The sequence below is a fragment of the Peromyscus leucopus genome, chromosome 3 (genome assembly GCF_004664715.2).
Source record: "Peromyscus leucopus breed LL Stock chromosome 3, UCI_PerLeu_2.1, whole genome shotgun sequence".
NCBI classification, from domain to species: domain Eukaryota; kingdom Metazoa; phylum Chordata; class Mammalia; order Rodentia; family Cricetidae; genus Peromyscus; species Peromyscus leucopus.
Window position 1 is genome coordinate 148,661,153 of NC_051065.1, and position 144,179 is coordinate 148,805,331.

General features: G+C 41.3%; 3 protein-coding genes across 5 annotated transcripts in view; all 3 read right to left on the reverse strand.

Annotated features, from left to right (window-relative positions):
• The window catches only part of LOC114700724 (alpha-1-inhibitor 3-like), a 176,328-nt gene extending 156,701 nt beyond the window's left edge, over nt 1-19,627 (reverse strand). For 2 of the 3 annotated variants that reach the window (XM_037204173.1, XM_037204174.1), the window contains exons 1-11: nt 19,449-19,627; nt 18,095-18,278; nt 17,222-17,381; nt 17,056-17,108; nt 10,385-10,405; nt 9,987-10,155; nt 9,492-9,576; nt 8,392-8,503; nt 1,684-1,801; nt 1,415-1,524; nt 102-263 (exon numbers count right to left, since the gene is read on the reverse strand). In XM_037204173.1, coding sequence (XP_037060068.1) covers nt 102-263; nt 1,415-1,524; nt 1,684-1,801; nt 8,392-8,503; nt 9,492-9,576; nt 9,987-10,155; nt 10,385-10,405; nt 17,056-17,108; nt 17,222-17,381; nt 18,095-18,278; nt 19,449-19,534 — 1,260 coding nt within the window. In that variant the 5' untranslated portion in view covers nt 19,535-19,627. The remainder of the gene's footprint in view (nt 1-101; nt 264-1,414; nt 1,525-1,683; nt 1,802-8,391; nt 8,504-9,491; nt 9,577-9,986; nt 10,156-10,384; nt 10,406-17,055; nt 17,109-17,221; nt 17,382-18,094; nt 18,279-19,448) is intronic. The other variant, XM_037204177.1, reaches the window with a different exon arrangement.
• Nucleotides 19,628-36,614: 16,987 nt separating this feature from the next.
• Nucleotides 36,615-99,405, reverse strand: LOC114700725 (alpha-1-inhibitor 3-like). Its single transcript, XM_028880409.2, is given in 37 exon segments — nt 36,615-36,760; nt 37,077-37,118; nt 38,272-38,374; nt 39,182-39,250; nt 39,889-39,979; nt 41,375-41,502; nt 41,649-41,867; nt 43,255-43,478; nt 44,219-44,399; nt 44,885-44,959; nt 45,192-45,348; nt 46,148-46,235; nt 46,443-46,496; nt 46,499-46,618; nt 46,881-46,964; nt 57,540-57,591; nt 58,061-58,182; nt 58,435-58,561; nt 59,298-59,526; nt 60,145-60,316; nt 62,649-62,733; nt 63,760-63,909; nt 67,904-68,053; nt 69,134-69,282; nt 74,336-74,399; nt 74,582-74,809; nt 79,672-79,833; nt 80,485-80,594; nt 80,750-80,864; nt 87,966-88,077; nt 89,067-89,151; nt 89,522-89,690; nt 89,933-89,953; nt 96,847-96,899; nt 97,013-97,172; nt 97,884-98,067; nt 99,234-99,405. Coding segments are annotated over 37 exon segments (4,437 nt in total). The 5' UTR covers nt 99,320-99,405; the 3' UTR covers nt 36,615-36,743.
• Nucleotides 99,406-144,013: 44,608 nt separating this feature from the next.
• Nucleotides 144,014-144,179, reverse strand: part of LOC114700719 (alpha-2-macroglobulin-like) — a 50,064-nt gene continuing 49,898 nt past the window's right edge. The window contains 1 exon segment of the mRNA XM_028880404.2: nt 144,014-144,141. Coding sequence (XP_028736237.2) covers nt 144,125-144,141 — 17 coding nt within the window. The 3' untranslated portion in view covers nt 144,014-144,124.

Genomic DNA, 144,179 nt, shown 5'->3' on the forward strand with positions numbered 1-144,179 from the left:
AAAATTTGGCATAGGAATATTTTTTCATGAAGATACACATTATTGAGTTCAAGCTGTTAGAAAGCTTCACCATGTGTCTTATGCCCTCATTTGTGACTTACTTTGATAGTGAGGGAAGACCCCTCGATGTTGGTGGTGTTGATGGAGAACTCTGCCAGGCCATGCTGATCAGTGGTAGTGACATTGGTGTAGTCAAGTTCATGTGCTTTGATGAAGACTTGCTCATTCGGCATGGGAGCTCCTTTGATATCCACTAGGCGGACCTAATTTGAACAAGGAAGAAAAGTGTAGTGTAGGTAAAATGATACCATATAGAATAGAAGAGAAAAACTTATTTCAGTATTATATAAATATCACAAAAGATGCACAAACTAATTCAGTATGTGTAAGACATTTTACAAACATCTAACACTTTAAGTAAGACTGGCTGTGCTGTGAAAGTCAGAGGCTGAAGTTGTCATGTTCTTAATATTACTCCATAATAGATGCTTGATTGTGGTGATATTTTAATTGTACTGAAATGTGATTTTATTTGTATGTTAATAAATAAAGTTGCCTGGGGGTCAGAGATAATAGCAAGCCATAGCAGAAACTGGGTGATGGTGGTGCATGCCTTTAATCCCAGAGTTTGTGAGGTAGAGCTAGGCAAATCTCTGTGTGTTCAAGGATACAGCCAGCATGGTGACACATGCCTTTAATCTCAATACCAACCATAGAAGACCTGGAGGTCTGTACAGACAGGCAGTGATGAAGAGGTTTACAATCAATGAGAAGGCAGAATAGGAAGTCTATAAAAATGACAAACAGACAGAAGTAGCTCTCTTGCGGAGAAGGACAGAAGCGGCAGTGAAGGGTAAGGTTTTTAGCTCTTAGCTCTGACCTCTTGGGCTTTCATCTTTGCACTGGCTCTGTTTCTTATTTAATAAGACGGTTGCACCTACACTTGATACTTACCTGCTATTCACAAGAAACCATCGAAGAATTCATTGTGTGAACTAAGGGAGGCAGATGCAGTGATATAGTCAAAATAAAACCTAGTTAGGTACTGGGGCTAATGGAGAGTGGCGGTTGGTTATGAATATGTAGCATATCTTGCTTCATTGTTGAAACAGTTACACTTTGGGGTTTAAGACAGTAGTTTAAGGACAGTAGTTATAAATAAAAATTTTGCTCCATATATATGGGCTTTAAGTTTCTTCTTAATAACGGGGTTTCTTAATAATGTTTCTAAGTCTTCAGTTCAGCTCTGGGAATTGAACTCATGCACTTGAGCATGTGAATTATTAAGTCTGTCACTATGCTAAATTCTTGTATTGCAACTACTGATATCAGACAAGCTTAACATTGAGCAGAATGGCCTAGGTTGAGATATCACAATATAGCCCAATGATCTATGAATTAAAAAGTACTTTACTTTCACTATGAATGGAATTCCACGTTTAAAGTGTGAATCAGCTTTCACAAATACAAGTTTGGTTGTGGTTCTTTCAAATTTACTTGTCCCAGATCCCGTGAACTTGGATCCTGAAAAAGAAATTAGAAACAATATTGAAAGCCCAAGACAATTAGAGAAGAATTACTTGTTTTCTACATCCTTTTTCTGTACGGTTCAAACCACCATTGACATAAACAGGTGTGAATTTTCACAGCTTCTCTTTCTATATTCTCAGGTTACTCACGTACCTGTCCCTTCTTCTATAACCATTGCTATCACAAGAAGACGCTGGGCTTCATAATATCTTTCCTTTAATTGAAACACAGTGATGTTTTCTTCTTGTGTGATGCAGCCATTGTTGTCTAGCTGTTATACAGGATAAAAATAAGGTCACATGGCACACTGTTCAGATTGATGGTCAACTCAAACCCACACATGAGGACTTCTTTGAGAAAAATGAGTGCTTAGTGCTGAACAGCTTGAAATTCTGGTCATAAGCATGGGACTCAACTCACACAGTGAGCTGCTGTGAGCCATGATCACGACCAAGTCACCAAGTTGCCTTGGCTTAGTCATCCCTCAAAATAATGGTTAAATTTATAGACACATAAGGAGTATTAAGTAAATTCACAATTAAATGTAATCAGAACACTTACTTGTGTGCCACTAAGACTTAATAATCACCTTGTATTATGAAAAATATCAACCACAGGCTTGGATGTAGCCCAATGGTACATTTTACTAGTAGACATGAAACTGTTGGGTTGATACCAAGTTCCAGTAAATGTATAAAGTGAAATTTATTTCCAGAGTATAATGGAGGCTTAGGAGCTACCTCTGTGTGGTTCTGTGAATGAGAAAAGTCCTCATAAGAAATAACTGACATTATTCTGAAATGTGAAAGAGAAGAGTCACTAGAATCACATTACTTTGTTCTTAATTCAATTGTAACTTCACTGCTTACTTTACACTGTTTGCCATTCTCTTTTGTATCCTAATGGCTGGCATCGTAGTGTGCTTTATTTTATTTAAATTGTGTTGCTCTATCATCTTTGGTTTTCTGGTGTTTTGGAGTTTGTGTTTTTGTCTCTGAATGGTAGAAAGGAATGAGCTGTTAAATGAAAACTGCTTCCTAAGAAGACCCCCAAATAAACCAGAGCAGAGATTCATCATAAGAGATTTGTAGATCACAATGTAGAAACACAGGAAACATGACACTAGGCAGTGTGAGAACTACAAGAGGGTACGACTCATCACTATAAACCCCAGAATTCTGAAATTGTGGTGATGCTGGACAAATTATCTAATTGTCTAGTTTTGGAAATGACTAGTGACCTCAAAGAGGATTCAAACAAGCAGATGATGGTATCAAGTCAGGATAAGAATGAGAAAGTCAGTAACAGATGACATGGTTAATAAAAGATAAATGGCATGTGAATTAACCAGAACATCCAAAAAATCATAGGAAATAAATAAATAAATGATTATCAACAAACAGACTTAAATATAAATGATTTTAACTCTCTTAATAAGCGACATGGGACAACTAATTAGACTACAAACATGAAAGGATAGTGTGGTAGTTTGAATGTACTTGGCCCCCATAAGCTCATAGGGAGTGGCACTATTGGGCGGTGTGGCTTTGTTGGAGTAAGAGCAGCCTTATTGGAGGAAGTGTGTCACTGTGGAGGCAGACTTTGAATCTTTATATGGTCAAGCTGCACCCACTATTGTTGACCACCTCCTGTTGCCTGCACTAGATGTAGAACTCTCAGCTACCTCTCCAGCACCAGGTCTGCCTGCACACTACCAGGCCCCACCATGATGATAATGGACTGAACCTCTGAACTGTAAGTCACCCAATTAAATGTTTTCCTTTATAGGGGCTGTTGTGGTCATGGTGTCTCTCCACAGCAATAAAAACCCTAACTAAGGTAGATAGGAAAGGATAGATCAAGAAAATCCAAAGCTGATAAGAAGCAGAAGTATCAATACTTATATTTGATAAAATAGACTTCAGTCCAAAGTTAGTTACAGGAAATAAAAACATCACTACCTGTTAGTGAATGGAATTAACCAAAAAAAAAAAAAAAAAAAACAACTGAATAAACATGTCAATGCATCCAATTTCACAAAAGAAATAATACTAATAAAAGGATACATAGGTTCAGATGCAATAATAATGAGTGACTTTAGTACTACACACTCATTAATTGCCCATCTAGACAAAAGAAAATAATAATTTCCAGAGTGTTATATAAGAATTTCATCTGAATTTAAACATTCCATTATAAGGATGCTCACTAAGACTCAGGACATATACAAGACTTACAAGGCTCAGAAAGTTCCTAAAACTGATAAGATTATAAGTGACATATAGGCTAAAAGAATTCATGTCCACCAAACCAGCCATACAGAGAATAACAGAAACAATACTTTGGATTGAGGAGGAGAATAATCATAGTAAGAGGCTACAAAAAATAAAGCTATAATTATAGAAACATGAGAGGATTAAACAGAAATAGTAACAAAATAATAAAGTGACAGTAATCAATACACATCTTTCAGAGATAACTTTAAATATTAATGGCCTCAACTCTCCAATCAAAAGACACAGGATAGTTGAATGGGTTACAAAATCAGTCTTTTTGTTGTTCACAAGCAACTCATTTTGTCTTCAAGGATAGGCACGACCTTACAATGAAAGGATGGAAAAAAAGTGTTCAAAGCAAATGACCAGAAAGCAAGCAGAAATTGATATTCTGATGTCTGACACAATTGATTTAAAACCAAAATTAATCAGAAGAGATAAAGAGGAACTCTTTATTCTTATCAAGGGGACAATTAACTGAGAAGACACTACAATTCAAAACATTATGAACCAAACTCTAGCACACACACTTTCATAAAAACATACTACTGAACTTCAAGACACAGATGAAACCAATTCAGTAATTATAGAATTATAGTTGGTTTCTGAACCCTAATTTCTCCAATAGGGTATCTGAACAGAATCATCAGAATTAAATGACATCATACAATAAATGAAGCTAACATATGTCTTTAGAATGCTCCACCTAAACACCAAAGAATATTTATTCTTTGATGTAACAAATGGAAAATTCTCTGAAATAGACATAATACTGCAACACAAAACAAATCTGAACAAATATAATTGTTCAAAATTGAAATAACCAAGTGTGTCCTATCTGACCACAATGCAATAATACTTAGAATCAATAACAAAAGAATTTCTAGAAATTATACAAAGTCATGGAAATTAGACATCTCAATACTGAATAATGAATGAATCAAAGAACAAATCAAGAAAGGAAAAAAATTTTTTTTTTTTGGTTTTTTGAGACAGGGTTTCTCTGTGTAGCTTTGCGCCTTTTCTGGAACTCACTTGGTAGCCCAGGCTGGCCTCAAACTCACAGAGATCCGCCTGGCTCTGCCTCCCAAGTGCTGGGATTAAAGGCGTGCGCCAGCACCGCCCGTCGGAAAAAAATTTTAAATCCTGAAATTAAGTGAAAATGAAAACACACCATAACAAAACCTCTGGAATCAATTCAAAGTAGTCTCAAGAGGGACATTTACAAGTCTGAGTATTGATATATGAAAAAAGAGAAATGACACAAATAAATGACTCAATGTTTCAAGTGAAGGATTTGGAAAAAGAAAAATCAAGTCAAACACAATATTAGTAAGGGGAAGAAATAATAAAGCCTGGAACAGAAATGAGTGCAACAGAAATAAAGAATAAAAGAATCAATGAGTCCAAGAGATTGTTATTTAAGAAGATAAGATGAACATACCTTCAGCACAATTCACCAAAGGAAGAAAGAAATTACCCAAATTGAGCAAATCAGAAATTTACAGGAAACACTACACAGACATTAGAGTAATTTGTGATATTACAAAGAAATACTTTAAAAACCTGTACTGCATTAATTATTTACAAAACCTAAAACACATGGACAAATTTCTATATTCATCCAAAACACTAATGTTAAACCAATAAGAAATGGACAACTTCAACAGTCACATAGGCTCTAGGGGGCAAAGCCACCACCGCCATTTGCCTAAACCAATAGAGTTCCTTATTATAATCCAAAGACTTAACCTTACAGATAAGTCTAGATCTCACCCCCTATCAAATAATCATATTTTTTCAATATATAGAGCCCATTATAGAGATTCACAACTTACCAACATGCAGAAAATAAATGCCTATGATGTGCTGAACCCCACCTGATATATCTCCAAAATAACCTCTGTGTCAAAGGATCAGGAAAAATCATGGAGCAAGGATCAGAAAGATTGTAAAAGAACAGAATGCCTCTTGCAAAATAGTGTTATCCAGATACAACAGGGAAAAAAATCCATAAAAATCTCAACAATGAGACTGCCTAATTAAGACTTACATAATGGTAACACCAGTTAACACAACATGTGGACGATGGCTTAATTTCATAAAGGCCCACTCCAAGATCAAGAGCTACAGGTGATCAATGGCTGCTGAGGGAGAAAACCATTCTTCTCCAAGGAGTCCGTGGGTAGGTTATGTAATCCCGCATGGTCATCCTTATGTACATGTTCATAGCAGCAATCCTAAATGGACTCAGCAGGTTGATTATATGTGCATGCACTTGCGCGCGCGCACGCACACACACACACACACACACACACACACACACAATTAATTTATATGTGTAACAATAATAGTTCCAGAATAAGAGGTCTTGAATTTCAGAGAAAATTGAGGGAGACCTGGGAGGCATTGGAGAGGAGGAAAGAGAGGCATAAACGACATAAACACATTTCCCATGAAATGCTCAAAATATTTAAAAATTAAGAAAAATGTATATAAAAACTTAAAATATGTAAACCAATAAAACCAATTCATTCTATGGTAAATGATGTGATTTGAAGAAACAGTTTGCAAAAGAAATACAAACCTCTTAAATTTTAGGAAAAATAAATTTAACATCCTTAGACAAAGGAAAATGCAACCCTGAAACTACAGAGATCTTTCTCACCATAGACAGAGTGGCTACTGTAAAGAAAGCAAAATTCAATGCAGGTGAGGTTGTGAGAAGTAAACCCTCATTGTGGGAGTCTCTGTAAACACCAGGACCATGAGAGTAACAATCTGTGTAGGCAATAAGGAAATCCAGTTTAACATGACTTAGTAGCCCCATTGGCTCAAACTGCTAGAGCCTGATACTGGACAGTTTATTTTAGGCATATTTAAACACAGCATAATTTTGGGGAAAAAAACTTTCCTGATGAAATTAACTCAATCCCTTGTGCATACAACAAAGCTTCAAACATGTTTACTTTGAAACTCTTCACAAAGTACATGGGACCCCTTCCATAAAGATGAGTTCTACTGACTGAAAAAAAAATACTCAAGATAAGGGTCTGGGGAGAATGAGGGAGGCAAACATAAAGTCTGTGGAGTCAAGTGTGACCTGCCCTACAGGTAGCACAGAGGTCACCTAGGCTCTGCTCATTTCTTAAGTATGTGGACATCTCCCATAAAGATGGGTTCTATTGACTGAAAAACAATGCTCAGCTAAGGGTCTGGGGAGAATGAATGAGGTAAACATAAGTGTCTGTGGGAGTCAGGAGTGGCCTGGCCCTACAGATAGCACAGAGGTCACCTAGGGTGTTGTAAAGTACACATGACATCTTCCATAAGGATGGGTTCTATAGACTGAGAAATAAGGCTCAAGATAAAGGTGTAGCAAGGAAGAGTCTGGGATGAATGTAGTAGTCTGGGAGATTCAGGTGTGTCCTGGCTCTACAGATAACACAGATCACCAGAAAGTTAATTATATCCATTCCCAGCTTTTTGGGTGGAAAACAGGTAAACACCTCCTCCACTGAGGAGACAACCCTTCATGTTTACCATTCCTGGTTTCACTAATGCTTATCTATGAGCAAAAGGACCTTGTGCTCTCTACACCTCATACACTGTGGGTGAACCTACAACCTAGTACAGCCACTGCACAAGTCGGTATAGAAGCTCCTCATAGATTACAAGGTCAAAGTACCATATGATCATCCGTCAGGAATATATAAAAGGAATCTCTGTCTGTATACCAAGACGTGTTCACAGACATGCTGTTCATTTATGTGTCTCACAATCAAATGAGTCCATCAGCTCATGAATGGATAATCAAAATTGGATCAGAGAATGTAATGGGCATGGAGAATTTCACCTTTCACAAAGAATACCAGACTCAGAGACACAGCAGGGCACGGTTTCTGTCACGTGTAAGGGAAAAGAGAAACACTGCCGAGTAGATGTTGTTCCTTTTGGGAAGAGGAAGGGTGTGGCAGGAGAACGGATGGAGAGAACAGGGTAGGTAGTGGAGGAGATGATCAAGTACATGATACACGTCTATGAACACACTGTAAAGAAGCCTGTGTTTTGTACAATTTACTCACAGCCTCTATGAGCCAATTATATTTCAAAGAATATTTCAAAAAATAGTCTACAGGTCACGAAAGTAGTGAGGGATATACAGGAATAAAAGGGCACAGGACTGAGGACACAAGAGAGCCGAGGCAGCAATGGGACTAGGGAATACGGTTAAAATACATGATACCCATGTATGAAAATGTCATAGACCTATTACTTTGTACAATGAATATATACTGACAAATAAACTTGGTGACCAAATTTAGTTGTAAAGTTGTTGAAATATTCCTTTAATAACAGTGGTCCCTGGACTGTCCCTTTTGTCAGTGTGTGTGGGAGGCATGCTGGGGATTGCACACATGCCTGGCTAGTGTTCCACCACAGAGCTACACCACCAGGTCCCAAGGTCCCAGAACATCCTCTTTTCAGTAACTGGGTGTGCATTTCCTCTCAGCTTTGGTATCTCTATTTCTGTGACAGTTAACCCTCAATATTAAAAATGGAACTTTGAGCAGTTTTTACTCACCTGGTAACTGAGTGGTAGTAGGCATGCACCCTCTCCCTTCCCGCTAGAATCCTGATAGTCACAGCATATATGCATCTTTACCTGTCCTGGTATAGGCTTCCCATAGGTATATCTGTTACAAGACAGATACAGAGAAACCAAGGGTCATCCTAAAGCAGAGACTCACAGTCATCCCACCCATAGTCCAAACTGTCAATCTGTAACAGTAGATTGGCACTGTGTATTTTCACACTGACCGCAAATAGGGCCCATTACTATTACTTGACACGTTCTAACTAGATAAATTAACAATTTATCCCTGTTAAGAACCTCTGGGAGACATGATTTTCTCCCTTTTATAGTTCTGAAAAGATTAAGTGACCCAATCAGGATCCTCAGCTAGTAAATGATGGGGCTGTGATGAATGGAGGCCATGGTGAAATGACTCAGAACCATTCTAACAGACGTCCTCAATCTTTTGCCTTCTTCCTATCAATTTTTTAAGCATGTTTATTTTAATGACAAGCAGATGTGAGCCAGGTGTGTCTCTTCTGTTTGATTCAGGCACATTTGCAAATTCCTTCTAGCACGGTTTGACTTACTGGGGTTCCAGACTTTAATAGCGATTTCAGTTGCTGTGACACAGGATCCACATTTATCCAGTACAGAAATGCAAACACAAATGTGAGATGTTTAAAAATTAAACTTGGGCAGCAGTGGCTGGAACAACAACCGGATTGGGAGCTCTTGTTTCTCTGTTCTTTCTGCCAACCCATAACAGGTCAGCAGAATGCTGTGTTTAGTGCTCTCTTCACATGGGTCGGGGGATCTTTGTAGGTACCTTCCTGTCTCCAAAGGCAGAAACTCTCTACTGCCTCATACAATTGATTTATCACTGGTGTCATCAGAATTGACATCATCCACATATGCAATGAATGATCAAGCAGTAATGGATGCAGAGCAGTGGGGACAGGAGGAGGAAATGAACACCATAGGGGAAACATCCTAGGCGGAAGGACAACCTTAGCATTTCTACGTATTCTACAATGACACGTTATCCCAGGTAGTTTTTGTGTCCATGTACATTCCGAAGGATGGAAGATTAAACACAGGTAACTCACACTGCACACACTGTCACGTTTATTTTTTCATCTTGCACAGAGATGACCTTTGGGACCTTTACTTGAACTTCAAATCTGGGAAGCACTATTGGGAGAGAGAGGAGAAATTCAGGTGGGAAATAACTTTTCTAGTCACCTAAATGATCAGCCTCTGCCAAGAAATGGTGACTTCACATTATTAAGGTTACCTCCCTCCCTCCCTCCCTCCCTCCCTCCCTCCCTCCCTCCAGTAAAGTTAGAATGTTGAGTGGTGATAGATTGTATCAGGATATGAAAACCACAGAGGTATCTACTTAAATAAGAAAAGCCAAGTAAATTGTTTCTGAAAATCCCAGAAATTTCTGGAAGTTCCAGGTTGCTAGGTGGATAGCCATAGCTAGAGTCAGATGAATCCCAGCCTTACCCATTGAACTCAACATGTTCAAAACAATTTATCCTATGATAACCAGAATCTTACTAGATCTACTTTCCATTTTCAATCTTCCCAAGCCATACCGAATTCCTCCACAGTGAAGGAGTGCTCTTTCTTCTCTCCTGATTGTTTCACTATCACTATCTTGTAGGAGCCCTGAATAGGCTCTGATGACAGGCTGAAGGACAGCTGCTTAAGCCCATGCTCTGTGTTAATATCCCGCCACTGCATAATTCGATTCGTCTTTGGATCCTGTGAGACAGGTTGTAAACTTTGTAAGTAAATAGAGTTTTAATTACATCAACACATCTAAGACCATGTGTTCATAATGGAAGCATTCGGGTAGGGAATGCGATATAATAAAGCAATTATCCACAGTGGTGGAAGGCTGCTGACTAACAGTACTGCTACCACAGTCCAACATCAAGTTACTTTCAGCGGATTGATTTCTCTCTGAATATGAAACAGTTAAATTTCTTACCTGAATGTAAACCAGAGGAAACTGAAACAAAAGAGAAAACAGTGTTAGTTTAGAACAGATTTTCTCAACTTACGGGTTTTGATCCCTTTGGCAAACCCCTATCTCTAAAATATTTACATGATGATTCATAACAGTAACAAAATTATAGTTATGAAGTAACAATGAAAATATTTTTATGGAGACCCATCCTGAGCCTTTGCAGTATGGAGATTACAGAATAATTGTTCAAATCAGGAATTTTTAGTTTAAAATGGGTTACTAGTTTTAAATATTATATCCAGCCAAAATGTTTAACTTGGGGGGTGGGTCCTGGGCAAGCTGTATGTGCCACTCTACCCAGGGCCCTGGCTTCCCCTCCTCATCTAATGAGATACAAAGGCATTAGCACATGAACTCAATATACACCTCCTGGACGTAGTGCGACAGAGCAAACCACTGTCTAAACATTGCCCAGAAATCCGAAGAAAGAAAGGGTCAATAGCTGTTCTCGCTTCAATGGAGAATTGCTGCTGACTAAGGCGAGGGCTGCATGTTCAGAGGTTTCACAGGCAAAGTGTTTCTGATCGAGCAGATGTAGAACACAGTAAAGACAGACAGTGACAAGGTCATTTAAGGTTCTGTAATAACTGAGCCATCTGAAGAGGTGAATTTCCTCAGGTGAGCATCAGCTTGAGGAAAACATAAACATTTCTAGCAGTTGAAGAGAGAGCAAGCAGTGGCATTTGTAAGGGAATTTTAGTGATATAGAACTTGTTTCTGAAAGTCTAGAAAAATAAATCATGATAATGGATGATGAAACTGTGGTACATGTGTATATGGTAAAAGTTTATTTAGCTATGAAAAATGAAATTACAAAATCTGTAGACAAATAGATAAAACTCGAAAAAATTATAATGGTTAGCCAGGCTCAGAAAGATAACTGCTGTTTGTTCTTTCTCATGTGTGGCTCCTCACTCCAAACCTGGAGTACTTGTGGACTCAAGGTAGGTAGAGGAGGACCGCTGGTGGGAATCCATCAAGGCAGGGGACACATAATGACATAGAGAATGTCAAAGCACAGGTGCACTTTTGGGACAGAACATTTAAGCAGGGATGAGGGTGTGGGATGGGAGAGACAAGAGGGGAGGATGGAAGGGTTAACCCATACTGAGGATCTGTGAAAAAGTCACATGGAAACTTACTGCTTTTTAAGCCTATTAAGAAGCATAAGTTAAAAGGAGAGTCAGAGGAAGATGTACTGCATGTGTAGATAATGCTGTTCCTGAAGGCCAAGGGTCACTAAACAAATGCCCCAGTTCTAGGCATGAGATAGCGCCTTATGAGTTTCTGGCCAGGGTGGCCCTAGACCCCCCAAAACAATACAGAATCTTGACATTCTTCTTGATTGCCCACAGTAACTAGCTGATAATATTCTAGTGTGGAAGACACCACACACCTTGGTTGAAGGGTGTAGAGAAATCAAGCTGGTGCTCTGCTAACATCCCCCCTGCTGATCAGCAGTCACACTGCCACAAGGTGCTGTGCAGATTGCTGCAGGAGAGGAGATGTCAACGGTCTCATCCAGCTGAGAACACTAGGATGTCTAACACCAACCTGCCTTGCACATTGTGCCCTTTGGTGTAAGATTGGCACAACTTTTATGCGGTTAGAAAACTTGTCTCTGATTAATTTGAATCCTGTTCTGTAGGACGGAATTCATACTGGGTACTGAAAACCCCATCAACAGCCTATGACTCTGGAAGTCTTAGTCCAAGTGGAGAGATGACTCTTCAGTTTAGGTGAATTGTCATGGTACCAAGTTGCCTTTCTAATTTATGCTAATAGTCAAGGACAAATACTACACGCAGCTTGAATGAGGGAAGCTTCTCTTGGTTTGTGACCTGTGTTGATGAGACTAGGCTCTCTCCATTTTCCTCTGATCTCTCTTTGTGTGCCTTATTCCTCACCTTTTGAGGAAATACTGAAGACGAGGGTGCAGACATTGCCCTTTTGGAAACAACTACTGCGGTTTCAGTTTCCAAGATCAGGATGAACCAAGAAAAGGAAAAGCCATCTGCTGACTTAACAGCAGCTTAAAAGCATCAGCTGAGCCAGGCAGACAGTGGTGGCACATCCTTTAATCCTAGCATTCAGGAGGCAGAGGCAGGAGGATATCTGTGAATTCAAGGCCAGCCTGGTCTACATAGACAATTTCAAGCCAGACAAAATTACATGGAGAAATCATGTTTGTTTGTTTGTTTCATTTGTTTTTTTAAAAAGTCAATTGAGACTTCAGAGTAAACAAAGATGTGAAAAAGGAAAATTTCACTAAAGTCCTACATATGATTTTTTTAAATATCACCCTGGATGACCTAGTCTACATGGCCAGCAAAGGAAACTAAGCTATAAAATCTATGAGTAAAGAAAGAGTATTGTTTCTATCAGCTGAGGGGCTAATACTTAGACCGGCCCTGGTAGGTAAACAGACAGGAAGAGAAGCCACAGACAGATAATAGAAACAGTGAAGTCCTGGCTTCCTCCTCACACTCCTGACCTATGGCACAGGCCTAAAGGCCACAGTAGGTCTTCCCAATTCCCCTCTGCAGAGGGTCTTCCCACCCATGTGCCTGCTGTGTGTGTTTTCTCAACTCTAATAAAAGCCTTTCTTTACTGGCTGACTTTGCTGTGCTCAGGATTTTTCCTGCCTTTTAATTCTTTAACTGTCAGAGAAAATGACCCTACACTGTAGTAGCAAGATCAGTTTATAACTGGCACACACAACCTACTGGAATCCAAGATAAGTCATTTTGACCAAAGAATTCAGAAAGATCAACATGATAAAAAGTAATGGGGTACATAGAAAAAAATCTTAATTGCATTGAAAATGAAGGCAACAAATTATAAATTCTATAACCACCATTCATTAATGAAAACTATGATTTCCGGAATAAGTCAAATAAGAAATTCAATAGGCCTAAGAAGAACATTGCAAACCATTATGAATTACATAAAAAGAAATCTAAAATAATGGGTAGATTCATGTGCACTAGACAGAAACATTTGTCATGAAATGATTTATACTCTTTCCAAATCATATATATTTAATATATATTTTTATATAAATATATATAAGTATATATATATTTAATATTTCAATCACATTTCCAAGACTGATTGTAGAACTGTAACCTGAATGTAAAATCTAAATAAAACATTAAAACATCCAGGAGTAGTTGTTGAAATACTGAAGCAAGGATTAATTCAAGGAAGTGAATTTAACCTAAATAAAAATGAAAGTGCTGCAATCCTTATGAAACCAGGAGGTAAAAGACAGGAGGGAGAGTCAGTTGATAAATAGCTAGCTGCTCAAGCAGAAAGACCCAAGTTCCATTTTGAGAATCCAGACAAAAAGTGGGTACATGTTCCCACTGTAGTCCTGGCTGGAAAGCAGAGACACACAGCTGTCACTGGATAACTAGCCAGGCTGCCTAGCCTGATCATAAAGCCCCAGGCCAGCCATAGACTCTGACTCAAAACCCATGATGTTGGCACCCAAGAAATGAAATCTAAGATTGTCTTCTGGCTAGAACATACATGTGTACACACACACACACACACACACACACACACACACACACACACACATGCATACATGCACACAGAATGAACATGTATTCCACAGAGACACACCAAGTGCTAGGAAGTGAATCAACAGTCTGCACTGGAAATTTTAGAGTGTCATGAGCCAACAGAGCTAGGTAAAGGGATGAAGAAATTGCCCAGCAGAACCACACATGTGTGTGTATACAATGAAGGAGAGAACTAGAAAAAAATCATCCTGAGTGAAGCAACCCAGACTCAGAAAGACAAACATGACATGTACTCACTTATAAATGACTGTTAGCTGCTAAGTAAAAGATAATCTCACTACACTCAACAGACCCAGAGAGGCTAAGCAGCAAGGAGGGCTCTAGGAGGGATGCATGGATCTCCCTTGGAAGATTTTACAGGTGGACTGGCAGTCAGTAGGGATGGGAGCATGAGGGATCAGGTCAGGAGCAAGGGACGGAGGGAAAGAGAACAGAAAGAGATAGTTGAAATAGGGTGCATTGGAAAGCAATATGGAAACGTAGTGCAGTGGAAACTTCCTGGAACCTATGATGGGGATCCTACTGAGGACTCCTAGTAATGACGTATATGGAGTCTGAACTGGCCATCTTCTATAAGGAGGCAAGGCTTCCAGTTGTGGGACAGGGACACCTGCCCAGACACAAAACCTTCAATCCACAACTTGTCCTGCCTGCAAGACATGCTGAGGCAATGGAGGCTCAGAGCTTGTGAGAACAGCCAACAAATGACTAACAACAAATGACAACAAATGGTCTAACTTGAGGGCAAAGATACTCAAGGCAGCCCATGGCCCACACTGTCTGGATGGCCAGTAACTGGAAGCCGGATAGAGATCTAGGGTAGAACCAAACATGACCGATCACCCTAATAAATAAATAAATAAATAAATAAATAAATAAATAAATAAATAAATGATTTCTAGTAATATTCTGCTATACTCATAAGATTGGTGCTTAGCCCAACTGTCATCAGAGAGGCTTCCTCTGACAGCTGATGGGAGCAGATGCAGAGATCCACAGCCAAATATTAGGCAGAGCTCAGGGAACCCCACAAAGACAGGAAGAAGGATGGTAGGAGCCAGAGGGGTCAAAGTCACCAGGAGCACATGGCTCACAGAATCAGCTAAGCAGGGCTCATGGGGCTCGCAGAGACTGAAGAAGAAATCACAAAGTCTGTGGTTTCTGTGGGTCTGAGCTAGGTCCACTGCATGCGGGATGTGGTTGTTTGCTTGAGGTTTTGTGGGACTCCTAGCAGTGGGAGTGGGCATGTGTCTGACTCTTTTGCCTGCTCCAGGAACCCTTTTCTTTCTATTGGGTTGTCTCATCCAGCCTTGATAGTAAGGTTTGTGCCTGGTTTTATTGCATCTTGTTATGCCATGTACAGCTGATATCCCTGGGAGGCCTGCTCTTTTCTGAAGGGAAATGAATCTAGATGAGGGAGGGAGGCTGGGAGGAGGGGAGGGAGGGGAGGCTATGGTCATGATATACTGTGTGAGAGAACAATAAAGAAAAAGATAACATATCCTTGATAGAATTATACAACAGATTATTGTGGTAAGATAGAATCTCTACTCTCTACCAAATTACGTCTATTGTAAATTGTTATCTATATAGAACACATTGAGTAAAATGGGATGGCTATTTTACTGCTTGTTTTAATTTTTAGCTAGTTCTTTGAGAGTTTTGTACAGTGTTTTCTGATGATATTCACCCCTTCCCCTAACTCATACCAGAACTACCTTCCTTCCTCACCCACCTGACTTAGAGTTTTCCCTCTTTTTTTTTTCACATTAACTCTAATTTGTGCTTCCCATATATTCTTGGATATGTGGGCTTCCACTGGAGTGCAGTGGACTTACCTGTGTCTATACTCTAAAGAAAACTGAGTTTCTGCCTGTAGCTATCAGTTAGCAATAGCACCTCAGTTAAGGTTGGGATTTCATGTACATATCCCCTCTCCATGGTAAGGTTTGGTCTGGCCTGGTCTTGCATTGGTTTGTGCATGTTAACACAATTATAAGTTCATATGTGTGACTGCCATGCTGAGTCTAGAGGACTGTCTCCTTGTAGTCATTCACTACCTCTGGCTCTTAAAGTCATTCCTTCCTCTCTGACACAATAATCTATGTTCCTTGGTTGGAGAGGATGTTATTTAGATGTCTAATTTGGGCTTTCACATTCTACAGCTAAGCTGCTGATGACTGGAGCCATCACTACTGAATAAGTTTCACAGAGCAAGAAGGTGCTATGCCCACTACCAGAAGGGCGGGGATCGTCAATCTCACCCAGCCGTGAACCCTATACACTGTGAGGACCACTGGCCTGGCAAGACACGCCCACTGGTGCAGTAGTGGCACAAATGTCACGGAAGGAGCCAACCACTCTCTGACTGGATTTAAGTCCTACTACCCAAGATGAAACCCACATTAGACATCATTATAGGGCCAAGAATCTGTGGCTAAACATGCCAGAGGAGAACCCATTATTACTCTGCTGCTTAAGGACATAGTGTTAAACCAACTGATATTGATGTATCTTTATACTTACAGATCAAAGCATCTCTCAGCCCCTGTCAGAGAAGCCTCTCCTTGCAGCAGAGGGTGATTAGCACAGACCCCACCACTTGCTGAATTGCAGAGGACAAGAGACTCTGAATTGCTAATTTATTTTTAAAATGGTCCATTTTGGGAGGAAACTAAATGTTAAATCTAAAGTTAAATGTGAGAAATACCCCTGTTAGACTAGAAATGGATTTCTTAAGGATGGCTTGAAGTAACAGAAACTACAAAATAAATGATTGAAAAATGTGACTAAGCCCAAAGGTTCTGTACAGTAACAGTCTCCATGAAGTATAAAGAAACCCAGAGACGCTTCACCAGTAATGGAATGCAAGATATAGGGAAGACATTGCATGGCCAATGGTAACTGAGCAAGGGGTAGAAATAGTCAAATGAGCAGAATAGAGAAGACCAACTCATACCTTAGCAAGGGGCTAGAAATGAGAATATTTCAGTCACATTATGTCTTCACAAACCCACCAATACCCACATGTAAAAGACTCACCAACTCATTCAGGGGGCGTAGGTTTTTATCCATAGAGACAACCCGAAACTTGACTGGAGAAAGAGAGAGAGAGAGAATTTTCTAGTGAGGTCCAGAGAGCCAGGCCTTCTCTGTGATATGTTCATGATGGCTTTTTCACTCCATAGCCCGTGATGGACCTTCGTACCTGACTGTCCTGGTTTGTACACGGGTTTGTCTGTCTGGACAAAGACAACACTTTCTTTGTTCTTCACCAGCACCATACTCTTTTTGTTGAATTCATGTGTCTGTGCTTTGATGTGGACAGAGAGGTACACTTTCTCATCTGAAGCTGAGACTCTGGGGAGCTGAGGACGAGAGCAAAACAAGACCCTTCACTATGACCCTTTGGAGGTTTTAGATTTCCTTTTTTACTTCCTGTCCTTCCACACCACGGGAAGAACATAGAGGTTCATCAGTTTCTGTTTAAGTATTATGTGAGGAGGATATGTCAGAAACAAAGTATGAAAAGAAAAACACAACATTTCATATGAGTCAATGGAAGCAACAAAGACACAGTCATTTTTATGGAGTAAATATAATCTTGATTTAAAACTAGATAGAACTCTGGAACTTAGGTAGAGTGAAAACTAACATATTGATAATGGTAGGAATTGCATCTTGAGGATAGGTACAGAAGAAGAAACCCAGCACTTATTCAGGATAGCAATTACACATAGCTGATTTGGTTCTGATTAGCTGGAGTGCTAATTGGAAGTTTATAACTTACTAGCAGCAAGTACTACACAGTGGCAAATCCTTCTTTCTCTGGGTACTAGGTTCTTTGAGGAACTTCAGTGGGAAAGCAGCACATGCACAAGTATTGGCTCTCCCTGTTTGGGGTGGGATAATCTATGCTATTTGTTTATTGGGTAAATGTTCTAAGTGTCTATTGTTATGAAGTAGTAGCTGTGTTTCTAGATTAATCTCTTTAAGAAATATGTAAGTATATTATAAATGCATCTACACACATATGTACATAAATATAGAAAACAGACAGGGACAGGTATCTAGTACTCACAGTGAAGGAGTCACAGTGGAAATAGTCCTTGTCGACCACAAACTCATTGGAAAGACTTCTGGTTCCCCAGCTAGCCTGCAAGGAGGCCCTGACAGTCACTGTCTCATTCAGATCGTATAGATGGAAGCAGATTTTCTCAGGGGTCTCAGTGTAGAGCTGGGAAGGGACCAGCACCATATACTTCCTGGAAAGGGAAAAGTTGAGGCCAGCTGGGGACAGATATCATTGTCCATGGCTGTAGTTTCTTCACAATAATCATCACCATCCAAGATTCTCCAGCCTGAGATGGCAGGTGACAGCATGATACCCCAGAGTGGTCAATTATCAGTGTTTGTAGTGGTAATCACTCAGCTTCAGCAGTGATATCTATCAAGGTACCTTCACATGGCATGCATTATTGTCACTTAAGCAGCTAATATTCAGTGCTAGAAGGCTTAAATTTTCTTTTTGAATAACAATCTGGGAGGAAAATTCTTTTCATAAAAATTAATCATGATTGTTTTTGATTATCATGTTTAATTCTTCAAAAACAACACTACCCTGTTTTTATTTTTTGGTACCCTTAAACCTAAGATTTATATTGTGTCTGTGCAATTCAGAGCAGCATGATTCACCTACGCTATACTTGAACATGTGCCAAAGGCTATTTATAGGAATTGTACTCTACCTTTTTCTGGCATTAGAGTTTTTTTTTTTTGTACCAAAACTCTCCCCAAATCTAGCCTGTCACCACTACATCACATAATAGAAAAAAAATCAAGATTGCTTTTATTTTTATCACTTTAAATATATTTTTCTGATCAAAAAATGTCAAGAAAATCACTCAACAATATAATCCTGATAATGTGGTTATTTGGGCACCAAATAACAAATTCTACTTGCAGTTTAATACAAAGGCTTTGATCCTAAGAAGTGTGCTGTTTTAAGACATGAACATCTACAGAGTTGCAGTGTGCCTGAATCCTTACCCATCCCAAGGTTAAACTATAGACTACACATTTCCTACCCAAAGTGCCAACAATGTAGATATTTATCTTCAAAGAGATGAAATTGTTTCAACACATAAAAATGTCTCTGACCACTGGGATTTTAGATATTAGTGGTACAGTTGTAAGAAGAATGCTATTCTAAATCACATCACACCTCAGTTTAGTAACACAGATTGCTTTAGAATTGGAAAAATGACAACATAGAATCATGTAATACTAAAGTTGGAAAACATACATACAATTATTATTTGTTAATTGAAAAGCAATATGACATAGGGAGGGTTTTGGGAGAAGGAACTGTGAAAGGAAATGGATGGTTTTGATTGGAGGAGGAACACCATGGAAGAGGTCTTGGTGGTACTCACGGTTGTCCAGGTGATAAGGAAGCAGAAGCCAGGAAGGCAAGAAGAACTGAAATCAGACATTGCAGAGCCTGTCTGTCCTTCCACATGGTGTAGGAAGGAAGGACAAGGGGACAGGGCCAATGGTGTCCTGGTCCCTAATACCGTTTCCAGAGACATCCCCCGATACACAGTGCTTTATTTATGAGTGCTCTGTGTAAACAGAAACCTCCACTCTGAGTGTCCAAACAGACAAGTGGAATTTTGCAAGAGTTTTCTGTTAGTGTCACTGTATTCAGTGGTGGCCTCTGCACAACTCAAATAAGTTGCAACAGTCTCAGGAACGGTGCCAGAGAATCTTGCATGGTGTTGGTGAAGGATCAAGGGCACAGAATCTACTTAGTCTGAATCAGAGCAGACTTTCTCAGTCTTCCTACTACCCACCTATAAATCTTTGCAGTGTGTGGCTGTGCTATGGTTGTGTGACATTTGCTACCTCACTCTTCTGGTCCCCTGGAATCTACCAGCACTCCCTGGGCGGTGACAGCTAAGTTTCTCTGTTTCCTCATTCGAGAGTCACTAGAGTAGTCCAGGTTGGAGATTTTCAGTTCTCCTGTCTCTAGTCATTCAAGTATCTGCCTTCATGGGTGCTGTGTGTAAAAGGAGGACTGTGGATACTGGACAAGCTCAAAAACTCACCTACTACAAGTCACCATGCTTGAGCTTTCTATGTTAGAACAGAAGTTCACCAAGCTCATCTACAGGTACAGTTGAGAAGTCTTAGCTCTGTGGTCTACTAGGAAGCCAAATATAATCTGTGCAACTAGAGGTGATTGCTTTAAATGATTTAAATACATCAGTATTTTGGATACCACTGAGTTCCTCTGGAAGGACATTAAGGTTTGAGTTTGGAAGTACATTAGCATTTCTAATCTAGATCATGGGACTGTCTATTTGTGCAAGGAACTTACATCATTGGCTTGAGAGGAAGGTATATCATAAGCTAGAACAACTATATCTTGAGGCATTAAGTAAAAAGAAAGAACATTGCTATGGAATAATTCTCTTGTACACTGTAAAGATTTGTCACTTGAATTGGTTTAATATAATGTGGATTGATCTCTAGCCAAGCAGGGAATATGGGTGGGGTGACCAAACTAAGGATGATGGGATGGAGAAGGGCTGAGTCAGAAGTTGCCAGCTGAGGTAGAGTAAGCACAAGATGATTGTGCCATGCTAATAAAGGTAATGCCATGTAGCAGAGCATGAATAAGAAATACTGATTAACTTAAAATGTAAGAGCTAGTTAGTAACAAGCCTGAGCTATTGGTCAAGCATTTACAATCAATATAAATGAGTGGTTATTTTGGAATAGGTGGTTGGGACAAGAAACTTCCAATTATAGAACATGATGAAAAGGGGATGTAGGATAAGCATAGAAAGGTTGAAAGAGAAATAATACTTCTGTATTTCATGATTGACCTCTGAATATCAATTAATCATCAATAGGAAGCCCTCAGCAACTACTGAACTGATCCTTTTTGTCCAAATTCCACTGAAACAATAACTACAGTTTTTCACCTTTACTTTCTTCTCTTTATTTTGGGGCATGACAATGAATGGCTGTAAATTCCTCCGATGATGCTTGAAGCAACAGATACAAAAACATAAACGGGTCCTAACAATGAAGGATAATATCAGATGGCAGGGCTTGTCTGAGATGGTGCATAACCCAGGCTTGGAACTCACAGATGACTTCTTGTTAGAGAACAGACAGGCTACAATGATTTACTTGAAGTTTTGAGTCAGTAGGGTACAGATCTGAATCTTGAAAAATCCTATGAAGAGGCCTGGAGACCAGGAAAGCATTGACATGTCTGATATGGAAGTATTTCATTGGAATAATGACGCTGCGATAAAGCTTAAATGAAGAGGGCCTATGGGAAGGACCTTGGAGTAAAACCTAAAATGATTTAAATAATGAAGGGATATAAAAGGTTTTCTGTTGAGCATGGTAACTTGTGTGGTGGCTTGAGAGGATGACTAGAAGCCTAGAGACCCCATGGGATGACTGGATAGTTATCTAGACATGCCATGATGGTGTTTCAAACTGAGAGACTAGGAGTTAGACAGACTCCCTGGTAGATAGACAGATAGGGAGATGTGTTATAGCTAGGAAATAAAGGTGGCAAACCTCCAAGAGACTGACATCTTCCTTACTGTGATGGTTGAATAAGAATGGCCTCCATCGGCTCATACATTGTGGAGCTTAGTCACCAGAGAGTGATTTGTTTGAAAGGAATAGAAGGTGTGATGTTGTTGGAAGAAATGTGCTGCTAAAGGTAGGTTTATGTGTCAAAAGCCTATGCCACCAGAATCTGCTCTCTCTCTCTCTCTCTCTCTCTCTCTCTCTCTCTCTCTCTGCCTATGGATCAGGATGTATCTCTCAGTTACTTCTCCAACACCATGACTCATGCATGTGGCCATGTTTTCTGCAATTGTGTTAATGGACTAAACCTCTGAAACTGTAAGCAATAAATTGGTACCAGGAATTGAGATATATCTGTGATGAGCCTGGCCATGTTGAGTTGGCTTAATGTGAACTTTGGGACTTTAGATTAGAGACGTGGATGAATATGTTAAGTGGTGCTTACTGATACTGGGCTACCTAGTAGGAATACGTGCTAAGGCAATGTAAATTATGGCAGTCTGGCTTAAGAAGTTTCAGCAGGGAAGAATATTGGTAAGTGGCCTAGAGACCATTCCTGTGATATTTTGGAAAAGAATAAGGCTGCTTTTTGCCTCTATCTCAAAAATCTCCCTGAGGTTAAACTGAAGAGTTTTGAGTTAATGGTGTTGGCAAAGGATATTTTAAGACAGCTTAGTATTAACTCTGTCCTGTAGTTAACAGTAATCACTCTTATGCAGACCTATCATGAAAAGGAGAAAGCTGGACAAAATGAGAATCCACACCCAACTGCTGCCATTGACATCTCCTCTCACAGGTATCACCAGGCTGTCTAGGAATCTCCAGTCGATAGACACCCAAGAACCATGCTTTTTACCTGGGGATGTGAGGTTTATGTAAAAGAAGGTGTGTTGTCCACACTGCCTTCTCCACACCCCTTCCCTGAATCCTGTCTTGGAACCAAAAATAAGAAGGGAGCCAGACTCTGACATGCAGGCCCTGATTCCTGTCTTGAGAACTCTCACCATGCCATCTGTCTCTGCTGTTGGGCTTTAACTCTCCTCAGAACTTCTGCAGTGTGGCTAACTGTCCGTCTGTCTGTCCATGGTGTCAATAACACTTTCACTAAACTCCTATCTGCCCCCACAATCCACTTTAGTGAACTCCTTGAGTCTGTATCTGAGTCCTTTCAGTTTATCATGGAGGGGAGGCCTAGTGAAGGAGGGGGAGGGGCTTACCCCACTGTATCTGTAGCCAGAGGAGGCAGAGAGCAAGGGATGCTGGTGCTCAGCTGGCTTTCTCTTTATTAGTAGTCCAGGATTGCAGCCCCTGGGATGATGCCACAGCACATCAACAACAGTCTTTCCACCTCTGTTAAGACAAATTAAAAACTTCCCCATGGCGAGTCCAGAATCTAAAAGCAGACAATATTGAATGTACTGATCTGTGACTTTCTTTTGTTCTGTGATGGCAAACAGCTAGTACCCTCATCCAGGGCCATGCTGCAATTGAGGGAAATGAGTCCATATCATCAAGATTCCCTGTGTTTGAGATTTTGACTAGAGACAGGTTCTTCTTGGAGTTTTAAGGCCCATAACTGTTTGTGTTTCTAGGCTTTAAAAATCCCTAATATGCGATGAGCATCATCTTTGTTCCTCGTACAAGATAAAGGTCCCTGGAACTTGTCATGGACCTTCCAGTCACATGATGCAAGTTTTATTGATGATTTAAAAAAAAAATCCAGACAAGAACAACTTAAGGGAAAAGTGGCTTATTCTGGTTCACAGTTCAAGGGCGTAGTCCATTATGATGGTTAGGTAAATGCAGCAGGAACTAGAAGTGGCTAGTCACATGATATCCACAATCAGGAAACAGGATGAATGCATGCATACCTGCTCAACACAATGAAGTAATGTACATTGCATATGCATTTGTGGACACCCAGGAGAGAAAATGGAAAGGAATGTGTTGTGTAAACACACTTGTTACAGGTTTTAATCTGTACACTCAGTGGGGGAAGCGAAGCAGCAATTGAGTTCAGGGAGGGACTGTGACTGACAGGCATGAACAGAACATGGCCACAGACAAAAATGCAAGGAGCATGCAGAAGGAAAGAGCAGCATCAGCCTTCATTGTTGTTTTGAATCAGGGAAATCCAAACTTTAATTGATAGACTTTCTAACTGATGGAGTCAGGCCTACCTAGACCATCTCTTTTGGGGCCATTCTTGGGAGATGATCAGTAAATGTTACTTTGCAAATTCCCTTCACAGTACCACCTAGACTTGTGTTTAATGATGTGGCTCAGGAGATGTGTGCAGCCTCTGAAGGACACTATTCCCCTCTGCTTCCCATGAGGGAGCAATTCTTGAAGCTCGTCCTAGTGAGGAACAAACTAGGAAGGAAATTCTAGGCAGTTCAGTGAGCCACGGTGACATGCCAAGCACTATCTCATGTGGAACATGCAGCTTGGACCAAATGTGGTTCTCTTCCCCTTTTGTTTTGGCTTTTACACTGATTTGTGGAATCACACCATGGCATATATATGAAGGTCAGAGGACAACTGGAAGGAGTCCGTTCTCTTCTTTCCTGTGGGTCCTGGATATTGAATCTGGGTCATCAGTTTTGCTAGCTAGCAGCTTCTCACTGTTAGGTCCAATGTGCGGCCTCAACCCCTGAAATGATAGTTTGGGTTCAGGGCAGGCTGAACTCTGACCTGGTAAACACATGGATTGCTAGTGGATAAACAAAAATCTAAAATCAACATTTTTTAGAAACGTGTGCAGAGAGTTTCTGTGTTTCAAGAGGAGCCATTACTTCCCTTATCATCACATATATGACCAGATGTCAAATCTAGAGCTTGAAGCCTTGTCCACTACATAATAATGGGATACCTTGGTTCCTCAATAGAACAGCACCTCAGGTCTCTATATGCTAAGGCTCTCCATGGGGTGTCCAAGAGGAAGAGCATATAACATCCTCCAGACACTTGATGTAGATGAACACCACCCTGGGATTGTCTCGTATAAGAAACAGCCTGCATGCATACTCTTGTTAAGAGATATAGTCAGTGTCAACTTGAGTCTTTTCAATTCTCAGGAATGATTTCCTACAATTTACTTAAGTTTAGAGACAAAGTCAATGTCAACTTGTATCTTTTCAATTCTCAGGAATGCTTTCCTACAATTTACTTTCAAATATTCTCATGAAAACACAGACTTTATAAAGGCAGTGTGGAACTTAACGATTATACTGCCTACTTCTGTATGGTGATAATATAGGCAAGCACCATGACACCATTCCCACCCCATCTGATGGACTTTATCTGACTGTGTCTGAGTTAGGACTGTGTGTGTTCCTGGATAGGTACTGGTGGCTTTGGTGTGTGGCAGTAGCCCCTCATGGTCCCTCCATGGTGTAGGAGATCCAGGGATATGACTCTTCCACCAGACAGATGGTCCCTCCCAGCTCTTCTGTGGACCCCACATGTCGGCCTCATCTCATTCAGCTCTGCAAACAGGGGAGAAATTATTTTCAATAAACCCAGAGAGGAAGGCCTTGCCTTGTTGGGATTTCTTTCTTTTCTTTTCAGATATAGTGGCTGAAATCTCCATTCTTGAGATTTCTTTGGAAATCTTTTATAAGAATTGAGGATCATTTTGGTGATGAAAATAAAATCTTCATGGCGTGCAGTTCAGAATGAGGCACTCTCCCTTTGCTAGTCCTATAGCTGCTGTGCCCAGGGACCAGATGTCTGCCTTCTAATCTTAGTGACCTCAGGGTACCACCTAGAAAGATGTGTCCAAGAAAAATTTTCTTCTACCTGGGTATCTGCCAGCTGACAAGCCATTTTGAAATTTTTCATCTTCGTTTCTTTGTTGAGACAGCAGAACCTTGACCACTTTTAAGACTTCTATGGATTTTCTTTTGTAAACGTCATCATGTCCTTTAGGTATTTCCCTTAATGGGGTAGCCATATGTTCTAGAGACCAATTTCTAAAGATCCTCCATCAAGATATTTCATTTTTCTCTACAAATTCGTATCCTTCAGATGGAATCCATATGTGTAAGCCACTGCTCTGTCAGCACAGTGACTTCGTGTGCAGTCTTCTCTGTCTCACCTTTAACTTCTTTCAGTTAATTGTTAACTGAAACAATTAATTGTTAGCAACTACTTTCAGACTCCTGTCCTCAGTACTTTTGAACACTTTGCTGAAAGTCTTTTTTCAGTTTTTCTCTACCCTGGTGAAAAGTTCCTTGGGGTCTGCTTTCAGGTTCTGTATGACCTGCACTGAGAAGGAAACTACAGAGTTAGAGTAGCCACTTTCTGGTCACAGATGGCCAGGCCATAGCAGATGGAAATCTGCACAGCTGCTTGCAGCTCTGGAGCAGCAGTGTTGACTGATGTCTGAGGTCATCACACACCAGGAACGCTGGCCAGCAGTGGTCTGTGGTGGAGGTGGGACTGTGTCTTCACTATCAGGCTAAGGAGAAGTGCAGGGATCTGGGGCCTTGTGTGCACACCAGCACTGCCGTGCTTTGCTGGAGTCAGGTAGTTCTGCTTGCTCTGTTCACCTGGAGCTGGAATGGGTATGCAGAGCTGGCCAAGCTACTACAGATGTGATAAAAAAAAAAAAAAAAAAAAAAAAAAAAAACACAGCCAGGAAGGCGTATGCCACCACCTGAACACTGTGCAACCGTGACATTTTCTATTGCTGTTCTTATTCAACACAATACTAGAAATTTAATGCAGAACAATTAGACAATAAAAAAGAATTGAAGAAGTAAAATGATCCCTGTTTGTAGATGCAATGCTTATGCACATATAAAAGTCATAGAACTCTACTGAGTCTATTAGAACTGATAGATCTCTTAAATAAGTAGCTTTTCAACATACTCCAAGCTCACTGAAAAAGAAATAGAAAGTCAGTCACATTCATAATAGCTACAATTAATTCCTAGGAATAAGTACTGCCAAGAACATAAAAGTCTCCTGCAATGAGAACTATGTGACACTGAAGAAAGAAACTGAAGAAGATACTAGCGGCGGAAAGGCTTCCCATGTTCATGGATTGGGAGTGATAAGAGTTTTAAAGCTGCTATGGAGGGAGACTAATTTTTCTTTGGGAGCCACTGGCGAGTTACTATGCTCCAGTAGATAACCCCACACCCATGCTCGTACAGGCGACATTAATTAAATTAAATGGATCATTAAAAATAGCTGAGAGACATGGAAGTAGGAGGATATTTGTTGAGAAGGGGAAAGGGTCTAGGAATGAATGGGAGAGGATAAGAGAGGGTTACAGCGTGTAGCAATCTTTCTCAAATGTGTTCAAGCTTTCCTTTGTGAGACCACCAGGTCCCAGTAACAATATGTAGACTTATTATTCATTATGGAAACTTGGCCTTTAGCTTAGACTTGTTTCCAAGTAGCTCTTATAACTTAATTAACCCATATTTTTTTATTTTATAATTTGATTTAATTTTACATATCAGCCACAGATTCCCCTGTCCTCCCTCCCCCCCCCTCCCCTCTCCCCAGCCCACCCCCCATTCCCATTTCCTCCAGGGCAAGGACTCCCCTGGGGATTCAGCTCAACCTGGTAGATTCAGTCCAGGCAGGTCCAGTCCCCTCCTCCCAGGCTGAGCAAAGTGTCCCTACATAGGCCCCAGGTTCTGCCACATGGCTCAGTTACCTCTCCACAGTACAACATGTCTGACTTGACCTGTATCTGCTGGCAAAATCCACACACCTAGATTCCCCCTCCTCTTCCTCTTTCTATTGGCCATTCAGCTCTTTATTAAACCAATCAGAAGGTGCCTGTGCAAAGACACATCTTCATAGTGTACAAAACAATGATCCCACAACAATGGGGGGGGGGCTCTGATATGGTTAAAACATTATGTACACATATGATAGTATGTACACATATTAAAAAATCCACACTACCCAATAGTATTACAGATCATGATCTACATTGAAATACCATTGATATATATATTAAAGACATTCTTCACAGAACTAGAAAGAATAACCAAGCCCTAAATCTCATGCAAAAGCACAAAGACCTTAAATGAAAATATATTTTGAGGAAAACCAGTAAATTTAGAGGCATTATAATGCTGACTTCAGGAAAATACAGAACATTGAAACAAAACCAGAATAATAAAAATGAACCCATGGACCAATGGAACTGAAGACCCAGACATAATGCCAACAGCTTTCAACAAACTTAATTTAATAAAGTTTTCAAAAGTATACTTTGCCTTAAGGACAGTCTCTTCAATGAATGAATGCGGGGAGGAAAGCTGGATATCCACATGCAGAACACTGAAGTAATTTCTCCCACCCTGCAAAGAAATCAAACAAAATGCACCAAAGATTTGAATGTAGGACCTGAAACTTTGAATCTGCTGGAGGGAATCATTGAAGAGAACACTTCAAGGCAAAGAGTTCCTGCACCCCAGAAGCAGAGGAAACAAAAGCAAAGGATGAATGGGAGAACATCAGACTGAAGAACTGCACAGGAAGGAGGCAGGCAGCAGGGTGGAGACCGCCTAAGGTGGGAGAAAGTCTTTGCCAGTTGTCCATTCAAGATAAGAGGAGCATCCTGAGTGTACAGAGGAATGGACAGCAGCAACAATAAACCATCAAAAAATGAAGAAATGACCTGAATAGATAACTTCTTAAAAGAACAAATACAAATGGCCAAAAGTAAGTAAAAATAGGTTCAATAACTCTTAGCCACCTTGGAATTGCAAAGAAAAACTATGATGATATTCAATTTCACTCTAAATATAATGACAATACAAAATAAACGCCCCCCAAACAATGAACACAAGCTAGTGAGGATGTGGAGAAGTGGGAGAATTCATACCTGAATGGAATGAGGTCATCATACCAGACCACTTCACATCCATGTCTATTATATCGTTGGTTTTTTTAAATTTTTATTTATTTATTTTTTTGGTTTTTCGAGACAGGGTTTCTCTGTGCAGCTTTGTGCCATTCCTGGAACTCACTTGGTAGCCCAGGCTGGCCTCGAACTCACAGAGATCCGCCTGGCTCTGCCTCCCGAGTGCTGGGATTAAAGGCATGCACCACCACAGCACGGCTGTTTTTTTATTTTATTTTATTTTATTATGCACACACACACACACACACAACACACACACACACACACACACACACACGCATCCCAGGGCTGTTCAACCATGAAACCCTGTGACTTGCAGGAAACCTGGTAAAACTGAAGGTCATGATGGAAAGTGCAATCAGTCAGATGCAGAAACACAACTGTGATGTGGTTCTTTACATGTGTGGAAGACAAAGAATTCATGGGGTGCTGGAAATGGAAAAGGGACTCTAGTAGCCCTAAAAAGAAGCTTGCAGAGGAATTAGAGAAGGAAGGAAAGAGGGTAGAAACAGATCGGGTGGGTAGGATCCTACTAATTTGTACAATTATCATGCATTACCAATTACAATTAGAGACCACAGAAAGCGGTTGACCTGTAATGTGGACATCTGCATAAGTATACACTGTAATGCTTGTACAAGGATGAAATCAAAGCCTGTCAATGGTGCAGTTCTCATTATATGTCCCCATCTCTAAGTGACACATGATTATTTTACTTCGATTTTTGTTTATACTTATAAATGAATTTGTTTATTTCTTGAGCTTTCTTTTTTTATTTTATAATTTAATTTAATTTTATATATCAGCGATGGATTCCCTTGTTCCCCCCTTCCCCCCAGCCCGCCCCCCATTCCCATCTCCTCCAGGGCAAAGACTCCCCTGGGGATTGAGTTCATCCTGGTAGATTCAGTCCAGGCAGGTCCAGTCCCCTCCTCCCAGGCTGAGCCAAGAGTCCCTGTATAAGCCCCAGGTTCCAAACAGCCAGCTCATGCACGGAGGACAGGTCCCAGTCCCACTGCCTGGATGCCTCCCAAAAAGATCAAGCTAATCAACTGTCTCACTTATTCAGAGGGCCTATTCCAGTTAGGGGCTCCTCAGCTATTGGGTTCATAGTTCATGTGTTTCCATTCATTTGGCTATGTGTCCCTGTGCTTTTTCCAATCTTGGTCTCAACATTTCTTGCTCATACAAACTCTCCTCTTTCTCACCAATTGGACTCCTGGAGCTCCACTTGGGGCCTGGCCATGGATCTCTGCATCCGGTTCCCTCAGTCATTGGATGAGGTTTCTAGCATGACAGTTAGGGTGTTTGGCCATCCTATCACCAGAGTAGGTCAGTTCCGGCTGTCCCTCGACCATTGACAGCAGTCTATTGTGGAGGTATCTTTGTGGATTTCTGTGGACCTCTATGGCACTTTGCTTCTTCCTATTCTCATGTGGTCTTCATTTATCATGGTCTCTTATTCCTTGTTCTCCCTCTCTGTTCTTGATCCAGCTGGGATCTCCCGCTCCCCTAAGCTCTCTTTCCCTCGACCCTTGCCCTTCATTTCCCCACTCACATCCAGGTTGTTCATGTAGATCTCATCCATTTCTCTGTCATTGGGAGATCCCTGTGTTTTTTGGGGGGTCCTGTTTTCTAGGTAGCCTCCCTGGAGTTGTGAGTAGCAGTCTAGTCATCTTTGTTTTGCCTCTAGTATCCTCCTATGAGTGAGTACATACCATGTTTGTCTTTCTGAGTCTGGGTTACCTCACTCAGGATGATTTTTTCTAGATCCATCCATTTGCCTGCAAACCTCATGATGTCATTGTTTTTCTCTGCTGAGTAGTATTCCATTGTGTATATGTACCACATTTTATTTATCCATTCTTCAGTTGAAGGGCATTTACGTTGTTTCCAGGTTCTGGCTATTACAAACAATGCTGATATGAGTATAGCTGAGCAAGTGCCCTTGTGGTATGATTGAGCATTTCTTGGGTATATGCCCAAGAGTGGTATAGCTGGGTCTTGGGGGAGACTGATTCCCAATTTTCTAAGAAAGCACCATATTGACTTCCAAAGTGGTTGTACAAGCTTGCATTCCCACCAACAGTGGAGGAGAGTTCCCCTAGCTCATCCTCTCCAGCATAAGCTGTCTTCAGTGTTTTTGATCTTAGCCATTCTGACAAGTATAAAGTGGGTATCTCAGAGTCGTTTTGATTTGCATTTCCCTGATGATTAGGGATGTTGAGCAATTCCTTAAATGTCTTTCAGCCATTTGAGGTTCCTCTGTTGAAAATTCTCTATTTAGTTCTATAGCCCATTTCCTAATTGGACTGTTGGTCATTTTGATGTCTCATTTCTTGAGTTCCTTATATATTCTGGATATCAGCACTCTGACAGAGGTGGGGTTGGTGAAGAACTTTTCCCATTCTGTAGGCTGTCATTTTGCCTTGTTGACCGTATCCTTTGCTCTACAAAAGCCTCTTGTCCCTTTTTGGAGAGCAGCTGAGACATAGTGTGGTCAGCACCGTATGGGGTTCACTAATGGAGTCTTTGGGAGAGGGACTGGCAATATAGCTCAGTGATAGCATGGGGAGGTCATGGGTTCAATACTCATCCTACAAAACAAAACAAAAGCCTCCAACCAAAGGACCAAACCACAACCCATAAATAAAAACAACCAACCAACCAACCAAATCTGTTACAAAATGGTTAATATCTGTAAACCTATCTGTAGGCATGCATTGCCTAGTTCCTTGGAAGCTCATAAGGATATTTTTCTGTGCTCATAATTATTAAAATGGCCCTCTTTCATTTTGTTTTGTCACTTTGCAATGAGTCTAGCTATATTCCCCAGGCTGGTCTCTTGGCCTCAAGATACTCTCCTACCTCAGCCTCCCACCTAAGTGGGAGTATAATACTGTGCCACTATGCCTGGCTGCCTTATAATTCTTTTATGTGGCTGGATTGAGTGCATTTTATGTCTTTACCAATCTCTTTGTCTCTCAGTATAGGCTTAGATCTTTTCCTCTTTTGCCTGTACAAAGAGGTTTGTTAGGACTCAATTTTCCAAGATGTAGTTTTGTATATTTTTAGTGCTTGTAAACATTGCTAAGTTGTTCCCTGTAAATCAAGCTCATACCAGCAATGAATGAGAATTCGTTTTCTGTCCACCCTCTTACACACAGTTTAAAATATTTTATTTTATTTTTAAACAAGCACACACACACACACACACACACACACACACACACACACACACACACACACACACACACACATTTATGTTTCAAAAAACTTGCCCTGGAATACCACTCCACTGCTGGTGGGAGTGCAAACTTGTACAGCCACTTTGGAAATCAGTATGGTGGCTTCTCAGAAAATTGGGAATCAATCTACCTCAAGACCCAGTGATACCACTCTTGGACATATACCCAAAGGATGCTCAACCATACCACAAGGACTCTTGCTCAACTGTGTTCATAGAAGCATTATTCCTAATAGCCAGAACCTGGAAACAACCTAGATGCCCTTCAACCAAGGAATGGATAAAGAAAATGTGGTACATATACACAATGGAATATTAGTCAGCTGTAAAAAAAATAACGACATCATGAAATTTGCAGAAAAATGGATGGAACTAGAAAAAAATCATCCTGAGGGAGCTAACCCTGACCCAGAAACACAAACACAGTATGTATTCACTCATAAGTGGATAGTAGATGTAAAGCAAAACTTAACCAGACTAGAACCCACAGCCCTAGAGAAATTAGTTACCTAGTAACTAGGTAACTAGTTACTAGGACCTTAAGAGGGACACCCATGGATCGCCCTGGGAAAGGGAAATACATGAGATTTCCTGGGTAAACTGGGGGTGGGAGGTGAAGAGGGGAGGAAGTAGGGATGGTAATATGAGGGATCAGATTGGCTGAGTAGTGAAAGAGATGGAGAGGGATGTAGCTAGAGTTTTCCTGCCTTGCCAACAGTCAGGACAAATCATTGTCACCAGCCAGTCCCACAGCTGCTCAGACCCAACCAAGTAAACACAGAGATTTATATTGCATACAAACTGTATGGCCATGGCAGGCTTCTTGCTAACTGTTCTTATATCTTAAATTAATCCATTTCCATAAATCTATACCTTGCCACATGCCTGGTGGCTTACCGGCGTCTTCACATGCCTCTGGTCATGGCAGCGGCTGGCAATGTCTCCTCTGCCTCAGTCTTCTGCTTCCCAGAATTCTCCTCTCTCCTTGTCCCACCTACTTCCTGCCTGGCCACTGGCCAATCAGTGTTTTATTTATTGACCAATCAGAGCAATTTGACATACAGACCATCCCACAGCAGAGGGAGAGCAGCAAAAGAGATATCTTGACAGAGGGGCCATTATGGGGTCGGAAGAAACCTGGTGTGACGAAAATCCCTAGAATCCACGAGGATGACTCAAGCTAAGATTTCTGGCAATAGTGGAGAGGGTGCCTGACCAGACTAATGAAATTCTCACCAACAGTGCAGAGTCCCCTTTCCCCCACATCCTCTCCAGCATCCATTGCAGTTATTTTTCCACAGTAGTCATTAAGCCTGGGAGAGATAACATTCCAGGTTACTTTTTAATTTCCATTTCTTTAATGTGTGAACATGGTGAACATTTTTTTCACATAATCTAAAAAGTGCTCTATTAATTTTTCTGTTTATTAATGGGATTGCTTGGTACTTTGCTGTTAATTATGATCTGTGCGCTGTCACAGATTCAATGGTTGTGAGCCTTCAATGTTTGGAAGTCCTAATTCCCACCATGGTGGTATCGAGCGATGGAGGCCTGTAGGCAATTATTAGATCAAGAGGGAAGAGCTTTCACCGCATAATCAGTGTCCTTTTAGGAAAAGCCCAGGGACCTAATTTGAAAACTATGCCTGCATTTCGGCAGATCAACTAGTCACCGAAAGTCATGGAGTGGGAAGGAGCATTTCCTGAAGCTACAGGGCCTGATTCCTGTCCAGCCATACCATGGGCTGGACCATTGTTCCAGTGTGGAATTTAGTCCCTCTGTCCACATGAGTCTGCCCTGCAGTTTTGGTAGGTTAAAGAGAACCAAATATTACACTAGATACGTTATTGCTGTATTTTTATCATTTTACCGTTCCACACTTATTTTCCTTTCCTTGTCTCTCTTCCTTTTGGCCATTTTATTTTATTCATTCTTTGAGAATTTCATATATTTACACAATATATTTTGATCATATCATCCACCTCATGTTCCTCTCCCAACTTCATCTTCTTCTTCTCCTCTTCCTCTTGATTTTCCTCTTTTATAGTCCACTGAGTCCAGTTAGAGCTGTCTGTCTGCATGTAGGCGTAGGACCGTCCACTGGAGCATGTTGTCCATTCCTTACTCTCTTGTATGGTGTTAATAAAAGAGCAGTACCTGTATTTTATCCTTTGCTGCCACCCTGTGGTAATCTGGTAATCTTTCATTACTGTACTGGGGGAAAAAGGATTCGGCTACTGTGACCAGAACAAGAGCAAACAGGGAACACACACTAAACTAGAACAAGGTGCAAAGAACCTGAGCCATGCATCCAGCATTGCTCATGTATGTCTCATAATAGCATTCATTCTTTAAAATCCCAATTGAGTGAACATAGCCTAATTTGAATAGTCTTCTATTCCTAATTCCACCTCAAAGTAAGATACAAAATGACTCTGGAAATACATTGTTAACCCTGTCTCTTTACTGAAGTGAATTACAGAAAAAAAAATTGCACAGGCAGCTGGCTCTAATCTCCAGAGACATTCCCGTTGTTAAAATCTCTCGGGAGAATTTCATTTTGTTCTAGAACTACTTGTATTGTCCCAAACAATTTTGGATTTCCCTAAAATTAAATAAAAATGTTTTAAGAAGTAGAAGCTTACTTGAGACAGACCTGTTGTGACCTTCCCACCACAGCTCCAGCCACCATTGTTGTTATCCTACACCATATCTGGTTACACAACCACTGATTTTTGTTGTTGGGTTTGGTTTGTTTGTTTGTTTGAGACAGGGTTTCTCTGTGTAGCCTTAGCTGTTCTGGATCTCACCCTTTAGACCAGTTTGGTCTCAAACACAGAGATCCACCTGCTTCTGCCTCCTGAGAGCTGGGACTTAAAGCATGGGCCACCATGAGTCTCATAACCATTGTTTTTAAATGATCCCACCAGCTTCTACAATAAAATAACACTCTTGATACATTATTCTCAACTCATATCTCCAACTCATAGTGGCATAAATAAACACTGCCATCGTGTTTTCGTTAAGACAGACTTGTTACTGTACCAGTTGTCTGCCACAATCAACTTAGAGAGGGAACTCTTCATTCTGACTCATCGATTGTCCTGCTCTTTCAGGTCCTGTGGTGAGAGAGCACAGAGGTCACGGTGCATAACAAACCACAGCAAAGCTAAGTAAAGTACTACCTCATGGGTATGGAAGAAAAAGGAAGCCAGTGAGTAGGAGCCTGGTCCCACCAGCCCTTATGAGGACACCATCAAGTTCTTAAGATTCCCATCACCTCCCATAGGGCCACATTAGGAACTGAGGCCTTGAGAGCACAGGCCCTCAGCCTGAGGTGCATTTGGGAAGTTTGGGGACTTTTAGAAGGGGTTGACCAATGGGAGCAAGAAAGGTCGCTGAGGGGATTATGTCCTTTTCTTTCTCTCCTTTGAATGCCACCCCTGAAGGGAGTGGCTTTCCCCTGTGACATGCTCCCTTGTCACAGACTTCAGAACAACAGGTTAAATGTGGTGGTTTGAAAGAAAATGGCCCCCAAATGGAGTGGCACCATAGGAAATGTGGCCTTGTTGGAGAAAGTGTGTCACTGTGAGGGTGGGCTTTGAGGTCTCTTTTTTCAAGCTTCCCTCAGTGTGACAGTCAGTGAACTCCTGTTGCCTACAAGATGTAGCACTCTCAGCTCCAGCACCACATCTGCCTGTCAGGATGATAATGGACCCTACAGGTCCTTTGCGTATCCATCACAGCTTCCTCTGTGCTGTTTTATGGGATTCCTGAGTGTGTGAACAAGGGGTCTCTGTGTCTATAGCTGTTTCTTATGCTTCTCCTTGGCCCACTTCCTTCTGTTTGTTTTCTTATTCCGATGTGTTGATTTTGCTTTATCACCATGTCATATTATATTATATATTACAGTTATCCTTACAAGCCTGCTTGTTTTCCCTCCCTCTCCCTCTTCCTCTCCCTCTCTTCCTTCCTCTCTCTCTCTCTCTCTCTCTCTCTCTCTCTCTCTCTCTCTCTCTCTCTCTTTCTCTCTCTCTCTCTCTCTCTCTCCAGGGTTTCTCTGGGTAACCCTGGTTGTCCTAAAACTAGCTCTATAGACCAGGCTGGCCTGGAACTCAAAGAGATCTGCTTCCCTCTGTCTCCTGAGTGCTGGGATTAAAAGCGTGCACCATCACTGCCTGGCTGTTGTATGTTTTCTAATGAGAGACAGAAATGAGGTGGATCCAGATGGGGGAGGAGGTTTGTGTGTGTGTGTGTGTGTGTGTGTGTGTGTGTGTGTGTGTGTGTGTGTGTACTGGGAGAAGTAGAGAGAGGGCAAACACTAATCAGTATGTATTACATGAGGCAAAAAAGTTTTATATTTTCAATAAAAAAGAAAAAATTTATGAAAAAAGAGAAGAAAATTCTGGTCAAATATTCCACCATTGAGCTGTATAATCCCTGCCTTTTGATGTTTTGAGACAGAGTCTGGTTATGAAGCCCAGACTCACCTGGAATTGCTAGGTAGCCTCTGTTGCTCTCAAATGTTCAATCCTCCTGCCTCATCCTCCAGAAATGCTTTGATGAAGACTTGAATCACCACTTCTTGCTTGGTTAATAGTCTTGGGTCACTAACATACCCATTGAGATTTTTCTTATGGAGGAAAGGTTGCCGTGTGTTACTCTTCATGCTCTGAGGTCTGTACTATTGAGCAGTTGTAAAGGGTTCCCCATTTTCACAACCCACGTTCTTCTGTTTGAATGACATTTCTGTTCGTTGCAAATGTGGGGTGCAGAGCAAGGCACTAAGTGAGCATGAGGCAAATTTGGATTAAGTGAAGAAAGCATCAAAGACAGAGACTCTCTAGAAGTATGCATTTATTTACTATGCTTGTTCAGTATTTGTATTGCAGAGGCAAACACAAATTACCACCCTGAAGGTTCCTGGATTCGGGGATTCCAGCAATGTCTTGTCCTCAGATATGAGTTTCAAGAATTTTGTTTATCTGTGTATGTGGAGAGAAGAAAACAGCACATCAGATGATATAATTCTAACTGAGTACGGACAGCAGGGTTTTCTGCAGGAAAGTAAACTGACCATGGTAGAAAATAGGATCCACTGGATTTTCTACCATAAGCTACAATATACTTTGGTTAAGAAGTTAGAGGAGTCTTCCAGGGTTAGTGCACCAATCCCATGGTGTACCATGCAGTGTTTTCACAGGATCAGATGGTTCTGAGCTCATCAAACAAAAGTTCTGGGTAGTTTTGAAGGAGAAGAGGTCAGAGGAAGGCTTTTTGCAAGGAGTGTTAGGAGCTCACCTGAGCTGCAGGGGGCGCTGTATTCAGCAAAAACCATATCATCTGTAAGACATGGAAAAAAATTGAGAATGGGAGTTTGATGCTACAGCATTTTGTGGAGCACAGTGGATGTGTTAGGACTGACCAATTTCCTTCATCAGAACCTGAATGGTTACTTAAAAGTCGTCTCTCTGGGGACAAACCAAGCCAAGAAAATATCCCCTTGAAGCTACTGGTTGACATCTTTATCCTGGGCCAGCAAGATGGCTCAGTGGGGAAAGGCGCTTGATGCCATGCCTAGTGACCACAGTGAGTTCAGTCCTCAGGATCCACAGGGCAGAGGGCGAGGAACCATTTCTCCTCATTGCCCTGTGACCTCCACAGGCACCGTGACATGCCTCCCTCTCAAGACATAAGTAAGCAAATGGGCAACACCACCAGAATAATTCACCCAAGTGAGAATATCGAAGTGTGCTTATTCTGCAGGGTTTGAGCAGAATACAGGGAGTGATCCGTGGAGACGTGTGTCCTCTCAGATGCCTTTCTATATTTGTGATTTTTTCCTTCAGTATTTCTGGAACTTGTCTATTCTGAAACATTTGGCACAGAAAATCCCCATTTTATTCCCCAACTCTGGCTTCTCTCTCTCTGTCTGTCTCTCTCTCTGTCTCTCTCTCTGTCTCTGTCTCTCTCTCTCTCTCTCTCTCATCAATGACCACTCAGGCTATAATTCTCACTCATCTTTTTATTCCTACTATAATTCTTTGTATAATTCTTCATCTTTGCGTCGCTATGTTCAGAAGGAGATTTGTGTGTCTTTCCACCAACAGACACTTCGTTGTCAAACGTTTGGTCCCTTATGTTATTTAGACATGTTTGGTCACATATGATTGTTTGGACAAACAAGCAGGAAGAAGACATCAGTGGCTGAATAAACTGAAATCTTACAAATGTTTGTCATACTCACACTCTTTTATTAAGAGCAGATTTGCCAGTTTGGCCTATATAATGTGTCACTATGTGTAAAATAGTTGTTTTAAACACTGGGTGCAATGGTATATACAAGTAATATCTGCATTTGGAGACTGAGTCAGGATTGAGAGTTTGAGGTCAGCCTGGGCTGCATATTGAGAAACTGTCTTAAAAAAAAGATAGAAGAGGAAAAAAAAGAGAAAACTTCAAGTTGCTTTGGGGGGCTTCCTAATCCCTTGCTCACCTGTCTCATAGTAGTCATAGACTTTCACAATGGCAGGCTGCAGGTTCCTCACTGGGATGTCTTGTTGAATGACGAAGGAAAAGGCCAGTGTCTGATTGGTCACCTGGCAAAGGGAGAAAAGTAATCCAGAATCACATCATGGCGGTGGCCACTGTTTTTCTTCAGCATCACTCAGTCCCTCGTATTTGAGAAACATTTATGCATGGATAGCATTTAACCTCTCAGTCACTGTGTTCCTAACTGCTCACATATGTGGATGGTGATTGGATTTTAGAGTAGAGACGTGAGGAACTAAAGTAGAGGCTCCTGGGAGTATATGAAACTTTTCTAGTCTATTAAACCAATCCAAAAATCCATATTCCTCCCCAGTGTGTGATGTAGGGCTTTGTTCAGGGTGACAGTTAAGCCCTTTGACCTGCTGATTTAAGACCCTATGGTAAGTCCCAGGAAAGCCAGCAATGAGGGAAGGGAATTTAAAGATTTGTATTGTTATTATTATTATTGTTGTTGTTGTTGTATATGTGTGCATGGATATACTAGTAGAGGCCAAAAGTGAGAATCAGATCTCCTGCAACTGGAGTTACAGACTTTTCTGAGTTAGTTAGTGCTCTTAACTGCTGAGCCATGTCTCCAGGCCAGGAATGACAATTTAAAATATCATCTAGTATGAGCTGAGGGAATGTGCCTCCCCAAAAGACTTCCTAGAGACCTGCTTTTCTCCTGCTTTACAATTCCCACAAAGACCCACCTAGACATGTATGGGGAGGCAGGAAGGATGTTCACCTGATTTACATAGATCAAGGACTGTCCACTAGACATGTCTGGGGAGGCAGGAAGGACCCTCACCTGACCTACATAAACCAAGGACTGTCCACCTAGACACAGTTAGGGAGGCAGGAAGGACCCTCACCTGATCCACATATAATAAGACATTGTTGTTGCTCACTTCTGTTCTGCTCACATGCTCTGATCTTTCAAGCTGGAATGAGAGAAAACACTGTGTTACTGAAAAGGCAAAGGCCTTGGTGGTGAAGAAGGCAAATGAACTGAGGGATGGGAGATGATAGAAAGAGATGTCACCAATTCATTAAAAGGAGTTGGAAGATACTTTCCAATAAGAATGAAAATACATGAAGAAGACTGGAATGCCACTCCACTAGAGGCCTGGCAGAATATGACCTGACTTAGTAATCGGTATTTTTGACTTTTGTTTGAAGGTGAAGTGGTCCTGCATTTGATAGTACTCACTTACCTTACATTCTCTGTGCAAGTATCTTTCTCTGTACTCTGCTATTGATCTTAGCTTGCTGTTAATTTTCAAAGTTCTTAAAACACCACATCTACAATTTTGGTATTTAATAATATTTTCCCATTAATCATTATTGACCAAGTTCATTATGCTTTAAAAATTATTGTTAGCTAGATTGTGAGCTCAATAAACTCAAACACCATTGTTATATTTTTTTCTGCTGACTGCTATCACAGTCCACACCTATAGTTAGAATTATATAAATCCAATTTTGTTAAATTAGTTTTGGTTCAGGATGGCATGATTATGATGCTGTTGGCAAGTTTCTGGTCTGAGGATACAGAAATCCAAACATCTGGTCTACCTACCTTTTTCACTGTTGGTTTCAATGGAATGAAACCAGACACCATCTTCACATCAACAATCACCATGTTGGAGGATGGACGGCTCCCTGTATAACTGCAGACCAGAGAAGTGAATGGAAGGAATATTTTTAATGCTTTGAATCTTGCCTCCTTGGAGCTCAAGCAGCAATTCCTGACATGCCCTGTGCTATTTTTTCATACTTTAAAATATATCGACTTTACAATCAATATAAATAATTCTCAAAATAGACTGCATAACAATGTCAACTGGGAGTTGATTAAAAATAGAGGCATCCATGCAGTGTACTGGCCAGTCAGCATAGTCTTCTTAACAAGTCTGGGACAGTAAGAAACCGCATCTCAAAAACCTAATGCATATGGAAGCTGAGGACTGAGAGAAGAGATTGTCCTGTTTCTGTTTTTGTTGCTGCCTCTGACTCTCTCTCTGTCTCTGACTCTTTCTCTCTCTCACACACATGCACACACACCACTGTTGTGGAATATTAGTTTAATGATGCAAAGATGTGTTGCATTCTTTTATGTTGCATTTGTTTAACTCTGCGAAGCTGTGTTACTTTGTCTGCCTGAAGCACCCGATTGGACTAATAAAAAGGGGAATGGCCAATGACTAGGAAGGAGAGAGGGATAGGTGGGGCTGGTGGGCAGAGAGAATATATAGGAGGAGAAATCTAGGCTCAAGAAGAAAAGTGAGGGGCAAGAAAAGGAGGGGAGGAGGACTAGAGCCAGAGTCTAAGCCACCAGCCACACAGCCAGCCACGGAATAAGAAGAAAAGCAAGATACATAGAATAAAGAAAGGTAAAAAGCCTAGGTGCAAAACATAGTAAAAGAGAAGTGGATAATTTAAGTGAAGTTAGAAATGCTGGTTAGAAACAAGCCAAGCTAAGGCTGGGCATTCACAAAGTAAGAATAAGTCTCCATGTATTTATTAGGGAGCAGGGTGGTAGTCTCCCAAAGAGTAAAACAACAAGCTACACCTCATCACACTGGGAAACAAGATAATAGGCCACACTATGGAAGTCTCCTTTCCATCCAAGATCCCTTCACTTTTTGCAGTTAGCACCCACTGCTGGTTACAGTTTATATGACGTTTTTGACATGTGTCAGAAGAACAAAATATCTTTTTTTCCCTCTAGAAAAATGGAACCTTAAAAGACCAAGAAGGTTTGCCTTTGTTGGTGAAGAAGAATAGGCCACATTAAAGTATCATAGAGAAAAGAACAATCTATTATTTTACTATGATAGTGGGTGAGAAAGGAACTCGAAAGGTAGACTAATTAGAGATTATAATTCTATAATTCTTCATTGTTCACTTTGCTGGAGTCAAGTATTTCTTTCTTTTTTTCTTTCTTTTTTTTTGACAGAGAAAAATCCTAACGAAGAGCCTTGCTTTGGATATCTCTGAACCCATTCTGTGAAGAGATCTAGGAGGACAACACTGTAGTAGTCAAGAGAGACAGAGGCTCATACCTGATTTCTAGTGAGATCTGGAAGCTGTTGTGGCCTTTGGGGTTATCACATGTCAGAGGTACTGTCTGTACCCGCAGAGTGAATGCAGACTCCTGTTTCTCCAAGTGCACATTGTATCTTAGCGTTGTCTGACAAGTAGTGAATAGAAATATTTACATCCATTGCACTGGATCCTTGGGTGGATTTTTCCCAATTTGAGAATGATGTGTGCAGGTAGGCAAAGGGATGCTTTCCATTTTGGGGAAGGACGTTCCCAGCTGTCCCAGAATCTTACCTGAGCATACACACATCCTTCCCCTGACACGTTGATGTCATAGTCCCCAGGGATGTCTGGTAGTGGGGCCTGCTGCAGCAACAGGCGATTGCTGTTCTCTATTTGGAACTCTCTTGAAAATGTCCCTGAAGACTGAATGGTCACCAGAGGAGTTTTCTGACTTCTAGAAAAAGTAATTGTTCCATACTTGGACAAAGCATGGAGAGCCACCACAGTGTCCTGTGAGGGATGAGAGTAAAAGTTCAGTTTATCGTCAGTATGGAAGGGCTCAGGCTCTTCCTGAGGCTGTGACAAAAGTGTCACGAGGTTTTGTCTCTAGTTATTTGATCTCTAGACTTTAATTTAGGAAATATTTGAGAACCAAAAACATCCACATAATTTCCCTCCTTACACAGAGCACCCTGGCATATGCAGATTCCCACAAACCAGAACAAAGAATAAATACAACTTCGATTTTCCTCCTAGCATTTACTGTTTTTCTTCCTTTGTCCTTGATTCCCATGATGATGCCCAGCATCTTTCAACAAAATCACATTCTTGCTCTCACCACCAAACTCTCTTCTGCACTGAGGAACACTCAAGAGACATCAACATCATGGCCAGGTGCCAGTCACGATCCAATCTTATCAAATAAAGGAAAAACTGTGATCTAGTCCTTCCTCGCCTTGCTCCTCAGCAGCATACTCTCTGGGGATGTACTCCATGCTCTAGAGAGGATCTCTCCCACAGGATCCCTCCTTATCCCAAGTCAGCTCCAGATGCTATCCTGACTGCAGAGCCCAGAAAGAGAACAGAAACATGCAGTGAGGGTTTTACTGTATTTACAATGCAGACTTCCTGTTGAGGTGAAAGACTGAAAGAATTGAATGCAAACAGGGTGGATAATGTCATGGAAGGTTCCTGTTGGTACATTGTTCTCCTTTAGAGGAACTGACCTCCTCACTATACCTCTCTGGAGATTAACTCTGCCATGTATGCCCTGAATATAGGAGCATCATTTATAGACACTATGGTAGATGTATATTTTTGGAAACTATTACCTCATGAGAATTATACTGACTAGATGATAAAGCAAATGGTTTACAGCCTTGATTGGATCTAACTGTCCTGAGGTAAAGCAGGGCTGCAGGAGTTCTACTAGCTTGGGGAAAACCTGAGGGCAATCTCTCCATACATAAGATTGGGAGAGTCTGTCAGGAGAAGGGGAATGGCCTCACCTAAGAGCAGCATGATGATAAAGATGCAGTTTGGTCCAATTAGCATCTCTTAGGTACTCATTGTGCTATTCCAGCGTGACGGATTATATAAGGATTCTGGACACTCCAGGGTTTTTGCCATTGTTTTCTATCAAGGTTTGGGTCTGGGTCAGAAGTCCTCAGCAACTTAGGCCTGTTTCACTAAATGTGGTATGAAGAGACCTCTTGTGTCTGAATACAGGAACTAGGCAAATTTATTATGGAATGTATCATCCCTCACTTCCTATAGACTCAAAATACCCATGAGGAACATGTCCTTGTTTTTTTCCCTCCTCTTCCCTTTTTTCTTGTTCCTGCATCTCTTGTTCAAATCCCCTTACTGCATGGGACTCTGAAGGAAAGTCACCGACCTGTGTGGAAGAGAAGCCACCATGGGAATTCTGCTGCTTTGTGATCCACTTCACGATGTTCACTGCCAAAGCCAGGTCCTCAGGGGTTGGGGCTGGCTGGGCAGTGAGGAGAGTGAGGAGGATATAGGAATTCATCTCCACTTCAGCGGAGGGAGCCTGGGGTTTGTACAGATACCTCTCTGAATTCCTGGGTTTCTGAGGTCTTTCCCAATGGACGGAGTTGCCTTAGGGTAAAAATAGAGAAATAACTAGAAGTGTGAGTAGCCTAGTGTCTCTATCTAGAAAGAAGAAAATAGAAGAAGGTTGTAGTAGGTTTGAAAATTTTCACTCACAATATCCCCAGATTTATTATTACCAGTAAAAAAAATCTGCTGTTGGTATGATAGGGTAGGACTAAGAAAGATATAAAGACAGAAATTCGTAAGCTATTAACTAAACTACACCCTCAGTGATGTCCTAGCAGAGTTGGTGAGAAGACAAGAACAGACATGATTCTTTCACTCATTATTTCCCTCACACCCTACAAAACATCACTTGTTCAGCGTTCAGTCCAAATGACTCAGGAAAGTTTCCCATTGGCTTCGGAATTGCAGTTGAAAGAGCAAAACCTTGAGCATCGGTTCTTTTTTCCTGTTCTTTATAGTCTTGCCTCCTCCTGACAGGTATATGTGCATCAGAGAGGAAAGTTAAGCTTTAGCTACATTTCCCTTTGTAACAGTAGTTGAACTGTGTGCATTCTATTGTGATATTACATTTGTTCATTTGAGTCACACTAGGAGAAAACACTGAAGAGAAGGTGTTGTGTGTAGAAGAAAGGCTAATTTCCTAATGTGTCAGTCCAAGGAGAAACCTCAGAGTGCCATGGGGAAGGAACTAAAATGTAATACTATTTCCACACATCGTCTACTCCTGTTTCCCGTCACTGGAAATGGATGGAGACAAACACGATAACACACATTCCTACCTTCCTTTACAGCTTCAGTATCAAGTGATTTTAGGATTTCATTTCTCTTGTCCTGGTTCCCTGCCAGAGCGAAAGCGTAGGCCAGCAGTGCCTTGGTGTACACAAAGTTGCCATTTCCCCTGTCCTCTATCGACTTCCAGGATGACTCCAGGCAGGTCAGCGCTTTGGAGACAACAGGTTGCTGTTGGCAGAACAGTGAATCCTGAGCATTGTGAAAAAGTGTCCTAGCAGGCCTTGGAAGAAACATGGAGGATGGAGACATTGATGCTTTTCAAATGAATCCTTTCATTCCCTCCACTCTTCTTTTTTCCTTTCTCCCTACCTCTTTTCTTCTATCCCTCCCTCTCTCCTTCTCTCCCTCCTTTCCTTCTTTCTTTCCTATCTTCTGTCATTGATCATCTGTCTATCCTCTATCTTTTGGAGCCATTTCTTTTATAAACTATATTCCATTTAAATACAGACTAATAATGAGAGCATTAGAGGCCATGTGTTTGTCTTGATTTTTGGAACATAGTCAGGATTTTATTGAGCAGGTGGATGCTCATTAATGGAATATTACAAATGCAAAAATCTTGTTTTAAAAAGCTGCCATTTGGCTTTAGAGAAGATAGGAAGTGACACATTTTACACTAGTTTGGGAAGATGGAGAAGTAATGTGGCACCTACTGTGTCTGGAAGTGAACTCTCCAGAAGGGCAATGGTTATATAGGCAGAGAGAGTCATTTCGTCTTCTACTCCACCCTGTAAACAAAAGGAATGAAATAGGTAAAGTATACAGCAAGCAATGCACTAAATATGTCTTCCCTGCTTGTAATCATCCTTCGTATTCAATGGAAGTTCTCATTTACACCCCCATTATGAAAAAGCACATTCTCAGCCTGAAGGCTGGTTTGCTTCAGTGGTAAGGAGTATGGCCGACTTTCAGATGTTATTACTAGGTCACCATACTTATAAGTAGTTCCGAATAGGTCACCTTCATGGCATTGTTGAACAGCGATCCAGAGCTCCTGAAACAGCCATTGTCCTGCTGCTGCTGGGAGAGCCAGGTGAAGGCGTGGGTGATGTGTGTTTCATCGATGAAGATGAAGGCTCGAGCTTGGGCAAAAGACTTGAGCACAAAGGCTGTGAGCCTGATTGGGGAGGGAGAGTGGGGAGATGAGGGCTTTTGTTCTGATGCAGCCCCTTCACACACGGGTTTCTGGGGTCTGGACCACAGTCATGAGCAATCAGTCTAAGTTTCTCTGAGCACATGAAGCTGACAGTGTCTCTTCCTCTTTCAAAGTAGTCTTCCATCCCTGGTCCTCTTGGATGTGGACACCACAGTGTGGTCCAGCTGCTTCCTGCTCTGCTTCTCACTGCTTCTCCATCACTCACTCTCCTGTTTCCCTAACACCTGCACCCTCATCTTAGCCTTTTCCAGTCCAATGATTTTCTTTTGTAGATCAGAAAAACCTTCTCTCCTGAAACCCCTGCAACATGTTTTCCACCTCACAATGTCCATCCCTCTCCTTGGCTTACATCCTGGTTCTATCTGTTTCTGTGTCATTTGTCACCTGTAATGTCTGTGTGTTTTATCCCAAGAACACATTCTTATGCAATGCAGGACCACATGAAGAAAGGTATCAGCTTTTTAAGACTCAGTTATGAGCATCTTTGGATGCTCAGCAATATGTAGCTGGGTATTTACTGATGAAAGTTCTTGTGGAGGAATGAAACATTCAGGGTATTGAATTGAGTAAAACAGGTGGTCCAGATTCAAGGCAGATGAGCCTTGAGACAATTTCAGTTCTGTACTTAGGATTACGGCTACCTCAAACATGTCCGTCTCCAGCCCTGGCATCAGCTGTATTCCCATGATGTAAGACACATGCAGAGTTGCCATGAGGACCAAGAGTGGAGCAAGTCTGACACATAGTGGACTTTCCTTACCAAGTGCTTCCTTGACTCTGGCCGCCCTGATCCCCGAATGCGCTGTAGGAGCCATCCTTGTGTTTGTAGTTCAGCTCCCTCTGATAGCCTGGAATGGAAGGCTTGGGTGTGTTTTGAAGAAACTGATGCTCAGAGAAGGACAAGATGTCAGTCTGAAGCCAGAGAGGCCCTCACATACTCTGGCTTATAGGACTGACCAAATGGGAAACCTGCTCAGCTTCCCCCCTCCAAGGCTAAACCCGTTTCTAGAGAGACCATTCATAAGAACAAACTGCACTTTCTAAGCCTTACTGACCAGCATTGAGGTAACCAATGGCCTTTGACTTGATCTTCTCCGTCAGCTGTTGGTCTCATTCAGATATTTCAGTACATAGATGTTAGGAGCAAAAAGGACCATGTTCTGCTCCCCACAGCCAAAAGGCATTGCAAGAAGATTTTGTGTGTTTTTTATGGCTGAACTCAAGATATCACCTGAAAGTGAGAGATGTAACATCAGACAGAACAGACATTATCTTCAAGAACAAAATAACATCTCTAATAGAATCACTTCTCAATGATGTGAAGGAATTTCAAGGGTGTGGTATGCTGGGAACCCAGTGAATATTGAGGGGTAGAGACAGAAAGATGTCACAGTTCAAGTGTAATAGTTCAGAAGCTACATTTGGAATCACGGTGGACACAGGGCAGTGGTAGTGACTATTGTCCCAAGTCCTCCAGGGATGAAATGACTCACCCAACACAGAGAAATGGGCTCTGGCTGAATCTTTCACTACTGCTGGTGGGAGCATCAGGGACAATTTTTCAGATATGCCGGCATCTTAATAAACAAAACAAACAGGTAGATGATTATCTCTCTTCTCAGAACTTCTAGGGTGCCCTAAGGCCAGTTGCTTAGAACTGTGTCTTAAGTTTTGATTCTTGTCTCTCTAGAAAAATGATCTTGTTGTAAATATCACAAATCTACATTTCCTGGTAGTATTGGCTTGCCAAGCTCTATTGCTTCTGCTTTTATCACTGATTGTATTGAAGCAAAGCATTTCCAAACGGACTTTCTGAGTCTCCTATCGATGCCTTAGCTAATTATTTAATAGACACATGAAAATATGTTTATTCATTTAATTGTGGTTTGGGTATATTCTGCTTTGGTTTTTTTCTCTTTGTTTTGTGCATGTGTGAACTTTGATATAAGTTTGTGTTTTCGGGAAATAGGGATCTCAATTGAGAAAATGCCTCCATAAAATCAGCCTATTGGCAGGTCTATGGTGATATTTTATTTGTACTGAAATGTGATTTTAATTTTATGTTAATAAATAAAGTTGCCATGGGGTCAGAGCTATTAGAGCCATAGCAAGAGCGTGATGGTTAGAAGAGCTAGGTAGATTTCTGTGTGTTCAGGGATACAGCCAGTATTGGAGACATATGCCTTTAAGACCTGGAGGGCGGTACTTACAGGCAGTGATGAGGCAGTCATGTGGTTGGGTTTAGAACCAATGAGAAGGCAGAACAGAAAGACTATTTAAACACAGACAAACAGGAAGTAGTTCTCTCTCGGGGAAGTTAGGAGCACCGCAGGAGGTAAGATTTTATCTCTGAGCTCTGACCTCTCGGCTTTCTCTTTTACATTGGCTCTGTGTTTCTTATTTTAATAAGACGATTGGTTACATCTACATCTGGCGCCCAACGTGACAAGAATCCATTAAAAACTGCTTGGGGCCGGCTCCCTAGCCGGAGCAGCCGGCTCCCTAGCCCCGGCCCAGGTCTGCTTGGCTCAGGCCGGACTGTGAGCTGCTTGCTTAAAGCCAGTGCTACAAACAACTCAGGCCTGCCCTGCTAAACAGGGCCCCTGCCTGTAAAGCCAAGCCTTGACTCGGCTCAAGAGGGAACAAGTGGCTGGATTTAAGCTTTAGCCAGCTACGCTTTCACTTTCACTTTCGCTTTCACTTTCGCTTTTGCTTTCTCTCTTGCTTTCTCTCTGTCTCTCTGTTTCTGTCTCTCTCTCTCTCTCTCTGGATTCACACCTAGGACACTAGGTGGCTCTTTTGAAATTCGCTCGGATTTCTACTGTTCTACGCAGATTTGGTAAGTCATAAAGGAAACTATTTAAAAGACAAATTTTTTCCACATTTAAAAAAAATGGGTTTCCTGTGTACATTGGAAGAAAATTGGGTTTTGTTTGAAATTTTAGGCAGTCTGACAATGGAACAACTATATGAAAAGATTAGTATTATGGGAATTATGCAGTTTATCACCATGCTTATTCTCATTTTACTATTTAAAAAGATAGTCGATTTAAGTGCCAGGATAACAGCTTTAGAAAAACCTGTTAAACCTGTAAAAATTCAGACAGAAGAAATTAACAGTGAAGTTGGTTCAAGTTTGGATCATAAGGTTACAGAAAGAAAGCCTGTTTTCACACAGTCACCCTTAATTTATCCTGTAACCGTACAGCAGATGCCTGATCAAATGGCTACACAAAATATTTGGGCTCCAATTGAACTGATGGATTTTAAAAGGTTTAAGGAGGCAATAGTATCTTATGGCATGCATTCCCCATATGTAAAGCAAATGTTAAACTCTTGGTCAACATATAATAGGATTATACCACAGGACTGGCGGGACCTTGCACAAGCTGTTCTGGAACCCAGCCAGAGACTTCAATTTCTAACGTGGTTTAAGGAGGAAGCTAGAAACGTAGAAAAACAATGGAGGGATAAAGGAATACAAGTTTGTCAGGATCAGCTTATTGGAGAAGGCCAATATGCTTCAATACAAACACAATGTTTATATGATGTTCAAACCCTAATTTTATGTCGAATGGCAGCCTTGAATGCATGGGACAGAGTTGAGGAACCAGGAAAAAAACCTGAGTCATTCACAAAGGTTATGCAAGGCCCAAAAGAATCTTTCACAGATTTTTTAGAAAGACTGGCTTCAGCAGTAAACAGAATGGTCTCAGGATCAGAAGCTAGTAAGGCAATAATTGAAGCTTTGGCATTTGAGAATGCGAATGCAGCATGTAAAAGAATAATCAGGCCGTTAAAGGCAAGATCTGCACCTTTGGAAGATTGGATTAGAGAAACAATTAATGTTGAGGTTGATGAGCATGATGATACGTGGGTAGGAGAAGTAATTTCAAAAGGTTTGAGGAGTGTTAGATGTTTTGGGTGTGGAAAGCAAGGACATTTTAAAAGGGACTGTAAACAGGTCATTCCTAGAAGCAATGTTTCTTCAAGGAACAATGGCAACAGAATGCCCCTTCCTTCTGGAGTATGCAGAAGGTGTGGTAAGGGAAAACACTGGACCAATGAATGTAGATCAACAAAGGACAGACAGGGTAATCCTTTGCCTCAGTTTTCGGGAAACTCCCGGAGGGGCCTCATGCAGGCCCCCATAGCAAAACCAGTTCAAACCTTTCCTGCAGCTGTAGAGGAAATCCCTGCTCTGAGCGATTAAATAACCAAATGACTATTGGAATAAATCATGCTGGTCAGGATGATGAAACAGAGAGAATAGAAAATTCAGGAGAAAACATAAAGAAAATTTTTTGGCAAACTTCTATTAATGAACAGAGACCAAAATTAACGATAAAAATAAATGGTGTTTTGTTGTCTGGTCTGGTAGACACAGGTGCGGACATTACCATAATTGCACCAGAATTTTGGCATCCAGCTTGGCCTCTTCAGGAGGTAAACGTTCAACTGTTAGGAATTGGGACATTATCTCAGGTGAAACAGAGTGCAAGATGGCTGGAATGTATAGGTCCAGAAGGACAGAGAGGAAAATTAAAACCATATGTGGCTAACATAGCTATGAACCTGTGGGGTCGAGACTTGTTGCAACAATGGAATACTCAGATTAAAATCCCTCCAATCTCAGAAACAAATCATAAACTAGCACATGTTTCTGAGAGAAATATTAGAAGGCATTATTTTGAGTGGTCACCAGCCATCCATATTATACAAGAACAGGGCACAACAACTGATAATCTTCCAAAAATACCAACAGCTCTACCTTTAAAATGGTTAACAGACAAGCCTGTATGGGTTCAGCAATGGCCTTTAACAACAGAGAAACTCCAGGCTTTAGAAGAGCTGGTAGAAGAACAGTTAAATGCTCAGCATATTGAACAGTCAACCAGCCCTTGGAATTCTCCTGTATTTGTTCATTAAAAAGAAATCTGGTAAATGGAGAATGGTAACAGACCTTAGAGCAATTAACAAAGTAATTCAGCCGATGGGCTCTCTACAATCTGGAATTCCTTTGCCTACTCTGTTACCAAAAGGATGGCCTCTCATAGTTATTGATTTAAAAGACTGTTTCTTTTCAATACCCTTACAAGAAAAAGGACAAAGAAAGATTTGCTTTCACAGTGCCTACTTATAATAATTCTCAACGGTTAAAAGATTTCAATGGAGGGTCCTCCCACAGGGAATGTTAAATAGCCCAACTCTGTGTCAATATTTTGTACAACAGCCATTGGAAGTGATACGTAAAAAATTTCCTAAATCTATAATTTATCATTATATGGATGATATTTTACTAGCTGACTCAAATGCAGATACTTTAGAAAGAATGTTTGAAGAAGTAAAGAAAATTTTGCCTTGCTGGGGATTACAAATTGCTCCTGAAAAGATACAAAGAGGAGATTCTATTAATTATTTAGGATATAAAATAGAGCTACAAAAAATTAGACCCCAAAAGGTGCAAATTCGGAGAGATAGACTACAGACTCTTAATGACTTTCAAAGATTATTTGGAGATATTTCTCATCTACGAACTATTGTTGGGGTAAAAAATGATGAACTGACTAATTTGTTCAAAACCTTAGAAGGTGACAAGGACTTAAATAGTCCAAGAGAATTATCACCTGAAGCTGAGAAAGAATTGGCCTTGGTAGAAAAGAAAGTACATGAAGGGCATGTGGATCGTATTGATCCAAAGCTGGATTGCATTTTGGTTATTTTACCTTCTAGGCATTCTCCTACTGGAATATTAATGCAGAGGGAAGATATTATATTGGAATGGATATTTTTTACCAAATAAACCAAATAAAAAATTAAAAACTTATGGGGAAAAAATCTCTGACTTGATTTGGAAAGGAAAATTGAGACTTCGTCAATTAGCAGGAATAGACCCAGCAGAAATTGTCGTACCTTTAACTAAGGAGGACATTGAAAAATTATGGACAGAAAGTGAACCTTGGCAAAGAGCTTGCAGTAATTTTTTGGGAGAAATTAACAGCAAATATCCCAAAAGCAACAGAATTGATTTTATAAAGAGAGCTGATTGGATCTTGCCTCGAATTGTACGGCAAAAACCCATATCTGGAGTTCGTACATTTTATACAGATGCCAACAAACAAGGAAAGGCAGGTTACAAATCAGAAAATTTAAGTAAAGTGGTACAAAGTCCTTATAATTCAGTGCAAAAATCAGAATTGTATGCTATTCTGTTGGTATTAATGGATTTTTCAGAACCTCTCAACATAGTAACTGACTCTCAGTATGCTGAAAGAGTGGTATTACATATTGAGACTGCAGAATTTATCCCTGATGCTTCAGAATTAACTTCACTATTTATTCAATTACAAGATACAATCAGGAAAAGGAGTCATCCTTTATATATAACTCACATCCGATCTCATACTGGTCTGCCAGGCCCTTTAGCACAAGGCAATGATGAGATTGATAAATTATTGATAGGAAATGTGCTGGAGGCCTCAGAATTTCATAAAAAACATCATGTCAATAGTAAAGGTTTAAAAAAGGATTTTTCCATAACCTGGCAACAAGCCAAAGAAATAGTAAAGAAATGTCCTACTTGTTCCTTCTATAATCAAACGCCATTACCAGCAGGATGTAACCCAAAGGGTACTCAGAGGAATGAAATCTGGCAGATGGACGTGTTTCACTTTGCAGAATTTGGAAAACTGAAATATGTACACCACACCATTGATACTTATTCAGGATTTCAATGGGCAACTGCTTTGAGTTCTGAAAAAGCTGATTCTGTAATCACTCATTTGCTAGAAGTTATGGCCATCATGGGTATACCTGCACAAATCAAAACTGACAATGCTCCATCATATGTCTCTGTTAAAATGAAACAGTTTTTTGCTTATTACAAAATAAAGCATATTACAGGTATACCACATAATCCTACAGGTCAAGCAGTTATAGAAAGATCAAACAGAACTCTAAAGGATATGCTAAATAAACAGAAAGGAGTAACAAAAACCCCCAGAAATAGACTGCATAATGCTCTATTAACTTTGAATTTTCTGAATGCCAATGAGAAAGGAACAACAGCTGCAGAGAGACATTGGATAATAGAAAAAACTACAGAATTAAATCAGCCTATATACTTTAAGGATGTGCTGACCTCAGAATGGAAACCAGGGTATGTATTACGTTGGGGATGAGGTTTTGCTTTTGTTTCTACAGGAGAAGATAAGCTGTGGGTACCATCAAAATTGATAAAGGTTCGATTTGAACAAGAGAAACCTCTTAATTAGAGGAGATGATAGTTCATCAACCAGCATGAACATCCAATTTAAACTAACTTGTACCAGTAACACATGCCTTTTCATTTAATCAGATAATAACTTGCCAAAAGGGAGCATCCCCAAAATTAGTCTTGGGGAAAGGTTTTTGTTTTTGTCTTTTAGGAGAATGAAGGTTAGGGAATCTGAAGAACACAGGACAAATGAGACAACTGAAGAAAAGGGACAAATCATCTATCCCAGGAAACAAAGTGAAACGGCGTATGGGTATATATAATCTAAAAAATTTTATGTCTTCTTAAATGTTTGTTTCTGCTTTTCTCTAAAGATTTAACACTATTGGTCTTCTAATAGTCCCAGTTCAATTAAAATTTAAAGCTGACTTTGGAGTTGGAGAATGGCTCTCTCCTTCTTTAAACTCAAGCATGTTATTAAAAGGAAAATACAAACTCCCTGTATCATGCCAGAATAAAAGAGCCATTTTCTGCTGTGGGACAGGACAAAAGCCAAATTAATTAAGGGACTATTCTATTACTAATCTCAACTCTTTGATTCTATTCTGATTCTTTAAACTTTTCTTAAAGTATAAATTTTATATCAAAATTTACAAGATTAATATATACATATACATTTTAAACTTTGTTAAGATATGAATGGTCATATATAGTACTAACTAATTCTAGAAAAAAGGCTTCAATTAGCTGCATATATATGTCTTTGTGTTCGAGTCTCTTATCAGTTTTCTGCAGGAAATCACGGCCAGGCCTAACATCAACTGAAGTCTCCAGGAAGAAGATGGGGCCCCACCACAACAACAACAATTCCACGTGGACAATAATAATATCACTGAACTGACAAACATCATCTACAGATCAGCTTTGAACTACAAGGTGCTCAGAGCAATTTTGAGATGACTAGCTGAGATGATCCAGTCTCAAAGACTACTTGAATAAGGACTTGAGATAAACCCTGAACTTTGGCATTATACACAGACTGGATAATAATGAAGGATATAGTTACCTTTCCTAGAATTTGACAATTAACCTAAAATTTTTCTTTCAGGATAAAGATAACTTCGCCCATACCCAGCAGCAAGCAATTTTAAGAATGACGCCCACATTCCCAAAGAGGTGGTGTGGGGCGGGTGGTTTTTTTTGGTCTTTTTAATGGGTTTTGGGTCTGGGATAATTTTCATTATTTAGGGGGGTTGGTTACAAGTTGTTGTCAAGGGTTAGGAAAAAGGCTAAGCAAAGGAGATTAGATTTAAGGTTCTTGTTTAAAAAAAAAGAAAGAAAGAAAGAAAAGAAAAGAAAAAGACAATTACTAGTTTTAAATACTCTACATTATTACCAACTATTAGGATATAAAGAAATGAAAGTTAGTAGTTAGACATTACAATAGAAATTGTAGTTATATTAGATATGTTTTAAAAATTGAGCAGATATATTTTAGACAGGTCATCTTCAAACCCTTCAGAGATCTACTGAATATGGCATTTAAAATGTTTTAATAACTTAGAAATTTTTCTTTTTTGAGACATGTCGGCTCCTGGCAGTACCAATCTACTTCAGAGAAAATATGGGCATTGAAGAAACTGCATATGGAGTTAATTTTCATTGTGGCAAAAGTTAGCCACTGGACAACAAAGTATCCTCAAATCAACAGGACAAAATGGACAGACAGAACACGAAACAAAGGACTACCGATTCCTGCCAAAACAAGTGTGGTTATGGCTTTATCAGAAGGCATCTTCTGAGGCCAGGACAATATGGCACCATCCCTGAAGTGGCCTTCACAATCTGGAAAAGGTACAGTACCCTTTTCTTAGAAGGCAGCTGAACAGGCAGTGGGCCGATGGCTTCTGTTGTGCAATGGAACAGCAACTGAAAGCTCACGCCTCTCAATAGTAGACTGGCATTTAATAGAGGGATGTGGAGAAGAAGGGGATGCTGAGATGAAGCCATATATACACAGCCAAGAAGAATGGACAGCTTAATTCAAAAACCATCAACAATTTCCAGAATTTAAAATCCTGAATCATGACATGACACTAGTGGAATTCAGGTGTTTCTGGTACATGGACTGCTCTCACCCAATGTGAGGTTGAACTGTTGACCTTGTGTACAACCTACTTCACAAATGAGTCTGTCAGATACGATAAGCCTATAGGCTGAAGATGATGCCCCAACACTGCAGAGAAACCTCAGGTGACTGTCCAGGCAGCTGGCTGTTTCTGTCAACTCACAAAATTTTTGGAAGTTGCTTTTGTGCACTTCCTGTTTTTATTTTTGTTAGCTAATATTATTTCCTTCTTGGGTCTCTGAGGGAATTGAAGATTAGTTAGTTATAGTTGAAGATTAATTAGGATAGAAAGTGAATTAGATACATTTTGGACTTACTAAAATAGGATAGATAAGGGAATTATTTTCTCTGATTTGTCAAATACAAATGGACTAGACATCGTTTAGGTATTTGTTACTTGTATATATTGTATATAGTTATTGTACTTTTGTATATAGTTTTTCTTTTGTTAGTTATAACCTTTTGCCTTTTTTCTTTTTATTAAAATAGAAAAGGGGAAATATGGTGATATTTTATTTGTACTGAAATGTGATTTTAATTTTATGTTAATAAATAAAGTTGCCATGGGGTCAGAGCTATTAGAGCCATAGCAAGAGCGTGATGGTTAGAAGAGCTAGGTAGATTTCTGTGTGTTCAGGGATACAGCCAGTATTGGAGACATATGCCTTTAAGACCTGGAGGGCGGTACTTACAGGCAGTGATGAGGCAGTCATGTGGTTGGGTTTAGAACCAATGAGAAGTCAGAACAGAAAGACTATTTAAACACAGACAAACAGGAAGTAGTTCTCTCTCGGGGAAGTTAGGAGCACTGCAGGAGGTAAGATTTTATCTCTGAGCTCTGACCTCTCGGCTTTCTCTTTTACATTGGCTCTGTGTTTCTTATTTTAATAAGACGATTGGTTACATCTACACAGGTCTTGGGGCATTTTCCTTTTAATGATGGATGTGGCAGGGCCTAGCCCAGTGCGGGTGGTCCTCATCAGAGCAGGTGGTCCTGTCAGGTGTATAAGGAAGCAAACTGAGCAAGTCAGGGAAGGCCAGCCAGTGAGCAGCATCCCCCCAGCTCTGCTTCAGTTCCTGCCTGCAGGTTCCTGTCCCCACTTCCCTCATGGTGGACTTGACTGTGTAAGATGAATAAACCTCTCCTCTCCAAGGTGCTTTTGGTCATGGTGTTTTATCTTAGCCCTGGAAACCTAAAATAAGGCAATGTTTGAATAAACCTCCAGTATGTCAGAATAAGTAAATGGACAAATTCTGAACTGGCCTTTGGTATTCCTGGTTCCCCCTGAGTGGCCTTAGGAGGTTTCACCGATCACTCCTGAGCTGCTGTCATGGAAGGCTTTCCTATGGTAAGGGTGATGGCCAGATTGTCGTGTAATAAATAAATATCAGAAGATCCAGAATTGATCAATGGGAAGAATAGGGTTTTTGTTACATTGTCCTTTGTTTTTTAAAAATTAATCTCCAGTAACCTCATTCATTCACTTCCTTCCATGGAAAACATTTAAAGGACTTTAGCATTATATGATGATTTTTCTTCTACACACTGTATTAGTCACTGTTACATTAGTTTATCTCTTTTACAAAGAAATTTGTTTATTTCACCTCTTTTGCTAATTTTCATATAATAATTGATTTCACATTAAATTTAAACTAATTCTAATTTCTTTATTCTTTTGACAAATATATCTTGGACAAGCACTCCTCCACTCACTAGTGCAGGTGCTGGTCATGTGGTCATTCCTGTGAGTGGACAGTCTCTGTCTTTGTGCTTGTCCCTCACGGGGGACAGTGAGCTCCCCTTGTGTGACACATTGCTGTATTTCTTTTGCAGTAGTGCATCCAGTGAGGAGCATGGATGAAAGAACAAGTCATAGAAACAACTATTACAGAGAAATATTATGTTTGGTACGAATCACGACGTAGCTTGGCTTATGTATGGAATTTATTCAGCCATAAAATCCTCTGTTTTTATTTACAATCTAATGTAAAAGAAGCATGGTCCTTCCCAAGATATTTTCTGTGTTTTCCTTTCTTTCTTCCTTCCTTTCTTTCTTTCTTTCTTTCTTTCTTTCTTTCTTTCTTTCTTTCTTTCTTTCTTTCTTTCCTTCCTTCCTTCCTTCCTTCCTTCCTTCCTTCCTTCCTTCTTTCTTTCTTTCTTTCTTTTTTTAGGAAAAGTTTGGTTGTATCTCTTCTTAGCTATTCCCTAGCTGTAATTTTCTAAGTACTGAGATAGTCTAGATGAAAAGGTTTCTGTGTTCTAGAGAAAAGAGCCACAATGACCTCTGAAGTCCTAGAGAGAACTATGACTGTACTCTTGATAGCTTTATCAGGTGAGTAAAGATCTTGAAAGTTTGTGTGACTCAATTTGGTTATTTATTTTAGTGGTTATAAGGTATACAGTATCCTTGTTTTCTTTAATTTTTTCATTTATTTTACCTACCAACCACACTTTCCCCTCCCTTCTCTTTTCCAGTTCCTTCCCCCACCTCCAGTCTACCCTCCAGCCACTCCTCCCCCATTCAGAAAGGAGCAGGCATCCTTGGGTGTCAACAAAGCATGGCATATCAAGTTCAGGCAGGAACAAGCTCCTTCCCTGGCATCAAGGCTGGGCAAGACATCCCCAGGCTGGGAAATACGTTCCAAAAACCCAGCTCATGTACCAGGGACAGGTCCTGATCCCATTGCTAGAAGCCTCACAAACAGACCAAGCTTCTCAACTATCCCGGTTTTCTTATAGAATTATTTCAAAAGATCTAAGTCAATGATCTAAGTTAATATCTTATTGCTGTTTTGAAGGATTCTCACCTGAGGCACAGAGCAGTGAACTGAAGGTGTGTTCTTTCTTAATTCCTTCGGGCTTGACAAAAAGATAGAAAGTTCAGACATGAGAAATTACTGAGTGTGCAAATACAAAGGTGCTGGTGATATTTTTTAATGGTCATGAGGGGAGACAGCATCTCTACTTTTGGTCCAGACTGGAATTAGATGGTCTAATTTTCCACCATTTCAGGAATGGCATGAACATTTGAGAATTTGTGGATGCCAGGTCAAAAAGAAGGTAACAAGGAAAGATAATAAAGAAAAAATACAGCATCAGAAGACAGAGCTCAAGCTTAAGCAGATAAACTGGCATAGCCTATCCCCTCCAAGCTCCAGTTAAGACAATAGTAGGAAGAAAGAAGACAGAACACACTGATTTTAAGCCTGAGCTTGGCACTTGCTGTGAGGTATCCTAAGGTCACATATTATTATCTTCTATTTTTCATCTAAACACAGTCGACCTCGCTCCATTCTCAGCACAAGGTCAATCAAGGGAGGTCACTCACCTCCACTATCAGGACTTTGACAACTGTGTCCTTCTTCCCAGTTTCAGGAACTGTGGCCACCTCAGAACCACAAGGCTCTGGGGACTGTCGTGCTTCTGCAGTCACAGAGAAATTCACATTCCCTGAAACACACGGCCCACAGAGCTGAGCTCAGATGTGCCAGGAACTTGGCATCCTCCAAACCCCAAGATCTGCAAAGTATCCTCAGTTCTATGAGCAGTTCAAGGGCTTGTCCTGTGTTTAAGAAGGTGGTAAGCATGGTCCAGAAGAAGCCATGACCCAGAGCTTGAGGGCCCAATGAGAAGAAAGTAACTTCAGAACCCTTCCTGCATTCAGTCTTTGTGCACAGAGTCCCTTACAGAGTCTCCACTCACCTAATGATTTGGGAGTTACCAACCAGGATGTGGTGTGCCTCCCGTTGGCACAGAGGCAGTAAGAATCTTCGTCTTTTGACACTGGGACAGCTGTGAAATCGGGGGAGTCTTCCAGCAGCACACCGACCTGTGGCCCCACATGGGCGAAGAAATAGCAAAGATGTCACCACAGGAGGACAACCTATTATGTGTGGATGGAGGTAGGTGAAAGGGTGTGGAGGGGATTTGTGTTAAAAACAGAGTAGGAGCGGTGTTTTTGAAACTCATGTGCCTAAAATGTCACATAAGGTGACACAGAAGCTTGCATGTATTTCATCTGCACATACATGTATAGAATTTTATTTAGCTATCATCTATGCATTATCTACACAAATAAGTAGAGAGTGAACTATATATTTATCTATTCATGATTGCTTTATATTGATGGCAAAGATGTATTTACTGGACTATATTTTTAACTAGTGTGTGTTGGTATACATCTACCTCTAACAAAAGAAAATCCATTGTAGAACAATATGCCATTTTATCGTGACAACAGCCCAGTACATCTTTGTGGACCATATCTTTTGATGGTATCCAGAGACCATACAGAATATCCTGTGTCTGTCAGTACAGTTTGTACTATTTCAATAATGGCAAAATCACCTAATACATTTTATGTAGTGTCCATATTGTTGAACAACTCTTTGTTGTATATGTAGCTAGAGTCTGGGAATTCTTAAGCATTTAGAACCAGTGCTGACAGGCCCAATACAACCCCTTCCTCCCTTTATTCCCTCTTTTCCTTTAATTGTTAGGTAAAGTTTACACACACTAATTTCCCTTTTCCCCTCTGGTCATGCTTTATTCAGAAAGGTCTTCACCCGGATGCATGTAGGGAGGTAGTTCAGCACGGTGGCCTTGAGCGTGAAGGCTTCTCCACGGATCACAGAGTAGGGCATCGTGAGCTCCACAAAGAAGGGCTGGAAGGCTTGGAGAGATACCGCAGGGGAGAGGCCAAGTCCAGTGTCACTGGACAGGCAGAGGGCTCCTGCCTTCCACTCAGTGATGGTGTCAGGGACTGTCACTTCCACTTCAGCTACTCCTGATGAGCTGGGAGAGTGAGAATGTGAGGCCCAGAAAGTGAGCACGTGAACTAGTTATTTCTGAGATGGTCACTATGATTGTGATCTAACGCTATCACCAATGAGAGTGACTTCAAGCCCCCATTTTGAGATTTTAAAAGAGTCATAGGAAGTGAACAGTGTAAACAGGACTCCAGGTGGAAGAATAAGGGTTATTTTGAAGCCTTGTTTACCCAGCTCAAATCATGGCCTCATGACACCTCTAGTCTCTATGTTAGTGGAAATTTGAACATAGATTTGAAGTTGTCTCTGAACTCCCATCTCCACAATACCATAGGACAATTTGTAACTTATATGGTCCACTCCATGTAGCAGTCTAGTAGTCTACTCCATGTAGGACTGCTTCACTTCCTACTCAATACAGCATTCCTGAATGGTTCTAAGCATCGGAAAGTATATGATAAATTTTTATGTGAATTTCCTAAGAGTGATGGAAATAAATATATTTTATAATTGATGGATTGATATGTAATGGTCTTCTAAATAATTTCTGATATTTATGATAGAAATTAATTAGAAAATTACTAGAAAACAAAGAAATAAATTTTCATACCTAGCCCGAATCTTACAAATAGATATTACTTACTTTACTGTGACTAAATCCCAGATCCAGGTTTCAGGGAAGTATTTTCTAATTGTCTCAGCAGGTGGATCTTCACGTGGTGGATCTTTCTTTGGTGGTGGATCTTTATGTACTGGTATGTTCATGATTTCTTCACGTTCTCTGTTAGTCCCATCATCATATGCCTTAGCAGGCACTATGAGGTTACAATAGAATAAATGGACATAGTTCTGAGTACAATGGGATACAATGTACAGGGTAAATGTAGCTTAATTTTCAGTTTCTTCTTGACTGTTAAATGCTATCCAAATGACACTGGAAATGATACATTGAACCTCTCACTTTGGGGGAGAGTGGTGACACCTCTGTCAAAAACAGAAATTATGAAATCCTGGAGAACACATCACCTACTGTAGTTTGATTTGAAGGAACCATGGTGCATATTTTCTTGGGTTGGATAGTCAGGGAATGCTTACAAATATAACGTTACCCCTAGAAGGATTGAAGATCCATAATACTACCTCCTAGGCAACAGATCCTGTGGCTATAATGAGCATCACTCTAGACCAGAGCTGAGTGATGGCTACATTATCAGCAGAAGTTCTTGGAATGCTTTTTCTTTCTCTAGATATCTAGATTTATAGGATTAATGCAATATTTTCATAGGTTTCCATTTATATAAAAACTGAAAGAGGTATAGGTACAAACTCTTAGAACAGAAATACATACAATAGAAAAGTCCATATCAAGGTTATGTTTTGTTTTTTGTTTTCTTTTTTTTTTTTTTGGTGATGCAAAGAAACTTTATAACTCAAAAATTATAGCATTGGATTGGACTTATACTGGCAAGAAATGCAAGATTTGAAGGTGGCAACAGAGGTCCTGTGCTCTGCTTCTTCCAAGAACAAGTATACATGCAGATTTAGTTAGGGCTTCATCTAAGTATTTCCCAACTGAATCTCAGCTTTGGAAATCTCGCCCAATATTAAATTCATAGACACACAGACAGCCTCATTTCTAGAGGTCCTTCTCTGTGATGGCCACAACTTCACACCTGTCTTTCTATTTGCCTTTAATTATTTGGTGTTTTCTATCAAGTATGTTTTTCGTTCATTGCCTTAGCATCTACAAGGATAATTGCCCTATTTATCCACAGTCTAGAGTAGTCACTGTGTTAGGTCCTGTTGCTTGTGATGATATTTCTATTACTTTTCAAATCAGTATGAGGAAAATTAATACAGTCCAGTCAGAATTATGTTTTATTTTATGTTAACACACATGTAAAAATAAATTTTAGTATTTAGAATATGAATAATAATGAAGATAGGGATTAATGATTTCAAGTTATATTGCAAGGTGTAGTAATAAAACCAGCATGGTACTGGCACAAAAATAGACATGTAGATCAATGGAACAAAATTCAAGATCCAAACACAGATCATTTGGTAGTTGACATACATGCAAAAAAACACACACTAGAGGAAAGGCAGCATTTTCAACACATGGTGCTCTGAAAACTGGCTGCTCACATATAGAAGAATGAAAATAGACCTACATCAATGGCCCCACACAAAATCTACTCCAAAAGGATCAAGGACCTCAATGTGAAATCTCAAACTGCTAGAAAGGAAACATAAGCAGTAACCCTCCAAAACAGATGTTCAGGAAAGAACTTTTTAAATAAGACCCATTCACTTAGAAATTAAGGTCAATAATTGACAAATGGGACCTCACAAAACTAACATGTTTCTACACAGCTAAAGAAACAATCAATAGAGTGAAATGGAAGCCCACAGAGTGGGAGAAAAATCTTTGCTACCTATACATATGATAGAGGGTAAATATCCATAGTATATAAAGAACTCAAAAACAAAGAGTCAAGAAAACAGCCCAATTTACAAATGGGATCTAAACACAGTTTTAAAAACATGTCTAAGAAAAATCTTTAAAAAGTGTTCATCATGCTGATAATTCAGGAAATCTAAATTAAAACAACTTTGAGAACTTTAAACCACTTGGCGAAGAACGGGAAAGGGAAACTCTCTCTTGCTGATGGTGGGAATGCAAACTGGTGCAGCCACTCTGGAAGTGTCTCCCATGAAGGAGGAGGGAAAGGTTACACGTGGTTGGTATTGGTTGAAGAGAGTGAGTGTGACCTTTGACCTGAGTGCTTTGCTTCTTCCATCCTCTCCTCTATCTGCAATGCCCGGCTTTTTCCTTCTCTTCTTCATCTCTAATACTTAGGAAATTCTGTTCACCTCTCTCATGTCTACAAAAGTTCTTCATACTTCACATGATTCTCTATTATCACTTTGTCTTATCTGTCCCTTTAACATTGAAGGAATAGTCTCCAATCTCTAACTTCCTTATAGTAGCAGCATGCATTTGGGCACAAATTGCTCAGGTAAGTTTGGGCTCCTTCTCCTGTATTTTGATACTATACATGCTCTATAATTATATTTTATCACCTTTGGTAAATAATTCACATTTATTTTATTCTAAAAATAAATGCTGATTTGTTGTTTTACCTGCTATTGGAGGAAATCCACCATATAAAACACATAGTCTAGGATGTTTGATCTTCAAGTTGGTGAATGCCTTTAAGCCCATGTCCTGGAAAGAAAATTAGTAATCAAGCAAAATATCTCAAAATTTTGAAAAAAACTCAATGTGTATAAAAATTATAGTAACTGATTCAGATATAGGTTCACATGTTCAAGTAGAATTCCTACTCAAATAATATTTTCATGCTCTTTAGAGAGTGTGGTGAGGTACACAGACTTCGTAGTGAGGCATACAGGCTGGTCTTCTTTCTAATACAAAGCACTGTTATTTTAAATGTCACTTACAGCCATGCACAGTGGTGCATGCCTTTAATCCTAGCACTTTGGAAGCAGAGGCTGGTAGATCTCTGTTGTGAGAAACTTGATAGCATTGCGTAAAGATATGTCACTGTGACTGGTTTAATAAAAAGTTAAATGGCCAGTAGCTAGCCAGGGAGAGTAGGCAGGACTTCCAGAAAGGGAGAGCAAGTAGGAAGAGGAATTTAAAATGGGATGGGGGGAGAAAGAGAAAGAGATGCCAGACTGCTAGCCAGAGGAAGCAGGAAAGGAGGACATAAAGAATGAAATAAAGGTCAAAAGCCCCAAGGCAAAATGCACATGAATAGAAACAGGATAAATTAAGATATAAGAGCTAGTGGGACAAGCCTAAGCTAAGGTTGAACATTCACAATTAATAAGAAGCTCTGTGTCCTTACTTGGGAGCTGGCTGGTGGGACAGAGAAAGACTTGTTTCAAATCATGTAAGTCTGAGGCCAGCCTGATCTAAAGAGTGAGTGCCAGGACAGCCAGAACTACATAGTGACACTCTGTTTCAAAAAAAAAAAAAAAAAAAAAAAAAAAAAACCAAACCAGAATTAAGGAAATGCCATTCCTCCACTCTGTGCCTAGACTGGACACTTTCCAAGATGCAGTTTTTATAGTGCTTGGGATGGAATCCATGAACCACCACAGGTAAGGTGGCTGGTCTGCTAGTTATTCACATCCCTGGCCTGACTCTAAAATTCTTTACCAATATAGCATTTCACGAAACCTAAATAACTCCTAGAGCAGCCTGTTAATGGGTAACAATGCTTACCTCCACGTAACTGTAGACATCCCTCTCATCAGGCCGTAAGGGTGGGAGTCCACCATTATCTCCACCCCACCAACACATTTGTCTATCTTCAAATAGTTGGTGTGAACCTGGGATGGCATTGCCGGACTGCATATCTGGCAGATTGTATATCTGTAAGAAACAGGAGACAGGGAGCCTCTTTCTTGGGCTTTCTTGGAAGATTCACACAAAATGAAAAGAATCAGTGTGATCACTGCAAATCATTTCTCAGTTTCTCAATGATCCCCTAACAGAGTTTTCTGAATATTTTCTGTTGAAGATTGCTTTATTCTGAAAGTGTTCACAACATTTAGAAAAAGACTAAAAATACTTCACATATTTAAAAAATATGAACGTAAATCCTGCATATTATATTTGAGAATAATGTAATTTTAATATAATTTAATAAAATATATCAAACACTTAGAAATATATTTACACTACATAAACCATTCAATAAATATAAAATACAAGGTTGTATATTTCTGCCTACTGGTACACTATAAAAACAAACAAAACAAAAATTGAGTTGGTCAGTTCGCAAATAGCCTGAAGAGATCTGAATGAAATTTCTCTACATATTTTTTTTCCTAATATTTTGGGGGAAAATTTTCAAAACAAAACAAACAAACCCAAGCCACCTCCATCTTTGACAGAAGGATGTATTCAACACTCCAAACTGCAGTGCATGTAATTAGAAAGAGGGAGAGGGACTGCAGGTCACGTGTCCAAATGCAAGGGCATCATGGTAGCAGCCACAGGAGAAGCTGATGATGTACAAGCAAGTTTGCCAGACTGCACCCGACCCAGCCTGACACTGGAGGTCAGGAGGCCCTAGAAGGCAAGGCTAGGGGAATGTGTGAGGAAGACAAGAAACAAAGTCTTGTCAACCCAGGATGCTCTGAACCTGTGACTCTGAGACATGAACTTGTTCTTGGGATGGGTGGTGACTCTGGGGAACAAAGCTCGCGAACTGGCTTTTGCCTTTGGTGGCTCCTCCAAAGAACATACTGGCTTGCTCTAAAGTAGCAACACAGCCAGTCATGTGACAGATAGCATCACCCAAGCCCAGACCACAGGGCCAGCTTCAGTTCCCAACTAATCAACTTGCAATTCTTCTACAGATATCCAGTGATAATGACAGAAACCAACATGATCAAAGATAGGAGAGTTGAGGAAAGAATGGTAGTTAGAAACCAAATAATAAAAAGAAAACCTCCAAAGTAAAAAGAAAGAAGAAACAAACAAACAGAAACTATAAATTCTCACAGAGGTGGGGTACATTGTATCCATGCAGTAAACTCAAGATTTTTTCAAATCTAGAGCAGGAAAAAATAGGTTTAGACATAAAACTAATTTGCGACAAAATATTTCAAAATACGTCAGGTACATCTGAAGGAAATGCTCAGAAAGTAGAAATCCCAAGGGCAACTGGGGTAAAAGAAAGACAATGTTAGACAATTTCCTCAAGACACTCACCATCTGCCTAATAAGAGCAATAGACTGAGAGAGAAATATATAAGAATTGAAAAAAAAAATCTTAGAAAAGAAGCAAATTAACCTTTCCATCAAGGTTTTTAACTTGGAATCCCCATGTTCTCAAAGGACTGAGAATTTAGGAATCTGAATATTTGGGTAGGAAAATTCATATCCTTACTTTCTTAGGTATATAACAGAACTTTAACATTGCCTGACTTATGAATCAATAAGCAGCCACATACACACGTATTAGGAAGATTATGAATTTTGACCTCATGCAATATCAGAGATGTTTTCACATTATATTTGGTCTATTCAGGTAGCCTGAAATGCTGTCTGTATCATCATTTGTCAGGACTTGAGTGGATTAAAAGATGGCCAGCTTGATCCACATGGCAGAACAGGGCAACCTTTGCACAATTGGTACTCAGGAACCCTCAGCTTCTGAAGAGGGAACTCCTATTTTCTCAGTGCAGAGACCCCGGCTGGAGGTGGGCTCCACTGGTCCCTACTATACTTAGTTGACAGCCAGTGTGTGGAAGGATGTGAGTTAAGATAGCCCATAGTAAACATAGGAGTGTTTATGCGATCTCTGCTTCAGCCCTTTCTGGTTTTAACTTGCTCAGTGATGATTTGTATTGATATTGTAGCTTATTTGGACTGTTATTTCATACAGGGCATAGTTTTTTTTCAATTCTTCTTTCTGGTATTCTTACATATTTTATCTCATGCATTTAAAAACAGTATGTCAGAAATGATACACAGGCTCACCAGGACACAGTAAGAACCCATGGCCTCAGATGCTTGTGAATATTCTGAATATCTGATATAAATAAAAGATCTTAAAAAAATTCCAGAGAGGAAATACTGAACAAATAGAATGATGCAGAATTAATGGTATTGAGTATCTTAGCACTAACTTAGGAAGATGAATCCATCCACCCAATGTCTCCAGAGTTCTGAGGGAACATGATTTCTTAGCTAACAATTTGCCCATTTCCAAGTACTAATTATCACCATAAGTATAGCTACTGATAGCTGCAAAAGAAGTTTGTCACTGATTCCCTCTTCCTCAGAACAGCACTAGCACATGCTTAGTGCCCCAAGGGAGGCAGCAACCTGAGAAGAAGTCACAGAAGTCAGAAAACACTTTGAAGGGACTTCCCAAAATAGGGGTGAACACCTGTGTTTCAGAAGTCAGCCAGGTGATAGCAGGGTGACAGAGGGCTCTGCTGGTGACAGCAGCAAACTGAGCACTGCCACAGATGCTGGAGAACTGAAATCAGGTGAGGAGGAGGATGGCCTTGAAGCATATATAAGAAGGAACAATTAAATGTCAGAACAGAGGAACACAAATGAGAGGAAATATGACCACAGCTCACTGTCTGACTTCATAAGAGCCACATGTGTTGGTTATAGAAATGAAAACTGTCTAAGGATTTCATACAGTAATCATATAGATTTGTAGGCAAGGTGAAGACCAGAAGGGTCTGCATAATCAGCTTTAATATGCTGCTTTTTAGTAAGAATGAATAGATGATGACAATAATGAATAAAGGCCAATACTCTCCACGAGTGATAGAGAATGTGGAATAAAACAGTAAAGGAATAGCTGTGATCATTGAATGTACAAGCAGCCAAAGCATGGATAGGGCAGGGTGGTGGGAGAAAGGGAACTCTGTTCATGTTTTTTCTTATAACTCTCTGGGCAGTACATGAGTTTGGTTTTTTTTTGTTTATTAACTAATTGCCTGTATTTGTTGGCTCAAACAATGGCTCAAAAAATCTCTTATTTAATGGATTTGGAAAAAGTCGAAATCTAAAAGAAAACCGTATTGATCATATACTTTCCTAAGCATTTTTTTGCATGTGCATTAAAACCTTCATCACTAAAACAAGCTTAAATGCTGGTTTAACTTACACATTAGTTGAAAACTGGGTAGTTCCTAGCATTATCTGAAGTAACACTGTTTTTAAATTGTGTTAGCACCTTACATACATTTTAAAATATGGTATTAGCCAGTGGCAATAATAATGTTTAAAACTATTACAGTGATGATGTAATTTTTCCTAATAAACATCATTCTTAATATGATAGGAAGAAGAGTTTTGATCTCCTTAACTTGGCTGAGACTCCAGTAAATAGTTTATGGCTTGAGTTACGCTTCTGAGAATTTTCAAAATAAGTTGAGTACCTCCTTGTACTCTGCTTTTAAATTTTATAGCATTCTGTCTTATCCTTATTTGAGGAACTCTTGAGATGTATAAGATTCCATTTGTGTAAATCGTTTCATTTGGCTCCCCCAGACAGCGTCTCTCTGAAAAGCTCCATCATGAGCGTGTTAGGGGACTAGCCACTCCTGGGGTAGGAGAGGCACAGTAAGAACCCAGAATGCCTGGGTCACACACAAGCTTTACAACTCACTGAATGCTGGACTTCAGGCTTTGTCTTGAATTTATTGGCTGAGTTTTCAGAGCTTTCTCCTTGGAATTTTATGATGAAGAGCTCCCTTAGTGATGCCTTTAGCATTAAATATGATATTTTTACGGTAGAGATCCCTAGTGTCTGAATGACCACTCTTTTATCAGAACCATCATCTCAGAGCCTCACCACAGGCCTTTCTTGGACAGGATGATGGGGACTCACCCAGGAAGGGGAAACCTCAGCTTCAGGCCTCAGGAGCAGCATGCTTTGGTCCACAGCTCTCAGGCCACAGAGGGACTGAGGAGAAGCTGTAACACGCAGATGGGCCTGTGAGGCGGGAAGACTTTGGGCTGGGGTGAAGGTCAGGTCCACCTGTGGGAAGGGAAATCAAGCTTAGCCAGCATTCCTGCTCTTGCAGCCAAGAAGCCTAACACACGAGTCACCCTGTAACTCTGCATGCACATTGTTTACCAGATTATGACTGTCGGAACTCAGCCACGGCTCATTGCTTCCTTTACTGGGATTGAGTTAGGAAGACAGGAGATGTGTCAGTCAAACTCTGAAGCAACAAACAACTATTTCAGCTCCCTGAAATTCTTGTTAATAGCTCATTTTTGGTATGTGAGTGTGGTGTAATGCACACATGTGTGCAGGTGCATGTATTCATGCACCCAGCAGAGGCCAGAGGAGGGTGTGTGTGTCCTGCTCTCACTCTCTATCTTATAGACTTGAGACTGTCTCTCATGAAGTTGGAGCTACACTGGCCGGTGGAAAGTTCCAGCAATTCTCCTGCCTCTGGCCTCCACAGCAGTGGTGTTGTAGAAGCTTCCAGTCATGCCTGGCTTTTTACATGAGCACACATTTAACAGTGTTGTATCATAACATTTAATAACAGCAAAGCTCTCTTATCTATGTGTCCTTATCACACACATAGGAAAATGATAATGAAAAATTAGAAGGAAACTAAATACACTAACCATTGATAGGCCTGGATTCTATTACTGGTCTTGCATAAAGTGATGTGACATTAGGGTCTATGAGATTGCTCAGCGGGTAAAGGCACCTGCTGTTGACCTCATGACCTGACCTTGGTCTCCTGGACTCATGTTGGAGGAGACAGACATGTGAACATGGTTCTCTTTTCCCCACATGTGTGCACTCATGTGCACGTACACATGGCATAAATATAATGATTTTTAAGTTACAGGACTTGGGACTCGTTAGCCAGTTATTAATCACTCAGTTCCCCTCTCCTGCTCCACTTCCTTGCTTTCTTTCTTGCACCCTCCAGCCATTCTGGGGGTTTGTGAACAGAAATCTGGCACTCTGGTGCTGTCTGTATGTTTGCCACTGAGGCACACACCAATTGCCAGGGTTAGTGTATCTGAAATCTGTATCCTTAAGCCATTTTTTCTCTTTTCAAATAGAAATTTAAAGAAATAAATCACTTACTTTGTTGAGAAGACACTTTTCAACTTCAAATTTTGCAGAATCTGCAACCATTTCTCCATCAGGCAAGATGGTGTAGATGAGTACTTTAGCCTCAGGAGCCATGCTCAAGTCCACAGGGATCTCCAGGGCAAAGTCGCCTTTCACTGGAACTGGAGGGAATGGAAAGAGACAGTTATGGGTCAGAATACTGACAGGAAAACTCAATTAACTAAACACAGGGGTCTGGTGGACAGTCTGTATGTGGAAGACTTCTTACATCTGGGCTGTTCTGTGGTTAATTGTTTGTATGCTAATTATGTCAGGAGGGTATGGGACGCTCACAGCAAGATACCTTCCACCAAGATGTTCACCATGGAAAGTTATATTGGTGATTTATAGCTAACTTCTCATCTCTATTACACCTTAACATCCCAAACAGGATCTGTTAGATACTCTTGTTATAAAAATGGGTGAAACAACCTTGACTAATGTTTCATTTATTATTTAGATAATAATATAGATGAAAAATATAGATGACAACCTAGTACTCAAAGAGCTGATCTTTAATGATTATCTCAGCTACATTTGAAAACAATAAGCATATATTTGTAGTCAATAAAATGTTTACTGTATTTATATTTCTTGAGAGAAAATTATGCAATTTTAGAAGTCTCTTGTATTATTTCTGGTGAACACGAGGTGATTCATAAACCTTCTCAAGATGAGTGCTATGAATCCTGTTTAATGTTTGTAGAAGAACTAACTGGATATTTTATTAAATAGCTAAATAGTTTTTATAACTGACAAGGAAGCCCTTCTTCCGTAAGTTTGTTGAGCATCTAGCAAGTCCCTATCACTTCTAGAAATCACTTGGAAGACTTCTATGAAACTACATACACAAATTTATGTGTTTCATGCAGTCAATACTGTAATGAAGAGAAATGGATAATAGGCAAATTATAGAAAATATATTTGCATGTGGTAAGTGCTCTTTGGGAAGGAAAGGATGGCAAGAAGATGAATACTGAGAATACTGGGATCCAGTGGTAACTTGGGATTTTAATAGGAGCAGGTAGAAGGGGCCCCATTAAGAGAGTAACAGTTGAGCCAAGTAGAACTCAGCATTGTTATCAGGATATGACAGAGTGATTTCTTTTCTTTCTTTTTCTTTTTTAAATGGATAATAGAGATTTATTAAGATATAAATTGAGGAAATACACTCACAAATATAGAACAAGTAAACAGTTGAAGTTGTCCTCTGTTCTGACTAGGAGCGAATCCACCTGGCAGTCTGAGCATGCCAGGAAGTTGGAAGCAGGGGCCTCATGACCCCTCTCTCTTTTCTTTTAAAGAGGAGAGAGATACTCAGTTGTTAAGAGCACTGACTGAAATCCAGAGGACCCAGGTTCACTCCAGGAAAAAGGAAGAAAGAAAAATATGAGTCCTCTCTCCTCTCATTTTAAGAGATCACCTAGGAAGGTAAGAAGCACTGCCTCCTTTGGGCCATATAGCCCAAGGTCGTGGGCAGAGCAAATGCTACTACATCCATTTATCCATTGATTGGCATCTAGTTTTGAAGATGAAAGAAGACTGATATCTCTCAGAGCATAAAAGTGGCCTCAAGAAGCTGAGAATCCCCTCAGGTAATAGAAAAGAGACAGAGGTTTTCATCTTTCAATGGAAAAAGACCAAATTCTTGCAAAACTGCAATAGACAGGGAGTGATTTCATTTCTTAAGTCACAGCAGCTATGATTCCTGCCCAAGACCTTTGCAACATCAAGCCTGTCAAAATTCCAGCATGGATGGGGAGGGGTTCACGGAGACCCAATCTTAGCTAAAGAGATGTTGACATTGATGGCTGCTGAGGGGAAGATGAGTCAGATTTCTTCAGGGATGCAGGCCCTGGTAGACTGCTCATGTTTCAGTGAATGGCCACATACCACATGCACATATGGGGAGCACTCACTGACCTTAACCAGTTAAAAAAAAGGACGGGAAGTAGGGATGGGGCCTGGTGGAGGTAGTCAGGGAGGAGTTGGAGGAGATTAATGAGGAGTAGGTATGATTGAAATACTTTGTACATGGAAAAAAGAATGCATTTTCAATCAATGGTGCTGGCATAACTGGATGTTGGCATGTAGAAGAACAAAAATAGACCAATATAAATCATCCTGCACAAAACACAAGTTCAAGTGAATTAAAGACCTCAACATAAATGCAGTTACAGAATCTGACAGAAGAGAAAGTGGGAAGTAGCCTTGAACACACTGGCACAGGAGACAATGTAGTGGGTGGTTGTCTGTGCCATGCCCTGAAGCACCAGCTGTAGTGAGGCAGCAGCTAGCTGCTAGGTACCTGCCTCTTGGGCTTAGCCTGGTTGGGCACCCTTAAGACCTGGGATGCATGAACATATATGTACTCTCTTCCCTTTGCTACCTCATGGTCTTGGATGCTGGTGTGGATCAGAGCAGAGCTCTCTGGAGAAGAGCAACGAACGATGCCTCATTATTCTAGGATCCTGCTATAATCCCTATTTCCTGTATTGTGAGTTTCCTGTATTATACGTTAACACCCCCAATAAATTCATACAATCATTAATCTATTTTTGTGGATTGGTAGTGATTTAATTGCATTTAGATAATTTCCTGAATAGAGCACCAGTAGAACAGACACTAAGATCAATAATTAATAAATTGGACCTCATGAAATTGAAAACTTCTGTAAGGCAAAGGACATGATCAGTAGGACAAAACGGCCACCTATGGAATAGAAAAAGATCTTCATGAACTCCACATCTAACAAAGGGCTGATCTCCAAAATATATAAAGAATTCCAGAAACTAGACATCAAAAAAATTAAATAAATAATTCAATTTAAAAATAGGGTACCGACTAAGCAGAGAATTCTCAACAGAAGAATCTCAAGTGGCAGAGAAAGCTTAAAGTAATGTTCAACATCCTTAGTCATCAGGGAAAGGCAAATCAAAATGACTTTGAGACTCCATCTTATACCTGTCAGAATAGCTAAGATCAAAACCACAAATGACGTCTTATGCTGAAGAGGATATAGAGCAAGAGGAACACTCCTCCATTGCTACTGGGAGTGCAAACTTGTACAGCCACTTTGGAAATCAATATGGTTTTTTCTCAGAAAACTGGGAATTGATCTACCTCAGGACCCAGTTATATCTCTCTTGGGCATATACCCAAAGGATGATTAACCATACTACAAGGACACTTGCTCAACTACATTCATAACATCTTTATCCATAATACTCAGATCTTGGAAACAACCTAGATGCTCCTCAACTGAAGAATAGATAAAGAATATGTTGTACATTTACACAATGGAGTATTACTAAGCTGTTACAAACAATGACATCAAGAAAAAGTAAATGTATTATGTAGTAATGGCTGTCTTGAAACTCTATGTAGAATAGGCTGACCTCCAACTCACAGGTTGCATCTGCCTATTGATTGGTAGGATAAAAGGTGTGTACCACAAAAAAAGAAAAAAATGTAAATGGATGGAACTAGAAAAAAATCATCCTGAGTTAGGTAACACAGACCCAGAATGACAAATATGGTAAGTATTCACTCATAAGTGGATATTAACTGTAAAGTATAGGATAACCATGCTAAAATGCACAGATGCAGAGAGGCTGGGTAACAAGGAGGTTCCAAAGGGGGACAGGATGTATGGATTTCCCTGGGAAGGGGAAATAGAAAAGATCTTGTAGGTGGACTGGGACAGGTGGGGATGGGAACTTGAGGGATCATGTTGGGAGGTGAATGGAGGGGGAGAGTACTGAAAGAGATGACTGGAAATGGGGCATATTTTAGAGTCAGGTTGAAACCTGATGCAAAGGAAATTCCTAGGAATCAACAAGAATGACCCCAGGTAAGACTTCTAGCAACAGTGGATATGTAGCCTGAACTGGCTTTCTCTTGTAATCAGATTGGGGACTACCCTAATGGTCATCAGAGAGTCTTCCTTCAGTAACTGATGGAAACAGATGCAGAGATCCACAACCAAACATTAGGCTGAAGAGAGGGAGGAAGGATTGTAGGAGCCAGAGGGCTCTAGGACATCAAAAGAACAGAAACCACAGAATCAACTAACCTGACTCATAGGAACTCACAGAGTCTAGACCAATAACTAGGAATCATGCATGGGCCCAACCTAGTCCCTTTGTACATATGTGACAGTTGTATAGTTTGGTTTAGTTGGAAGACTCCTTACAAAAGGAGCAATGACTGTCCCTAACGCACTTTGGCTGGCTTTCAGGAACCTGTTCCTCATACTGGATTGCCTTGTCCAGCCTGAACCCAAGGGGAGGAACTTAGTCTTACTACAATTTGATGTGCATGATTTTTTAATAGCCATGTGAGGCCTGTTTAACAGACACAGGAGGAATGGACTGGGGAGTGGGAGGAGGCGGTGGGGGCAGAGGAGGGAGGAGAAACTGCAGTCAGGACGTAAAATAAAGAAATTAAAAAATACATTGTACAAATATATGTAACTTTCAAAGAATAAATAAAATGTCTTTAAAAATAAAAACAAAGGACTGGAAATATAGCTCAGAGTTAAGATCACTTGACGTTCTTGTAGAGGACCAAGTTGATTTCTAGCACCCACTCAGGCTGCTCAGAACTCTGTAACTACAGCTTCAGGGGATCTGATGCCATGACTTTGGTGGCACCTACACTGATACACACATTCTTACACACACACACACACACACACACACACACACACACACACACGCATGCACACACACATATGCACACACAATTTAAAAATATAAAAATGAATCAAATTGATGTATCTAGAATGTTTTAAAGATCAGTGATGTCACCCTTCATATTTATTTTGGATGGACACTAAGATAACATATTTTGCCTTGGTGATAATCTGTGTGTGAATGCATAGATTCATCACTTGGAGTATTTTGTGTTTTCAGATGTTACAGCTTCAGAACAGATAGTTCCCCATGTTGAATGATACCCAGTTTGGAAGTCTGAGAGTTTTCCATCCTGAAGGTCCTGGTATGAGTGACAACCTACATTAGATGGCAGAACCTTGACTTACTGCTGTGGAGAGTGTTTATGGTGACACACAAACACCATGGCATCCTTAGTTGCTCAATGGTGAGATCTGGCTGGTGAGTATGTGGGGAACTCAGTTGGAGATGTGTTACTGTGCGGGTGGGAAACACTCACATTCTCCTGGCTCCATGGGGTGAGTATGGCTTCCAGTCTGGATAATGCTGCCCTTGGCCATGACCTAAAATAGAAAGTGTTTTCCAAGCTTACATTTATATTTTACAAAGCTTTCTTCTAATTGACAAATCTACTGTTTGAGACCCAGACAGAAATACCCAGCCTAGAACCCAACATGTCAGAAGGAGAGACATGGTCAAGAGATGAATGACTCTTTGTAGTTCTCAACATGGAGGTAGAACTCACCAGGTAATAGAAGATAAGCTCTCCCATCACTCTTAAGAGCGGCCCCTGCAGAATAAAATGTGCCTGAACCATGTGATTCTGATTGCAGAGCAAGACACCAGCCTCTGTCTCCAGGTGGACGTAGCTCCTGCTGAAGGAGTATACACTGTGAGCCACATGATGTATCTCTGCGTGCTCTTCTGCTGTACAAGGATGATGGATGCATGAATTTTCCTCCTTGTGGTAGACCTGGAGAAACAACAAATTTTGTCATTAATCATTTTAAAAATTAGATGTATAAAATTATTTATATAACATTCATATGCTTCAATAAGTTTGAATCCAGTTACTGGAAAATTGGGGGATTTGGAATAAGTTTTATTGTTTTGTTTTTCATATTTCTATTTTGATGTTGAAATTTGCACATTTGTGAGGATGAATATAGGACATCTACTATTTAAAGCAAATTTTTTTAATGAATAGCCTTCTTTGAAAGGCTTGATCTCCAATAATCCTCAGGAGCATGGAGGAAATTCCAAAAAGTTCATCAACACCAAAGTAAAGTAGATGTATGAATATCATTCAAAACAACTAAAAATACCTGTGGTGATATTTTATTTGCATGTTAATGAATAAAGTTTGCCTGGAGATCAGAGGAAATAGACAGCCATTTTAAGTAAACACAAAAGTCAGGCAGTGGTAGCACATGCCATTAATCCTATTACTTATCAGGCAGGGTCTCTGTGTGTTCAAGGACACACTAGGAACAGAGCCAAGCATGGTGACACATGCCTTTAATCCCAGTACCAACCATAGAGAGCTGGAGGGCTGTACAGATAGGCAGTGACAAGGAAGTAAGGACGAGGGTAGGCAGGAGGTGGCTCACATTTGGAAGCTGCAGCATGGTTAGGAAACAATATCTGGTGCCTAATCTTATTTCCCTGACCTCTCAGGCTTTCACCCCATATTGGCTCCATGTTTTTTATTTAATAAGACCGCTTAGAAATTTGTCTACAAATACCTACTATAACCCAATTCCAATGAACAGAAAGGGAAAATACACTGAAGTTAAACACTTAGGTTAAAAAACAGAGAGAGTAGCCTCTTGGCACTTCTAGGTCTGGTGGTCTCACTGAGGACAGTCACAGGTCCACCCCAGGCATCTAGACTTGGGGCAGGAAGAAATCAACCATGAGCCTGCTGGGCACCACCATTATGGTGAGTGAATACAAGGTGGGGAAATGAGAGAGAGAGAGAGAGAGAGAGAGAGAGAGAGAGAGAGAGAGAGAGAGAGAGAGAGAGAGGCAGAGGCAGAATGAGTCATGTGCTAGGGAGAGAGTCAGATCTGAAGAGGGCAGTGAGGAACAGGCTGATGTAGATGGCCTGCTTGCCACAAAGGGCCTGCTGTTGTTCCAGCTGGGCTGCTGCCAAGGGCCATGAACTTGGTCCATGGTCCTGATGTAGCTTTGTGGGTCTGTATTGATGTCCGTGGCTTCTGTTACCACTGAGGATGGCCCAAGCCACCACCTGTGACCATGTCTACAACCAAGGGATGTGCCCCCACAGGAGCCATGCCGATCTAAGAGGCCTATGCTACCACCCTGGAGTATTGAGACTGCTGCTAGGGGCCATGTCTGGGGCTGTAACACTGCTGTGGCCTGACTCTGAGTTGACATTGTGGCTCCTGTTGTCCTGAAGGGCCATGCAGAGCCCTACAGTCTGGGCTAAAACCTGAGGTCATGTTGGTCTTTGAAGGTCAAGCTGCTGCCAGGGTCTTACAGACCAGGGTGGCCTGTGCTGCCACCCAAGGCCATGGTATCATCAGGACCCAATCTATGGGCATGGGCCATGTCTAGGTCTGTGACCCTACCAGAGCCTGAGTCTGGGTTGATGTCCATGGCTCCTGTTACCATCAAAGCCTGAGTAGATGCCAGAGGGATTGCCTGCCACCTGGGGACATGTTGTGTTTGGGGTCCATGCTGCTTCTGGGGAGATGCTGATCTGGGTGAGGTGCAATGTCAGCTAGGGCCATGGTGATATCTGGGCCCAGGCTGCTGCCAGGGATCATGTCTTGGGTCAGTGGTCCAACCACAGCTGGGGTTGGTATGGATTTATGTGGCCTGTATTGCCACCAAGGGCCACACAGATATCAGAGGTCTGGGCCACCACCTAGGGCCATTTTAGTGTCCAAGAACTGAGCCTCTGATTGGGCCATACAGATCTGAGTAACCCTTACTGCCACCCTGGGCCATGGTGTTTGTTGTCTGGACCTGGACTGCTGCTAAGAGTCATGTCTGGACCTGTGGCCCTGCTGCAGCCACAGTCTGAGTTGATGTCCATGGCTCCTGTTATCATTGATAGCAGTGAGGATAGGCTTGCACACAATTGGTCCAGCCCCTCCTTGGCTACAGGACTGGGAGAACTGGCCCTGGCCCTGACTGACTGCAGCACTCAGGAGAGTGGGCCTTGTACCTCCCCAGGGCATACAGTAGAGCAGTCCCTGCTGGTGAGGGTGTGGGAGATCTGGCCCTGAAGGTGTCAGAGTGGGAGAGCTAGCCTCATGGTCTGTCACGTGATGGCATGGGGAAGGGAAATATTTCCACCTGCCCCTCATCACTCACCTCTCACCACCCACTGCAGGCAAGAAAAGCTGGTCCTAGGGTCATGAGAGTGGGAGAGCTGGTCCTGCCCCTCAGCAGCCACAGCATTTGGGTGAGTGGTCCCTGTACCTAGCCCTGGCAGCACAAGGGAGCTGACCCTGTTGGTGGTGGTGCAGGTGAGCTGGTCTGGAGGGCATAGGAGCAAGAGCACTGACCCTCCCCATATGCCATGTGGTGGCCTGCCTGAGGAAAATGCCCTCCCTATTTGCCCCTTGCCACCCAAGGCAGGTGAAGAGCTGTCCCCAGGGTCATGAGAGTGGGAACCCGGGCCTGCCCCTCACCAGCTGCAGCTCACAGGAGAGCAGGCCTTGCACTTTGCCTGGGCAGCACAACAGAGCTGACCCTGTTGGCAGGGGTCAGAGGTGAGCCAGGTCTGTGGATGTGAGCACAGAACTGCCCAACCCCCTCCTGCTGAGAGCTGCTGGTAGCAATGGCTTTACCTGAGGCCATGGGTGTATACAGCAGGTAAAAACTAGTATTCAACAGGTTGACCCACCACATGCAGTGAACACTTACTTACAAGTAAAGATGTGTGGACTAAAGGTACATTGTGTGACTCACTGGGACAGACAACAGCTTCTACATTGATATGCTTTTGGTTTTTAGTGATTTTTTTTGTTTTGATTTTGTTTTACTTTTAAATTTTGAGGGTTTTTGGGGGGTGGGTATCGCAAGGTCAGAGGGCAGAAGTGAGGGGGTGGAGAGACGGGTGGGATTGGGATGCATGATGTGAAATCCACTAAGAATCAATTAAAAGTTTTTTTTTAATGCAAAAAGAAATTGAGGTAAATTTCATTATTAAAGTAGCAAAAAGGGAGTCTGGGGAAAAGAAAAAAGAAGCAAGATCAGAGAGAAAAGAAAGGGAGCCAAAGTCTGAGAAATAAAATCCAGGAACAACACACTAGAAGTCTGAAGTATGTGACGTGAATGGAAAGAAGACTACTGGGGCAGAAGTGTAAGAGTTGGGGGGGGGCGTTGGAGAGATAATTGGGGAGGAGGGTCAAGAAAAAAATGTATAAAAATGCATAGTGAAACCTGTTACTTTCTATGCTAATTAAAATCAAACAGAAACAACAAACTCAGAGGAGGAGGGGGAAAGGAGAAGTGGGGTGGGCAGGAGGGTGAGAAGGAAGAAAAGTCTGAAGTAAAACCAGGAAAGAATAAAGGAAATCTAATTCTTGTGACTTAGGAAGAGATGAATCTTTCCTAAGGCCTTATTTCGAGGATCCACCAGAAACACGAGAAGAGAGGGCAGGGAAGTGACTTGTTCCATCTGAGCCCCAGTCAGGCAGATCAAGGTAGACATCCATCAGAAGAGCAAGGTAGACATCCATCAGAAGAGCAAGGTAGACACAAAAAAAAAAAAAAAAAAAAAAAAAAAAAAAAAAAAAAAAAAAAAAAATCAGAAGAGCAAGGTAGACATCCATCAGAAGAGCAAGGTAGACATCCATCAGAAGAGCAAGGTAGACAGGCCATCAGGAGAGCAAGGTAGACAGGCCATCATATCAACTCAGACAGGCCATCAGAAGAGCAAGGTAGACAGGCCAACAGATCAACTCAGACAGGCCATCAGAAGAGCAAGGTAGACATCCATCAGAAGAGCAAGGTAGACAGGCCATCATATCAACTCAGACAGGCCATCAGGAGAGCAAGGTAGAGAGGCCATCAGATCAAGGTAGACAGGACATCAGAAGAGCTAGGTAGATGGGAAACAGAAGAGCAAGTTAGACGGGCCATAAGAAGAGCCAGGTAGACAGGCCATCAGAAGAGTGAGTCCCAGCCTGAGCCACCAGCTGAGCTAAGACAATGTCAGAAGCACTGCAGGGCTGACTTCTGGTCACTGAGTCTATGTATGTGCTCGTGTGGGGTCTGTTAAGTAATGACAGTGTGAGCTACGTGTGATCTCGCCAGCTAAACCTATCTTCTGACTGGCTGAGTTTCTTCTTACATCAGAGGAACGCTCTCAGTGTGTGTGTGTGTGTGTGTGTGTGTGTGTGTGTGTGTGTGTGTGTGTGTGTGTGCCTGTGTCTAAAGCAGGAATAGTGTAGCATCAATCATATTCAGTTACACATTAACTGCCTCTTGTTTGAGAAAATGGGCACAGCATATTTGGATAATGAACTTGAGAATACACAGCACCTGTTCTTGACTGAATAGATAAAAATATACTTTTAATCATTTTTAATTGAAAGTCCTGACTTAAGATATATAGAAGACAAACAAAATAAAAGAGTCTATGAAAATATTGTATTTAAAAGAATGTATTCATAATGTGTGTACTTACTTCTCTAGCCCTTTGCTCATACATTTATTACTGATCAGAAACCTTTTATGTTTTGCCCTAAAATAAGAAAATTTGGCATGGGAATATTTTTCATCAAGCTACACATTATTGAGTTCAAGCTGTTAGAAAGCTTCGCCATGTGTCTTATGCCCTCATTTCTGACTTACTTTGATAGTGAGGGAAGACCCCTCGATGTTGGTGGTGTTGATGGAGAACTCTGCCAGGCCATGCTGATCAGAGGTAGTGACATTGGTGTAGTCAAGTTCATGTGCTTTGATGAAGATTTGCTCATTTGGCATGGGAGATCCTTTGATATCCACTAGGCGGACCTAAATTGAACAAGGAAGAAAAGTATGGTGTAGGTATGATGATACCATACAGAATAGAAGAGAAAAACTTGTTTCAAAATATTATCAATATCACAAAAGATGCACCAACTAATTCAGTATGTGTAAGACATTTTACAAATATCTAACACTTTAAGATCTACACCAGTAGGACTGGCTGTGCTGTGAAAGCCAGAGGCTGAAGGTGTCATATTCTTAAAATGACTCCATAATAGATGCTTCATACTTAGCTGCTATTCACAAGAAACCATCGAAGAATTCATTGTGTGAACTAAGGGAGGCAGATGCACTGACACAGGCAAAATAAAATCTAGTGAGGACACTGAGGCTAACGGAGAGTGGGGCTGGTTATGAATATGTAGCATATCTTGCTGCATTGTTGAAACACAGTGACACTTAAGGGTTTAAAATTTTCAAGGACAGTAATTATAAATAAAAATTTTGATCCATATGCTTTAGGCTTGGGGCTTCTTGATAACTTATAACATTGTAACTTGATAACATATTATGCCACTATGCTAAAATTTTTGTACTGGAACCACTGATATCAGACAAGTTTAACACTGAGCAGAATGGCCTAGGTTGAGGTATCACAATACAGCCCAACTACTTATGAATAAAAAAGTACTTTACTTTCACTACGAATGGAATCCCACGTTTAAAGTGTGAATCTGCTTTCACAAATATGAGTTTGGTTGTGGTTCTTTCAATTTTAGATGTCCCAGATCCTATGAACTCAAATCCTGAAAAAGAAATTAGCAACAATGGAAGCCCAAGACAGTTAGTGAAGAATTGCTTGTTTTCTACATCCTTTTTCTGTATTGTTCAAACCACCACTGACATGAACAGGTGTGAATTATCACAGCTCTTTTTTTATATTCTCAATTTACTCACATACCTGTCCCTTCTTCTATAATCCTTGCACTCACAAAGAGACGATGGGCTTCATGTCTTTCCCTTAAAGGAAGCACAGGGATGTTTTCTTCTTGTGTGATGCAGCCATTGTGGTCTAGCTGTTATGCAGGATAAAAATAAGGTAACATGGTACACTGTTTATATTGACAGTCGACTCAAACCCACACGAGGACTACTTTGAGAAAAATGAGTGCTTAGCGCTAAACAGTATGACATTCTGGTCCTAATCATGGGACTTGGCTCATACACTGAGCTGCTGTGGGCCATGAGCATGAGCCAGTCACAAAGTTGTGTTGACGTAGTCATCTATAAAAATAATGATTATCTTCATAACACATTAGGAGAATTAAGTAAATTCACAATTAAATGTAATCAGAACACTTACTTGTGTGCCACTAGGACTTAATAATCACTTTGCATTATTTAAAATATCAACCACAGGCTTGGATGTAGCCCAATGGTACATTTCACTAGTAGATATCAAACTGTTGGCTTGATACTGAGTACCAGTAAATAGATAAAGTGAAATCTATTTCCAGAGAGTAATGGGCCTTAGGAGCTACCTCTGTGTGGTTCTGTGAATTGAGAAAAGTCTTCATAAGAAATAACTGACATTATTCTGAAATGTGAAAGAGAAGAGTCACTAGAATCACATTACTTTGTTCTTAATTCAGTTTTAACTTCACAGCTTACTTTACACTGTGTGCCATTCTCTTTTGTACCCTGATGGCTGGCATCGTAGTGTGCTTTATTTTATTTAAATTGTGTTGCTCTATCATCCTTGGTTTTCTGGTGTTATTGCATTTTGTTTCGTTTTGTTTTATTTTATCACTGAAAGCTAGAGGTGAATGAGCTGTTAAGTGAAAACTGCTTCCTAAGAAGACCCCCAAATAAAACTGGTGAGAGATCTATCACAAGAGATTTGTAGATCACAATGTAGAAACACAGGAAACATGACACTAGGCAGTGTGAGAATTACATAAGGGTACGACTCGTCATTATAAACCCCAGAATTCTGAAATTGTGGTGATGCTGGACAAATTATCTAATTGTCTAGTTTTGGAAATGACTAGTGACCTCAAAGAGGATTCAAACAAGCAGATGATGGTATCAAGTCAGGATAAGAATGAGAAAGTCAGTAATAGATGACATGGTTAATAAAAGATAAATGGCATGTGAATTAACCAGAACATCCAAAAAAATCATAGGAAATAAATAAATAAATGATTATCAACAAACAGACTTAAATATAAATGATGTTAACTCTCTTAATAAGAGACATGGGACAACTAATTAGACTACAAAAATGAAAAGATAGTGTGGTAGTTTGAATGTACTTGGCCCCCATAAGCTCATAGGGAGTGGCACTATTGGGCGGTGTGGCTTTGTTGGAGTAAGAGCAGCCTTATTGGAGGAAGTGTGTCACTGTGAAGGCAGACTTTGAATCTTTATATGGTCAAGCCACACCCACTATTGTTGACCACCTCCTGTTGCCTGCACTAGATGTAGAACTCTCAGCTACCTCTCCAGCACCAGGTCTGCCTGCACACTGCCAGGCCCCACCATGATGATAATGGACTGAACCTCTGAACTGTAAGTCACCCAATTAAATGTTTTCCTTTATAGGGGCTGTTGTGGTCATGGTGTCTCTCCACAGCAATAAAAACCCTAACTAAGGTAGATAGGAAAGGATAGATCAAGAAAATCCAAAGCTGATAAGAAGCAGAAGTATCAATACTTATATCTGATAAAATAGACTTCAGTCCAATGTTAGTTACAGGAAATAAAATATCACTACCTATTAGTGAAGTGAATAAACCAAAAAAAGAGTACTGAATAAACATGTTAATGCATCCAATTTCATGATAGAAATAATACTAATGAAAGGATACATAGGTTCAGATGAAGTAATAATGGGTGACTTTAGTACTCCACACTCATTAATTGCCCATCTGGACAAAAATATAATAATTTCCAGAGTGTTATATAAGAATTTCATCTGAATTTAAACATTTCATCTGTAAGGAGGCTCACTAAGACTCAGGACATATACAAGACTTACAAGGCTCAGGAATTAAACAACTCATAAGTCTCAAGAAGTTCCTAAAACTGATAAGATTATAAGGTGACAAATAGGCTAAAAGAATTCATGTCCACCAAACCAGCCATAGAGAGAATAACAGAAACAATACTTTGGACTGAGGAGGAGAATATGCATAATAAGAGGCTACAGAAAGAAAAAAAATAAAGCTATAATTATAGACACATGAGAGGATTAAACAGAAATAGTAACAAAATAATAAAGTGACAGTAATCAATATACATCTTTCAGAGATAACTTTAAATATTAATGGCCTCAACTCTCCAATCAAAAGACACAGGATAGTTGAATGGGTTACAAAATCAGTCTTTTTGTTGTTCACAAGCAACTCATTTTGTCTTCAAGGATAGGCACGACCTTACAATGAAAGGATGGAAAAAAAGTGTTCAAAGCAAATGACCAGAAAGCAAGCAGAAATTGATATTCTGATGTCTGACACAATTGATTTAAAACCAAAATTAATCAGAAGAGATAAAGAGGAACTCTTTATTCTTATCAAGGGGACAATTAACTGAGAAGACACTACAATTCGAAACATATATGAACCAAACTCTAGCACACACACTTTCATAAAAACATACTACTGAACTTCAAGACACAGATGAAACCAATTCAGTAATTATAGAATTATAGTTGGTTTCTGAACCCTAATTTCTCCAACAGGGCATGTGGACAGAATCATCAGAATTAAATGACATCATACATTAAATGAAGCTAACATATATCTTTAGAATACTCCACCTAAACACCAAAGAATATTTATTCTTTGAAGTAACAAATGGAAATATCTCTAAAATAGACAAAATATTTGGACACAAAACAAATCTGAACAAACATAATTGTTGAAAGTTGAAATAACCAAGTGTGTCCTATCTGACCACAATGCAATAATTCTTAGAATCAACAACAAAAGAATTTCTAGAAATTACACAAAGTCATGGAAATTAAACAGCCCAATACTGAATAATTAATGAATCAAAGAACAAATCAAGAAAGGAAAAAAAAATTAAATCCTGAAATTAAGTGAAAATGAAAACACACCACAATAAAACCTCTGGAATGCATTCAAAGCAGTCCTAAGAGGGACATTTACAAGTCTGAGTATTGATATAAGAAAGAAAAGAAATAACACAAATAAATAACTCAATAATACAAGTCAAGGATTTGGAAAAAGAAAAATCAAGTCAAACACAATATTAGTAATGGTAAGTAATAATAAAGACTGGTACAGAAATGAGTGGAACAGAAATAAAGAATACAAAGAATCAATGAGTCCAAGAGATGATTATTTAAGAAGATAATATCAACAGATCTTTGGCACAATTCACCAAAGAAAGAAATAAATTACCCAAATTGAGTGAATCAGAAATTTACAGGGAAACATTATACAGACATTAGAGTAATTTGTGATATTACAAAGAAATACTTTAAAAACCTGTACTGCATTAATTATTTACAAAACCTAAAACACATGGACAAATTTCCATATTCATCCAAAACACTAATGTTAAACCAATAAGAAATGGACAACTTCAACAGTCACATAGGCTCTAGGGGGCAAAGTCACCACCGCCATTTGCCTAAACCAATAGAGTTCCTTATTATAATCCAAAGACTTAACCTTACAGATAAGTCTAGATCTCACCCCCTATCAAATAATCATATTTTTCAATATATAGAGCCCATTATAGAGATTCACAACTTACCAACATGCAGAAAATAAATGCCTATAATGTGCTGAACCCCACCTGACATATCTCCAAAATAACCTCTGTGTCAAAGGATCAGGAAAAATCATGGAGCAAGGATCAGAAAGATTGTAAAAGACACCCTTTACAGATGGTTGTGAGCATGTGGTTGCTGGGAATTGAACTCTGGACCTCTGGAAGAACAGCCAGTGTTCTTAACCTCTGAGCCATCTCTCCAGACATCCACGGCCAGGCCCGGGTGGAGCGCCGGGAGTCTAATTAGCGAGAAAGAGCAGGGTTTATATGAGCGAGAATTGATGAAACCAAGGTAGGATAAAGCACAGGGACAAATAGCCAAACGAATGGAAACACATGAACTATGAACCAAAGGCTGAGGGGCTCCCAACTGATCAGGTCCTCTGAATAGGTGAGACTTGATCTGTTTGGGAGGCATCTAGGCAGTGGTACCAGGTCCTGGGCTCGTTGCATGAGTTAGCTGTTTGAAACCTGGGACTTATGCAGGGACGCTTGGCTCAATCTGGGAGGAGGGGACTGGACCTGCCTGGACTGAGTCTATCAGTTCGATCTCAGTCCTTGGGGGAGGCCTTGCTCTGAAGGAGATAGGAATGGGGGGTTGAGCTGGGGGGAAGTGGAGGGGGCAGGAAGGGGGAGAACAAGGGAATCTGTGGCTGTTACGTAGAACTGAATAGTATTGTAAAATAAAATAATAATAATAATAATAATAATAATAAGATTGTAAAAGACCAGAATGCCTCTTGCAAAACAGTGTTATCCAGACACAACAGGGAAAACACATGCATAAAAATCTCAAGAATGTGACTGCCTAAACAAGACTTACATAATGGTAACACCAGTTAACACAACATGGGGAGGATGGGGTAATTTCATAAAGGCCCACTCCAAGATCAAGAGCAAGAGGTGATCAATGGCTGCTGAGAGAGAAAACCATTCTTCTCCAAGGATTCCGGGGGTAGGTTATATAACCCACATGGTCATCCATATGTACATGTTCATAGCAGCAATCCTAAATGGACTCAGCAGGTTGATTGTATGCGTGCGCACGCTTGTTTGCACGGGCATACGCGCGCGTGCACACACACAGACACACACACACACACACACACACACACACAATTTATTTAAATGTGTAACAATAATAGTTCCAGAATAAGAGGTCATGAATTTCAGAGAGAGTTGGGGGAGATCTGGGAGGCCTTGGAGAGGGGGAAAGAGAGGCATAAATGACATAAACACATTTCCTTGAAATGTTCAAAAATATTTAAAAATTAAGAAAAATGTATATAAAAACTAAAATATCTAAAACCAATAAAACAAATTCATTCCATGGCAAATGATGTGATTTGAAGAAACAGTTTGCAAAAGCAATACAAACCTCTTAAAATATATGAAAAAATGAATCTAACATCTATAGACACAGGAAAATGCAACCCTCAAACTACAGAGATCTTTCTCATCATAGACAGAGTGGCTACTGTAAAGAAAGCAAAATTCAATGCTGGTGATGTTGTGAGGAGAAGACCCTCATTGTGGGAGTCTCTGTAAACACCAGGACCATCAGAGTAACAATCTGTGAGGCAAGAAGGAAATCCAGTTTAACATGACTCAGTAGCCCCATTGGCTCAAACTGCTAGAGCCTGATACTGGACAGTTTATTTTAGGCATATTTAAACACAGCATAATTTTGGGGAAAAAAACTTTCCTGATGAAATTAACTCAATCCCATGTGCATACAACAAAGCTTCAAACATGTTTACTTTGAAACTCTTCACAAAGTACAAGGGACCCCTTCCATAAAGATGAGTTCTACTGACTGAAAAAAAAAAATGCCCAAGATAAAGGTCTGGGGAGAATGAGGGAGGCAAACATAAAGTCTGTGGAGTCAAGTGTGACCTGCCCTACAGGTAGCACAGAGGTCACCTAGGCTCTGCTCATTTCTTAAGTATGTCTGACATCTCCCATAAAGATGGGTTCTATTGACTGAAAAACAGTGCTCAGCTAAGGGTCTGGGGAGAATGAATGAGGTAAACATAAGTGTCTGTGGGAGTCAGGAGTGGCCTGGCCCTACAGATAGCACAGAGGTCACCTAGGGTGTTGTAAAGTACACATGACATCTTCCATAAGGATGGGTTCTATAGACTGAGAAATAAGGCTCAAGATAAAGGTCTAGAGAGGAAGAGTCTGGGATGAATGTAGTAGTCTGGGAGATTCAGGTGTGTCCTGGCTCTACAGATAACACAGATCACCAGAAAGTTAACTATATCCATTCCAGCTTTTTGGGTGGAAAACAGGTAAACACCTCCTCCACTGAAAAGACAACCCTTCATGTTTACCATTCCTGGTTTCCCTAATGCTTATCTATGAGCAAAAGGACCTTGTGCTCTCTACACCTCATACACTGTGGGTGAACCTACAACCTAGTACAGGCACTGCACAAGAAGCTCCTCATAGATTACAAGGTCAAAGTACCATATGATCATCCGTCAGGGATACATAAAAGGAATCTGTGTCAGTACACAACACATGTGTTCACAGGCATGCTGGTCATTTATGTGACTCAATCAAATGAGTCCATCAGCTCATGAATGGATAATCATAATTGGATCGGAGAATGTAATGGGCATGGAGAATGTCACCTTTCACAAAGAATACCAGACTCAGAGACACAGCAGGGCACGGTTTCTGTCATGTGTAAGGGGAAAACAGAAACACTGCCAAGTAGATGTTGTTCCTTTTGGGAAGAGGAAGGGTGTGGCAGGAGAACGGATGAAGAGAACAGGGCAGGTAGTGGAGGAGATAATCAAGTACATGATACACGTCTATGAACACACTGTAAAGAAGCCTGTGTTTTGTGCAATTTACTCACAGTCTCTATGTGCCAATTATATTTCAAAGAATATTTAAAAAAATAGTCTACAGGTCACGAAAGTAGTGAGGGATATACAGGAATAAAAGGGCACAGGACTGAGGACACAAGAGAGCGGAGGCAGCAATGGGACTAGGGAATATGGTCAAAATATATGATATGAAATGTCATAGACCTATTATTTTGTACAATGAATATATACTAAAAATATATTTGGTGGCCAAATTTAGCTGTAAAATTGCTGAAATATACCTTTAATAACAGTGGGTCCCAGGACTATCACTTTTGTGTGTGTGTGGGTGGGGTGGGGTGGGGTGGTCATGCTGGGGATTGTACACATGCTTGGCTAGTGTTCCAGCACAAAGCTACGCCATGACATCCCAAGGTCCCAGAACATCCTCTTTTCAGTAACTGGGTGTGCATTTCCTTTCAGCTTTGCTATCTGTATTTCCATGTTAGTTAACCCTCAATATTAAAAATGGAACTTTGAGCAGTTTTTACTCACCTGGTAACTGAGTGGTAGTATGCATACACCCTGTCCCTTCCCACTGGAATCCTTATAGTCAGAGCACATATACATCTTTACCTGTCCTGGTACAGGCTTCCCATAGGTATATCTGTTACAAGACAGATTCAGAGAAACCAAGGGTCATCCTAAAGCAGAGACTCACAGTCATCCCACCCATAGTCCACACTGTCAATCCGTAACAGTAGATTGGCACTGTGTATTTTCACACTGACAACAAATAGGGCCCATTACTACCAATTGACATGTTCTATCTAGAAAAATTAACAATTTATCCCTGTTAAGAACCTCCAGGAGACATGATTTTCTCCCTTTTATAGTTCTGAAAAGATTAAGTGACCCAATCAGGATCCTCAGCTAGTAAATGATGGGGCTGTGATGAATGGAGGCCATGGTGAAATGACTCAGAACCATTCTAATAGACGTCCTCAATCTTTTGCCTTCTTCCTATCAATTTTTTAAGCATGTTTGTTTTAATGACAAGCAGATGTGAGCCAGGTGTGTCTCTTTGATTCAGGCACATTTGCAAATTCCTTCTAGCATGGTTTGACTTACTGGGGTTCTAGACTTTAATAGTGATTTCAGTTGCTGTGACACAGTATCCACATTTATCAGGTACAGAAATGCAAACAGAAAAGCGAGATGTTTAAAAGTTAAACTTGGGCAGCAGAGGCTGGAACAACAACCGGATTGGGAGCTCTTGTTTCTCTGTTCTTTCTCTCAAGCCATAACAGGTCAGCAGAATGCTGTGTTTAGTGCCTGTGCTCTCTTCACATGGGTCGGGCGATCTTTGTAGGTACCTTCCTGTCTCCAAAGGCAGGAACTCTCTACTGCCTCATACAATTGATTTATCACTGGTGTCATCAGAATTGACATCATCCACATATGCAATGAATGATCAAGCAGTAATGGATGCAGAGCAGTGGGGACGGGAGGAAGAAATGAACAACATAAGGGAAACATCCTAGGAGGAAGGACAACCTTAGCATTTCTACGTATTCTACAATGACACGTTATCCCAGGTAGTTTTTGTGTCCATGTACATTCTGAAGGATGGAAGATTAAACACAGGTGACTCACACTGCACACACAGTCACGTTTACTTTTTTATCTTGCACAGAGATGACCTTTGGGACCTTTACTTGAACTTCAAATCTGGGAAGCACTATTGGGAGAGAGAGGAGAAATTCAGGAGGGAAATAACTTTTCTAGTTGCCTTAATGATCATCCTCTGCCAAGAAATGGTGACTTCACATTATTAAGGTTACCTCCCTCCCTCCAGTAAAGTTAGACTGTTGAGTGGTGATAGATTGTATCAGGATATGAAAACCACAGAGGTATCTACTTAAATAAGAAAAGCCAAGTAATTTGCTTCTGAAAATCCCTGAACTTTCTGGAAGTTCCATGTTGCTAGGTGGATAGCCAGATGAATCTCAGCCTTACCCATTGAACTCAACATGTTCAAAGCAATTTATCCTATGATAACCAGAAACTTACAAGATCTACTTTCCCTTTTCAATCTTCCCAAGCCATACCGAATTCCTCCACGGTGAAGGAGTGCTCTTTCTTCACTCCTGATTGTTTCACTATCACTATCTTGTAGGAGCCCTGAATAGGCTCTGATGACAGGCTGAAGGACAGCTGCTTAAGGCCATGCTCTGTGTTAATATCCCGCCACTGCATAATTCGATTCGTCTTTGGATCCTTTGAGACAGGTTGTAAATTTTGTAAGTAAATAGAGTTTTAATTACATCAACACATCTAAGACCACGTGTTCATGATGGAAGCATTAGGGTAGGGAGGAATAAAGGTTAGTGTGATATAATGAAGCAATTGTCCACATTGGTGGAAGGCTGCTGACCCACAGTACTACTACAACATTGCAACATCAAGTTACTTTCAGCGGATTGATTTCTGTCTGAATATGAAACAGTTAAGTTTCTTACCTCAATGTAAGCCAGAGGAAACTGAAACAGAAGAGAAAACAGTGTCAGTTTAGAACAGCGGTTCTCAGCCTATGGGTCATTATCACTTTGGCAAATCTCTATCTCCAAAAGTTATGATTCATATTATATTACATCAATTCATATTCATATTACATTATGATTCATAACAATATTATAGTTATGAAGTAACAATGAAAATAATTTATTGGAGACCCATCTGAGCCTTTGTAGTATAGAGATTACAGAATTTATTGTTCAAATCAGGAATTTTTAGTTTAAAATGGGTTACTAGTTTTAAATATTATATCCAGCCAAAATACTTAAATTGGGGGCGGGGTGGTCCTGGGCAAGCTGTATATGCCACTCTACCCAGGGCCCTGGCTTCCTCTCCTCATCTAATGAGATACAAAGGCATTAGCACATGAACTCAATATACACCTCCTGGACGTAGTGCGACAGAGCAAACCACTGTCTAAACATTGCCCAGAAATCCGAAGAAAGAAAGGGTCAACAGCTGCTCTCGCTTCAATGGAGAATTGCTGCTGACTAAGGCGAGGGCTGCATGTTCAGAGGTTTCACAGGCAAAGTGTTTCTGATCGAGCAGATGGAGAACACAGTAAAGACAGACAGTGACAAGGTCATTTAAGGTTCTGTAATAACTGAGCCTTCTGAAGAGGCGAATTTCCTCAGATGAGCATCAGCTTGAGGAAAATATAACCATTTCTAGCAGTTGAAGAGAGAGCAAGCAGTGGCAGTTGTAAGGGAATTTTAGTGAGATTGTACTTGTTTCTGAAAGTCTAGAAAAATAAATCATGATAATGGATGATGAAACTGTGGTTCATGTGTATACGGTAAAAGTTTATTTAGCTATGAAAAATGAAATCACAAAATCTGTAGACAAATAGATAAAACTCGAAAAAATTATAATGGTAAGCCAGGATCAGAAAGATAACTGTTGTAAGTTCTTTCTCATGTGGGGCTCCTCACTCCAAACCCAGAGTACTGGGGACTCACGGTACCTAGAAGAGGACCACTGGATGGGAATCCCTCAAGGCAGGGGACACAGCATGACATAGGAGATGTCAAAGCACAGGTGCACTTTTGGGGACAGAACATTTAACAGGGATGAGGGTGTGGGATGGGAGAGACAAGAGGGGAGGATGGGAGGGTTAACCCACTCTAAGGACCCATGAAAAAGCCTTGTGGAAACTTACTGCTTTCTAAGCTTATTAAGAAACTTAAGTTAAAAGGAGAGTCAGAGGAAGATGTACTGTATGTCTAGATAATGCTGCTCCTGAAGGTCAAGGGTCATTAAACAAATGCCCCACTTCTAGGCATGAGATAGCACCTTATGAGTTTCTGGCCAGGGAGGACCTAGAGACCCCCCAAAACAATACAGAATCTTGACATTCTTCTTGATTGCCCACAGTAACTAGCTGATAATATTCTAGTGTGGAAGCCACCACACACCTTGGTGGAAGGTGTAGAGAAATCAAGCTGGTGCTCTGTTAACATCCCCCCTGCTGATCGGCAGTCACACTGCCACAAGGTGCTGTGGAGATTGCTGCAGGAGAGGAGATGTCAACAGTCTTATCCAGCTGAGAACCCTAGGATGTCTAACACCAACCTACCATGCAAGATGTGCCCGTTGGTGTAAGAGTGGCACAACTTTTATGCGAGTAGAAAACTAGTCTCTGATTGATTTGAATCCTGTTCTGTAGGACGGAATTCATACTGGGTACTGAAAACCCCATCAACAGCCTATGACTCTGGAAGTCTTAGTCCAAGTGGAGAGATGACTCTTCAGTTTAGGTGAATTGTCATGGTACCAAGTTGCCTTTCTAATTTATGCTAATAGTCAAGGACAAATACTACACGCAGCTTGAATGAGGGAAGCTTCTCTTGGTTTGTGACCTGTGTTGATGAGACTAGGCTGTCTCCATTTTCCTCTGATCTCTCTTTGTGTGTCTTATTCCTCACCTTTTGAACTAAGGGGTACTCAGGACAGAAGCTTCTCTTTCCTGTTCTTTTCAAATGCCATGTCTTTATTGTCACCCACTTTCAACTCCAAACACTGAAGACGAGGGTGCAGACACTGCCCTTTTGGAAACAACTACTGCGGTTTCAGTTTCCAAGATCAGGATGAACCAAGAAAAGCAAGAGCTGTCTGCTGACTTAACAGACTTTAAAAGCATCAACTGGGCCAGGCAGGCAGTGGTAGCACATCTTTTAATCCCAGCACTCAGAAGGCAGAGGCAGGCAGATCTCTGTGATTTCCAGACCCACCTAGTCTACATAGACAGTTTCAAGCAAGACAGAATTACATGGAGAAATCAGGTTTGTTTGTTTGTTTGTTTTTAAAAAGAACTCAATTGACATTGCAGAGTAAGAAAAGTTGTGAAAAAAGAAAATTTCACAAAAGTCCTACATATGATTTCTTTTAATATCATCCTGGATGACCTAGTCTAAACAACCAGCAAAGGAAACTAAGCTATAAAATCTGTGAGTAAAGAAGGAATATTGTTTCTATCAGCTGAGGGACTAATACTTAGACAAGCCTGGTAGGTAAACAGACAGGAAGAAAAGCCACAGACAGATAATAGAAACAGTGAAATCCTGGCTTTCTCCTCAAACTCCTGACCTATGACACCGGTCTAAAGGCTACAGTAGGTCTCTCCCTCTAATACCAGGGCACCTCTGCAATGGACCAGCCTGATACATTCAAGGACAAGACCAAGATGAGTTCACCCTGCAGTTGTATCTGCCTCTCTGACTTTGTTCAAGCTGATCCACCCTAATTTAAGGAAGAAAGACCCCACAATGATCCTCAAAGACCCCAGCCCTCAGAGAGTGGCAGGGCTCCCCAATCTCCCTCTGCAGAGTGTCTTCCCACCCATGTGCCTGCGGTGTGTGTTTTCTCAACTCTAATAAAAGCCTTTCTTTACTGGCTGACTCAGTCTGCTGTGCTCAGGATTTTTCTTGCCTTTAATTTTTAGCTGTCAGAGAATGATCCCTATACAGCAGTAGCAAGATCACTTTATAACTGGTACACAAAACCTATTGGAATCTAGATAAATCATTTTTGCTAATGAATTCAGCAAAATCAATATGATAAAAAGTGATAGGGTACATAAAAAAAATCTTAATAAATGAAGGCAACAAATTATAAACTCTATAAACACAATTCATTAAGGAAAACTATGATATTAGGAATAAGTCAAATAAGAAACTGGGTAGGCCTACAAAGAACATTGCAAACCATTATGAATTACATAAAATAAAATCTAAAATAACGGGTAGATATATGTGCACTAGACAGAAACATTTGTCATGAAATGATTTATACTCTTTCAAAATCATATACATATATATATACATATATACATATATATATTATTAATATTTCAATCACGTTTCCAAGACTGATTGTAGAACTGCAACCTGAGAGTAAAATCTAAATAAAACATCCAGGAGTAGTTTTTGAAATACTGAAGCAAGGATTAATTCAAGGAAGTGAATTTAACCTAAATAAAAATGAAAGTGCTGTAATCCTTATGAAACCAGGATTAAAGACAGGAGGGAGAAGCAGTTGGTAAAATGCTAGCTGCTCAAGCAGAAAGACCTGGGTTCCATTTGCAGAATCCACACAAAAAGAAGGTACATGTTCCCACTGTAGTCCAGGCTGGAAAGCAGAGACACACAGCTCTCACCGGATGACTGGACAGGCTGCCTAGCATGATCATACAGCACCAGGCCAGCCATAGGCTCTGACTCAAAACCCATGATGTTCAGCACCCAAGAAATGAAATCTAAGATTGTCTTCTGGCTAGCACATACATGTGTACACACACACACACACACACACACACACACACACACACACACACACAGAATGAACATGTATTACACAGAGACACACAAAGAGCTAAGAAGTGAATCAACAGTCTGCACTGGAAACTTTAGTGTCAACAGACAACAGAGATAGGTAAAGGGATGAAGAGATTGCTCACCAGAACTGTACGCATGTGTGTGTATACAATGAAGGAGGGAACTAGAAAAAAATCATCCTGAGTGATGCAGCCCGGACCCAGAAAGACAAATATGACATGTACTCACTTATAAATGACTGTTAGCTGCTAAGTAAAAGATAATCACACTCCACAGACCCAGAGAGGCTAAGCAGCAAGGAGGGCTCTAGGAGGGATGCATGGATCTCCCTTGGAAGATTTTACAGGTGGACTGGCAGTCAGTGGGGATGGGAGCATGAGAGATCAGGTCAGGAGCAAAGAATGGAGTGAGAGAGTACAGAAAGAGATAGCTGGAATAGGGGGCATTGGAGAGCAATGTGGAAATGTAGTGCAGTGGAAACTTCCTGGAACCTATGATGGGGATCCTACTGAGGACTCCTAGTAATGACGTATATGGAGTCTGAACTGGCCGTCTTATAAGGAGGCAAGGCTTCCAGTTGTGGGACAGGAACACCTACTCAGACACAAAACCTTCAATCCACAACTTGTCCTGCCTGCAAGACGTGCTGAGGCAATGGAGGCTCAGAGCTTATGAGAACGGCCAACAAATGACTAACAACAAATGACAACAAATGGTCTAACTTGAGGACAAAGATACTAGAGGCAGCCGATGGCCCGCACTGTCTGGATGGCCAGTAACTGGAAGCCGGATAGAGAGCTAGGGTAGAATCAAACATGACGGACCACCCCAAACAATAAATAAACAAACAAAAAAATAAATAAATGAAATGATCCCTAATGATATTCTGCTCTACTCATAAGATTGGTGCCTAGACCAACTGTCATCAGAGAGGCTTCCTCTGGCAACTGAGAAGATGCAGAGCAGATGCAGAGATCCACAACCAAATATTAGGCAGAGCTCAGGGAACCCCACAAAGAAAGAAAGAAGGATGGTAGGAGCCAGAGGGGTCAAAGTCACTAGGAACAAATGCCTCACAGAATCAACTAAGCAGGGCTCATAGGGGCTCACAGAGACTGAAGAAGAAATCACAGAGCCTGTGGTTTCTGTGGGTCTGAGCTAGGTCCACTGCATGGAGGATGTGGTTGTTTGCTTGGGGTTTTTGTGGGACTCCTAGCAGTGGGAGTGGGCATGTCTCTGACTAACTTGCCTGCTCTTGGGACATTTTTCTTTCTACTGGGTTTTCTCACCCAGCCTTGATAGAAAAGTTTGTGCCTGGTCTTATTGCATCTTGTTATGCCATGTACAGCTGATATCTCTGGGAGGCCTGCTCTTTTCTGAAGGGATGTGAATCTAGATGAGGGAGGGAGACTGGAAGGAGTGGAGGGAGGGGAGGATATGGTCATGATGTACTGTGTGAGAGAACAATAAAGAAAAAGATAACATATCCTTGATAGAATTATACAACAGATTATTGTGGTAATATAGAATCTCTACTCTCTACCAAATGATGTCTATTGTAAATTGTTATCTGTATAGAACACATTGAGTAAAATGGGATGGCTGTTTTACTGTTTGTTTTAATTTTTAGCTAGTTCTTTGAGAGTTTTGTACAGTGTTTTCTGATGATATTCACTCCTTCCCCTAACTCATACCAGAACTACCTTCCTTCCTCACCCACCTGACTTAGAGTTTTCCCTCTTTTTTTCCACATTAACTCTAATTTGTGCTTCCCATATATTCTTGGATATGTGGGCTTCCACTGGAGTGCAGTGGACTTACCTGTGTCTATACTCTAAAGAAAACTGAGTTTCTGCCTGTAGCTATCAGTTAGCAATAGCACCTCAGTTAAGGTGGGATTTCATGTACATATCCCCTCTCCATGGTAAGGTTTGGTCTGGCCTGGTCTTGCATTGGTTTGTGCATGTTAACACAATTATAAGTTCATATGTGTGACTGCCATGCTGAGTCTAGAGGACTGTCTCCTTGTAGTCATTCACTACCTCTGGCTCTTACAGTCATTCCTTCCTCTCTGACACAATAATCTATGTTCCTTGGTTGGAGAAGATGTTATTTAGATGTCTAATTTGGGCTTTCACATTCTACAGCTAAGCTGCTGATGACTGGAGCCATCACTACTGAATAAGTTTCACAGAGCAAGAAGGTGCTATGCCCACTACCAGAAGGGTGGGATCGTCAATCTCACCCAGCCGTGAACCCTAAAAACTGTGAGGACCACTGGCCTGGCAGGACACGCCCACTGGTGCAGTAGTAGCACAGATGTCATGGAAGGAGCCAACCACTCTCTGACTGGATTTAAGTCCTACTACCCAAGATGAAACCCACATTAGACATCATTATAGGGCCAAGAATCTGTGGCTAAACATGCCAGAGGACCAGAGGAGAACACATTATTACTCTGCTGCTTAAGGACATAGTGTTAAACCAACTGATATTGATGTATCTTTATACTCACAGATCAAAGCATCTCTCAGCCCCTGTCAGAGAAGCCTCTCCTTGCAGCAGAGGGTGATTAGCACAGACCCCACCACTTGCTGAAGTGCAGAGGACAAGAGACTCGAACTGCTAATTTATTCTTTAGGGAGTCCATTTAGGGAAGGATCTAAATGTTCAATACCAAGTTACAGGTGAGAAATACCCCTGTTAGACTAGAAATGGATTTCTTAAGGATGGCTTGAAGTAACAGAAACTACAAAAGAAATGACTGACATGGTTAAGCCCAAAGGTTCTGTACAGTAACAGTCTCCATGAAGTATAAAGAAACCCAGAGATGCTTCACCAGCAATGGAGTACAAGATATAGGGAAGACATTGCATGGCCAATGGTAACTGAGCAAGGGGTAGAAATAGTCAAATGAGCAGAGTAGAGAAGACCAACTCATACCTTAGCAAGGGGCTAGAAGTGAGAATATTTCAGTCACTTTATGTCTTCACAAGCCCACCAATACCCACATGTAAAAGACTCACCAACTCATTCAGGGGGCGTAGGTTTTTATCCATAGAGACAACCCGAAACTTGACTGGAGAAAGAGAGAGAGAGAGAATTTTCTAGTGAGGTCCAGAGAGCCAGGCCTTCTCTGTGCCATGTTCATGATGGCTTCTTCACTCCATAGTCCGTGATGGACCTTCATACCTGACTGTCCTGGTTTGTACACAGGTTTGTCTGTCTGGACAAAGACAACACTTTCTTTGTTCTTCACCAGCACCGTACTCTTTTTGTTGAATTCATGTGTTGATCCTTTGATGTGGACAGAGAGCGATACCTTCTCATCTGAAGCTGAGTCTCTGGGGAGCTGAAAAAAGGTAAACAAGACCCTTCACCATCAGAATCTTTGGAATTCTTAAATTTCTTTTTTACCTCCTGTCCTTCCACACCATGGGAAGGAGATCAGGGTCCCTCAGTTTCTGTTTAAGTATTATGTGAGGAGGGTATGTCAGAAACAAAGTATGAAAAGAAAAACATAACATTTCATATGAGTCAATGGAAGGAACAAAGACTCAGTCATTTTTATGGAGTAAATATAATCTTGATTGAAAATTAGATATAACTCTGGAACTTAGGTAGAGTGAAAACTAACACATTGATAATGGTAGGAAATGCATCTTGAGGATAGGAACAGAAGAAGAAACCCAGCACTTATTCAGGATAGCAATTACACATAGGAGATGTGGTTCTGATTAGCTGGAGTGCTAACTGGAAGTTTATAACTTACTAGCAGCAAGTACTACACAGTGGCAAACCCTTCTTTCTCAGGGTACTAGGTTCTTTGAGGAACTTCAGTGGGAAAGCAGCACATGCACAAGTATTGGCTCTCCCTGTTTGGGGTGGGATAATCTATGCTATTTGTTTATTGGGTAAATGTTCTAAGTGTCTATTGTTATGAAGTAGTAGCTGTGTTTCTAGATTAATCTCCTTTAGATAAATGTAAGTATATTATAAATGCATCTACACACATATGTACATAAATATAGAAAACAGACAGGGACAGGTATCTAGTACTCACAGTGAAGGAGTCACAGTGGAAATAGTCCTTGTCGACCACAAACTCATTGGAAAGACTTCTGGTTCCCCAGCTAGACTGCAAGGAGGCCCTGACAGTCACTGTCTCATTCAGATCGTATAGATGGAAGCAGATTTTCTCAGGGGTCTCAGTGTAGAGCTGGGAAGGGACCAGCACCATATACTTCCTGGAAAGGGAAAAGTTGAGGCCAGCTGGGGACAGATATCATTGTCCATGGCTGTAGTTTCTTCACAATAATCATCACCGTCCAAGATTCTCCAGCCTGAGATGGCAGATGACAGCATGATACCCCAGAGTGGTCAATTACCAGTGTTTGTAATGGTAATCACTCAGCTTCAGCAGTGATATCTATCAAGGTACCTTCACATGGCATGGACTACTGTCACTGAAGCAGGGAGCATTCAAGTGCTGGGAAGTTTTAAATTTTTTAAATAAAATCTGGGAGGATAAATTTTTCTTTTCATAAAAATTTATCAAGATTGTTCTTGATCACCATTTTTAATTCTCGAAAAATAACAGTACCCTGTTTTTTTTTGGGGGGGTACCCTTAAACCTAATACTTATAATGTGACTGTGCAATTCAGAGCAGCATGATTCACATATGTTATGCTTGAACAAGTACCAAAGGCTATCTGTAGGAATTGTTCTCTACCTTTTTCTGGCATTAGAGTTTTTTGTACCCAAACCAGCCCAAAATCTAGACTGTCACCACTGCATCACATAATGAAAAAAAAAATCAAAAGTTTGCTTTTATTTTTTACCACATCAAACATATTTTTCTCATCAAAAAATGACAAGAAAAAGTCACTCAACAATATAATCCTGATAATGTGGTTATTTGGGCACCAAATAACAAGTTCTACTTGCAGTTTAGTCCAAAGTCTTTGATCCTAACAAGAGTGTTGTTTTAAGACACAAACATCCACAGAGTTGCAGTGAGCCTGAATCCTTACCCGTCCCAAGGTTAAACTATAGGCTACACATTTCCTACCCAAAGTGCCAACAATGTAAATACTTATCTTCAAAGGGATTAAATGGTTTCAACACAGAAGAGTGTCTCTGGGATTTTAGATATTAGTGGTACAGTTGTAAGAAGAATGCTATTCTAAATCACATCACACCTCAGTTTAGTAACACAGATTGCTTTAGAACTGAAAAAATGATAACATAGAATCATGTAATACTAAAGTTGGAAAACATACATACAATTATTATTTGTTAAATGAAAAGCAAAATGATATAGGGAGGGTTTTGGGAGAAGAAACTGTGAAAGGAAATGGATGGTTTTGATTGGAGGAGGAACAATCCACAGAGGATCTTGGTGGTACTCACGGTTGTCCAGGTGATAAGGAAGCAGAGGCCAGGAAGGCAAGAAGAACTGAAATCAGACATTGCAGAGTCTGTCTGTCCTTCCACATGGTGTAGGAAGGAAGGACAAGAAGACAGGGCCTATAATGTCCTTTTCCCTGTTAGGGTTTTTAGAGACATCCCCGATACACAGTGCTTTATTTATGAGTGCTCTGTGTAAACAGAAACCTCCACTCTAGGTGTCCAAACAGACAAGTGGAATTTTGCAAGAGTTTTCTGTTAGTGTCACTGTATTCAGTGGAGTGGTGGCCTCTGCACAACTCAAATAAGTTGCAACAGTCTCAGGAATGGTGCCAGAGAATCTTGCATGGTGTTGGTGAAGGATCAAGGGCACATAATCTACTTAGTCTGAATTAGAGCAGACTTTCTCAGTCTTCCTACTACCCGCCTGTAAATCTTTGCAGTGTGTGGCTGTGCTATGGTTGTGTGACATTGGCTACCTCACTGCTTCTGGTCCCCTGGAATCTAGCAGCACTCCCTGGGAGGTGACAACTCCAGTTTCTCTGTTTCCTCATGCGAGAGTCACTAGAGTAGTCCAGGTTGGAGATTTTCAGTTCTCGGTCTCTAGTCATTCAAGTATCTGCCTTCATGGGTGCTGTGTGTAAAAGGGGGACAGTGGATACTGGGCAAGCTCAAAAACTCACCTACTACAATTTACCATGCCTGACCCTTCTTTGTTAGAACAGAAGTTCACCAAGCTCATCTACAGGTGCAGTTGAGAAACTTTATCTCTGTGGTCTACTAGGAAGCCAAATATAAGGTGATTGCTTTAAATGATTTAAATACATCAATATTTGGGATACAACTCAGTTCCTTTGGAAGGACATTAAGGTTTGAGTTGGGAAGTACATTAGCATTTCTATTCTAGATCATGGGACTGTCCATTTTTGCAAAGAACTTATGGCATTGGCTTGAGAGGAAGGAATATCACAAGCTAGAACAACTACTATCTTGAGGCATTCAGTAAAAAGAAAGACATTGCTATGGAACAATCCTCTTGTACATTGTGAATTGGTTTAATATAATGTGGATTGGTCTGTTGCCAGGCAAGGAGTATAGGTGGGGTGACAAAACTATGGATGATGGGAAGGAGAAGGGCCGAGTCAGAAGTTGCCATTAGAGGCAGAGGGAGCAGAGGATGATTGTGCCATGTTAATAAAGGTACCGCCATGTGGCAGAACATAAATAAGAAATATGGATTAACTTAAAATGTAAGAGCTAGTTAGTAACAAGCATTTACAATGAATATAAGCCTCAAACTGGTTGGGACAAGAAACTTTCAGTTATAGGATATGCTGAAGAGGGGATATAGGGTAAGCGTGGAAATGTTGAAAGAGGAAAAAACACTTCTGTATTTCATTGATTGACCTCTGAACACCAATTAATCATCAAAAGGAAGCCTCAACAGCTACTGAAATGATCCTTTTCATCCAAATTCCACTGAAATAGTAAATACAGTTTTTCACCTTCATATAGCCTAGTATTGACTCTGTCATGGGGTTAACAGTAATTACTCTTATACAGCTCTTATACAGACCTGTCATCAAAAGGAGAAAGCTGGACAAAGAGAAACACAAAATGTCCACTTGAGGAGAAAAAGAGCACCAAGAAATGTAATGGAACAAAATCCAGTGCTCAAGGAGATTAAAAAAAAATTTAAAGAAACCTGGTGCTAAATGATATAAGGGGACTAGTGACTTCAGGGCAGTACCCTGCCAAGTTAAACTTCTAACTTGTGAAAAGGAATTAAAGAAAACCTTAAGTAGTGAAGGAAACTATCAACAACAGAAAGCTGATGCAAACAGAGTTGAAAGAAGGGATCCAAGCGCCAGCCCCATCAAGCAGTAGAATTTGGTAGCATCACTCACATGGCTTGATCTCTAGAGTCAAGAATACAAGAAAGGGGTTGTAGAATCTTCAACCATGGCTAAGGAGAGCCACTAAGGCATGTGTCAGGGGTGTCCCTGCATGGAAGCCCAGAGAGGTCATTGTGTGGAGCTGTGAAGGTGAAGCCTGGATTGCCTTGGAGACACCTGTTACAGAGTTCAAATACACTTGGAAAAGACCAAAGACTTGATTCAAATTATCATTAAATGAATTTGTTAATTACTGCCAGCAGGTCAACAGCCTTTAACTCAAATCTAAGACATGTTATGCAGATCTGTCTAGAGGAAGGGTTCTTAAAGGTGCACACCACAACTATCTCAATTGTGTCAAGTGTGAGGCTGAGTGAGAAACTGCTTTTTCTCCCCTCAACTTTAAAACCTCTCTCTATCCCCCTGTACACACTGATAAAGGAGCTGTATCACTTCATGGTACACACCCAAAAGTGGATTTTAAAAACCAGCATAATTGATTAAGTATCTCATAGCATTTTTACAAGTTTGGGGTGGGTGCAAGGAATCAGAGTTGCTGGAAGCTCATCTTTTAGAAATTTAGAGTGGGTTGCTAGCACAAAGTGAAATTTTCCTTTTAGGAATTTAGAATGAGCTCCTAGTGCAAAAGGAGTTTTTCTTAGCCATCACAAACAAGGATGTTGGTGATGTCAGAGCCATGGGTACCTGGAAAGAAGATGTGCACATCTGATGTGAAGCCAGCCCAAGACAGAAGTGGGTTGTCGTCAATAAAGCTGAAACTTTGGAGACCTGAAGAGCATTTTGACATTGAGATTCAGAATAGGATGGTCCTCCTAGTTTTTGGTTATGCTTTGGTTGAGTATTTCCTCACTATACTCCCTTTCCTCCCTTTTGGAATCATAATGAATATTTTGTGCCATTGTCTGTTGGAAGAATGTGATTTGTTTTTTCATTTTGATTTTGTGAGGATAGCATTCAAGAGATTTCCTTGAATCTGAGAAGAGACTTTGGACTTTTAAACAGTGTTGAGACTGTGATAGATTACAGGGATTTTTGAAATTGCACTGAATGCAGTTTTGCATGATGATATGACTAAAAGTCTATGGAGGCCAAGGAGCAGAATGAGGTGATTTAATAAGAATGCTCCCAATAGTCCCACATATTTAAATGATTAATCACCAGGCACTATTTGAGGGGATAAAAAGGATTAGGAGGTGTGGCCTTGTTGGAGGAAGTGTGTCACTGGGGTGGGCTTTGAAGTTTCAAAACCCCATGCCTGGCCCAGATGTCTGTCTGTCTGTCTGTCTGTCTGTCTGTCTCTCTCTCTCTCTCTCTCTCTGTGTGTGTGTGTGTGTCTGTCTGTCTGTCTGTGCATCTGTCTCCCTCCCTGCCTATGTATCAGGATGTAGCAATCATCTACTGCTCCAGCACCTGCCTATGTGCTGCCATGCTTATCTCCATGATGAAAAGGGACTAAGCCTCTGAAACTGTAAGCGAGATCCTAATTAATGCTTTCATTGATAAGAGTTGCCTTGGTCATGGTGTCTCTTCATAGCAATAGAACCGTGACTAAGACACTAGCCTTTGACTTCCAACCTTGATGTCTGAGCGAACATCTACTGATGAAAAAAAACTCTAAGAACGTATCTCAGAATCAGAGAATGGCACCCTCTGCCCCATGAAGCTAAGGATGCTGTCCATCTAACACCTATAAATGTGAAGTAACACACCTTGTTGCAACTGCCCACCCATGGTCCCCTTTATATTCTGGGAAGTGTATTCCAATCTCTCTTCTCATTAATGTGACAAAACCTGAGAGCAGCAGCATGAGTAGGGTTCCTTTTGGCTCACATTGAGGGCACAGTCTGTAAAATGAGAACCCACCCCTAATTGCTGCCATTGACATCTCCTCTCACAGGTGTCACCAGGCTGTCTAGGAAACTCTAGCCAATAGACACCCAAGAACCATGCTTTTTACCTGGGGATGTGAGGTTTATATTAAAGAAGGTGTGCTGTCCATGCTGCCTTCTCCACACCCCTTCCCTGAATCCTGTCTTAGAATCAAAGATAAGAAGGGAGCCAGGCTCTGACATGCAGGCCCTGATTCCTATCTAGAGAACTCTCACCATGCTGTCTGTTTCTACTGTTGGGTTTTAATTCTCCTCAGAGCTTCTGCAGTGTGGTTCACTGTCTGTCTGTCTGTCTGTCTGTCTGTCCATGGTGTCAATAACTCTTTTACTAAACTCCTATCTGCCCCCACAATCCACTTTAGTGAACTTCTTGAGTCTGTATCTGAGTCCTTTCAGTTTATCATGGAGGGGAGGCCTAGTGAAGAAGGGGGAGGGGCTTATCCCACTGTATCTGTAGCCAGAGGAGGCAGAGAGCAAGGGATGCTGGTGCTCAGCTGGCTTTCTCTTTATTAGTAGTCCAGGATTGCAGCCCCTGGGGTGATGCCACAGCACATCAACAACAGTCTTTCCACCTCTGTTAAGACAAATTAAAAACTTCCCCATGGCAAGTCCAGATCCTAAAAGCAGACAATATTGAATGTATTGATCTGTGACTTTCTTTTGTTCTGTGATGGCAAACAGCTAGTACCCTCATCCAGGGCCATGCTGCAATTCAGGGAAATGAGTCCATATCATCAAGATTCCCTGTGTTTGAGATTTTGACTAGAGATAGGTTCTTCTTGGAGTTTTAAGGCCCATAACTGTTTGTGTTTCTAGGCTTTAAAAATCCCTAATATGCGATGAGCATCATCTTTGTTTCTCGTACAAGATAAAGAACCCTGGAACTTATCATTGACCTTCCAGTCACATGATGCAAGTTTTATTGATGATTAAAAAAAAAAAACCCAGACAAGAACAACTTAAGGGAAAAGTGGCTTCCTCTGGTTCACAGTTCAAGGATATAGTTCATCATGATGGAGAAGTCAAGGCAGCAGTAACTAGAAGCGTCTAATCACATGATATCCACAATCAGGAAACAGGATGAATGCATTCATGCCTCCTCAACACAGTGAAGCAATGTGTGCTGCATATTCATTTGCGGACACACAGGAGAGAAAATGGAAAGGAATGTGTTGTGTAAACACACCTGTTACAGGTATTAATCTCCACACCCACAGGGTTAATTGAAGCAGCACTATAGTTCAGGGAGGGACTGTGACCAACAGGCATGAACTGAACATGGCCACAGACAAAAATGCAAGGAGCATGCAGAAGGAAAGAGCAGCATCAGCCTTCATTGTTTTGAATCAGGGAAATCCAAACTTTAATTGATAGACTTTCTAACAGATGGAGTCAGGCCCACCCACACCATCTCTTTTGGGACCATTATTTAGGAAGATGATCAGTAAATTTACTTTGCAAATTCCCTTCACAGTACCACCTAGACTTGTGTTTAATGATGTGGCTCAGGACACAATAATGTGCAGCCTCTGAAGGACACTATTCCCCTCTGCTTCCCATGAGGGAGCAATCCTTGAAGCTCGTCCTAGTGAGGAACATACTAGGAAGGAAATTCTAGACAGTTCAGTGAGCCACGGTGACATGCCAAGCACTATCTCATGTGGAACATGCAGCTTGGACCAAATGTGGTTCTCTTCCCCTTTGGTTTTGGCTTTTACACTGATTTGTGGAATCACACCATGGCATATATATGGAGGTCAGAGGACAACTGGAAGGAGTCCGTTCTCGTCTTTCCTGTGGGTCCTGGATATTGAATCTGGGTCATCAGTTTTGCTAGCTAGCAGCTTCTCACTGTTAGGTTCAATGTGCGGCCTCAACCCCTAAAATGACAGTTTGGGTTCAGGGCAAGTTGGACTCTGAGTCAGTAAACACATGGATTGCTAGTGGATAAACAAAAGTCTAAAATCAGCATTTCTTAGAAACGTGTGCAGAGAGTTTCTGTGTTTCAGGAGGAGCCACTACTTCCCGTATCTTCACTCATAAGAGCAGGCATCAAGTCTGGAGCAGGAAGCCATGGTCACTACATGATAACTGGACATGCAGGCTCCCCAATATAGCAGCACCTTAGCTCTCTATTTGTTAAGTTTCTCCCTGGGGAATCCAGGAGGAGAAGCATACAACAAGCCTCCAGACACTTGAGGCAGATGAACACCACCTTGGGATCCTCTCAAACAAGCCTCAACCTGCGTGCAGACAAGAAAGTTAAGAAATAAAGTCAATATCAACTTGTGTCTTCTCAATTCCCAGGAATGCTTTCCTACTATTTACTCTCAAATATTCAAATAAAAATGTAGGCTTTATATATCTACATCTATCTATATATCTATATACATAGTTACATATTTGAGAATTATTTAAGCATGATGGGCAGCCAATCGAAATGGATGCATATAAAACAAGGTGGCAAGATGTTCATATAGGATGAAGTGAATTAAGGAGGCTAATAGTCAATTACAAATAAATGAATAAATCAATGAAATAGAGGGATGCTGGAGCATCACACAAACCTTTGATTGCCTCCTTGATCGTAAAATGCATTTCTTGGACAAAAAGAGTAGCCTTTCTATGTTAAAATTGTACAGCACATATATTGTAGAGATCTGAACCACAGAGATTTATAAAATATGGTTTGGATCAATTAATATAAAATATAAAAAAGGGTTTTCACAGACCCTTTCAGAGTGTTAGTGTTAGTGTATGCTTTGGCTTCTAATGATGACTGCACAGTGAGTCATTTACAGCTTCACTGGAGACACAAGAGTGCTGTGGATATTGTTCTGTATAAATCAAACAGATTGGCCAGTAGCCAGGCAGGAAGTATAGGCAAGACAAGGAGAGAAAAGAATTCTGGGAAGTGGAAGGCTGAGGCGGAGAGTCACTGCCAGCCGCTGCCATGACAAGCATTATGTGAAGATGCCGGTAAGCCACGAGCCATGTGGCAAGGTATGGATTAATAGAAATGGATTAATTTAAGATAGAAGAAGTAGATAGCAAGAAGCCTGCCACGGCCATACAGTTTGTAAGAAATATAAGTCTCTGTGTTTACTTGGCTGGGTCTGAGCAGCTGTGGGACTGGCGGGTGACAGAGATTTGTCCTGACTGTGGGCCAGGCAGGAAAACTCTAGCTACACAAGAGAGTTTAGACTGCATTTACATTTCAGAATAGGGAACAGGCTGGATCCAGACAGCCTAGCTTTACACATAGTACCTCCACTTGCTAAATGCTTCCTCTTTGGTATTTTTGTAATGTATTAGAATAGTAACTCCAGATACATAGTGGGTCCCCTGTCTGTATCTCCTTGGCCCCCAGGAACAGGTCAAAGCTCTTGCATCATCATTTCTTTGTTTGCTTCCAAGTGTCCTTTGCCCATGAGAAGGTTTTACCCTGTTGAAGTCAGCCTGTGTTCTGCTCTACATTTTTCCATTTTGTATAAACATTTCTGTTTTGTTTTCTGGCCCTGAAAGACTCCATTTTATCACCCAGTTTTGACTTCATCTTGAGAAGGAAGGATGACTGTGTCCTGGGTGGACGCATAAACAAGACCATCTTTTGAGCAATACACCATTCAGACTTATGAGTGCTTATCCTTGGAAGCTGAAAATGCACCACCCAATGAGGTTACCAGGGTAGCTTGAGAATGTCAGGGAACTTTGGAGGCCCACGAAGGTTTCCTAGTGAGATCTGAGTTTGCTTTACCCAGCAGGGCTACATCAGAGGATTACTTGAACTATGTGTGTGGTTACCAGGTGATTGGAAGGGTCTGTACTTGGCTGTGCTAGGGTGAGGTCTTTTGTTCCACCTCTTGGCATTCCTATAAAAGGCCCTTTAGAAGATACAGGAGGGGCCGGTGGATATTGATCCAGGCCCTCCTGAGGCTATCCTGTGTTTCTATCTCTTTCTTTCATCTATCTTTCTATCTAAATATTTCTCATCCCTCTCTACTCAAGAGCACCCTGGAGAAAAATTGGGGGCAGTTTCCCCCTCAGATGGCACCTGAACAGGGACAGGAGACTTGGCAAAAGGAAATGTCACAGGTGTAAGGGGCCATGCCTGATAATGAATTAAAAATAAAGGTGACAGTATTTTATTCTCTGGAGTGAAAGTAAAGTGGCTGAAGAAATGCTGAAGTGAAAAGTGAGACTGTGACAAATCTCTCTCTCTCTCTCTAGGTTCCTTTCTTTCTCTCTTTCTTAATTTCTATCTATAAAACAAAGTAAAAATATAGAATTATGTATAAGAATATTAGATAAGAAGAAATTCAGAATAAGAGTACAATTAGGAATATTGGGTACGAAAAAACAGGGTAAGGTAGAATATAGTGTAGAAAAAACTTAGAGTAAGATAGAAAAACAAGACAGAGGAGCTATATTCTTAGAACTACGAATGCAGACTCCTGGGGAAGAATCAGAGTCACGAAAAAAATACTGTGAAAGAAAATGGGCAGAAAAAGATTCCTGTGGAAGCTTTTGGCCTGTGGATATCTTAGATCTAAGTCCTGAGTGGCAGGGAAAAATTTTTTCCTTGAGGTGGATGCAGGCAAGACAAAAAAACCTCCACTCTGCTGATATTGCCACTGTATGAAAACATCATACCATCAGAATTAGTTTCCTTTTGGATATGAAGCTGAGAATAAGGAATACATGTCTTGGGGAAAACTTAGTAATTTTCTCTAAAAAAAACTGAAAGATTTTCAGGTCTTTCCTTCTCAGCTCTCTTTTCTTTTTATAAGGGCAAAATTAGACTCACCTGGAAGGAACATCTCTCAGAATGGGAAAATCACCTGTAATTGCCCTAGAAAAAAACCTCTTGGAACATGGCAAACCCTCTCTGCTAGTCCTGTCTCCCCTTCGAGCCAGTATTAGAAAAACAGCAGACACTTTGGACCCTAGCCAGTGTCCCCTGTGGCTAGTGCCTAGTGAGAGATGCCCAAGAGAACACAGGCAGAAAGCCCAGCAGGGGCAGCTTCCCCACAGCGTGGAGCCACAGCAGAGGTGGTGTGGGACCCAGGGAAAAGCTACTGGCATAGAGAAAGCCTTTAGCATAGGGCTGAGCCGAGGCTGAGGCATTAGAGACTCTGCATCTGGGGTGGAAACAAGTCAGGACAAAGAAGATCTATCAGGGAAAAAAGGCTTTCTGAAAAGTTGTTGTTTCAAGTACTCTTTTCACTGACCTAGTGAGGCAGAGGAAAAGCTTGGTTTCAGTACGAATAAAAAAGGCAGCTTGGGAAATGTAGTTTGTAACATCGTGGCAGTACAGGCAGGGCTGGAAGAAAATGCAGTCAGACCAGGACAAAAAAAATATATTTTTTCAAATATTCCCTGTAACAGAACAAAAAGACCCAGGGAAATATTGCTAGTACCGTTCTACCCCCGCCCCCCCCCAAAAACCCACTCTGCTTTTCCAGCTCAAAACATTGCTTTTTTTTTTTTCCCAAATGCTGCTAGAAAGCAAAGCTTTACTTCCTGACAAATGAGAAATAGATGATGCCTGTCAGGAGGCAATTAAGATGCTAATGATGCTTCTCAAGTCATTTTGAACCCTTAAGAAAGCAAGGAAAAGAAGTCTGTACATTGGGAAATTGCTTTAGGTATGAAAAAACTTATAGGCAAATAAAAAACTTGGGTTGTGCTGAGATACTAGAGGAGACAAATGAGGATAATGAGAGAAGTTCTTTGCCTTTTGAACAGGGCCTGCAGGGGGTGATTCCTTTGCAAATCTAATGGGGTCACAAGGAAGCATGTATTCAGAAAGGAGTGACTACTTTGTAGATGGGGACCAATCTCCTGAAAAATCTAGCTGTCTCACATAAATAGAGTCACTTCACTTGAAAGTTCCCTACAAGAAAACAATGCTAAATTAGAATGCTTGCTAAGTGAATGCACTAATGGTTGTCAGAACAGGAAAAGTGTGCCAAGTACTAAAGTCTGAAAAGCCACAACTACAGTCTGAGCTGAATGACTCATGATCAGAGTGTATCACAGCAACTAGTAAAATGGCGTCAGGGTTGAGAAGCTAGTGAATGAAGTAAAAAATACTAAATCATGAAAATGTTCTTCCACAGAATGGGCTAATAAATGATGTGTTCCATGATAAATAACACATCTATGTTCTTTTTTTCTTTTCTTTTCTTTTTTTTTTTTTTTTTTTTTTTTTTTTTGGTTTTTCGAGACAGGGTTTCTCTGTGTAGCTTTGCGCCTTTCCTGGGACTCACTTGGTAGCCCAGGCTGGCCTCGAACTCACAGAGATCCGCCTGGCTCTGCCTCCCGAGTGCTGGGATTAAAGGCGTGCGCCACCACCGCCCGGCTTCTTTTCTTTTTTTGAGTGTGCCTTTGGGGCTTGTCTTGGAACTCACTCTGTAGACCAGGCTGGCCTTGAAGTCACAGAGATTCACCTATGTCTGCCTCCCAAGTTGGGATTAAAGGCATGTGCCACCACTGCCCAGCACATTTATGTTCTTGACTCCTTTGGACAGTAGCAGTTTCTATGAACAAATAACTGTCAGAAATATTGGGCTAATAAAAATCTATTAAAGACAAGGCATCATTTAAAGAGTTCGTAGCAGTCTAAAAAAGCAGCTTCAAAAAATCAAGACAGGGGAAAATTGTATCCTTAGTCACCAAAAGAAACTTGCTCGCTGCCTGAGTTTGGTATGAAACTAACATTTTATTTGCTTTAACAGAAAAATCTAAAGAATATCAGTTATAGATGATTGAGATTAATGATCTACTGAACAATGTTTCATGAGCAATATTTTATGTATTATGTTATATATTTGGTCTAGATCCTTTAATCTCATAAATAGTACCATAAGAGAAGTATTCTTATTTCTACTTTCCAAGTAAAGTCCAAAGAAATTACTGTCTTGTTGGAAGAATAATGTAAATAGTTCTTTTAAGAAATCTCTCCTAGATAGGTGCTAAAGTTTATAAAATAATTCTATAGAGTTTCTTTTTGAATATATGTTTGTAAAAAGTGTAAATATATATAGTGATAGTCATGCTGCTTGCAAATATGTTAAATGTAAGGTTTGTAAAAAAGTGTAAGTGTAAATGTTGAATGTAAGTTTGTAAAAATGTAAATGTTGAATGTAAGTTTGTAAAAAGTGTATAGTGATGTTCATACTAGAATTATTTTTATTACTCTTTACCTTCAGATATATTTGAAAATGTTTTATGATAGCCTAAAATATAATTTTATGGTCTCAGTGGTCCCTGAAAAACTTAAGCAAAGGTGTCATAATCATAACTAGGGGAGTTTTTCTGTCTTCTTTCTAAAAGTTTCCACTTATCCTCTATTTTAGTTTAAAAAGGGGTAGGCCTCCCCATAAATGGATAGGCCTCCCATAATCGAGTTAGTTTGTACAGAAATTCTACTGCTGTGATAGAAACACATGTATATATGAGCTACTTAACAGCTAAAAGTGTCTTTATAATTAGCATGGTTTTTGTTTACTTGAGTGGATACTTTGAATTGTTTTGAAATGACTGTTTTCTCCTAGGAATCAAAATAGTCTCTTGAAAATTTTATCTATTATCTGTTAGGAGAGAGTTTTGATTTAGAAAAAGACTTGGTGCAGCTAAGACTATAGAATACACCTTAGACCCATTCCAAAAAGGATATTCCCTCTTTATTATCCTCTACTCCTTTACTGGGAGGTGTGGCAGCTATGGAAATCACTGTGGACATTTGCAAGCTCTTAGTAGGGACCTGGGTCAGAGCTGAGTTAAGCTCTGTAACCCCCTCCTGCCAGAGGCTGGTAGCTAAATATGGGCAACTTTCTTCTTGATAGCTCCCAACCTAAATCAGAGTATGCTTAATGGAAAGTGCATCTCCATGACAGGTAAGGAAGATTATTCAAGAAGGATGATCTAAGACAGGCACAGTCTATCTGAGAGGCCTGGGGAGGCCCCTTTATTATATCAAGAAGGGGAGTTGTAGAGGCCCACAAAGGTTTCCTAGTGAGATCTGAGTTTGCTTTACCCAGCAGGGCTGCATTAGAGGATTACTTGACCACATGTGTGATTACCAGGTGATTGGAAGGGTCTGCACTTGGCTGTGCTAGGAGGAGGTCTTTTGCTCCACCCATTGGCATTCCTATAAGAGGCCCTTTAGAAGATACAGGAAGGGCCAGTGGATATTGATCCAGGCCCTCCTGAGGCTATCCTGTGTTTCTGTTTCTCTCCCCTCTATCTTTCTGCCTAATTATCTCTTCTCCTTCTCTCCTCAAGAGTATTCTGGGGAAAATATGGGGGCAGTTTCCCCCACAGGGGACACTGAATTAAAAACCTCATAGGATAAGGCCTGTGTAGTTTGAATGAAAACGTTCAGTCCTTGGTTGATGGCACTGTTTGGAGAGGCTTAGGTGTGTGTGGCCTTCTGCTCTCTGTGGTTCAAGTTGTGAACCCTCAGCTGCTGCCCCAGCAGTCTGCTTCACTATCATGGACTTTTATCCCTCTGGAGCTAGCTGTCAACACCAACTCTTCTTCTCTAAGGTTCCTTGACCATGGTTCTTCATGAGACCAAAGAAAAGTAACTGACACAATTGCCTCAAGACACATGCTTTCTAGCAGCTGAAAGAAGTCAAAAGAGTGACTAATAGCTGTTTGACAAACAGAAAATCTATGAACAAATTCCTCATTGGAAATACTGATAAGCATAGTAAAATTACCATCAGCAGACAGGCAAGCTTAATTTAATGGGCATATATAAAATTTTGTGGTGGACAGAGAAAACTTGACACATGGACTGACTCCATGTTGAGTTGCAGAGCAAATCTTGTTGGCCTCAGAAATTCATCACCATATAAAACACGTTCAAATTTATTACATTTACTTTTTAGTGTGTGTGTATGTGTGTGTGCACGTGTGCATGCATATGCACATGTGTAGAAGACAGAAAAGTTGTGGCAATCATTTCTGTTTCCATCATTAGGTTCCAAGGATCAAACTAATGGTTGTCAGACATGGCAGCAAGCACCTTTAACCATGGAAAAGTGTGTGTCAGAGAAGCTTCATCCAGGTACCGGCCCCAAGGCTATGGCCAGGGCACTAAAGGACCAACTCAACCACATGTATTCAATCAGGTGTTTTTAAAAAGGACTCACGCCTGTGTCCCAGCACAAGAGAGGCTGAGGCAGGAGGATTGTTGTGAGTTGGAGGCCAGCCAGAGAGCAACATAATACATTCAGCTTACATTGCAGAGTGTCAGAAAAATGAATCAAAACAGAAAACAAACCCCAGAAAAGTACACAAAAAAGCTGTGTGCTAACTGGCAGTCAAAAGAAGAACAGAGACTCTCAATTCAGACTGTGATTCTCCAGAGTACCAGCCATATTCAGTGACTCAGCGTGCCCTACAGTTTTGCAGAACACACTGTTGAGGCTCTATGTGTTAGCTTTTATTGTCGGCTTGATATAGTCTCAGATGAAGGGGTGCCCAGATCAGATTAGCCTGTGGCTATGTCTTTGGCAATGCTCTTGATTGATGGTTGATGTAGGTGGGCCCAGGTCACTGTGGGCATGGCCATATAGCCTTTTCCAGATGCTGCTGGGAAGGAAAGCCCTACTCATACATATGCATACAAACATACATATATTCTCATTGATATACACATACGCATATACAACTGGAATCTCTCTCTCTTAATCTCTCTCTCTCTCTCTCTCTCTCTCTCTCTCTCACACACACACACACACACACACACAAATGCTTATGTAAACAAACAAAAGGGCATCAATGTATGGCAGTGACCAGTCATTTCCATGTAGAGAGGGTTTTCTTAACTTTCTGTTGATGGACAATCTGACAGGGGGCCACTTTAGATGTCATCATATTGAAGCATCCAAGGTATAGCTTAGAAATAATCTAATGCTTTAAGTTAAAAGAAGAAGGCTGGTGTGGGCTGTGGAGGGGAAAAGAGGGTACAAATTTTGAAGAATTTAGGTAAAAATAGGTAAAAAGTACAAAGGAAAATTGACCAGCAAAGGCAGCATGGAGTGTGCTATTCACAGGGAGGAATTCCTGAAAAGAAGATAAAAACTCCCTAATAATTTATTCTCCACTGCTAAAACTGCATGGATAAGGATCTTACTTATAAGTGAGCTTAATGGTGAGGTAGTATTCATAGCTGAAAATAGAGGCAGTGGAGATCAGAAAATTACTGATGGAATCAATATTCTGTTGAGACCAAAGAAGAGACAGCAGAGGAGAAAAAAAAAAAACAGCTTGAAAATAAAGACACACATGTGAGAAAAAGAGATAAAGGAGAGGGAGGGAGGGAGGGAGCGAGGGAGGGGGAGGGAGGAAGAGGGAGGGAGGGAGGGAGAGAGAGAGAGAGAGAGAGAGAGAGAGAGAGAGAGAGAGAGAGAGAGAGAGAGGTTTAAAACAAAAACCATTAACACTGAGGAAACAATTTGATTGAAACATGATCGAGAGGACACAGGTAGTTTAACACTGAGATAATATCATCGTAACACAGAATCCCCACAGCACAGCAAACCCATCTAGATGCCTCACTGGAACTGAAGGCCATCCTGAGCTACATAGTCTATGTGGAGGGGTGGTACACAATGTGCGAATATACCTGCATAGAGCACTATCCATAGCACTATACACAAGCAGCCACATCAGTCATGGTCATCTCCACTTTGCCTGTCATCACGACCAAGAAGAAAGGCCCACACTACCAAGTGTACTTTTCACAAGAGGATTTGTTAACATTTCAAATTTTATGTATTGTGAGGGTATCTGAGTATATGTACTCAAGGCACCAAATGCATTCAGGAATCCATGGATATCAGAAAAGGGTGTTGGGTGTTCCATGCTCGACACATGATTATGAGTCAGAGTTTAGGTCCTGGGACCTGAATGCAGGTCTTCTGCAAGAGTAGTAAGTGGTCTTACCACCAAACTATCTCACCAGAAACCATAAAAAAATTTCTTAGGAAAGAAAATGAAGCTAAAAGGCTCATCACATGATCCTGTGATGGTGATGGGAGTGCACCAGTTGGTGTGTATGAGCCCTACTCATACACATACATACAAACATACATATACTCTCATTCATACACACATACACATATACAACTGGGACTCTCTCTCTCTCTCTCTCTCTCTCTCTCTCTCTCTCTCTCTCACACACACACACACACACACACACACAAATGCTTACGTAAACAAACAAAAGGGCATCATGTATGGCAGTGACCAGTCATTTCCGTGTAGAGATGGTTTTCTTAACGTTCTGCAATTCAGAAAGTTATTCAATAGTTCAGTGACAATGAAAGACAGAGACACTCTTAGTGTCAGAGCAAACAGGGTATGTATTAAGATTTATTATTCATTTTAGTGTTTCAAGTTATGTGTGAGGATTCTAATATTTACACAAAAACAAAGACAACAGTGGGAAAATACATAAGGTAGTTTATTTTAACTTAAAAATATTGGTTATTTGTAAGGTTATATAAATCAAGAAACACATATTTCCTGAAACATACTGAAAACAAACAAAAACTACCAGAAAAAAGTAGAATATTGTGGTGTGGTGATGAACACTATGTTTAAAAGTTTAAAAAGAGAACTATAAAATAAAAATGCCTCTGACCTGTGAGCCCCACCTGCCCAAGGACAGATAACTTCCAGGAATATTGGGTGTACTCTTATAATTGCCTGATTTTGTTTACACAAGATAACAAACCACATGTTTTCACGTCTGTAAACAAGCTTGTTTGCCCCTAACAGCACGTAAGAAGGTTGCGTGCTTTCCTACATGTAGGCGGGATGTGTACCTGATTGCACATAGGCAGGAAGTGTGCCATTACATGATTTCCCTCTTGAATGCAGGCAGGCAAGAAGTACATAGCCTTGTGAGTTTTGCCTTTATAAGCCCCTTACTAATGTAATTTGGAGCATCTTGAGAGAGCTCTAATGTGCAGTACTGGCATCATGAGTATCTGGCACCAGAATCTGAATAAAGCCTCTTATTCGTTAAAATTTATTCATGGTCAGACTGGTCAATCTCTGAATGACCCGAGATCCATAACAGTGGTGGTTAATTTCTGTGTCTAGCCTTGTGTTGATTGTGGAATGCCTGGGTGTGTCTATGATCAGAGCATTGGAAACACTGGACTCAGAATTGCAGTATGACTATCAGTGTGGAGATCACTACGCAACCTACTGAGGGTCTTACAGGAGTTTTAGGTTGAGGAAAAACACTGCCCATCTGGCTTGCATGGCCACTGAGGCTATAATAGAAACCCTAACTAAGACAGAATCCACCACTGGGACATGAAATCTTATCAGTTTTTGTAATCCTTGGAAACAGCATCATTGTGGCCTGGAGAAAGGAGGTTGTGAAGATAAAAGATCATCACGGTACCAGATCAGCTTAAGACTGGATAAACCAGAAAGAGGAAGAGGCTCCTGGGAAGGATGTGGCTTCTCTTCTCTACAGTCACACCACTCTTCCTTAACACCCCAAGACAGGAACAGATTTCCTGGACAGCATCCAACTAGTGCAACTTGGCATGAGCTGTAATCTAGTAGGAAGACACTCTTCTCCTCCTGGCTACCCATGTCCTACACTCCAAGTTTCCCTCTTCATGAGGAAGAATACTACTGCTTCTGCTTGTCCATGGCCCCTGTTCCCACCCAGCATGCTTATGGTTTTCTTCTCAGATCTGTCACTGGAATTTGCTATGGCCAGTGCCTTAGGGTTTCTATTGCTGTGAAGAGACACCATAACCACAGTAACTTATAAAGAAAACATTTAACTGGGGTAGCTTACAGTTTCAGAGGTTTAGTCCATTATCTTCATAGTGAGAAGCATGGCAGTGTGCAGGCAGACATGGTGCTAGGGAAGGAGTTGAGACTTCTACATCTTGATTTGCAGGCAGCAGAAGGAGTCTGTGTCTACACTGAGTGTAGTTTGAGCACAGGAGACCTCAAAGCCCATCCCTACAATGACACCCTTCCTCCAACAAGGCTACAACTATGCCAAAAAAGCCACACCTCCTAATAGTGTCACTCCCTATGAGTTTATGGGGGCCAATTACATTCAAACCACCACAGGCAGACTTTCCTCCTCTTTCACCCAGCTTCATGACCTTTCCTTCTCCTTCTCTTACTCTTTCCCTCTTAACATGTCCCACTTGCTCCTCTTCTCCTCCCCTCCCCTCCCTCATCTTCCCATAGTGCTGGGGGAACTATAAACTTATGCAGCGGGGAGCTAATGGCTCACACTCTGCATGGAAAGAAGGAGTAAAGAGCCTGTACCCTGGTTGCTGGAGGAGTCTGACAGGTCACAACAGGTTTTGGGGGTACACAGCCTCCTCAATTTCTGGCTTGGCTTCCTCCTGGGGCTGTTTACACATACAAGGCCAAGCACAAACCCATGGTTTAAGAACCATGGACCTAGCCCTGTTCTTCAGCCCTTGAGAGGAGACGCAAGGAAAGGGCACCGTTAGTGACTTTGACATAGGCAGGACTTAGCACTGAGCTACCCTGATGCGCCGTAGCTCTGATTCTTCCCTTCCCAACTTGTGATCCCTTTCACCAAATGCTCTTTCCTTCTTCCTCCATCCCTAGTCCCTGGTCACATCCTCTGCTTCTGGATCTACTTCCCCAGAACTCACATGAGTGAGATTCAGTAGGAAAGCTCCCTCTAAGGTCACATACATCTTATGGTTCATGTCCTATAAATGGGGGCAGCCTGTCAGTTGAAAAGGGCCTTGAGAAAGAAAAGGTCAAATTTAAAAATGAATGTTGGTTGCCATTCCGACTCAGTTTCCCTTAGGACTCCATTTTCCATGCCTCATTGTCCCTCGAGGTTATGTCTCCTTTCTTTGGGGTGAGGAGGCAACAGCATGAGCTTTGAAACAGGTGGCTAATCTGCCTCCTCACCCCTTTCCAGCCTCTTCTTTTATGGGTGAAGGCTATGGGTGCCTCCCAGGGCTGATCCTTGCCAGATGCAGGTGGTGGATCCTCAAGGATTATGCCTTTGATATTTTCATATTCACTGTCCCCATCCTGGGGAGGTTCCAATGATATATAATATTACATGTTCTCTCACTGAACTATAGGTCAGTTTCACTCACATCTCTAACGTTGATGCTGTCAGTAACTTCAGCATCATCCTATGGTCCTGGGGTCTCTTTGTAGTTGGTATCCTCCAAGAACCACAACACATCCTCCATCTCAGCCTCCACACTATCATCCCATAGGGTTGAGCTAGAATCAGATGTGGTGTCCTCCAGGTAGGACAGGAAGTCCTCATCAGATATGTCACCAAATGAGACAGTATTCTCTGTTTCCTCAGAATTGTTGATGTATGCATTCACAAGGTTCCCCTGTGGGGAAGAATTGCAAAACAAACTGATATCCAGTGTGATGTCTAAATCAGGTGAGCTGGATCTACAGTAGCCCTTGTTACTATTTTCTTTATTTATCTCCTGCTCTTTGTTGTCCTCAGATGCAATGAGCATGGACAGGGCAGACTGAATCCATCTCTTGCTTAAGGGAAAGGGAGGGAGAGTTAGGAGACATTCCAGGCTCTTGATTGAAAGGATCTTTTGAAGATGCTCTATTCCCCCAAGGATGTAATCAACATTTTTTTCCAATAGAAGACATCATTTTTTGCCAGGACATCATTACGCTATTTGTTCCTCAAGTCAGCACTGTTTCTATTGGCATGTGGCTCAAGGGACACATAGCATCCACAATGGTGGAGATGGATCACCTGGAGCTCTGCATGCTGGTGGTAAATTTGACTCTTAGAGAACCATGCATGGAAATTCCTAATCCACGTCCTCCACCTCAAAGGTGGGAATGGAACCACCACAAGGTGCTAGAAGTAAAAAAGCAAGAGCAGGTCTGGGAGACAAGTTTATGGTTACCAGCTTCTGTGTCATGAAAATCGTAGATATCTCAAGCAAGCTGATCAGAGTAAATTACAAAGTGTAAATTTTGATGAGAAGAAGAGCACCAGGAAGTGAAATGGAGCTAAATCCTGTATTCAAGGAGATAAACAGATTAAGAAATGGAATAAAGAGTCTGGTGATCTCAGGGCAAAATCCCACCCAGCTAAGTTTCCAACTTGTGGAAAGAAACTAAAGAAAAGCTTGGAGCAGGGAGTGGCGGGGCACCCCCTTCAATCCTTTTCATTATAAATCTTCATTAGAGTGACCACTAATATCCACTCAACAGAGTCTATACTAGGTTGTTTTGAGATTTCTTCTGCCAATGGAATTAATCCAAATTTCTTCACTTCATCCTCAGGCAGATCCTTTGGACAAGGGCAAAAAGCAGCCACTTTCTTCACCAAAATATCACAAGAATGATCTCTAGGCAACATACTAAAATTTTTGTCCTCTGTAACCTCTTGAGCCAGCCCCCCCTCCACAGTTTATCAAATCGCACTCAGCTCCTCTGTCTTCCATGTTCCTACTAGTATGGCCCATTAAGCAGTGCTTAAAGCATCCCACTGCTTTCTAAACCCTAAGTACCAAAATCCAAATTCTTCCAAATAACCACATGGTCAGATCTATCACAGCAATACCTCATTCCTGGTACCAACTACTGTCTTAGTTAGGGATTTCATTACTGTGAAGAGACATCATGACCACAACAACTCTTATAAAGGAAAACATTTAAGTGGGGTGTCTTGCTTACAGTTTCAGAGGTTCTGTCCATTATCATCATGATGGGGAGCATGGCAATGTGCAGGCAGACATGGTGTTGGAACTGAGAGTGCTGTATCTTGCAGGCAAAAGGAAGTCAACTGAGACCCTGGGCAGTATCCTCACCATAGGTAACCTCAAAGCCTGCCTCAAAAGTGACATACTCACTCCAATAAAGCTATACCTCCCGATAGTGCCACTCCCTTTAGGGGCCATTTTCTTTCAAACTACCACACTCCTCAACACACTGCTTCACCAAAGAGACAAGGAAAGATTATTCTAATCTTAATCTAAAAAGCCAGTATTACCCTGATGTTGGAACCATAACACACACACACACACACACACACACACACACACACACACACCCCTCAATATCCTTGAACATTCGAGTGTACATCTTTAATAAGATTACCTCATAGTTCAGACAAAGTTCAACAACATATGCGGGAGATGGGTACTTCATATTCACAGTAGGTTCATCATGGAATGCTAGGGTAACACCACACAAAAAGTGGTTAACAACAACCATATAAGGAGGTCAAGGGAAGAGGCCCAGTTCAGACACAGAGAATGAAATTTTGTCATTTTCTGAAAATTAGATGGACCTAGGGTTGGTTGTCTGTAACACGCCAGGTCCAGAGATAAGGTGAGCTTAACTAGAGTCATGGATGTGTAGTTGGAACCTTAATAAGAGGGAAGGACTTTTAGGCACATGCCAGGGCTACTGAAATATAACAGAGCAGACTATAATGATCCAAGTTCACTATGAACAAGTATAGAAGTGTCCCAGGGAAATTCTTTACTTTGCACAGTTAAGAGTTCAAATAAGGAATATGATTCCAAAACATGGCAAGCAAAAATTGTCAAAAAAAGGACCATTTAAAAAAACTGAACACACAAGCAGAAATCAATACTTCAAGCAAAAGCACTGATTGCATGAATTAAAAGGAAAATAACACAAAAACCAAACCAACAAAGAGGAAAACTGCCAAAGTCAAGTCCAAGAGATTAGGAAAGCCCAAGTTTATCAGGACCAATGCTGGAGTCCAGTGGACATGTTTTTGTTTTTTCAGGGATGGGGCATGGTGCTGTGGGGTACACCAGGGAAGGCTGCTCGGACATGGGGTTAAGCCAATAGAAAATCTTTATTAGCTGGCTGGCAACTACACTCTGGGTTTGGGATCCCATTGTAGCCTTGAATCTTTCTCAGGGTGAGCTTTTCAGCACAAAAACCATGTTCTGGATTGACATACTTCAGTTGACAAGAATAGTTAACCAGAAGCGGAATGATAGAAACCTAAAAGCAAGGTTAGTACATTTTGAAACATCCAATAACTATGGACTTTGATGGATTAGGCCTTTGTTTTAGTTTTGGCAGGTGGTGTTGTCTGTATGCTGAGTTTACAACCTGAATGGTACTTCCATCATGGAGTCAATTGTACTAAGTCTGGGGCCCTGTTACAATGGCAAGTCTGGAAGATAGTTAACAGGATAGGTGAATTTCTAAGCCCAACAAAGCTTAGTAAATATCATAGTACAAGGGGTGTATCCAAAGTATACAGCATGATGAAATTCCTTATTTTCTACCTCTTACTCATACTAACAAAGCACTTAAAATCAGAAAAATTAAATTGAAAACTGGTAAAGAATCATGCTTATTCAAGAAGTAGATTTATGGGTGCAAAAAAAAAAAAGAAAAAAAGAAAAGAAACACTCATGTAAAACCAATTAGATAACAAATTAAAACAAGCAAACCAGGATACAAACTCACTCTTCACATATCAGATCAACAATGTCTGTTTCCAAGAGGTCAATAATATCAAAGTCTACAGAAATCAATGTCTGAGTCCAACCTCTCTTCAGCCAACCAAGCAACAGCTTCTCTACAGCCACAGCATGGGGGCGGGGGCGGGGACGAGGACGAGGACGATGAGGACGAGGACGAGGACAAGCCCCAGCCCCCGCCCCCCCCCCCCCCCCCCGCCTCCCAGCCCCCCAGCCCCAGCCGGTGCCTTAAATAGGTGGGTGGGGGCCCTGCACCTTCTCACAATGGCCCCAGTGAGGTCATGGCGAGAAGTGAACCAGCTGCAGCTCTTCACAACCAAGAAAGGATGTTTCCACTTTTTGTGTCCAAGCACCCCATTACTTTTCCCATGGCCATGACCAAATTCCTGAGAAACAGCAGCATAAGTTTTACTTAGGCTGGATAGCAAAGGCATGGCTGGGTATTTGGGAACATGGGGCTGTGGGGCGTTTACGCACCAACCCCACAGTTCCCCAGAGTTTTCTTGAGTGCGAGCAGCAGGAAATATTAGAAGGATTTAGATTGGGAAATAAACAGATAGAAAATAAAGGATAGCCTTGAGAGGGCCTGGAACCTATTCCAACCGGCCCCGACTGTCTCTGGCCCAGGGTTTTTATAGAGACGCCAAGGGGTGGAGCAAAAGACCTCCTCCCCCAGCACAGCCAAGTGCAGACCATCTCAGACACCTGCACTCAGGCCCGTGGTCCTGATCATCCTCTCTATGAGGACCTGCTGGGTAAAGCCTCGAGGAACTTGAAAACGGGCTCCCACAGGGCTGAAGCAGGTGCTTACATGACTTTGGCAGGTCTCATTGCCCCTAATGGCCCAGTCCCTCCTGTTGGGTTCCACCACCCTGGGGTTTCACAACCTCCCCAAACAGCAATCCCTGCTAGAGACCAAGAATTCAGAGATATGAGATGGTGAGAAACTTCTCACATTCCAAGCTTGAGGAGGACATTTTGACTTCAATAAGAGTAACAGTAAGAATGGACTCTGCTTTATGATGACCTGGATTAGAGACATGGTTAGACAGTGAATACACAGCCTTCTTCAAGATCCTTTTCACTCAGACCCTCAAATTCTTCTGTGGTGGTACTGTGTTCCCCAAAATAGTGTGCACCCTTATAAACTTATCTGGGGTCAGAGACAGAACAGCCACTAGATGCAAAGGCTAGAAAATGGTGGCACTCACACCTTTAATCCTAGCACTCCAGAGGCAGAAATCCCTCTGGATCTCTGTGAGTTCAAGACCACACTGGAAATGGCCAGGCATGGTGACACATGCCTTTAATCCGAAGAAGTGAGCCTTTAATCCCAGGGAGTGATAGCAAAACCAGAAAGATATATAAGGCGTGAGGACCAGAAACTAGAAGCATTTGGCTGGTTAAGCTTTTAGGTTTTGAGCAGCACAGTTCAGCTGAGATCCATTGGGATGAGGACACAGAGGCTTCCAGTCTGAGGAAACAAAACCAGTTGAGAAGTTGGCCAGGTGAGGTTAGCTGTGGCTTGTTCTGTCTCTCAGATCTTCCAGTGTTCACCCCAATACCTGGCTCAGATTTGATTTTATTAATAAGAACTTTTAAGATTTCTGCTACATTCTTCAATGATTCTGGCTACACAGACCTCATCTCTACAGTCATGATGGTCAATTCCTTTTTCTTAAAGTCATATTTATGGGCATAAAAAAGATGGTAGCTTGTTCATAACACAGGGATGTGGTGAGGAAATGGGCTGTCCCTCGAGGTCCCCCAGAGGATGCTTTGTCTCCTGAGTGGCATGGTGGCAAGGGAAGGCTCCCAACATGATAGGGGAATTTATAACCACAGGGAAAGGCTAGGGAAAGTAACGAGCCAGTGGTTATGATCCAAGTGCAAGCTACAATTGAATTCCTTAATTTTTACAGCTAATGTATACTAATAAAAGCTTTAAATAAACCAATGTATAAAATGTCAAGATAGATGGATGGATATAATAGAAAAATGGGTGATAAAAAAAACTGAAGCAAATGCACAAAATAAATCCAAGACAATAAACCAAATTAAAATCCAGGTACAAAAACCAATCTACCAGGAAGCAAATTTATTTTGTTCAGGTCAGTGGGGACCACAGATATCACTTCCTAAGATGGACAGTAAAAAAATAAAATCTTCTCAAAATGAAAGTCTGAGTCCAACTGCCCTGCAACCAACCAACATCCTCTCTGCAGTGTCTAGACAAGACCCAGGTCCAGCTGGTATCTTATGTGGTTGGACTACTATCACTCCTCCCAGTGGCAGCTTGTGAGGTCATGAGAGTCATGGACCAATCACAGCTCATCAAACCCCATCGTCATTCTCTAGTTCTTTTCGAGGCTCCTCCCAAATTTATGCCATAAAACAACTTAGAGAGGTAGACATCATTTTAGCTCAGGCTTTCAGAGGATTAGGCACAACACGGTGGTAGACTCAGCTTCTGGCACTGGCAGCAGGGTGTGAGGCAGTGGTTTCATTACAACGACAATCTCCCAGGTCTCCTAAAGACCCACTCTCTCCAGCCAGGCTACACATCCAAGGGTTCCCTAACTTCTCAAACAGTGCTCCCTAAGAGGAGAAAGGGTCCAACTACATGAGACAGCTCAGGACATATCACATTCAACCCATGAAAAAGACCTTTTAATATTAATGATCAATAATGACAAAGATAACGATAGACTTAGGAAGTGTAGAGTGGATAGGGCCAAGGGAAAAATGCCCTGCCCCTGACTAGACCCAAGACCTGAGCCAACAAAAACACCCTGACCTTGATTTGACCCCAGGACCAGGGCTTGAAATCCCACCAATCCCTGAGCTTGCCCCAGAACCAAATCACAAAATTCCACCAATCCCAAACCACCCTGAAAAGCCACACACACCCCAAAAACTCCACAGAAGCTTTGTAACTAAACCCTGTGTAGTTTGCTGCTCTTCTCACCCTAAAGGCAGCCACCCTCCTGGATACTTCCTTCTCAATAAATCTCGAGTGAGGTTTGTCGTGCAGTGTGTGACACTTGGGCCTGAGCAGAGTGGAACCCAGCTGTAACAACTTTCACCTGAGCTGGAGTGGAGCAGAACTGTTAACACTTCCTCTGGGGAAACTTTCCACTAGCAAAACAGAGTTGCTATACTCCAGGGGACCTGAACAGAGCTGTAACACTCCTCAGGAGCAGAACAGGGCAGAGCTGCGACAACTTCCACTGGGGAACCCCTCCCCTGTGGGAACAGACCTTTCCCAGGAGCAGAGCTGTAAGCCGTTATGCTGACAGTGACTTTGTGGTATTCCTTGGTTCCCGATTGCCAGGATACCTCCAGATCAGAGCCGCAATGCTTACAGCAAGCTTTGTTCTTCCCTAGGTTATGGACACTGGCTTTTATTAGTTGAGAAGTTACGAAGAATTCCTTGAAGGCATTGTGACTTGGCTTTTACAGACCTCATCTTCTCCACACTCACGGTGTTCGATTCCTTTTGCTCTGATGGGTTTAAAGTATGTGGTCCCTCACTGACACTGTCATACTGTAATGCTCTATTTCTGAGGCACCTCAGGGCATCTGTGAGGAACATCTCGGGCCTTGGAGGAAGAAGCTTCATCCCAGCTATCCCATAAGATCCTCATTTGATTTCTCATTAGAAACCCTAGATCTCAAAAGACAGTGGTTGATGGGTTTAGTATTATTGAGAAAGTCTTGTCATTCCAGAGTACTATACACACAAAAAAAATTTGTTTCTGGGGCTATGGGAGATGGAGCAATGCTGTCATGGCCCTTCGACAAGTGACGTGGTTTGCATCATTATTAAACTGTGGAAATCAATTTATTGTTTTATTGGTAATAGTGAAATCAAGACGAAGCTACCAGAGGTGAAGGGTGGAAAGGGGGATGCTTTTTCTCTCTGTTTCTTTGCTTTTTGTACCCAAATGAACTTAGATCTTTGTTTGTCCTACTTTCTGCTCATTCTGTTACATGGTTTTTCTTCCAAATCACTGGCCTGATCGGCCTCTCTGCCCTGCATAGAGACAAAGCTGTCTAAATTGAAGGAAGATCATAAAATTGTCCTCTAGGAGATTCCCTGCAAAGCTTTCGCCTTGTTACCCAGTGTGTATTTTGAGGATTGACAGATAGAGAAAGAAAAGAAACTCATGTAAAACCAACTCGATATAAATTAAAAATATGGTGGAGCAGGGAGGGATTGATGTGCATGTGGCTCCCAGAGCCCTAAGCTTTAACCTGCTTTATTCTTAACCTGCTTCAGGCTTCCCTTTTACCTTCCAAGATCAGCCTGGTCCATCCACTGTCACCCAGGTAAACAATCAGGCCAGCACGACTGCTTACCAGGCTGCCCTCTGCCATCTTCTACCTCCCTCCCCTTCCCACCTTCACCCCTTTCCTTCTCCCCAGTCCTGCCTGAGGCAGCCTGGGATCCTTTTCCTTGCTCCTGCTACCATTCTACACCCCCCCTTTTTTTTGGCTTCTATGATACAGTGTGACTCTGTTCTCTTGTTGCTCAGGTCCTGCCCGAAGTCCCACAGCTTCTGTTCTCAGCTCCCTCCAAAAGTTCCCTCTTTCCCCTTAGAGCTACCTGTTCTGTCTGTTCCTCTGGCAGAGCTCTTCCTGCAGCTTATATAAACAATGATCTTCAAATCTCTTTTATATCTCGTTCTATTCTATACTTCCAAAGTTTCTTATCTCCACTTTGAACTCAGACATCTTTTAGCTACTAACTTATAAACTGTTATTTAACTCATTTAATGACAAGCTTTATTTAATCTCCTGTATGTTTTCAAGATTAAGCCTAAAATCAGGTACACCTAATAGATAGATAGTCCTCCAACTCTTCAGAGATATGCTGGATATGGCATTTAAAATGTTTAATAAAAGTGCTTCCCATAATAGACATACCATTTCCTACTGGAAATCCCAAGTTCTAGAAAGAAGATAGATGGGGCATGATGACTCCACCTGGATTGTGGTAAAGCTAACCACTGGGGGAAATGTTCTGTGGTGGTACTGTGTTCTCCAAAATATTGTGTACCTTAATAAACTTATCTGGGGTCAGAGAACAGAAAAGCCACTAGATACTTATGATAGGCAGTGATAGCACATGCCTTTAATCCTAGCATTCCAGAGGCAGAAATCCATGTGTTCAAGGATACAGCCAAGCATGGTGACTCACGCCTTTAATCTCAGAAAGCAAGCCTTTAATCCCAGGGAGTGGTGGTAGAAAGCAGAAAGATATATAAGGTGTGAGGACCAGAAACTAGAAGCATTTGGCTGGTTAAGCTTTTAACTAGTTAAGCTTCAGGCTTTCGAGCAGCAGTTCAGCTGAGACCCATTCTGGATGAGGACTCAGAGGCCTCCAGTCTGAGGAAACAATACCAGCTGAGGATCCGGTGAGGTGAGGTAGCTGTGGCTTGTTCTGTATCTCTGATCTTCCAGATTCACCCCAATACCTGGCTCACAGGTTTGATTTTATTAATGAGACTCTCTAAGATTCCTGCTACAATGTTCCATGCCTTGCCTGCTGCCAAAGCTTTGCTCAAACTGTGGACACTTTTGGGTTTATTTCCCTACTTTGCCTGGCCAAGGCAAGGTCAGTTTTCCCAAGTTCCTCTACAGGAAAAATCTCTTAGACCTGGCTTTGACATCCAAAGGCCAAAGTTGCTCCATGTGACAGCTGAAGAAAAAATGCTGTCCAGTATGACAGCTGAAGACCTACCACCACTGCCCAGCCTTTGAAACCTTGGGAGCCCCGGCCAATCATCTAGGTAATGAAAAAGTTTCCTACTATAATTTATCCTCCTCAGATCTCGGATGACATTGACCAACCTGACTAAACTCACACCAATCACTCTCCAGCAGCCTAGGGCCTCACTTCTCACTTTGTGTGTCAGGTCGCCTTATCACATCCTTCCTAGATATCAGGGCTACTGCTTCAGTCCTGAGAGAATTCTGGGGTCCCACTCACCCTTCTCCTTCCTCCTGACTCCTGTAAACTCCACCATTAACTTGCTCCTTCAAAGGCTTCTTCTTTTCTCATGCCTTTCTCCTCATCCCCTCATGCCCTATTCCCTTACTAGAAGGAAGTATCTTCTCCAAAATTGGCATAAAATTTGCCTTCTGCCCCAAAACACCTCCCAAGACACTTCTCTTTCCCACGCCTCTGCATCCCTCCTCCTCCTTTCTTTGGCCTCTGTTTGCACACTCTCTCACTTTCTAAGATCCCCAAACCCCACTCACCCTCTGTCCCTTTCCTTAGTCGATACCACTGTATGGGATACCACCTCTCCTTCCATTGCTGGGCATCATAAACCCCTTCTTATTGCACTCAAAGACCCTTCTGCCTACGTCCTCAGACTCCAGCACTCCCTACCCATAGCCAGTCTCAGAGGCCTCAAATTAATCATCCAATTCCTTTTATTCAAACAGTTTCTATGCATCACCTCTTCACCCTACATCACTCCCATATTGGCAGTCAAAAAAACAACAACAACAAAAAAAAAAAAAACCCCAAAAAACAAAACCAAACAAACAAAAAACAAAAAACCTACCCAAACCTTCTGCCTAGTACAAGACCTTCACTCCATAAATGCTGCTGTTGTCCCTTTCCACCTTGTGGTCCCCAACCATCACGCTATCCCTAGCAACACTATCCCTAGCAACACTACTCACTTCTCAGTCCTAGACCTTAAAGATGGTTTTTCATCAATACCCCAGATGCTCATTCTCAAGATCTTTTTTTCTTCACTTGTACAGACCCCAATACTCAGCAACTCTAACAACTGACCTGGAATGTACTTCCTTGGGGATTCAAAAACAGCCCTTACCTTTTCAGCAAGACACTACAGACCTGGCCTGCCCTCCCCCTCTTCCTTCCTGCCTGCTTCAGAATGTAGATGTCCTTCTCCTTAGCAGTCCTTACCTCTCTGATAGCCAACCTAACACCACCTCACTCCTCAGCTTCCTCAGCTCCAGAGGTTACTGGGTCTCACCTTCCAAAGCTCAATTCTTTTCTCCCCAAATCATCTATCTTGGATTCTCTCTCACCTCAACCCATAAACACCTCATTTTAGACTACCTTGCCCATCTCTGCTCCTTATCTCTGCCCTCAACAAAAACCAAACTGCTTTCCTTTTGGGGGATGGCCAATTTCCTCTGTTCATGGATTCCCTATATACTCACTTCTAGTACATTCTCTATACCAAGCTGCCTCTAGATCTTCCCAGGAACTTCTTCTTCCCATTAACAAATAATTCTTTAAAATCAAAAATGCTCTCCTTTCAACCCTGGCCCTCTGCTTCTCAGATCTATGCAGATCTTTCCACCTTTACACTTCTGAAAAACAAAGTTATGCCCTGAGGTCTTGGGACACTCTCTAAAACCGATCTTTACCTCTGTCCCTTACCTCTCCCAAACTCTAGACATTGTCTACAGCTGGCCTTTCTGCCTATGCACTCTTGCTAAAAGCTTCTCTGTTCATCTCCAAATCGAACAAATGAACTCTGGGATCCCCCTTCACAATCTATTCCCGTAGTGGCATTTGCTTTGCCCATGACCTTGGACTATACAGTCCAAAGGAGGCGGTGCTTCCTGCCATTGTACATGACCTCTTATAAAGAGTTGGAGAAGGGTCACATTCCCCTTCTCCCTGCTCCTGCCTGTGAGGTGGATTCACTCCCAGTTAGATCAGAGGACAGCTTCAGCTGTCTACTCCATTCTGTATTTGTGAGTGTATTTCCTCAATTTATATCTTAATAAATTCTACTACCCATTTAATAGACTCACATGGATTGATCATAATAAGTGGCACCCACGTGACAAAAAGACCCTACACTCCCTGTAGCTCCTGCCCACAGCCTCTGCGACAGTGGCAGCAGGTTGGCTCAGGGACTTGTGTGCTCACTGCAGGTCAGCCTTGCCAGCACTCCTGAGCCTCTCTGTCCTAACCACATGGATCTGAGCCCTACACATCCCCACTGGGGCTACTTGAGTGACCTAACCCTAAGGCACTCGGGCAGCTGCTGGTGAGTTTCTCTGCCCTGCAGAGCCCACACAGCTCAAACCTCCCAGGAATGACCTGACCCCTGCTCTGGTGACCAGCTGCATACAGCAGCCTGACAGGGTGCCTGTAGACCAGGCAGCTCACGTGGCATGTGAGTCAATCACTCTCTGGCCAGGTGACTCACCAGGCATCGGTTCTTGTAACCACTGCCAGAAGCACGTGTGTTCTTCAGCATGTAGAGCACCAGAGAAAGGTGCCTGTACTAGGCGCCTTTCTAGTTCCGTGCTTTTAGCAGCCAGATCGGGTCATAGTCCCCTGTCTGGTTAGAGATTACCAGCAGACTGTTCCTTTACGTTTAAAATTGTTCAGTGTAGCTGCTGCCAATTCCAGAAAACCCTGGGCTGCCACCCTCAAGAGCACACCTGCCTGCCTGCTGGCTTCCACCACTCAGGCTGAGTTCGGTCCCATCGCCACGCCCCCATCTGCGACCATTGTCACCAGCCCTATAGCATCAGCCAACCAGACGGCTCCTGCCAGGTGTGTGACCACACCTGAGTGCTTCCAGATCACTGGTGTATTGCCTCATTGTTGTATACAATCTGTTGTGGTCCCAGCAACCTTACCTAGTGTTCAGGGGTTGCCTGGGTGAGTGCTTAATTCACAGGAGCCATTCAGGGACCTGAGTCAGCTTGCACCAGATCTGTTTTGGTGCTACACCTGCGACATCTACTGGCAATGATACTACATCCACAAATCATTGAATGAACAGCCGTTCACAGTACCTGGTCAATTACATCTGGAATATCTGGACATGTAGGACAATCTTTGAGGATTTTATCTGAGTTAAATTACTTGATAATTTTACACTTCAAACTTTTTTTTTCAAACAAATTTTTTTCAAACAAATTTTTTTGCTTGTATGATGAATGGATTTTTATAGGACATATACAACCTTCCTGGGACATATATAATATTCACTGCTATGGCAATTAGTATAATAATTCACATCACATCTTTTAAAAATTGGTTCAATATTAATAGCAAAAATGAGGCATTAATGGGACTGATACAGGACTTACAAGGTAGTAATGAAGAGTTAAGTAAAAGAATTCTTTCTCTGGAATCTGCTAACTTACCACAAGAACTTCAGGCTTCACAGAGTAGCAATGAGGATTTAAACAGAAGGATTCTTTCTTTGGAACATGCTAACTTACCACAAGAATTTCAGGCTTTGTGGAGTAGCAATGAGGATTTAAATAGATTCTTTCTTTGGAATCTGCTAACTTATCACAGGAACTTCAGTCCACTAATAATTGTACAACCAGATTTAATTCTATTGATAATAACTATGAATACTTAATGGATAAAACAATAACTTTCCAGAGCAATATTAACGCTATTCAGATAATTTATAAGGAGGAAAGATTATCACTAATTGATAAAATAAAGTCTGTGGAATCATGTTTCAAAAGAACATAAAAAGTTGCATGATTCCATGAAATCTCTGGAATCCTTTACAATAGAGGAAGTTCAGATGCTGCAATAGACCATAGTTGCTCAATTGCAAGCTCTGGAAGAATCTCTCAATAAAGATGACAAGAAACTAATAAACAGAAGGGCAAGGCCATACAAGTCATAACATCTCCAGATGGCTCTCATACAATGGCTTATCCTGTCACCATCTGTGAAAAGTCAGCAGGTGATAGACATCCTGAGTCATATGTAGAATATATTTTGCAACCTATTCATATGAAAGATTAAAAAAAAAACCCATTAAGGAAGTGGTGGTCACCTATGGTATACACTCAACATATGTAAAACAGATGTTAAATAAGTGGTCTTTCACAAATAGAATCATACCAGATGACTGAAATCAGTTAATCCCAGATGTTCTAGAATACAGCCAGCAGTTATAATGGAAAAGCTGGTTGAGAGGGGAAGCTAGAAGCCCAGAACAGCAGGAAAAGATAAGAGGTTTTGAGATCTCCCAAGATCAAATTCTTGGTGGGGGATGTTTCCCTGATAGAAATGTATAAGCTACTTTTGATGAGCATACAGTCTCCCTATGTTGTACAGCAGCTTTAAATGCTTGGGAAAAAATTCAGAACCAGGGAAATCAACTGAGCTATATTCAGAAATTTTCCAAGGACCAGAAGAGCCTTTTACTGATTTTATGCAAAGGCTGACCATGGCTGTAACAAAACAGTGTCAGACCCATAATTAAGATAAGTATTAGCCAGGCGTTGTGGCATATGCTTTAATCCCAGCACTCAGGAGGCAGAGGCAGGCAGATCTCTGTGAGTTCAAGGCCAGCCTGCTCTATAAAGTGAGTTCCAGGACAGCCAGGATTGTCACACAGAGAAACCCCTGTCTCAAAAATCCAGAGAGAGAGAGAGAGAGAGAGAGAGAGAGAGAGAGAGAGAGAGAGAGAGAGAAGTATTAACTCAATCCTCAATCTTTGGCTTTTGATAATGCTAATAAAGAATGTAAAAGAATATTTACACCTTTAATGGTCAGGTCCACACCATTGGAGGAATGGATTCAATATACAAATGGTGTTGAGTCTCTTAACTATGGTAATGAGGCTTGGATAGAAGAGGCAATTTCCAGAGGAGGAAGGAGGCCTTGAGTTACCAAATGTTTTAACTGTGATACACTAGGTCATATGAGAAGAAATTGTATACAGGGTGCTCCTAGAAGCAATACTCCTTCTAGAATAACCCAAATGGGAGACCCCAACCTTCTGGATTATGCAGAAGATATGGCAAAGGCCGACATTGGAACAATGAATGTAGATCAACAAGAGATACACGAGGCAACCCTTTACCAGCAGGAAATGCCTCAGGGGACCTTTCACAGACCCCCAAACCAAAAGGTATATGAAGAAATGGAATTTGGAAGATGAATGTGTTTCATTTCGCAGGATTCAGAAGATTAAAATATGTACACCATAGCATTGACACCTATTCAGGATTTCAATCGATAACTCCAATGAGTTCTGAAAAGGCTGACTCTGTGGTTACATATCTATTAGAAGTTATGGCCATCATGGGAATATCTGTACAAATTAAGACTGGCAATGTTTCAGCATATATCTCAAATAAAATTAGTCAGTTTTTGCTTATTACAATATAAAGCATGTAAAAGTTATACCACACAATCCCACAGGCCAAACAGTCATAGAAAGATTGAAAAGAACTTTAAAGGATATGCTAAATAAACAACAACAGGTAACAATGACTCCTTGAAATAGATTACATAATGCTTTATTAACCTTGAATTTTCTCAATGCTGATGAAAAAGGAACAAACTGTGGAGAGACACTAGACAACAGAGCTAAACCAACTAGTTTACTTCAAAGATGTGTTGACCTTGGAATGGAAACCAGTATATGTCCTACATTGGGGAAAAGGTTTTGCTTTTGTTTCTGCAGAAGAAAAGCTATGGACACCAACAAAATTAATAAAAATTCACTTAGAACAGGAAAAACCCCTTGATGAAGAGAAGTAATAGCTCATCCACCAATGTGACTACTCTACAAGTTATAAGAAAAAAAACTCAACAAACAAAGGCTGGGGAAGGGTTCTGTTTTTTGTCTTTACAGGATAATAAAAATACCCATTTTCCAGAAATCATAAGGCCATAGACACTCAGATGTCTACAGCAGAAGGGAAGAACCTATTGGTACCAATATACTCTGCAGGGTAATATCCCACTGCCTAACATCAATATCTCTTTAACTCTAGAATAGTTGTGGTTCCGATTCAATTATAAATCAAGCTGGCTTTAGAGTTGGAATGTGGCTCTCTCCTTCTCTAAACACAAGCATATTGTTAAAAGAAAAAAAAAATCAAGAGATTCTTCTGTTTCATATTGGAAGAGCCAACTGGTGTGAGACAAAAGAAAATCAATAATCTAAGCACCATTGTTATCAAGATTCTATTTTTCTCCATGCTTATTCTTGATTTCTCAGAATCCTTCCTTACATGTCATATCATCTTTAAATCCAAACTTTCCATTTTGATATTATCAAAGTTTTCCACAGGGAAAATAAATCTTCCCAATAGTAATCTCTGACGTCTCCAAAAGGAAGATGGGCCCCCACAACAATGACTCTACTCTGTCCAGAAAGATGCCATGGTACCTAAGAACATTACTCAATGATCAGTTTTGGACTGAAAACTCTTCAGGACAGTTCTAAGATGAGATGTCCATCACACTACACTTCTAACCAGAATCTCAGAAATCTTATCCATTACTGAGACTGGCTGCAGACTCTACAGTTAGTCCTATTGAGACCTAACAATCTAAGCTTTCTTACAGGACCCCACAGAGATACTGTCAACTCCCTAAACAGAAGGAAACAATTCTAAGAAAATAACCCCCCTCTCCCAAAGGTTTTATTTTTCTCAGGGTTATGGATGGATGGTTATAGGGTTGGGGGTGGAACAATAAAATTTGGACTCAGTATTCTCCTTTAGAAAAGAAAAAGGGGAATGGATAGGTATAGGATATTAAGGTAGATTATTGTATTTACTAGTAAACTAATTCAGTAAGATATCAGCCTTAGATAATTTGCACAGATATGGATTCTTGTATATTGATACAAATTTAAACCATTCTTATATTCCTATTTAAGATAATTTGTATATTGATACAAATACAAAACTATATTTGTTGTATTGTACACATATTCCTACTTCTGTTTGAAATATTTTGTATATTGATACAAGTGTAGTATTATATTTATCATACTGTATATATGTTCTACCTCTGTTTAGGATATTTTGTATATTGATACATATTAAGGATATTATTGTCATATTGCATATTACACTATACATTTCTACCTCTGTTTAAGATATTTTGTGTATTGTCACAATTTTGAGGTCATTGTCCTTATATAATACATCTGCTTACAGATGGTTTACCTTGTTAATGTGAAGCCTTAGTCCTTAAGTTATTTTGGTGGATAAGATTTATAGAACTATAGTCACTCATGCTTGCCATTTCTATAGTTATATTAGTTAGGTTGTCCAGATTTACAGAAACATATGTCAGATGGATAGGTAATCTTCAAATAATTCATAGACATAGAGAATATGGCATGTAAATATTTTGATAACTTAGAATTCTGTTGACATGAGACAGGATTGCTCCTGGCAGCACTGATCTGATCCTGAGACAATGTTGGGCTTCAAGGACACTCCATATGGAAGCTTGTCTTCTTCTTGGTACAAAATGGCTTGCTGGGCAAAGAACTGTCCTTTCCTTGACTGCTGACAGTATGTACACTGTCCTTTCTGGACAAGCAGGACACAAGGAAAAGTGACTGCTGAACCTTACCAAAACAGGGTAAGATGGTCTTTCAAAATTCCTTAAGATCTATTTATTTTCCTAGAGTCTCCCCAACATTAGGGTCAAGCTTGAACATCTGGAGAAAAGGCTCCTAACCCCATAGGCAGAAGTCTTAGCACTGGCCTTTAAGGTGTACCATGGGAGAGATGAAAAAGCTCATAAACAAAAATACCAAATGCTGGCCAAGGCCATCTGACCAGCTTCAGCAACTGTTCACACTCCCTTGCTCCCTGGGGCTTGAGGACCACTGAGTCCCTGCTTCAATGTGGTCAGGAGGGTCACTGGGTCCAGGCTTGCCCTAATCCCTGCGTGCTACCTGGGCCCAAAGTGTCACCAAGAGGGACATTGGGCTGTTGACTGGCCCCATGCCCCTTGGTTTTTCGAGACAGGGTTCTCTGCATAGCTTTGCGCCTTTCCTGGAACTCACTCTGTAGCCCAGGCTGGCCTCGAACTCACAAAGATCCGCCTGGCTCTGCCTCCCGAGTGCTGGGATTAAAGGTGTGCGCCACCACCGCCCAGCTGGGAGCTTCTATTTCTTTTGCTCCCCGCCATTCGCCTGACCCCAAACTTGCCAGCAGCCCCTCTCCTCCTCCTCCTTGCCACTCACCCTACTGGTTCCAACATGTTGTTTCCTCGGCCAGCCTCCCAGGTGGACCCCTAAGTCTGGGACACCCCAAGCCCCTCTGTGCTCGACACCATTCCCCCCTTATCGTCCCATTACAGGGCTCTACCCAGTACATTACTCAAGCCCAGTATCCACTCTCACTTCAGAGTCTTAGGGAACTTAAACCCATCATCTCTGACCTTCGAAGAAAAAAAACTACTTTATCCCACATCTCCTTTTAACACCCCTACATCTGCAGTTAAAACGTCTAATGGGTCCTACCCCCTGATTCAAGACCTCCAGCTCATTAATTCTGCAGTGGTCCCCTCTATCTTATGGTGCTTAACCCTTATGTACTCCTCCCCACTATCCCCTCAGGAACTTCCCATTTCTCAGTTCTGGATCTCAAGGATGTTTGCTTGTCTATCCCTCTTAGCACTCAGTCTCAAAACATCTTTGCTTTCACCTGGACTGACCCTGACACCCAACTCTCTACTCAGCTCACTTGGACTGTCCTGTCCCAGGGGTTCCAGGACAGCCCACACCTATTTGGCCAGACCCTGGCTTCTGATCTACTCTGTCTCTCCCCAAATCTAAACTCATACACTATGTAGATGACCTTCTCCTCTGCAGTCCATCCCTACAAATTAGCCAAACTGAGACCTCTGCTCTTCTAAATTTCTTGTCTAGCTGGGGTTATAGAGTCTCACCCTCCAAGATACAACTGTCCACTCCTCAGGTCACCTAATTGGGACTAACCATAAACCCAACATGCAAAGTCATTAACCTTTGATAGAAAACACCTAATCCAGTCTCTTGCAGTCCCCTCTACTAAAGAGGAGATTTTATCATTCTAGGAATAGCTGGCTTCTTACGTTCCTGGATCCCCTCTTTTTCCCTCCTTGCCCACCCCTTATATGAGGCAGCCCTTGGTCCCTCACATGAGCCCCTCACTCCCATTACTAAGCCCTTTCAGAAGCTCCAGCAGGTCCTCCTTCAGGCCCCAGTACTTCATCTCCCAGACTTAACTCATCCCTTCTCCCACTATGTAACAGAAAAAGAGGGATATGCCCCTGGGGTCCTAGGCCAACAACTGGGACCTTCCTTTGTACCCATAGCATACCTGTCAAAAACCTAGACCTTATCACCCAGGGATGGGCACCCTATGTACATGCTTTAGCAGCTGCTGATCTTCTTACTTGTGAATCAAAAAAACTAACCTTGAGTCACCCACCATTATCTTCTCCTCCCACAACCTGTCCCATCTCTTAACTTACAAAGGCTTACACACTCTACCTCCTTCCCAGGTTCTTTGTCTCTAGGTGGCACTAACAGAAGATACCACACTTCCTTTCCGATCTTGCCCCCTCCCCTCAGTATCTCAAACTTTCTGCCTTGACCAAACGCTGACCACTCCCCATCTCATTCCTGCACTGAAACCCTAGAGAAACTACTGCCCCATCCCTTCCTTACACATGCAGGAGGGTACATTGACTCACGCCATCTATACCTGGTACACAGATGTAGGCTCCTTTTTACATGAGGGGACCTGAAAAGCAGACTATGCCATAGTGTCAGATACTGAGGTGGCAGAGGCACAGGCATTCCCCGCCCACACTACTAACCAACAGGCTGAACTAATACCTCTCACCCATGGCTTCCGATCGGCACAAGGACAATTCTGAAATGTTTACACAGACTCCAGATGTGTTTTTTATATCCTCCTGTCCCCCTCTGCCATCTGGAATGAGCATGAGCTACTTACAATGAAAGAAGGTTTCATAACTAACTCAGGTCAAATTATGGCCATGTTAAAAGCCTCCCATCTCTCCACAGCTCTAGGAATTATTCACTGCTGGTCTCATTAGACTGACAGCTCCATCCTCTCTAAGGGAAATTTCTGAGCTGACTAGGCCCAGACTCACCTCACCCACTACAGAGAATCCGTGCACTATGACCCACACCCCCACTGTCGCCCCCCGACACTTGACAAAATCTGTCCTACCTACACCAACTCTTTCATCCTAACAGCCAGACTCTGTCTCACTTTGTCAAGACCCACCTCCAGCCCACCCCTGAGGACTTGCATTTCTTAAGAACTATTACTGCCCCTTTAAAATCTGTCAAATGTCAGACCCCGTTTTCAGATGCTGCAGCTCTCCTTTTCCTACCCACCAGGCCAGAGGATCGCTCCCAGGGACTGACGAGCAGCTTGACTTTACCACATGCCCACAGTCAGAAGAGCTAAGTATCTCCTGGTCCTAGTGGAAAACATCCTCAGGCTGGGTGGGGCATTCCCAATCACTAGCAAAAGGGCTCAGACAGTCTCTGACCTCCTTCTCCAGGAGATTATTCTCTGATTTGGAATCCTTGCCTTCCTCCAGTCAGACAACGGCCCTGAAATCACCTTCCAGATTTGCCAAACCTCATCAAAGTCCCCAGCATTCCTTGGCATTTTCATACCCCATACCACCCACAGTCCTTAGGAAAGACAGAACAAACTAACCACTTCTTAAAAAACATTGTTGTTAAAATGCCAAGGGAACATCACCTAGATTGAGTAAAGCTCCTGCTTCTGGCTCTTTTTAGGCTCCCAAGCAACCCCTTTCAATCTCACCATTTGAACTCAGGAGTGTTGCTGGAGAGCTTCTCTCCAGGTTCCAAAATTTGAAGTCAAGGTTCCTTTAAAATTTACATTTTGGCATAACTGAACAGCTTTTACAATCAAATGTTTTTCTTTAGTTACGAATATCAAAGACAACATAATCCAGATTTTCTGTGTGATAGCCATCTTTATGTGGCTTATTACCTTTACTGTTTTTTTAAACACTTTATTTTTAGATACTATTTGTTTATATAACGGTATATTTTTTTGTCTTTTAAGCCTACGTACATTTTTACATGCATTATAAACTATTTCATCTGAATCAGTCCTATTGCGAACTTATTGCTTTAAACTGTAGCCTTCTAAGCCTGAAATGGTGCTGTGGCTGCTGGCTCCGCCCACTTCAGCCTTTTAACATGGCGGTAGTACGTTTTCTCCAGCTTGGGAGTCATCAAGTCTCAGAAATAGTGGGTCTATGCTTTTATCAAAGCAGCGTATGGCCCAGAAACCTCTTTTTTTTTTTTTTTTTTTTTTTTTTTTAATACTAGTAAAGACTAAATCTACCACACAGTGTAATGTGCCGCTGGCAGATGCCTCATTCCTGCCATACTGTTGGTCAAACGCACACACCAGGAACCCGCCAGTGTTTTAACCTGCGTTTTGCGTCATCTAGCTGACCGTATGAGACATGAAGCAGGAACCTGTTTTTGGCTCTGTTTAGAGTTGGTTATTAAATATTCTCAGGTTTAAGGTGGAAACTTGAGCTGTTGGGCGCCATTTGTTGTTGGAGAGCTTCTCTCCAGGTTCCACCAAGCCCTGCAGTCCCACAATCCATGTATAAAATAATCACTCAGACGCTTATATTACTTATAAACTGTATGGCCATGGCAGGCTTCTTGCTAACTGTTCTTATAGCTTAAATGAACCTATTTAACTTTACTGACCACTCCCTACCCTGACCATGTGCCAACCCCTGTCCATCCCTAATCAACACTGGGGACCAAGTCCTTCTCTCTCCTCTAGCCCCGCCCCCCTTCTCCCCTAAATGGCAGGGTCCCTTCAAGGGAATTCTTGTAACTCCCACAGCTGCTAAGCTTGAGGGCCTCTCTCACTGGATTCATTTATCTCATCTCAAGCCCTTTAATTCCTCATCTCCAGATCATTTTTCTTCATACACATCAACCCCAATAGGACTCTGCTCCCTTAACTTTCAGAGAATGAGATCAACTGTCTTGTTCCCAATTCCAGAAGAATGAGGCTTCACCCAGCAGTCATACTCAACTCTACCAAACTGAGAATCACACATGGAAGAGAATGCTTTCCTTCCTGACTCCTCTCTTCATTCTCCTGTCTCTACTAATCACACCCTGCTTCATCAATTTCTTCTCTATGTATTTCCAATGACACATTCAAATTTCTCTAGTCAAACAACTAATTAGCTGTTGTTACAGGACTGCCAAGCATTAGCCACAGAGCTGGAGGCATAAAGACCACCAAACAAGTCAGGTGGGTAAGAAACAACAGTGTTTCACAAATTCCTAAAGGTCTTATAATAAAAACCTGGAGCCAGATATTGGGGTAAATGTTGAAAGATCAGAGAGACAAAGGAACATGCCACTAGAAAAACTTCTCACCACTACCAAATTCTTAGGCCGAATGGAAGGTGAGATCCTATCTCCACAAATCCTCAGACTGCAAGCCTCTGAGTCCTCAGCCGAAAGGGGCTCTAGTTCCCATCTCCACGGTCCTTATATGCTTTTCTCCCCCCAGCCATTTCACTTCCTTCCCAGTACTGGGATTAATGGCGTGTGTGTTCCCCAGATACTGGCAGCAAAGGCACGAGATCTTAAGTGCTGGGATTAAAGGCTTGTGACTCTCAAGTACTGGGATTAAAGGTGTGTGCCACCACTGCCTGACTCTCAATCTCATATAGTTCAGGGTGGCTTTGAACTCACAGAGATCCAGATGGCTCTCTGCCTCCTGAGTGCTAGGATTAAAGGTGTGTGCCACCACTGCCTGGCCTGTATGTTTAATCTAGTGGCTGGCTCTGTCCTCTGATCCTCAGAGCCAGCTTTATTTGATACACAATATATCACCACACAACAGCACCCCAGAGATATCCACATCATCCAGACTTAAAAAAAAAGGAGACTCACAGAACAGATTTCATTGTAACTTCTTAACTATTGACTGCCCTCAGCAACCAACGACCTGTGTCTCCTGGGTGTCAAGGTGATGCCATGGTGATGGAAAGGAACAGGTGCTTTAAGGTTTGTTTCGGTGAAGATGGTAAAGTTTCAGTGGTGATAAGAAAAAAGTGATTTGAGATATATAAAAGAATGCAACATGTTCCAGATTTCTCTCTCGTGCTATGCTACTGTTCACAGCCTTAACATTAAACAGTGGAATTCTGATAAGCCATTAATCTCGCTCTGGCAAAGAACAAATACTATACTATACAACTATATTATCATAGCCACAAGCTCAGGGTTTAAAATCCCCTTTGGTTGCTTCCTTTTCTCCATGTGGATTTCTATACAGATTATAAACAATGGGAATGCTAATGTGCCTAAAACTTACCTCTTTTTGTAAACTCAAAAATTCTTGTTAAGCTCCAGGGAGTCAACTTGGATTCACCTCGAACAGGTCAGATGCACCCTAGGGAAGTACTGTCCCCACCCTCCCCTGACCTTGGGACTCTCCACCATCAACTACCAGGACCTAAGGGAAAAAAAAATTCCCCTAAACATAACTTTATCTTCTGCCCTGTCAGCCTCTTGCCAGGTCCAAGCTGTACCAGATGGTTCCACAGAACCTAGACAGCAGTGAAACAACCAGCTACCTCAGGACGTGGCCAGTGCCCCCCGCTTTCTCGGGTCTCCCAAAGACGACCAACACCGCCCAGGTCAGCAGGGATGACCAACACCGCCCAGGTCAGCAGGAAGCGGTCTTCAGAACTCGGTATCCTCACTCCCGCCTCACCTGCTACCCCTTCCCAACTCCTCACCTTTTATAACAAACAGAAAGGAAGACCGTTAGCATTCAGGCATTATGCTGGCCTGCCCTTGGGACGTGGCAGGGTATGTCTTCCCTGCGTGCCTGTGCTTATCAGCATTCAGGCATCACGCTGGCCAGCTCGGGGTCCTCAGAATACATCATCCGCTATGTTGCTATGTAGTTTCTGTGCACATGTACTGCATCCCCTTATAAAAGGTGGACCCGCCACTTCTCCCTCAGAGGCTGGTCTCTGCGCCCTTGCTCTCCCCTTCCCCAATAAACAAACTCCCTCTTGTATGGTGTTCTACAATAGTTGTGGAGTAGCAGAGACTTCTTCAAAATGGCCTCCTGCAGCTGTTCTGGTGGAAGGCAGAGAAGGGAGGATTTTCCTGGCAGCTGTATTTCACGGGTACCCCTAGAATCCCTGTTTGTATGCAAATCAGCTCAGTGCCCGAGCCCAGTGTTCATGGTGTGTTCTTTCTTTGGACTCTGCCTCCTTCTGTCTTGCTGCTTTTGTTCCTTGAGACTAGCCGCAAGCTTTTTGCTTTCTCACTCACCCTCCCTTCTTCCTTCTGCGTTCTAGCCAGAAGGCACAGACTGGCCTGAGGCAGGCAGTCTCCCTTACTTCAGCCTTCTGAGTGCGGTAACAGAAAAATGAAATAAGGAAGGCAATACAGCATAAGAAAGAAAAGTACAATTAAGAGGCAGAAATACTGGAAATAATAATAAACTTGAAATTTTGGATATGAACAACTGAGTAAGTTAAACAAAAAGAAATCTTAATCGGAAGCCTCACCCAGAAAATGGCTTAAATGGAAGACTGAATATCATGGCAAATCATGGGCATAGAAGTAGAAGAACCCTGTTGCACTAACAAATTCCCCTCAAGTGGCTGCCTTGAGGGGATTTCTATCAGGGTCCAGAACAGATGCTACAAGTGGCTAAGGATTCTAATCTGAGGGATATTCAATGAATCTAAGCATACTGAGTTCATTACTCCATGCATTTTATTCTTCTAAGTCAATTCTATCTACACAGTTTCTTTTCTGTTCTCATACTTAGCTCCTCTCGGTCCCTCCTGCTCTCAGTCCCTTCTGCTGTTCTCTCATCATTCTACCTAGTTCTTTTCCATTTCCGTTCTCATCTCTGTTCTTCTCAATCAATTCTCTTCCTGCTCTTTCATCTCTATCTAGGTGTTTTCCATCTTCTGTCCTTCTTTGTTCCCCCAAGCACGCATATAAACACACACACACACACACACACACACACACACACACACACACACGTCCATTCATTAACAACTTGTTAGTAAAAACTACAAAGTAAACTCTCAGGGACAAGTATTCTGATAGGAGTCACATTTGGCAAAGACTTGGTCAACTTAATTGGTGATTGACAACAGCTGTAGATTGTAAGAAATTCTGGCTATCTCTTAAAGGGATGGCTACAAAGGTTACAAAGAAAGAAATTAAACCAATGAGAGATTTAAGGAAAAGGCAAAGAATATGTTTGCTATTTTATGTGATTAATAATAACCAGATATGGTTAGTCAGTTAACAGCCTTTTTCTGTTAGTCACCTGAATCTAAGGACCTATATATAATTAGTCTACTGAGCCTAAAATCTTGCATTAAAAACTAGTGTAGAAATAAATACAAAGTGTTGTTATTTGAATCAGAGTGGGGAGGTGCTGGTGGAGGAAGTTTAGGGTAACATAGGTGCTATTGATCTCTTGAAGGACTACGATATACCAAGGCCAGACATCTGCACTATCATTTCTGGTTCACTATAATTCAGAAGAGTTTTGCTCTAACAAGGCCAGGCACCTGCAATTCCACTCTGTGAAAGTTCTATGAGGACACTTTGTCTGGCCAATATTTACCTTGTCAGTGACTAAGGATGGAGAGTAAGACCTCTAAGTGTCTGCAGTCCACATGGAACAGTAGACCTAGCATGAAACATATTTAGTAAACCATCTTCTAGACTATCCACAATGAGATGCAATCATGAGATTACATGTACACATTAACATGGAAACGCACAGTAAATGGGGAGAATCATAGCTGTTATTGCGCAAAAAGTTTACAACAAGAGAGAGCCAGTTCATTCAAAAGGCCTTGTATGATGGTTTCCTCTACAGAACCCTTAGTTCTGATAGGTTGACCTTCTGAACACTAGCTGTCACTGCTGTATACTCTCATGGACTATTGCTACCAGTGGCTCTCAATATTGCATGAATCCTTAAATGGTCTTTTAATAAAAACCTGGAGTCAGATATTGGAGTAAAGGCTGGAAGATCAAAGGAAATGAACCATAGCCACTTGCCAACTCCTCAGCCAATCTTGTCTCCACGAATCCTCAGACTGGATGCCTCTGAGTCCTCAGCCGAAAGGTCTCCTCATGCCTTATGTTCCTTTCTCTGCCCAGCCATTTCATTTCCTGTCTCAACCTTCCTAGTGCTGGGATTAATGGCATGTGTGCTTCCCACATACTGGTAGCAAAGGCATGAGATCTCAAGAGCTGAGATTAAAGGTGTGTGCCACCACTGCCTGGCCTCTATGTTTAACTCTGGCTGGCTCTGTCCTCTGGTCTTTAGGTAAATTTTACTAGAGTACAACAAAATATCACCACAGAACCCTTCTTCCCTGTGTGGTATTCATCTTTCTGAGTCTGGCATAGAGAAACGTACACAGCTGTTTACTGCAGCCTTGTTTCCTTCAGTTTCATAGGCTATCCAATAATCCCGTTCTTCCTAGACGCAAAGCAAACAATTGGTATTTCAGGAATGAACCTTTTGGACTAGGTTTGACAGCTAATGATTTGCCACAAGCACTCTCTGAAAACACATTTTCAATTATGAGTCCCACACAAAGAGAAAGGGACTAAAGCTGTGAGGTGCTTACAGCGTGATTTCTTACAAATATGATTGTTCTTTTTTTGTGTGTTTATCCTGGAAACAGAACTGAGGATTGATTACATTTCAAAGTCCTTTCATGGTGTCAGTTTATACCACATCCACTCACCTCCTGCCAAAGTAAACACTGTCATTTTCATGTCCAATTAAGGCTAGGGGGCCAGGATTGCCTCCAGTGTCTTACCTCTGGATTCTTCTGTCGTAATGTCCTTCAGCTTTCCCCTACAATCTCTGAAAGCTTCTGTGTACCCTTTCACATAAGAGTGATTTAAACATTGAATGCAAGAAAAATAAACTAAGGAAGGAAAAGAGGGGAGCACAAGAGACTAGACATTGTGAGAGCTCTGTTTGCTCTGGCTAACACCCCCTTGACTTTGTTTTTATCCTTTCAGCCTGACTTGGTGACCCAGGAGCTGCAGGTATATCACACACACACCCCCGCACTCCCCCCCCACGTGGACTTGAGTCATATATATAGTCTTCCTTCTGAGAATACTCAACTCGCATCTACATGGATCGCAACTTCAGTCTCAGAAGCCATCCACTGTGGAATCTGAGAGTCAAGGTTAATGGATGGGCCACTCTCACTACTCCTTGGCAGATTTTATCCTTTCATGGAACACATAAATGCCAAGCAGTGAGGCTATTTTTCAATAAAATGTATCCAACTTTATATTTCTGATCAAGTGAGTCTTTTATTAGTTCATAAAAATATACTCTTTGGCTCTTCCTTAAGGCATTCCTACAAACAAACATATTTCACTTTCTCCTAGCTATGATCCAATATTTTTTGCCCCATCCCCACCCCATGAAGCCTATTCAAACCAATATCACTGTATCACTTTTTGGTATTCTGAATTTCTTCCATTTTTAGTTTTTATTGAGTATTAGATATGGAAGCATGGGAATGTAAAAAATGATGACTGAATGAATGAGAGAATGATGACTAATACATAGGAAAAAATGTTTTATTTATCAGTTCTTTGAAAATACAACAACAATGTCTTTCTTAGGAAGTCCTAAGAACAGGACTTCGGCAAAACACTTTATTCATGGTGTCCTCAGTCATTTTGATAATCTGTAGTAGTGAAAAGAAAAGAACATTAACATGGACTT